Below are 144,179 nucleotides of genomic sequence, written 5' to 3'. Positions count from 1 at the left end.
TCACAACAGATCGATAACTACAGAACTTTTGTCGAAGAACTTTTTGGTGGAGAAGCTCAAAAATCCTAATGTACTATTTGATCATCTGCATCTTGTTTAAACCACATGATAAAAATGAAAGCCATTCTCATTTAGGATAAGCAAACTGAATAAATATATGGAACATATACCTTTATGCGTTTCTTTGAATGGAAAAAGCAGATACATACACATTTCCTTACAACTGTACATTACTTGATACAGTATGTGCTATAATTTCAAAATGTGCATAACTATATAACAAAGACCGATTTTGTTTCCATAGAAATGGCAGTACTCTTAGATGAGTGATATGACATTTTGCAGTCAGGGAGGTAATGATAAATGCTTTTAAAAGGAAAGAGAAAGATATTTTTACAGATAAAGGAAAGATGTTATTTTTAAAGTTAACCTTACATTATCAGATGTTAAATATTTTATTATATTTAATTTTTGTTGTCTTAAATTAAATCAATTTGGCATGTATCCTTCCATATAAATATTAATTTCTTCTTTTCAGTTTATGAATTTGGGCTATTAACCAGCCATAAACCATTGAGTGGAAGATAAACTTTAGTAACATCTGAACTTGCCTAGTTTTTTTGAAAGTGAGCAGTAGTAACCACTGAAAATCCTGACCTGCTGAATTTAAGGGCTAGTCTCCACACTATAAGCTCCCATTCACACCATGATCTTTTTAGCCATCAATGAGGAAGGATTCTTCCCAATGACCACAAGTATGAGGAACAAACCTCCCAGTAACCTTTACACTAATATACCAGAAGCTGTACTTACAGTATATATTAGCGTTGGTTCCCTGAGACTGGAAAGCTATGTTAAGGGTTCCTCCATGTTACTGTAAAAAGGTCAAGAAAGGCTGCTCTATACCCCAAGTGAAAAAAAAGTATGTAGGCTTTTTTTTTAACATATTCAGGCATTTTTGTCCCTTAGAATTCAAATGAAGCACCTGTAAATGCACGATATGCACATGTTCACACCTGAAGGACTCTCTAGAACTGCTCTCTTCTGCTTATTCAGCCTAGGAAACAAACTTCTGAAGCTTAATTCTAGTGCAAAAATGCTTGCAAAACCCTTGTAAAATGGCTGACAAAATGTTTCAAAATCACCCTTTGCTCAGGAGTAAATGCAGTCTAAATCATGCATGCTGGTGTGCATTGTGTAGGGGTGGTGTGATGCATTGTTTACGTTTTCTTTATTTTAACTTTATTATAGTGGTGCTACATAAGGCTTCATTCAACTCTATGTGCTGTGACATGTGATGATAGACGATGCCCTTTGTAAAAATGCAGACATGTTACATTTTTGTGCAGCACACCACAACTTAAAGTGGTTGTAAACCCTTACAAACCACTTTGACCTACAGGTAAGCCTAGATTAAGGCTTACCTGTAGGTCCAAGAAATATCTCCTAAACCTATATGGTTTAGGAGATATTTGCCCGAAAATGTAGACAGCGGCACGCAGGCGCACTGAGCGCAGCATTTCCAAGAATGGAGCTGCCGCGCGTGTCGACTCCCGTGCGCATGTGCGGGAGTGACGTCATCGCGGCTTCGCCGAATGACAGCGGCAGAGCTGCGAGACGCCACCAACAAGATGGATGCGGCGGACAACAGGGGACAGCGGCGACTTCGCTGGCTCCTGTGTCAGGTAAGTGACGCATAATGGAGTACTATGCGATGCATAGTAGTCCATTATGCTTTGCCTTTGCAGGGAATGAAAGAGGAAGTAAACTCATCAGGGTTTACTTCCTCTTTAAATGTGCAATGCATACGGGACACATAGAAAACAATTGTTTTCTTTGTGTTTTTGTGCTTCTCTATGCAGATCAGAGTAGGTTATTGACATAAGTGTGCCCTAAAGCAGATGTTATTGATTTTATAAATGCCAACAAGGTGATGTATTCGTTTTTGGATAGGGCCCAAAACAACTCAAATTTAATTTAAAGATTGCTATAGAAATAATTGAAATGTATATTGGAGGCACATAGGAGACTGCTTTCCACCAGCCAGTGTCTCCACTCTCTGCAGGACATTTTTTCAGACACTACACGTTGCACCAGCATATCGCGTTTTATTTCAGAGGTGTATGTAGAAATCACAGGGCCCCATAGCCAAAATGTATTACCCCCACAAAAAAAACACCATTATACAACATTTTATTTGCAATGGCAAGTGACAAAGGGGTAAAGAGGATGTGGCAGTGATATTGAAGCAAGTACAGTTCTGTGAGGAAGAGGGTGATTCTTTTTCAGTTAAAGAGCTTGGGATAAAGGATAAGTGTTGATTATTTAAAAGTACATGTATCTTTCAAAGTGATCCTCTCACTAACTTAACATGATGACACTAAAAATGAATCAGTGCAGAATCAGGAACATATAGCATTCCATTTGAAATGAGCACTAAGAAAAAGGAAATGTACAGCTATGGCATAGAGTGAGCCATTGCGGGACAGCTAATGTACAGCATGGCATATGGGACAAGGCAGTTCAGAATAATGATTACAGTCATGGCACGAAGCATACAGCATGGCATACAGAATCAGCCAGGGAAGAATAGAAAATATACTGCATAGCATTCAGAATAAGCCAGTGTGAAATAGTGAATGTAGAGAGTGACATACAGCATGTACTAGCAGAATTATTTTAGTAGCCAAAAGTGGAATTTCACTTAAAAGTGAAAGTTCCATTCTTCCTCCTCCTTCCCCTCCACTATTATTAATAAACACTTTTTTTCCCCTGGGAGTAGATACCTTTATCTGATTTTACTCCCACTTTGGCAATTCTTGTCTAGGTGAGAATAGCTGAAGTTCATCACCTCTTCTCTGCCCAAAACCTCCAGGGACATGCCACATGTCTCAGGATGCTGCGGGAACAATCTTAAAGCACAGCACATCTTGTGCATGCACAGTGTGGATCCAGCTGAGAAACTGTGGAAGACACAGCCGTACTTTAATCCGGGCTCTTCTTTTCTTAGCTAGCTAAAGTCACTCCTTTGTATTTGTAATCCAAAGTTCATGGAGGATTAAGCTGAAATGCTTCTGGTGTAACTCCAGTAACTTATTTACATGCACTGAGGCGCCAAAGTAAATAGGCCCCAAGCCTGCTCAATGTCAGTTGCTCTGCTACGCCTCCATGGAACTGCAGATTCCAGTGAGGCCTGTATGTGAGCCTAACTGTGTGCAAAGATTAACAACGGTGGGCCGTAACCCGCTCACCAACTGGATCAGAGTTCCGCGTGATCACTTTGGTCTGGTGACTGTAGCTTTCCGTCAGCTGGGCCAGATGCTCTGCATCGCTCAGCTGAATCAATCCAGTTCTCTGATTCTCAGCTGAGTGTCTTTGGACCTTCTCAATCTGGCTACCGTCTCTCAGGCTCCGTCAGGTCACCTCACAAGAACAAACAGTCTGGCGCTCCGTGATAGCTATCGACCGATGTCTCTCGGGACACCCCTCCACAGATCCGCACAGGCAGGTAACGTGGTCTCAAGAGACCTAAAATGGCTGCTCCGGTCCCTTTTATTCCCTACCCAGCATGCACCGTATAAGAGAGTGTTCATGGGTAGGTCACACGGACTCCTGGGTAACAAGGTCAACCTTCCGAATTCAAACAAACAGTCACTTCCTGTACAAGTCTTTAGGTTGTTCTGAGGTAATAATAAACAAGTGCATTACCCACATTTGGTCACTAGATGGCTCTAGTACGAAACCACAGTAATGTCCATATACCTCACATTAAAACATGTATAATCACATCAATAAACAAGGATGTCAGCGCTACACACTCCCCCTGCTTTAACTCTTTGGTCCACAAAGAGGTTCAAATTGCTGTCTCTATCCTGTATCTTAGCGTCTATGCGATCATACAATACGGACAGAGGAGCTTCCCACCAGTTGTTATATGGTGAGGAGCTATCCTGTGCACTCACAGCTGATACTACCATATCTAGTACAGATGTTGTTAGGTCACCTTGAGGCATGGTGACAGATGCACACCGTAGGGATCAGGAGTTCACCGCAAGGTTGTGGACCCTAAGGCTGACTGCTGCGGACGGGAGACAGATCCCACCGAGGTTAGAGCGTAAGATTCCCTGGGGCGCGGGGTCTAAGAGCCAGCAGGTGTTCACCAGAGCCTCTAGTGGTGAGGATGGACTTGGCTGCAACTGGCTCCAGGTCACGACCCCCAGGGTCCCCCAGCTCGCACCCACAGTAGGCAACAGGAGGATAGGGATAGAGAGGGATAAAGCCAAGGTCGGGGCCACAAGCAGACAGGAATAGTCAGGGACACGCCAATAGGTCAGGATCACAGGCAAACAGGGATAGTCAAGGACACGCCAAAGTCAGTAACGGTACAACAGAAGAGCACACGGCAGGTAACAGGAAGCTAAACACACAAAGGAATACACAATGGTTGATCAGCAGGGTTGGCCTGCAGTGCACAGGTTAATATAGAGTTCTCTGATAGGAGCTAGGGTGGAGTCATGCCAGAGGATGGATTACAAAAGCAGTCAGGCGAGGGTCAGCTGGTCTCTAGAGATGAACACATGGAAACAGGTAAGCATACAAACTTTATTGCATAACCATGACAGATGTGCCAAGGAGTGAGGTGGGGCTGTCCCCTACTAAATCAGTAAAACAAAGAAAAGGCACTAGCAAATATTTTTCCAACTCACTCTCCTAAATGCTGGAGAAACTGTGGTAACTTGGGAGATATGTACCACATATGGTGGGACTGCACATACATTGTTCCATTTTGGAGACAGGTCTCGGATTTAATCAAGGAAGCCACTCATTCCTCCCAGCATCTGACCCCGCAGATGGCTCTCTTCAGGATGGACTCCCAACCCTGGCCTACAACTAGCCTGTCACTTATGCATCATATTCTAATTGCAGCACGTTTGGCAATTGCCCAAGAATGGAAGAGTCCACTCCCTCCGACCACCAGGTCGCTCGTTAACACGCTCAATGAGCATTGTCATATGGAATACCTCTTTTCAAAAATGAACCTGACAAGTCACAAATTCAGGAAGCAATGGTCTCTTTGGCTAGCACATCCCAGCAGCATAAAATTGAACTGATAACTCTTTGACATGATACCAGACCACACAGAAACATCCGCGGATCTTGCCCAGGACAGTCCCTACTATCTTTCAGTCCACTCTCATTTGACCCGATGACACAGAAAGGGTGGATTAACACACCCTGCCTCCAGTATATAGAATATGATTGTATCCTTATATCCACCTGTAACAACACCTCTGTAATTACATGTTATTATGTAACTCTGTAATTGATGTTGCTCATCATTTATATGTTCTTCTGATAAAAATTTCAATAAAAATCAAGTGAAAAAAACAAAAACAAAGAAAAGGCGCATCTAAGTGTAGAATTAAAAGCTGTTTAATTTCCCCAAAAAGGGTTAAAAACACTTACAAGATATGTAGACTGGCAGAGCATATCATTAATATCCATGTAGGTGGTCCGGCATGAAATCATATATATGTATAAAATCATATATATTTTTTTGTTTGGATAGGGATTTTGTTTCGGTTTCTCCTCCTGTCCTATACCTTTATATTGTGATAACGCTCCATTTACATATTCCCGCCCCTAAGGTCCGGTAGTATAAATTAGTCACATACACACACACAGTGATCAGGTTGATAAAGGAACCAATGAGATGTTCCGAAACACGTCCCTCTTTGATGACTGCTTCCTGTTTTGCTTCCTGTTTGTGGTCCACACTGGTTGCTGGTTATTGTCTCCTGCTGCTGACGTCACTTCCGGGATCCTCGTGTTTTGAGACTGTTATTGCGGGCTGGCCTGTCAGTTCTCTTGGAGCTCCCTGCTGTTTTTCCCGTTGGCATCCCCTTGACCTCCCTGCTACTGGACACACACAGCCTAAAGAACTTGTATATGCTAGTGACCACTGCATTCATGCTGGACCACCTACATGGATATTAATGATATGCTCTGCCAGTCTACATATCTTGTAAGTGTTTTAACCCTTTTTGAGGAAATTAAACAGCTTTTAATTCTACACTTAGATGTGCCTTTCCTTTGGTTCTCTTTATAAGTGCAGCCCTAAGTGTGGAAGATACCCTATTATAGACTTTCTGGTTCATAAAGACATCCGTTTTTGCTTGGTCCTGAAGTTCAGAGCGCCCTTACAAACTGTACCCTACTGAATCAGTAGTAGAGGGACCATGCCGTTCAGAGTTTCTTTTGCTGACAAACTGAGAGGCTTCAGAGCATTCGCTCAATGTATCATAGGTCAGTCTGCAAGGCAGGCGAATGTCTCCCTTTGCTCTTGGCACTTTTGGGGTATCCATTTCCTTCTGGCAAGTATCTTCAACCCCTTCCTTAGTGTCTGCAGGTGGGGAGCAGTTTAGAGTACTAAGCTTCTCTGTAGGATAAGTCATTGGTTCAAATTCTGGGACCTCTGCTCTGAGAGTCCCATCATTGTCTACTTCCACCTCTGAAGAGACATCAGCATCTACTTCTGAAGTTTCTGTAGGCCACAACCAACTCATTTCTACTTCCTCATCTTCCTCTGCAGAAGGTGCAAGTTGAGATCTGGTTGTTGGCCTACTCACACCGGTGGATGAGGGTTCATCCTGTGAACTTATCCTAACTGCCTCAATGAGGGGCAAGAGGTGATTCCTGTGTCAAGTCTTCACTGGTCCAGTGTTTCCTTCTGGCTTTATCTCATACACTGGGAGCCCTGGAAGTTTTCTACACACAACATAGGGCTGCAACCTCCAGCAATCAGCCAGCTTATGTTTGCCTGGGATGCCTAGATTCCTTAGTAAGACCCGGTCACCTGGTTGAAGATCTTGGACTCTCACTTTCAGGTCAAAGTTCCTCTTATTCTGGTTTTCTTTGGAGCTCGATGTGGCTTGGGCCTGCTCATAAGCAATTTTCAAATTTCTCCTTAGCCTAACCACATATCCTCTATGGGAGGTTTCTGTTGTGTGATCCAAGGAGGTTCCAAAAGCCAGATCCACTGGTAATTGGGCTTCACGCGAAACATTAGTCGGTAGGGTGAATACCAATGGTGTCACTTTTGGTGCTGTTGTAGGCATTGGACCAGTGCTGTGATGTATCTACTCCATTGGGTTTTTGCTCTGCTGTTAATGCTCCCAACATATTCAGGAGGGTCCTGTTGAACCTTTCTGACTGAGAATCCCCTTGTGGGTGATAAGGAGTAGTCCTAGACTTCTGTATGCCTAGTAAGTCCAGCAGTCTTTTAATCAACCTGCTCTCAAAGTCTCTCCCTTGGTCCGAATGTATCCTTCGAGGTAAGCCATAATGGATGAAAAACTTTTCAACAAGAGTTTTTGCCACTGTGGTTGCTTGCTGGTCTCTGGCACCACCTTCTGTATTGACTCGTCCCTTCACACGGGGCTCTTACCCCTTCTGGGGTAAGCTGAGTCCAGTCTTCTGAGGGATCCCAAGGGTCATGGCGTCTTCTGGACAGAGCATCCGCATCTCGGTTACCAGCCCTTGGTCTGTACTTCAGGCTGAAAGTAAACGCCGAAAGAGCGGCTAGCTACCTGTGACCAGTGGTGTCCAGATTTGCAGTGGTGAGCAAGTAAGTGAGGGAGTTGTTGTCCGTCTTCACTATGAATTCAGCCCCGTGCAAGTAGTCCTTCAGCTTGTCTACCACCACCCACTTCAGAGCCAGAAATTCAAGCTTGTGAGTTGGATAGTTTTTTTCAGCGGGAATCAAACTTCTGCTCACATAGGCAATGGGTTGCAGATGCCCTTCATGCCCCTGGTAGAGTACTCCTCCCAGCCCATCCTGACTGGTATCCACGTGCAATTCGTAAGGTTTGGCAGGGTCAGCATAAGCCAAGACCGGAGCAGTGGTAAGGCTCCATTTCAGCTTCTGCACACTCTGGAGTCCACTGATCCTGGATCTTTCTTTTTCCTAGGTCCTTCTTTCTGCTTTACCGACTGATCTGGGTTTTCACTAGCCTCTTCTTGATTCTTCAGAAGCTCAGTGAGTGGGTGGGCTATCTTTGCAAACCCTTCCACAAACCTTCTATAGTAAGCGAAAAACCCTAAGAATTACCTGAGTTCCGTTACATTGGTAGGCCTGGGCCAAGAAGTGACAGCCTCTAACTTCTTGGGATCAGTTGCTAGTCCCTCTTCAGACACGATGTCTCCCAGGTAATTCACTGAGGGCTGATAGAACTGACATTTCTCCATAGAGAGCTTCAGGCCCTCCTCATGAAGTCTCTTCAGGACCTTTCCAGGCATTCCTCATGTTCTTCCAACGTTCTCCCAAACTATTATGGCATCCATTTAGACCAGTACTTCCATTAGGTTCATGTCATGCACTGTTTTCTCCATTAATCTCTGGAAAGTTGCCGGGACCCCAGACAGTCCTTGTGGCAACCGGTTGAACTCGAAGAACCCCACCGGGGTGATGAAAGCAGTCTTTTTTATATCTTCAGGGCACATGGGGATCTGATAGTACCCGCTTTTCAGGTCTAGCACACTAAACCACTTCGCCCCCGACAGGCTCTGCAGGGCATCTTCTATCCGAGGTGTGGTGTACTGGTCAGGAATGGCCCTCCGGTTCAGGGTCCTATAATCAATGCATAGGTGTAGATACCCGTTCTTCTTCCTCACCACCACAATTGGGTGGATATCCCAGATCTCCCAGTGGGATTCGCCTAACCCTTTCTCTGCTGCTAGGCAGAGAAAGGGTTAGGCCAATTGTTAGGAGGTCAATTGTTAGGAGGTCAATCGATTTTGCCCTAAATCTGGAATTGCTGCACTTCTCTCTTCTGTCACTAGATGGCTGGGTGTCTGGTGACATTGATATGACAAGGGCATTGCAAGCACAGATTAGGAATGAATGGGGTATCCCAGGCAATGGGCAGGGTTTTTCTTGGGTCCCTTGGCCTGCTGGGAGAAGAGTCAAATGATCAGGGTTCTGTGCCACCTGGATGGCTATCAGGGTTGATGTGTGTTTTGTGTTGCCCCGGGCTGCTAGGCCAGAAACCTAAGGCCTATCCTGGGGACTTCTGGCTACCCAGAGTAGGGCAGGGTTGGAACTGCGGGCTTGTAGTCCAACTAGAAGTTGCTGGTCGGGGAACCAGTCATGGTCGGAGGTAGGGGGGAAGCTGCCGCTACAAAGGGACCATCCACCTTGCTACCGGAGACCATTGTGAGTAAGCTGAGGCCAGTACCAGAGCAGACTTCTTGCCAGCCAGGACAGTGAAGAAGTGGGAAAGCATCAGCAAGTGCCAAGTCAGGGACCCAGTGGGACAGTAGAAGTGACGCTCGTGGAGTGCCAAGCTAGGGACCTAAAGTGTCAGTAGGGGTGAAGCTTGAGGAGTATCTGTGAGTGCCAGGCCAGGGACCCAGCAGTGAAGCGGGGTGACGCTTGAGGAAGATACCAAGTGCTACAGTGAAAGAGAGTTTAGGGGATCCAGTGGCTAGTGGATCTGAAGTCTAGTGAGAGAGACTGGGAGCTCATTGACTGAAGACCCACAGTGAGTGAGTGTGGGATAAAGAGAACTGTTCATGTTGCAGATACCATTAGTAACAGCTACAAGATTGTTGCCATAGGAGACAGCAGTCCTACCTATACAGAAGTGGTGTCTGGCTGGAGGCCTTCACCTGTATAACTGTTTACCTATAGAAGTCTCAGTCTGCCAATTAACATTGCATCTACCTAAGGGTGTCTTGGCACTAATCCTCTCTTCCACAGTTCTGTTTAAGAGACAATACATCTCTTAGTGTCCAAAAAGTGTCTGGCTCCCACCTGTTCATCTTGCATTACACCCACCATGCCTTGTAACCCACTCTACACTTGATGTCAGCTGTCCTTAACTCTGGAGGTCAACATTGGGCTTCAGGGGCCCCGGGACTTTGCTACATATGGGTTTTACAGCTGCAGTTGTCGTTTGGTCATTCAGGTTGTTTTACTTAAGTAGAGCATGTTCACTTTGCAAAGTCAATTTTAACTAAAGGTAAAGCTATAAGTGAAAAATAATTTACTGAGCTAAGTTCAAATACACTTAGCTTTGTATTGAAGCTGTATTGAGGTGAATCATCCAGTCAAGGACACACAAAAATTCAGTTTTCATTTTCCTTGCACAAGAGTATTTTTTGTAAAGTGAATTTTAACTAAGCTTTACCACATTCAATTAAATAAAATAAAATTTGCTTTACAAAAAGAAAGTTCACTTTGCTAAGAAAACATTTGCTACCACTTTAGTAAAGTAACCCCATTATATCATATCACCTCACGTATCATCTGTGTAGTCACATTGTCACATATAATTAAGAGAAAGAAAATCGGGTATAGGAAACAATATATGTGAACCCGAATATAAGATGGTGCTAGGTGCTGCTGCCTCTCTGATTCCCCATCCAATCTATTGACATAAACATGTAATGTTCAAGCTACCAAAGTGTTCATCTATGTGCAAGAAAACAGTCTGAAAGACATCTTGATGAGACATCTGAGGCATCTTGACTCTGATGTGAAGTTTATGGTTACCCTAAATTTGCACATCTTTACATCCCTGAATTTAGAATCCAGTACCATCCAGTTCCATTTAGAACCATACCATTGTACCATTTTTTTTTTTTATTAAGCAGTGCAGAAAGTTTGAAAATTAAGTGATAGCCTTTATTAGCTAACTTTAGTTTTTAAAATTCAAGCTTTCAAAATACGTTAGGTTTCTTCATCAAGTAGTTTAACAAAAACACGTTGCAGGCTACATTCAAAAGTTTGCATCTTTAAAGTGATATTAAAGATTCAGATTAAAAAAAAAACATGTTATGCTTACCTGCTTTGTGCAATGGTTTTGCACCCCCTCCTCCTAGCGGGCCCCCCACTGGCGCTCCTGGCTCCTCCCCTCTGTTGAGTGCTCATGCATGCACAATCCCAAGCTTCCTCTGTGTATCTCTAAGAAACACAGAGGATGCCTTGGCCCCACCTCCCCACTTCCTCCTCACTGGCTGTGATTGATAGCAGTGGGAGCCAATGGTTTCCGCTGCTGTATCTCAGCCAATGAGGAGGGAGAGACTTGGGAAAGTTGCTGTTTTCATGCACATAGCTGGATTGAAACTGGGTTCAGGTAAGTATTAGAGGTGGCTGCAGAGGAAGTGGCGCATTGAAGGCTTTTTATTACCTTTATGCAAAGAATGCATGAAAGTAAAACATCTTCAGTCTTTATAACCACTTTAATAACTTAAATTAGCCATGAAAGTGCATTCATTAAACTCTGAACCTTCTGCAATAAACACATAACTAATCAACAACAGGGCATTATGTGTGGTGTATGGAGACAAGACAGGGCTTAACAACAGAAGCTATGGTTAATATCTGTGTAGCACCCTCTAGTGTAAAAAGTTGACAGGAAAATTTAGCTAACTCACTGTAGCTTGGTATGTGAATTGGAACTTCAGTGATTTCTTCAACTTTCCATCTAATAAATAGTCTGTCCTTTTTGTTTTAACTTTGAATTATAAAACATTTTTTTTTCTGCCGATAAATACCTTATACAGCCCACTTCTTGTTTCTTGTCTGGTAAAAATCCTAGGCTTATGACATCATGCACAGCTCGCACTCTCACTCTCATGAGAGTTTGCCAGGAAGGGGAGGGTTGAGTCATAAGAGGGCCTATGAAAGCTGCAGGGCTGCAGAGTTGGAGGTGTGCCTCTGTGTAAATCCACTAAATTAACAGGCAGCAACTTCAGCTGCCCACAGTTAAAAAGGATGCAGCCAGACTCAGTGGAGTGAGATTTCTGAAGCATATTTGGCAAATACAGAATCACAGTATATATAAAATAATATGCAAAGTGGTTGGAGGGAATCTTCAGAATAGCAAAGATGTTTTTATTACAAATTATGTGAGCAGACTGCAGTTCCTCTTTAAGCTAGTCTGAGTAATTGCTGTAAATTCAGATGTAGGTCAGGCTGGAGGGCTCTACAGGTCAGGTTTCTGGCACCTCCCCCTGGTTCTAGAAACTACCAGAATGTTTTGGAAGCTAGTGGGTGGAAGTGAAGGGGCAGTGACCTGATTATTTATGAGAATCTGACCAATCCCCAGGCAAGGCTTGGCAAGGCAAGGCAAGGCTTGGCAAGGTGGATGGATGGGCTCATAAAAATAGAAGAGCTTGGCCAGCATGGTTAATGTTGGGTGTAAGATGAGTAGTGAGGCTGTAGTTGTGAGGCCTGTGAGGGGATCCAGACTGTGGGGCTCTGCCTCCTGGCTGGAGCTGAGGCAAGAGGAAGAGAAACTGCAGAGGGAACTCTACTAAACTACTACTGTCAGAAGGAGACCTGGACAGCAGTCTATGCAAGAAACAGGATTCAAGGTGTGAGTACATTTACGTGACCATCCCCAGGGCCAATAAGGGAGAAGGCTGCCAGATGCAATATTTAACAAGCTTTCATGGGACAGTGTTACAGCTAACCTAAATCCCTTACTCTGGGACTTCTTTCAAGTCAACCAGGGGGCACCTGGTTGACTGCTAGAGCACCTACATATGGTTGAGACTGCTATTTTCCACTAAGGGGACACAGCGCACCTGCATACATTTTGGGACTTTGCTATTTAATTTAAGGGGACATAGAGCTCCTGTAAGAAGATATTTGTTACTGATCCATTAAAGTGGTTGTAAAGGCAGAAGGTTTTTTTTTATCTTAATGCATTCTATGCATAGAAGTACATGTGGACCTAAAAAAAAAAACACAGATGACAATAGTCTCCCATTCTTTGCTTCCATTTTACCTGTTCTTTCATTTAAGTTTGACATGTACACCTTGTTTTTTTGAAGCAATGCATGCATTTTTCTTTATTTCCAATTGCATTTGTTAAACAAAAAAATACAGTATTTCACCTTAACTAAATTTAGCTTATGACCCATTTTTACTACCATAAAACAAAGAATTGTCAAGGCCTGGAAATCACCTTTTTTTAAAAGCATTGTACAGTTTCAAATATTTTCATTGTTTTAACTTTGAGTGTAGTTATATTCCCTGTGTTGCTTCTTTGCCCTACGTTGTAGTGATGAATTTACATACTGTGCCTGAAGTTTGGGGTGTGATGACCAATTCTCCTATGTCCATCTATTGCCTCAGCTACCCTGTTCCTATCCCACAAGGGGACAGGGCAATTTCCTGTTCTGGGTCAAACAGAATCCAATGCATGCCCTGCCATCTATTCTGTGTCACATCACAAATGTTGGAGTGTTGATGTCATAAACAAATCTTCCAGCTGCATGGGGAGTAGTGATGGACGAACTTCCGATGGGACGCTTCGTGAACGCGGACCGTAACGTTCGCGGCGGGCCCCATTGACTTCAATGAGAGGCGAACTTTGCAAACCTACAGGTCAAATTTGCAGCCACAAAATAATTACTAGCTGTGCAAACATAGTCCCACCACATGGCCAATGACATAACACATGTATGAGGTGAATCTGGGATCGACAACTACAAGCTTTCTTTTTATATATGTGAAATTGTTGTGACAATTCAGGACTGTGGAGCGCATGAAGGCAATGGAGGAGAGGGAAGGTCAGGGTAGGCAAAGAAGAGGGTGCAGGAGATGATCACCAGCAGCGTGACATACAGCAATGACACCTGCACCGTGATAGAGTCATCTGACACCAGCACCATGATAGAGAGCACTGACATCAGCAGCGTGACATACAGCAATGACACCTGCACCATGATAGAGTGATCTGACACCAGCACCGTGATAGAGAGCACTGACATCAGCAGCATGACATAAAGCACTGACACCAGCACCGTGATATACAGCACTGACAGCAGCACCGTGATAGATAGCACTGACATCAGCAGCATGACATACAGCAATGACACCTGCACCGTGATAGAGTGATCTGACACCAGCACCGTGATAGAGAGCACTGACATCAGCAGCGTGACATAAAGCACTAACACCAGCACCGTGATATACAGCACTGACAGCAGCACCGTGATAGAGAGCACTGACATCAGCAGCGTGACATACAGCAATGACACCTGCACCGTGATAGAGTGATCTGACACCAGCACCGTGATAGAGAGCACTGACATCAGCAGCGTGACATACAGCAATGACACCTGCACCGTGATAGAGTGATCTGACACCAGCACAGTGATAGAGAGCACTGACATCAGCAGCATGACATAAAGCACTGACACCAGCACCGTGATATACAGCACTGACAGCAGCACCGTGATAGAGAGCACTGATATCAGCAGCGTGACATACAGCAATGACACCTGCACCATGATAGAGTGATCTGACACCAGCACCGTGATAGAGAGCAGTGACATCAGCAGCGTGACATAAAGCACTAACACCAGCACCGTGATATACAGGACTGACAGCAGCACCGTGATAGAGAGCACTGACATCAGCAGCGTGACATACAGCAATGACACCTGCACCGTGATAGAGTGATCTGACACCAGCACCGTGATAGAGAGCACTGACATCAGCAGCGTGACATAAAGCACTAACACCAGCACCGTGATATACAGCACTGACAGCAGCACCGTGATAGATAGCACTGACATCAGCAGCGTGACATACAGCAATGACACCTGCACCGTGATATACAGCACTGACACCAGCACCGTGATATACAGCACTGACACCAGCACCGTAAGCATCCCCAGGAGGAAGTCAGCATAGCACAGGGATGGTGGGAGCCCCTCATAATGAGCATAGCACAGGGATGGTGGGAGCCCCTCATAATATGCACAGCAGAGGTACAGCCCCAGGAGGAAGTCAGCACAGCACAGGGATGGTGGGAGCCCCTCATAATAAGCAGCCCCAGTAGAAATATGACACCACTCAACCTCTTCAAACAGGAGGGTACGGGCATATAGTGCGGTGTGCTTTTTTTGGACAAGGAAGTGAGCCAAATGAAGAAAGAAGGTCTGTGTGCTCGATTAAAAAAATTGTTTATAGACATATACATGGTCTACTGGTCACATGTGTTGAATTCCTCCGAGATCCATGCCTCATTCATTTTTAGAAATGTGAGGTAGTTAACACTGTCGTGAGCTAGGCGAGTACGCTTATCGGTCACGATCCCCCCTGCTGCGCTGAACGTCCTTTCGGACAGGACACTGGACGAGGGGCAAGCCAACAGTTCCATTGCAAATTGGGCAAGCTCTGGCCAGAGGTCAAGCCTGCCCACCCAGTAGTCCAGGGGTTCATCACTCCTCAGAGCGTCCACATCGGCCGTTAACCCGATGTATTCGGACACCTGACGGTCTAGGCGTTCCCTGATGCTTGATCCGGATGACACCTGTCGATGGGTCGGCTGAAAGAATGACCTCATATCCGAAGTCACCAACACATCTTCAAACCGGTCTCTTCTTGCAGGCGCTGTTGGATTGGTACCCGCAACTCCTTCTCTGGGAGTGGGAATTGCTCCTCTGCCAGCGCATGCAAAAGCAGAATGCAGCATTTCTCGAAGCAAGGCCTGGAAGTGCTCCATTCTGACAGCCCTCTGTGACGGCGGTTACATTTCCGCCATTTTGTGTTTGTACCGGGGGTCTAAGTACATTGCCACCCAGTACTGGTCCTTGACCCTTATGCTTTTTATACGGGGGTCCCTATTAAAACACTGGAGCATGAAGGCCCCCATTTGCACTAAACTGGAAGCGGTGTGGTGGCCTGGCTCCTGCTCATCATCCAGGATAATGTTGTCCTCTTCATTCTCCTCTCCCCATCCACGCACAACAGGGATCCCAGAAAGGTTTAAAGCATGCTCTTCTTGCTCCTCCTCATCCGCCCCGGAACCATCCTCCTCTGACTCCTCTTCAGACTCCTGTTGTTCACTTGTCTCAGATAGAGTAGCCCCCCCTGGGAATTCATCAAGCATTGCGACTTCCTCATCTTCCCGCTCCTGCTCCTCCACAGCTTGATCAATGACACGACGCAATGCACGCTCCATAAAGAAGGCATAAGGTACCATGTCACTGATGGCGCCATGGCTGCGACTGACCAGTTTCATACAGGTAGATGTTAACTGCACGTTTCTGCTGGAGCAGCCTATCAAGCATATAGAAGGCTGAGTTCCATCGCGTCGGGCAATCGCAAATAAGACATCTGACCGGCAGATTGTGTCGCCGCTGAATGTCAGCAAGGCGAGCCATGGCCGTGTAAGATCTTCTGAAATGGGCCGAGATTTTCCTTGCCTGCCGCAAGATGTCCTGGACCCCAGGGTATTTGACAACGAATCGCTGCATGACCAAGTTTAAGACGTGTGCCATGCATGGCACATGTGTAATTTTGCCCTGTTTCAATGCTCTAAGCAGATTGGCACTGTTGTCACACACCACTTTACCAACTGTCAAATTGAGCGGTGTTAGCCACTGATCTTCTGCCTGTGAACGCAAAGCTGAAAGGAGTGCCGGGCCAGTGTGGCTCTTGGCTTCCAGGCACAACAGACGCAGCACGGCATGGCAACGTCTCACCTTGCATGTCGAATAGGTTCTAGGGAGCTTGGGCGGCGCAGCGGAAGAGACGCTAGCAGCGGAAAAGGAGGAGTCAGAGGAGGAGAGGGAGGAGGATGGAGTAGGAGGAGGAGGAGAAGAAAAGCCCTGCATGAGGCCTGCATGCAATCCGTGGCGGTAAAACCAAATCTACATGGGTGCCATGGGTTACATGCTTGACGGCCGTCAGAAGGTTCACCCAGTGGGCAGTAAAAGTGATATACCTTCCCTGCCCGTGTTTGCTAGACCACGTGTCTGTGGTCAGATGTATCTTGGCACCGACACTGTGTGCCAGAGATACATTCACTTGCCGCTGAACATGGCCATATAGCTCTGGGATGCCCTTCTGTGAGAAATACTTCCTTCCTGGGACCTTCCATTGTGGTGTTCCAATGGCCACAAATTTTCGAAAGGCCTCCGAGTCCACCAGTTTATATGGCAGTAGTTGGCGGGCTATCAGTTCTGACAAGCCAGCCGTCAACCGTTGGGCAAGAGGGTTATCCGGCACCATCATTTTTTTTAAGCTCGAACATTAGGCCCACGGAAGCCTGCCTTTTTGCAGAAAAACGTGAGCTTGGCGTGATGGAAGGTCGAGTGGAGGACAATTGTGAGGAGAGAGGAGAAGGAGAAGTAGAAGACGAGGCTGGACGGTGAGAGCCTGGAGTGTGGCTTTGTGTGTTCTGTCGCTCCCACTGGGCTCGGTGATGGCTGCTCATGTGCCTTCTTAAGGCGGTCGTCCCTAGGTGAGTGTTGGGCTTACCACGACTAATGCGTTGACTGCAAAGATTGCAGATGACAGCGCTATTGTCAGCAGCGGACACGTTAAAAAAAGCTCACACTGCGGAGCCATGTGCCGGTGTCCTGGGAGTGCCAGATGTGACCGTATATGGTGGATGACTCGCTCCTGATACATTTGCAGTCTGCTTTGTCCCTCCTGTGCAATGTAAGTTATTCCTGCTTCTCCTCCCTATCTGCTGGTCCATATCTCCCTCTGAACTCCCCTCCTCTTCCTCTCTTGTGGGCCCCCACGTGACATCACTAGACACGTCATTATCGACGTCACCTTCCCCACCGCTATAAGTAGAGATCTCGGAGTAGGCAGCAACAGCGGGGACCAACCTCCTCCTTGGGCTGATCTGGGTACTGTCGTCAGACTGCTGAGTGGCGGTTGTTGCTACCTCCTCTTCCTGATCCAATACCAAGAGTGGCTGCGCATCAAGTATAATATTCTTTCTATATTTGGAAGAAAGAATATTATACGTGTACAAGCCTATTACCATACCAGTCCTGAAAAGAACCTTTGTGGACCTAATAGTAAGAGCTACTGATTAAACTGACTGTCCCTCACTGCCTCACACACAGCTTCCTGCCTGTCCCTATTTAAACTGACAAAACAGAGGCTGCTGGAACAATAACTTGAATAGCACTTTTGTGGACCTAATAGTAACAGCTAATGATTAAACTGACTGTCCCTGCAGCACACAGCGTCCTGTCCCTCTCTCTACACTGACAAAAGACAAGCTTCTGCAAAAATCAGTAGCACAGCAGTGCCTCAAACCTATATCCTGAACTACACCTAACACCTATACCAGTCCTGAAAATAACTTTTGTGGACCAAATAGCTAGCGCTTTGGGTCACTGCAGTCTCTCCCTGCTCCACACAGCAACCTCTCCCTATAGTGACAGAAGAAAGAATGTAAAATGGCTGCTGCATCGGGTCTATTTATAAGTTAGGGGGAATGTCCAAGTGTCCATGTGCTGTAATGTCTCAATTGGCTGTCCTGTACCCCATGATGGATGTGTCATCATAGGTCAAAGTTCTTTTACACAGTAAACACGGAAATCCGCCGGGCGAACGGCGGCAATAGTCCGCCGATTGGGAGGACGGCGAACAGCCGAAATTCGACCGCCGGGCGAATCGTTCAGCCATCCCTAATGGTGAGCTCTCTGTGCACTGTGAATGCTCTGCCTGCTTGTGTATGTGTCACACCTAATTATTATGTAGCTCTCACCAGCACTAGACTTTGAGGCCCAGGGATTGTGAGATATGAAATTTCTTCAAAGAAATGTTAGTTCTCAGATTACAGACAGGGGTCATGCATGAAACTGTGCAGTGCCATGCTGAATGTCTTGTGTTTGAATACAAAGAGAAACTTCTGAGCTAGGAATGTGAAGATTTACTCAACATAGGCTCAGCATACAAGGCAAACAATCACACCATGAAACTACATGATTATTGCACTTAAATGAGTTGTAAAGTCTCATGGTTTTTCACCTTAATTCTTTCTTTGCATTAAGGTGAAAAACCTCTTGTGCTGCAGCAGCCCCCCCAGAGCCCCCCTTTTTCTTACCTTAACTCAATCGTTCCAATGATGAGAACGAGCCCAGCAGCTCCAGGCGCTGTTTTGGGTCCTCATTGGACATATTGATAGCAGCAGGCGTCACTGGCTCCCGCTGCTGTAAGATCCAGTGACACAGGAGCCAGGGCACGGCCAAGTCCTGGTGTCTGTATCAATGGACACAGCAGAAGGACTCGAGAATGTGCCCACATAAGTGCCGTCATGAAAAGTGGCTCTCCGTGGGGGCACTCAATGAAGAGGAGAAGTCAGGAGCTGCACTGGGCAACCCCGGAAAAGGAGGATTGGGGCAGCTCTGTGCAAAACCCTTGCACAGAGCAGGTAAGTGTGACATGTTTGTTATTTAAAAAAAAAAAAAAAAACTCCCTCCCTACTTGCTCTCTTTCCTCTCTTCTCTCCTGTTGTTTTTCACTCATCTGCATACATACGACCACCATTGGAGCACCCCTATGATCACTGTACAAATTCCCATCCCATATCCAACCACATGAGTAGCCCTAGTTTCCACATACTGACTTCTACAAGGTACCCCTTCAAAAGGACAAACGATTGTATGTTGAAATCTGTGTGTGCACTTTTCTGTAATTACTTCCCTTTCGTTTCCTATTTGTTTTTTTGTAAATTTCAATATATAGCTATTAAAGAAAACCAATTGCATTTGTTTTACAATTTTCTGGCTTACTTTTGGTTGGTGGTAGTTTCAAGAAAATAGATATGATTACATATCCACAGTATTCTACACAAGCAGCAATTACATTATCTATCTTTCCATTTAACAACTCCTTAATGTCTGATTACATGGCAGCCCACAGCAACAATTAAGTTTAAACAAGTGAAGAGAAGGATTATTTGGCTTTTGTTTATGTGAATAGATAATAAGAAAAATGATCCATAACATAAAGAAAATATAAAGAACATAAAGATCCATGACTGCTGTCCCTCTCTGACAATCCCTTCACTGGCTTCCCCCTTTACACTATCGTGTAAAATTCAAAATACTAACCATAACATACAAGGCCATCCACAACATCACCCCCAGCTACATCACCAACCTCATCTGCAAATATTGCCCAAATTGTCCCCTCCGTTCCTCCCAGGACCTCCTGCTCTCTAGCTCCCTTGTTACCTCCTCCCATGCTTGCCTTCAGGACTTCTCCAGAGCCTCCCCCATCCTCTGGAACTCCCTGCCCCAGTATATTTGATCAGCCCCTAACCTGTCCACCTTTAGGTGATCCCTGAAAACTCACTTATTCAGGGAAGCCTATCCCACACCCATCTAACAACTGTCCCCGAGTCACCCCCATGAAATCATTCTCTGCAGCTATTACCTTTTGGGCCACCACCCCCTCCCTTTAGAATGTAAGCTCTACGAGCAGGGCCCTCCTGTACCTTTTGTATTGAACTGTACTGTAATTGTGTTGTCCCCCCTATACAATGTAAAGCGCTGCATAATAAAGAATAATGTGTTTGTACTGTTTAAAAATCCACTCTAACCAAAACTGATGAAGTTCATGATCAAAGCTTAAAGCGGAGGTCCACCCTAAAATGGACCTCCGCTCATCGGAATCCCCCCCCCCCTCCGGCGCCACAATCGGCACCTTTCAGGGGGGAGGGGGGTGCAGTTACCTGGATAATCCAGGTAACTGCACCCACTTCCAGGCTAGCTCTCTGCGGAACGGGCGTAGGTTACGCCCCCGTTCCGCAAGCGCCCGCCCCCTTCAGCAAGTGCCCCGCTGCCTGCTGGGAAACACACAGCTCCCAGAGGCAGCGGGGACCGTCCGGATTGCGCCGCGCGGCTCGCGCATGCGCAGTAGGGAACCGGGAAATGAAGCCGAAAGGCTCCATTTCCTGATTCCCATACCCAAGATGGCGGCGGGACCCGGCAGCCGAGCGAGCGATCGGCTTCGGGTGCCGACATCGCGGGCGCGCTGGACAGGTAAGTGTCACTATTTAAAAGTCAGCAGCTGCAGTATTTGTAGCTGCTGGCTTTTAAAAAAAAAAAAAAAAACGCGGAGTCCCGGTGGACTCCCGCTTTAATTTCTGTCTACAACCATGGAGGTATCCACCCATCCAACCGATGTCACGTAGATCTCCATAGCAATATATGGAGGACTTACAGGCCTGCACCATGCTTAAAATACTCTCATCTTACCTTCAAGAAAGTTGGAAAAGTGCCAGAAAAAAAGTTATAAAATATAGAAAGAGGGGTACCTACACCCTAACAAATATACATAGAGAAATTTGGATTGAGGCTATAATTATTATAGCCTCAATCCTACTTCTTTACCTTCAAGGAAATTACAAAGGCAATAGAATAGTAAGAAACACTAAGCTTGGCCATTGACAGGTTTAGGGAAATACATTGTTAACTTTAATTCATCAGGTGACTTTCATAAAGCTACAGAGAGAGAAAAATTGGTCTGTTTTTCTCATGTTGAAAGCACTTCTATTGTCACAAACATGTTCTTGTCTTATAGAAGTACAGAAGCAACACACCAGGCTGCTGGATCTGGGCAGGATATGGATATTTGTGGACAGCCTTGGCCTTCCAGAAAAATGTATTTCTCTCTAAGATCATAATTAGGGATGAGCTTCCTGTTCGAGTCGAACATACGTTCGACTCGAACATTGGCTGTTCGCTCGTTCGGCGAAATCCGAACGTTATGGGCCGTTCGCACCAAATTCGTGTGGCGCTCACGGCCCACAATGCACTGCGATGGCGCAGTGCATTGCTGGCTCATGATTGGCCAAGCATGCACTGTGACCCCGCATGCTTGGCCAATCACAGCGCCAGCAGCAAAGAGAGCCATGATTGGCCACAGGCAGGATGCCTGTGGCCAATCATAGCTCAGGCTGTGTAGTACACGCCCCACACTATATAAGGCCGCCAGCGCGGCGGCCTTGTGTAGTGTGTTGGCAACTGTAGCAGTTAATGGGTGTTCTGTGTACCTTCAACACAGTATACACCAATCGTTATCGGCCGATTTTTCGTTCTTGCTCTTCTGTAGTGGTTGTTGTCTGCGTGCCCTGACCGCAGTATACATCGCTATATTCACCTATCTTTTATAATAGAGCTGTCAGTCAGTGTTAGGAGATTGTGCGTGCTGTCTGCGTGCTCTGAACGCAGTATACACCGCTATATCCACCTATATAGCTAAATATCTTGCTCGTTTTAAATAGAGCTTTCAGTCAGTGTTAGGAGATTGTGCGTGCTGTCTGCGTGCTCTGAAAAAGATGGACGGCAAAACAAATTATACAGGGGTGATAACCCTTCCCTATGTTTTCCAAAAAGCTTAAAAATAGTTTTTTTGACTGGAGCTACACTTTAAAAATTTACCAGTTGAAAATTACAAACCGATTCAACTTAACACAACAAACCTACACAGTCCCTGTCTTGTTTGCCCTGCCTGTATACTGCTGTTCTGAGTATATAGGGCCTGGGGGCCACACGTATTTCCTTTTTTAATATGGGTACGGGGTTCCCCTTAATATGCGTACAAGACCCAAAGGGGCTGGTAATGGGCAGGGAGGGCTACCCATGCCATTTTTCTCAATGATTTTCAACCATATTGCTGGAACCAGATATAACCGCAAGCAGCTTTAAATGACGTTATTTCCGTTAAATGTCATTTTGTGCAGGGACTGTTCTAAACACGGGAGACACGTGGCACTTCACAGGCATACTACAGACACCCACCAGGCACCATATTTAACCACTACAATACAGGGCACTTTCACCCCCTTCCTTCCCAGCCCAATTTTCAGCTTTCATCGCTCTAGCGCTTTCAGTGACAATTGCGCGGTCATGCTACACTGTACCCAAATGAAATTGTTATCATTTTGTTCGCACAAATAGAGCTTTATTTTGGTGTTATTTATTCACGACTCCGTTTTTATAATATAAGCGATATAAGCGATATAAGCGCAAAAAAAGCGGAAATTTGGGACAAAAACAATATTTTCTTTTTTCTATTTGAAAAGAAATCCAATAAAATCAAATTTTGTCATAAATTTAAGCCAAAATGTATTCTGCTACATGTTTTTGGTAAAAAAAAATCCGTTAAGTGTATAATAATTGGTTTGTGTGATCACGGACATATGTACGCAAATGATCATGTACATATGTGTGCAGGTGATCACGTACATATGTGTGCAGATAATCATTGGGACATGTGATTTTAGTGGGACATATGTGGGGGACATGTTTTTATTATTAGGGACATGTGTTTTTATTATTTGGGGACATGTATGTTTTGGGGACATGTGTGTTTTGGGGACATGTGTGTTTTGGGGACATATGTGGGGACTGTGTTTGTACTGTGTGGTGTGTTGTGTGTTTACACTACACTGATGATCAGTGAGTAAAAAGCTGTAAAAAGCAGCCCATACTCACTGATCATCAGCCGGCTGCAGCGTTCTGCTCTCCTCTCCTCAGCGGTGACTTCCGTGTGAGGAGAGGAGAGCCGATTGCCTAGCAACCGGCTGTTTGTTTACATCACATGACGGCCGTGATTGGACACGACCGTCATGTGATCAGGAGGGCCAATCACAGAGCCCTCCTGCCAATCTGAGATGTGCCGTGTCCGGGTGACACGAGCACATCGGGATCTCGCCGCTGCGCGGGCGCGTGCGCGCGCGATCCCGCTACTCCTGAAGGACGTTCCTGAACGTCCTATCAGGAGTAGACGGCTCCCACCTGGCCGTATATATGCATTGGCTGGGTGGGAAGTGGTTAAAGGAATATTTCACTTTTTTTTTTCATTTTAATCGTCATTAAAATCAGTGCTCCCGCCAAAACGTCCGTTTTTAAAAGTTTTTTTTGCATTGACCCATGTCCCCTGGGGCAGGAGCCAGGTCCCCAAACCCTTTTTAGGACAGTATCTTGCATATTAGCCGTTAAAATTAACACTTTTAATTTCGAACGTTCGAGTCCTACAGACTTCAATGGGGTTCTAACGTTCGTACGAATTTGGGATCCGTTCGAAAGTTCTGGTGCGAACCGAAACGGGGGGTGTTCGGCTCATCCCTAATCATAATATAGGCAAAGCTCTTAACTGGCCTGCTCCAACTAAATATCACTCCTTCAAACCCCTTCACCTGACATCATAAGGCCTGTGTCTGTGATTTCATTCATGTGACCAGCACTAATTAGAAGAAGAATTCCAGAAGAAACATATTGGTGACCTGACCTGTTCCCAAGGGGGGAAGTTAAATTTAAGGTATTGGTGCTTTAAATTAAATTGAAAATTACCTTCTTTGGAGGGTGCTTCTTCCCTTCACTTCTGTGCAATAAGCCAACTGTAAGAGCAGGGCTGAGGCAGCAATAGACCACTAGCAATACCTGGGTTCTTGAACAATTCACCATGTGTAGATGGCAGCAGTGGTGAGATGACTGAAATTTTTAATGTGTCAACCAAGGTCTGGGATCCAGGTAAATTAGCATGAGGCAGATAATCAAACCAAAGTTGAAACAGGAGAGCAATGAAAACAGACGTACGCAATCAAAACCCATGCATGTAGAGTGCCAAAAAATATGTTAAGAGAAACTTCACGTATAAAAAGTCTACTTTATTTAGGAAGAGTTTATATATCTAGGTGAAGGGGGTTGCCAGAATGTCTGTTTAATTTTGGCACAGTGGTGCCACGATTTTTTCACCTTCAGCTTTCTTACCTTGCTCAGCATATCAGCTTTGTTTATACTGTATGTGATTTAATTTGAAACCAGCACTGATCAAGGGGGCTTTTTCTAACCACAAAAACATTGACATGTGGTTCATAACTAATACTGGAAGTTCCTCTAACATCTTTTAAGGTGTTCTCCCTTAAGTTCTTCCATTGAGTTTATGAGCAGCCCAAATCTCTATGACATGTACTGTGGGTCTAGAATTGTGTATATGGAGTTTGTTTATTTGTTGAATTAGATAGTCTTGTGTCTTTTTTTTTTAACCTAAATAACTATGTAACCATATATGCACAGTGAGCCAGGCCTATGAACACTGGATAATCCTTTAGAAATCTGACAATAGAGTGAGAAATGAATTTGTGATGAGGCTCTCTGCAAGCAGTAGCGTGTGGCTGGTTCAAGAGTAATGCAAAGACCACTATGTTAAATATTTGTTGTAAACTATGTATTTATATGCTTTAAAGTAGACTTCTATTTAAAATTCAGAGGAAATAATACAGCACACATCAACATATTTTGAGTGATAAAGTACCTTTTTATTATGCATAAAAAAAAACCTGCTTGCACATATGACATGGTTACAATGCTGCAGAACAATTAGATCACATGGAGGTTTGTAACTTGACAGAACAAGGACCTTCATAGAAGGATGACCAGTTATTATTTTAAAGAGGAACTTCAAACCCCCACCGTGCTTTTTTTTTCCTATCCCCTCTTACCTTTTTTTGCCAGGTTATCTTCAAAAAAACATACTTTGTCATCTTCCATCCTATGTCATCAGGAACCAGCTGCCTCAATCAGGTTCTTGCAGCCAACCCCAAAGACACACTGACAAGTCTGCCCTACAATCAATGCATGTCCTTGCTCCTGATGTTTCCTAGGATATGTAATGAGTATGGATGAGCTGAACACCCCCCCCCCCCCCCCCGGTTCGGTTCGCACCAGAACCTGCGAACGGACCATGCAAACTTTAGAACCCCGTTAAAGTCTATGGGACTCAAACATTCCAAATCAAAAGTGCTAATTTTAAAGGCTAATATGCAAGTTATTGTCCTAAAAAGGGGTTGGGGACCCGGGTCCTGCCCCAGGGGACATGTATCAATGCAAAAAAAAGTTTTAAAAACGCCTGTTTTTTCGGGAGCACTGATTTTAATGATGCTTAAAGTGAAAAAAAGTGAAATATTCCTTTAAATATCATACCTGGGGGGTGTCTATAGTATGCCTATAAAGTGGCACGTGTTTCCCATGCTTAGAACAGTCCCTGCACAAAATTAAATTTTTAAAGGAATAAAAGTCTTTTAAAACTGCTTGCGGCTTTAATGTAATGTCTGGTCCCAGCAATATGGATGAAAATCAGTGAGACAAACAGTATGGGTACCCCCCCTCAGTCCATTACCAGGCCCTTTGGGTCTTGTATGGATATTAAGGGGGACCCCGCATTCAAATTAAAAAAAGGAAAGGACTGGGGCCCCCAGGCCCTATATACTCTGAACAGCAGTATCCTGGAGGTACAAACAAGACAGGGACTGTAGGTTTGTTGTTAAGTAGACTCTGTTTGTAATTTTGAACTGGTACATTTTTAAAGTGTAGCTCCAGTCAAAAAATATATGTTTAAGCATTTTGGAAAACATAGGGAAGGGTTATCACCCCTGTAACATTTTTTTTGTTGTCTGTGCACCACTTCAGAAGATTTCACCTCACTTTCTGTCTCAATGACAAATGTTTTTTGAAAATGTGGGGGGTTTAGTGAAACAAGGATTGGTGATAAAGCATCAGTGGGTAGGAGACATGGTTTTCCCATATCAACTCTTACAGGAGAGAATTTCCCTTCCTAGGGGTAGATTTCATCTCACTTCCTGCTGTCTCCTTCCATTTGCAAGTAGGAGTCGTTTGTAAGTTGGATGTTTGAAAGTAGGGGCCTGCCCTATATGCTCTGCAGAAATTTGGGTCTAAGGTGTTGGTGTTACCACAACACTTTAAGCCCTCACAGTTTATCTTGGTGGGCGCTGGAACTGATGTGAACTAATATATCAAGATTACATGCCATTGTTGAACAGTGGTAGAAAAATTGGGCCATTGGTGGTGGTGGTGCTGGTGCCACAACACTGTAAGTCCTCACAGTTACTCTTGGTGGGCACAGGAATGGGCTCTGCTGTGAAATACTAGATCAAGAATTGTAATTACCTGTCCCTGTTGAACAGGGACAGAAAAATTGGGCCTTAGGCACTGGTGCCACAACACTGCAACACCTCACAGAAACTCTAGTTGGAGTGCAGGAATGAGCCGTGCTGTAAAGTATTGCATCAAAAATTGTAATTACACTCCCCCCTGTTAAACAGGGGCTGAAAAATTGGGCCTTAGGCACTGGTGCTGTTGCCACAACACTGAAACCCCTTACAGATATTGTAGTTGAGCGCAGCAATGGACCCACCTGCAAAATATTGCATAAAAAATTGTAATTATATGCCCCTGTTAAACAGGGGCTGAAAAATTGGGCCTTAGCCACTAGTGGTGGCACCCCCTGAGACATAATTGGCCAAAGCCACACTGGCTTCAGCCAATCATGGCTCTCAGTTTTTTCTGCACCATGATTGGCCAAAGCTTGCAGGTCATAGTGCATGCTTGGCCAATCAGCAGCCAGCATATGCACTGCGATGCTGCAGTAAATTATAGGCCATGACGTGCCACTCGAATTTGGTGCGAATGGCCCATAACATTCAGAATTAGCCAAACGGGCAAACAGACAATGTTTGAGATGAACATGGGTTTGACTTGAACAAGAAGCTCATCCCTAGTGATGAGGATATCCCAGGAGGCTTCAGGAGCAGGGACACGTCATCATTGCCTAGTTGAATGGAATGTAAGCAGGTGCAAGGGCCAAAATCAAACAAACATTGAGGAGAATTTATCAAAACTGAAGAATCCAGAGCAGCTGTGTATGGAAGCTAATCAACTTCTAGCTTTCTTTTTCAAAGCTTAAATTCCAACACCAGGAAACTTGAAAATTCCCTCTTGCAGTTGGGCTGTATGTGAACTGCAATGGTTAGCAGCTTGTTAAAGTCTAGAGGGCATGGAAAAGCAAATTTACTTAGTATACATTCCTAGAAATGTACCCCCAGTAAACTCCACAATGCTTTAGTTGTCTAAGATTCTGATGTTTTTTAAGACCAAGGCAGACTACACAGTGCTGCATTGCACATGATAATGCTGAGGGACACTTCACTGCTGGACAGTGGCGACTGGTGCTCAATATTTTGTAGAGGAATCGCAAACAAACTGAAAAGTACTGAAAAAAAGACCCCATCAATTGCAGGCACTGTGCCATCAAATGCAGGCACTGTGCCCCATCAAATGCAGCCATTGTGCCCATCAAATGCAGCCACTGTGCCCCATCATTTACAGCCACTTGTGCCCATCAAATGCAGCCACTTGTGCCCATCATATGCAGCCACTTGTGCCCATCATATGCAGCCACTTGTGCTCATCATATGCAGCCACTTGTGCTCATCATATGCAGCCACTTGTGCCCCATCAAATGCAGCCACTGTGACCCCTGCCCGCCCGCTGTCTGACTGGCACTTACCCTATCTTGGGGGCAGGTCAGGCAGTGGGCGACAGCGTTGAGCTGTGTGACAAGCAGCGGGTCCTACATGCTTCCCTGCAAAAACTGACAGCTCAGGAGGAGCCTCTGTACTAACTATGTGTACAAATCTCACCTGCTGTGCTATTTTGTACTGATGATCAGGAGCCGATCAACAGACCTTTTTCGGTCATGCCCCTCGACAAAAGCTGGACGAATGGCCCGGCTTCTGTTGGACCGGCTGCAGAACACATGGGCCAAATTGAACATTCGACATTCAGCCCATGTGTACTAGGCTTAAAATGCTTACCACAATGGAAAATCAAACCTCCAATCTGTTTAAACTATAATAGCCTGAGCCCACAATAGAAAAATATCAACAACAGAAAACCCTTTGTGAAAACGCTACTTACTGTTGTAGGGCTACCACAGACATATAATAATAATATATAAAAAAAATGTATGAACAAAAAAAAGGATAGAAGAGAATAACCAGTTGTTTTATACAAACCATTTAGTAATCCATAATAAAGATACAAGACTTAACGACTAAGGTATACCTACTTAATATAAAATCCAACAACACCCTTATCTCCGAAATCCTGCATTTTGCAGTTTAAACAGAAACCTTCCCAAATCAAAAAGTTAGATTAACAAGAGCCTCCTACATAAAAAGAAGGATGTACTTCACATACATTTAAAGGCTGTTTCATGAAATAAAGCTGAGCCTCCCACCGACAGTGAAGGGCTGGTTTTTCATAGCAGCCCTCTGTAGTCACACACTTTTTCAAAGATGTAATAGTACAGCACACACAGGTTCCTTTGTATCATAATAGGTGTGTTCAGAGGGGTGTTTGCCAAATGAAAAAATACAGTCATTCCAAAGCACATTATGAAGGAAAATTCAAACTTCCATTGGTGTTAATGAATATCCACAGCCATGAGCTAACTTTATAGTCCCAGATTCACAACACTATAGAATCAGAAAGCACTCCACCCACCATTCTGTCATGAAATATTTGAAAGAGAGAAAAAAAATACTCAAGGTGGATTTATCCCATAATAGATAACCCATACATTGGTGACCAGCAAGAATCAAATCATATATCCACAAACTGTAATGGAGGCCTTTCTAAATCCTAAGATGCTGCATAGCATGTGATTGATGAATTCTGAGCAAGGCCTCTAAAAATTATCACACATCACAGGCTCTGGTTCTCGGGTAGCTTAATTTACTGGTATTAACAAGCAAGCACACAGTCTCAATGTACTGTATATAGAAACTAAGGATGGGCGAACGGTTCGGCTCGAGCATGAGTTTGGGCCGAACATTGGCCGTTCGGAAAAACTCCAAACAACTGAATCATAGGGTCGTTCGACTGTTTGTTCGGTCCGCCGAAAGATCACAATGCACTGTGCCATTGCACAGTGCATTGAAAGCCCTGATTGGCTGAAGCAATGAAAGCTTTGCTCAATCAGGGCACAGAGCACTGTCAGAGTCATGATTGGATGCTGTCATGATGACTGTATCCAATCATGGCTCATTGCTCTTAATCCCGCCCCACACTATACAGTGATAGCAGCGTGGAGAGAGATAGAACAGGGCTCTGTTCAGTGCTATTAGACAGTTAGTGTGCTATAGTGTTCTATTCTGATTCTATTGCCAGTATAGAATATTAGTTTAGTGTGCATCTAGGGATAGTTCAGTATGAGTGTAGTGCGACCATTCTTCTTTACGCGAGTGTGAATGTAGGGATAGTTCAGTAATTGTGAGTGTAGCGACCACCATTCATTTTTACATTAGTGTGAATGTAGGGATAGGTCAGTCAGTGTGAGTGTAGTGATCGTTTAACACAGTATATTTTATTGCATTACTGCAAGTTTAAGGCCATATAGTTAAAGTTGTATGCCCAAAAAATTAAAAGTCAGCAGTTACAAATACTGCAGCTGCTGACTTTTAATAATTGGACACTTACCTGTCCCAGGGTCCAGCAATGCGGGGGAATGAAGCTCCACTCATCCCCCCCTCCACTCTGTGGCACTGGCATTCCTACTGTGGGCACCCGGCTGTGGCCGTGATACGATCTGTCACGTGTCCCAGATGACTGACTGCACCAAGGGGAAGTGACATCAGGTGAGTTAATTTTTTGGGGAATTTTACTATTTTTTTTTTTTTTTGAGCCGAAACACCACTTTAACACCATATAGTTCTGTGCGTTACTGCAAGTTTATCGCTGTATATTTCATTGCGTTACTGCGAGTTTAATGCTTTATATTTCATTGCATTACTGCAAGTTTAACGGCATATATTTTATTGTATTATTGCAAGTTTAACGCTGTATATTTAATTGCATTACTGCAAGTTTAACCTCATATAGTTTTGTGCGTTACTGCAAGTTTAACCCTGCATATTTCATTGCGTTACTCTAGGCGTAACGCCATATAGTTCTTTGCTTTACTGCCAGTTTAACGCTGTACAGTGCCTTGGGAAAGTATTCAGCCCCCTTGAACTTTTCAACCTTTTGCCACATTTCAGGCTTCAAACATAAAGATATAAAATTTTAATTTTTTGTGAAGAATCACCAACAAGTGGGACACAATTGTGAAGTGGAACAAAATCTATTGGATAATTTAAACTTTTTTTAGCAAATAAAAAACTGAAAAGTGGTGCGTGCAAAATTATTCGGCCCTTTTACTTTCAGTGCAGCAAACTCACTCCAGAAGTTCAGCGAGGATCTCTGAATGATCCAATGTTGTCCTAAATGACTGATGGTGATAAATAGAATCCACCTGTGTGTAATCAAGTCTCTGTATAAATGCACCTGCTCGGTGATAGTCTCAGGGTTCTGTTGAAAGCGCAGAGAGCATCATGAAGACCAAGGAACACACCAGGCAGGTCCGTAATACTGTTGTGGAGAAGTTTAAAGCTGGATTTGGATACAAAAAGATTTCCCAAGCTTTAAACATCCCAAGGAGCGATCATTTTGAAATGGAAGGAGTATCAGACCACTATAAATCTACCAAGACCTGGCCGTCCCTCTAAACTTTCAGCTCAGACAAGGAGAAGACTGATCAGAGATGCAGCCAAGAGGCCCATGATCACTCTGGATGAACTGCAGAGAACTACAGCTGAGGTGGGAGAGTCTGTCCATAGGACAACAATCAGCCGTACACTGCACAAATCTAGCCTTTATGGAAGACTGGCAAGAAGAAAGCCATTTCTCAAAGATATCCATAAAAAGTCTCGTCTAAAGTTTGCCACAAGCCACCTGGGAGACACACCAAACACGTGGAAGAAGGTGCTCTGGTCAGATGAAACCAAAATCGAACTTTTTGCCCACAATGCAAAACGATATGTTTGGCATAAAAGCAACACAGCTCATCACCCTCAACACACCATCCCCACTGTCAAACATGGTGGTGGCAGCATCATGGTTTGGGCCTGCTTTTCTTCAGCAGGGACAGGGAAGATGGGTAAAATTGAGGGGAAGATGGATGCAGCCAAATACAGGACCATTCTGGATGAAAACATGTTGGAGTCTGCAAAAGACCTGAAACTGGGACGGAGATTTATCTTCCAACAAGACAATGATCCCAAACATACAGCAAAATCTACAAAGGAATGGTTAAAAAATAAACGTATCCAGGTGTTAGAATGGCCAAGTCAAAGTCCAGACCTGAATCCAATCGAGAATCTGTGGAAAGAGCTGAAAACTGCTGTTTACAAACGCTCTCCATCCAACTGAGCTCGAGCTGTTTTGCAAGGAAGAATGGGCAAGAATTTCAGTCTCTCAATGTGCAAAACTGATAGAGACATACCCCAAGCGACTTGCAACTGTAATCGCAGCAAAAGGTGGCTCTACAAAGTATTAACGCAAGGGGGCCGAATATTTTGCACGCCCCCCTTTTCATTTTTTTATTAGTTAAAAAAGTTTCAAAAATCCAATAGATTTCGTTCCACTTCACAATTGTGTTCCACTTGTTGGTGATTCTTCACAAAAAATAAAAATGTTATATCTTTATGTTTGAAGCCTGAAATGTGGCAAAAGGTTGAAAAGTTCAAGGGGGCCGAATACTTTCGCAAGGCACTGCATTTGCAGAAGTACAGTCCATATTAAACAATCTCCCCTTTATAAATAAAAACCTTCCCTCAGGGTCTGCCAGCTGCTCCCTTACCTCAAACACCATGCTTCTATTGAATCCAATGGCTACTCCCCGCGAGCGACTCGATGTTGAGCCTCTATAAAACCATATGGGGAACAAATGGGAGGACAATCTATGCCCTGAAGTATGTGTAATATATTTTTCCTGAAGGCAAACCACATTTGCCCCACGGTGGTGCAGTTCTTTATTTACCTTATACCTTTTACTAGGGGTGTTTAGTACTCTTATATTATAGGTCACTAAATTTATTGTAGCCATAATTCATCAAAAGGAGCAGCCTTTTTGCCACATGAGATTCTGAGGAAGGAAAACAAGAGGGAGAGAGAAAAAAAAAACTAACAGCCCCACCCCGCAACAACCCCCTCCCTCTCCCTCTCAGGGATGTTAACCCTGTGGAGGGCTGAACAAATATCCATATTTTGTTAGATGTACGGATCTGGCAGCACCTATCTAGGTGTCGCCTCGTGTCCATACCTCCAAAGAGGTAACCGCTCCTGATGCTTCCAACCCGCCTGCTGAATCTCCGAACCCACCAATCCCCTCCCCCACCCTTGCCTATTCTTTTCCCCCTTTTTTTTCTTTTTCCCTTCTCCTTCCCCTCTCTCCTCTATTTTAACCTTTGACTACTCCCGGATCCATCTTTTTTTTAAATGTCTCTCAGAGTCAATAGGTTCTCATCCCTATTCCTCTTCTGTAGAGAGAAGTTGGTTGGTTGGGGGGGGGGGGGGGGGGGGATCAATCTGAATAGGTACACTACCCATTTCATGCCCCCCCCTTCCCTCCTCCCCTTCACCACTCATTCCGAGACCATCTCATGTTACTCGGAGCTGTTGATATTCCAGTGTTTTCTTCCCAGCTTGGTAGGGGTGGGGGTGAGACATCAAGCTTGCTACTGAAGTCCCTCAAATCTTCAGGGAATCTCAAGACTGCAGTTCGACCATTCTTTTTTCCCTGAAGGCAGGCTGGGAAACCACAATGATATGGTACATTAGATGTCCGCATTTGCTCTGTCAATGGCTCAAGAAGTCTTCTCCTTGTCAGAGTTTCTGTTGATAAATCCGTAAATATCTGCAAATCTACTCCTTCATAAGAGATTCCCACCGACTTCTGTGTTTTTTCCTTGATTATCAATTTCTCCTCCACGTAGTGGAAGCTTACTATCACATCTCTTGGGGTGTCAGCAGCCTGGATTTGGTACCTTGTGACCTTGTGCACTCTCGATCTTTTGTGTTTCTGAGATTTCTTTTCCCAACATAGGGTTAAATCCACGCATCATTCCCAATAATTCATCATCCTTATACTTTTCCAGTAAGCCTCTTACACGTAGATTTTTGCATCAACTTCGGTTTTCTTGATCCTCCATTTTATATGAGAGGGATCTATTAGCTCTCTGTAGAGATTTCATCTGCTCATTCATTTCCTCCAGCCTTTGATCAAACATGTCTGACCTTTCCTCCATCTCTTCCACTCGACCAAGGACCTGCCCAATATCTGACCAAACTTCGGCAATATCCATTTTCAGTGATACTTCAACCTCGACCAGCATCTCCCCTAGAATATCTTTAATTTGAGGTATACTCGCCTGGGTTTCCCCTGGCCTTACTTCCTTTTAAGCTTATAGGTCTATGCCTCCCTTCTTTTTTTTCTCCCCACTTTGCGTTTTAGTGCCTCCTTGAGGGTTACCCCCAGTACTTCTTGGCTGGGTTGATGTCAGATCATTAGACCTTCCTGCTTTAGTTTCCTCCTCTAACATTTTTTACCTGCCATTCCCCTGTCTGAGGCTACCGAACCGATCTTCGGATATGCTTGTTTCAGCTGAAATATAGCACTGAATACCTCCTGGGCTTGGAACAGGTTGAGTTGCTTTGCCCACTCCAGCTTTATTTGCTTTGTCTCTAATTTTTACTAAACGAGTAAACAATTAAATATACTTGAAGGCTGTATTTTCAAGGACACTCAGTGAGAAGGTAGAGGTTTTTGAAAAAGTGCAGCAATATGTGCTGCATGCAGATCTTCCCCTTGTATGAAAATGCACAAAGAGTCTTTCTATGCAGTCAGATTTTGCTACAATACTATACAGTCCTGTTCTTTCTCCCCTTGCTACTCAGCAGACAGCTCACTATGCACAGCCATGGCCAAGTCCTTTCAAAGTTCCAGTAACTACCTAGGAGCAGAGACCCTTGGTTCAAGCAGAGTAGTACCTAAATGGAGAGGATGGATGAATGGAAGGCTCAGGAGTGTGTGCAGGGCATTTAAGTGGTATTAGGGGATATACACACAGCAATATATAGTCCTTTAACCACTTTAGCCCAGAAAGATTTGGCTGTTCAATGACCAGACCATTTTTTGCGATACGGCACTGTGTCGCTTTAACTGACAATTGCGCAGTCATACAATGTTGTACCCAAACAAAAATGATGTCCTTTTTTTCCTACAAATAGACCTTTCTTTTGGTGCTATTTGATCATCTCTGCGTTTTTTATTTTTTGCGCTATAAACAAAACAAAAGCGTAAATTTAGAAAAAAATACAATATTTTGTACTAATAAATATTATCATTTTTTTTTAAAAAAAGGCAAATTTTTTCCTCAGTTTAGGCCGATGTTTATTCTACATATTTTTGGTAATAGAAATCTCAATAAGCGCATATCGATTGGTTTGCGCAAAAGTTATTGCATTTACAAAATAGGGGAAAGATTTATTTATTATTATTCTTTTACTAGTAATGACGGTGATCACTGATTTTTATCGGGACTGTAACACTACTGTCTACTGTGTAAATGTCACTGGCATGGAAGGAGTAAACACTAGGGGGCGATCAAGGGGTTAATTGTTTGTCCAAGGGAGTGATTCTAACCGTGGGGGATGGGACTGCCTGAGTGAGACCGAATGTTGTTCATATTTAGTATGAACAACAGATCGCTCTCCTCACCCCTGACAGCATGGAGATCTGTCTGTTTACATTGACAGATCTCCGTTCTGTATCTGTGTGGAGCAATCGTGGGTGCCCGGCGGTCATCCCGACCACTGGGCATGCGCATCAGCTCTGGCATCGTGCTGTCGGTGCATGCGCAAGCCCCCTAGTGGTCAAAAGGTGAACCTATGTATGGTAATGTCATTTCGCCCAGGGGAGCCAACCTGTCGCAGTACAACTGGGGCGGCTGGTCGGGAAGGGGTTAAAAACTACATCAACCGACCTCCAGGGTATTCTCTCACCTCCTGCATTTACCCAGCCAAGTTTTCTCCCCCTTCTCTCAGTTCCATAGACAGAGCTGTAGTGGCGGTCTGTAGGCAGAGCTATAGCTGAAGGTTGGAGCTGGAGACTGTGAGATCCCACGGAGCATCCGTTCCTTGCTTCAGCGGTCTTTTGACTCAGTATGCGAGCAGCTACTCAGATCTATTAGCCGTGGATTCCAACCAGAGCAATACCCGCCGAAGGGACAGCTGGATCGGTCAGGGGATGGCAGCGGGTTCCAAGAGCCAGGGGTCTGCAGCCTCTCAGTACGCTAGGGGCTAAAGTCTTGTATGGCTGTGCAGCCTTCTCCTTTCCTCTTGGAAATCATGGCTCATGGCTCATTCCCGGCAGCTGCAGGGGGTCGAGTGGAGGGTTGGTCCTCCTGAATGAGCATTGTTACATGTCCAGTCTCCTCCTCGTCATTGACACTGGTTCAATCTTGATGACATAAGTATTTATCTTCCATGTTAGGATGAAAAGAATGCAAACATCTGAAATGATGGAGAGGTTCAGCTGTAGGATCAGCAGAAAAAAAATCAAACAAGACGCCTGACCAGTTTCACAGGATACAACCAGTTTCCTCATAAGCTCTCATAAACATCCACAGTGAGAGGTTCATTAAATGGCATGGGGGCAAAAATGGCACCCAGGGAGGATGCCACCAGAAATACAACCCTTTTCCTGGACTGCTCCCTGCATCTGATGTTTAGCCTCTCCCCTTCCCCACACAGAACCACCCACACAACCAAACCAAATGGGTCTTTTTCTTACTCCGGTTTTCTTAATTCAATTCTTCTATGGAATGGCATATTTCACTTTCTTTTTTTCACACAAAGGGGACCTTTTTTGAATGGCTGCAAGAATTCAACAATGATTTCAATTTCTTTATTAGTCATAGTTAATTGCTTCTCATACTGTTCTATCAACAACTATGAATCATAGTTTTAGTGCAATTTTGTAAATGTTGTTCCCGTTTTGTTGGTTGTTCTTTTCAATCCTTTTTTTGATCATACATTTTTCCAATAAAGGCCCTACAACATTAGAATTTTTACAAAAGATTCTGTAAGTTTATGCTTTTAGGGCCCGCTCACAATGCTGGCACTGTCACGCTGGAAAAAACTATGAGACATCCACTGTCTCTTCTGCAATAAAATGCCCCTACCTACCTGCTCACTGTCTTTTCTGGCACTGTAATCTGAACTGCGCATTTGCAGCCCAGTTTACAGCGTCATGCTGACCTCTGAGTGCCAGGATGAATGGCTCCTGTGCATGTGCATGAGTGATGTCATTCTGCGCCACCCAATGAACAGGCACAAAAGACAAGCACTCAGGAAAAGATGTCGGCACTGGTGAGGCACCATTGCACAGGTGAGTAATAATACCCAATCCCCTGACAAAGTAATCTATGATATAATAGTTATAGGAACTTGGGTGTCTGCCTGGTTGAATCTTAATCTTGCTATTTTTTACATTTATTTTGGCTTGCTGGAAGTACTAATCGATGGTAAGCGATCATTGATAATGGAACCTGATGGTCAGCAGTGATAATATCTGCACAAAGAATTATTTGATCATTTTATCTTTAATGGTCAATAGTTTCCATTAAAGAGGAAGTAAACCCCGGACTTTTTCAATATTTTTTTAAATATTATGAACCAACAATGTATTTGTAAACCTAAAGCCCCATACACACTATCAGATTGTCTGCAGATTTTTGTCTTCAGATTTACCAAAACCATGTAATACAAGGGCCTGCCTGATTGCATACAAATTGGAATTCCTAAGGTTTGACCTCATATTATATGGTTTTGGTAAATCTGAAGGAAAAAAAATCAGCAGAAAATTTGATAGTGTGTATGAGGCTTTACACTTTGAAAGGTGAGTGAAACGAGGTTTTGAAATACTTTTTTTAGCTTTTGTAAAAATTCTCTTCTTCAGGGTATTGGCCGCGCCATCTTTACTAGCGATTGCTGGCCCTTGTGTGGACATAATTTCCGCCCCCTTCCTTTCCTTTCCTGTCTAAATCTTGCCCATGCACGATTTAATCTAAACCAAGCCTCTGTCTCAATGTATGGAAGTCTCTGTGCTGCTATGGTTCACTCCCCTTGTGTGACATCTTTTACAGTCACAAGGGTAGAACCAGGAAGGAAAGGAGGAGAGCACAGCATCGTGAGGCTTCTGTGCCATTCTCAATGACAGTCATTGACCCAGCACGCAGAGGATAGTGAAACAGCACACATAGCATGCCGTTAAAAAAGCTATGGACTTAGGGTTGCCACCTTTTCTTTGAGCCAAAACCGAACACTTCAGTGGGGCTTGGTAATCGTGTACAGTGGGTGAAGCCAATTGCATATAGTGCAGGTGTGTGTAATGTGCAATATAGTGTATATAGTGCAAGTGTGTGTAATTTACAGTATATTGTATATAGTGCAGGCATGTGTAATTTACAATATATTGTATATAGTGCAGGTGTATGTAATGTACATTACACATGCCTGCACTATATACACTATATTGTACATTACACACTAAATATACAATATATTGTACATTACACACACCTGCACTATATATACTAATTTGTACATTACACAGAACACATACACTATATTGTACATTACACGTGCCTGCACTATATACACTATATTGTACAAGTAGTGTGTAATGTACAATATAGTGTATGTAGTGCAGGTGTGTGTAATGTACAATATAGGGTATATGTAGTGTGTAATGTACATTATAGTTTATATAGTGCAGACATGTGTAATGTACAATATAGTGTACATGTAGTGTGTAATGTTTGGTGTGGAGCCTGCCAGTGTAATTTTGGGGCGTGGGAGGAGGTCTCTCGGTGTAGTATGGTGGGGACAAGGGACTCCTCCCCAGTAAGGCATTGGCTGAGGATAGTTAAGCTGTGCATGATACATGAGACTAAGTATGTATGTGCATTGTATGGGGGGGGGGGGGGGGGGTGAGGACTGGATGTATGAATATTGTATGGGAGGGGGGGGAGTGAGAACTGCATGTATGAATATGATATGGGGTGGTTGAGGACTGTATGTATGCATATTGTATGGGGTGGTTGAGGACTGTATGTCTGTATATTGTATGGGGGGGGGGGGGGTGAGGACTGTATGTATGCCTATGGTATGGGGAGGTGAGGACTGTATGTATGCATATTGTATGGGGGGGTGAGGACTGTATGTATTAGGGATTCACCGATACTGGTATTGGTAATTGCGCCGATACTAGCCATTTTCGTGAGTATCAGTACTCGCGAAAATGCACCGATACCGGAAATCGATACCGGAAGTGACGTCCAGGGGCAACGGCACAATTGCCCCCCCCCCCAAGAAAATATTACTGACTGAGGCTCAGTGCGCCCCATGAATTCAGAGCAGCAGTCGGGATGACATACAGCCTCTATAAGCATTAGGAATTACTGCCCAGATGCATTGAGACTGGACACTCCGCCCCCAGTACCTCCCCCAGCAGTTTTGCAGCCTCTCTCCTCCAGGCTGCTGCTTGAGTAGGTGGAAGCCTCCTGGCTTCTGGTGCTTGGGTGGGAGGGATGGTGGATGTGCCTGCCCCCCCCCCCCCCAAGATCGTGCAAGCCTGGAAGCGGGAGGTGTGAGCAGCTGAGCAGAGGGAATGTGAACTTCCTGGAGGTAAGCTCAACTAGCAGCACATCGTGGATTCATTTCAGGCACCTCTATGCTACGTCTGCTGAGTTAATGCAGCTTAGCATAGAGGAGCTGTTAGCTGACACATGGGATTGCATCTCCTATTTCATGTGGCACAGTGAAAAATTGGGCTCATTAAAGCATTGTGACTACCCCCTGATGTGTTCCCTCCTGACTCCCCCCGATGTGTTCCCTCCTGACTTCCCCCGTGTGTGCCCTCCTGACTCCCCCCCAGTGGGTGCCCTCCTGACTCCCCCCCAGTGGGTGCCCTCCTGACTCCCCCCCAGTGGGTGCCCTCCTGACCGCCCCTGGCGTGTGCCTCCTGGCCCCCCCAGTGTGTTCCTCCTGACCCTCCCCTGGTGTGCGCCCTCCAGACTAGGGATGAGCTTCGTGTACGAGTCGAACCCATGTTCGACTCGAACATTGTCTGTTTGCCCGTTGAATTCTGAACACTATGGGCCGTTCGCGCCAAATTAGAGTGGCGCGTCACAGCACATAATTCACTGCGGCATCGCAGTGCATTGCTGGCTGATGATTGGCCAAGCATGCACTATGACCCGCATGCTCTGGCCAATCACAGCACAGAAAACAAACGGAGAGCCGTAATTGGCCAAAGCCAGGGTGGCTTTGGTCAATTATGGCTCAGGGGGTTTAGTACACGCCCCACACTATGTAAGGCCGCCTTGCGCAGTGGCCTTGTGTAGTGTGTTGCAGCGGCGGAGTGAGATAGACGGAGAGACAGTGTGATTGAATTTCATTTGAAGCTGTTGCAATTACAGTCAGTGTATTGTGCAACCTGCACAGTGTACACCTAAAGCTACCCTAATTGCTGGTGTTCTGCTGATCCTATACCACAGGCAGGCAGCTGCAGCAATTACAGTCGGTGTATTGTGCCACCTGCACAGTGTACACCTAAAGCTACCCCCAATTGCTGGTATTCTGCAGAACCTAAACCACAGGCAGCTGTAGCAATTACAGTCAGTGTATTGTGCCACCTGCACAGTGTTCACCTAAAGCTACCCCAATTGCTGGTGTTTTGCTGATCCTATACTACAGGCAGCTGTAGCAATTACAGTTGGTGTATTGTGCCACCTTCACAGTGTACACCTAAAGCTCCCACAATTGCTGGTGTTCTGCTGACCCTATACCACAGGCAGACAGCTGTTTCAGCAATTAGTCAGTGTATTGTGCCATCTGCACAGTGTACACCTAAAACTACCCCAATTGCTGGTGTTCTGCTGATCCTATCTGCAGGCAGCTGCAGCAATTTCAGTTGGTGTATTGTGTCATCTGCACAGTGTGCACTTAAAGCTACCCCAATTGCTGGTGTTCTTCTGATCCTATACCACAGTCAGGCAGCTGCAGTAATTACAGTTGGTGTATTGTGTCATCTGCACAGTGTGCGCCTAAAGCTACCCCAATTGCTGGTGTTCTTATACTAATAATACTACAGGCAGGCAGTTGATTCTGCTAGCTGAAATATATCAGTATATACGTCCCAACTTTGTGCAACTACATCTCCCTGCAGGCCATTAGTATGTCTTGAAGGCCAGCAAGGAGAAGCACAGTCATGAACCAATAAAAGAGGGCAAGCAGTCTCTGATGCTAGAGGCCACAGTGCTGGTCATGGATACACTGCATCCTCATCAGCACGTGGCCATGGGACAAGCTTGTCCTTATTTTCGGCAGCTGGATGAGTTGAGCCTCAACATGCCGAAGGCTTGGTAGTAGAGTGGATGACCAAGCTGTCCTCATCCTCCTCATCCTTTCTCACCCAAGCTCAGGGTACTGGCAAAGCAGCTGCCAACGCTGCCTCTTCCCTCGGCTCAATGGCATCAGTCACTCTTTTCCTAGCCCCACCATGTCCTCCTGAGGAGTCCCCCGAACTGTTTGAGCACAGTGTTGGGTACATGGTCCATGAGGATGCCCAGCGTTTTGAAGGCTCTGATTATGATACCCAGCTAGAGGAAGGCAGTAACGTGAGCCCAGAGAGAGGGGATGCCCAAGAAGGACAGCAATCTGGCAGTCATGTTCCCTCAGCTGCAGCATACTGCCAGGTTTGTTCCAGTGATGAGGAGGGAGGGGGTGATGAGGTCACTGACTCCATGTGGGTGCCTGATAGGAAAGAGGAGGAGGAGGAGGCACATCTCCAATGAGGCAGGATGTCCTCCGGGGGCCAGCTTAAGGGCAGCACAATGACTGCATCACACCGCAGAGCCCCACATGTGCTGCCTCTGCATGTTATTTCAAAAGTTCTTTGGTGTGGGACTTTTTTGAGACGAGTGCATCAGATAGCACCGCTGCTATTTGCAACATGTCTCAAGCATATCAGCCGCTTGGGCACCACATGCTTGACCAGACATATGTCGACCTGCCATGCAGTTCGTTGGCAAGCGTACCTAAAAGACCCACACCAAAGAACAAAGCGGACCTCTCCTTGCTCCTCATCAGCTGGGATCTCCAACCCCACTATACCTTCAGTCCTCTCTGAAACCTGCACTGAGAGGAATGAAGGTGTAGCATTAGGTGTGTCACAGCCAAGTACTTGCGGGCAATCTGCTATCGGTACACCGAAGTCCGATTGTACCAGGCAAATTTCCCTGCCCCAGCTGCTGTACCGTCGAAAGAAGTTCACTCCCAGCCATCCACATGCCCAGCGGTTGAATGCTAGCTTGGCTAAATTGCTAGCACTTCATCTGCTGCCTTTTCAGTTGGTAGATTTTGCCCCCTTCTGTGAGTTTGGGAACCTGCCACTGAGGAACCGCACATTGCACAAACGCCATTTTTTCTCACGGAAGGCGATTCTGGCTCTCTACCGGCATATGGAAGGCAATGTCTTGGCCTCGCTGGACAAGGCGATCAGCAGTAAGGTGCATATTACCGCTGACTCATGGTCCAGCAGGCATGGATAGGGGTGTTCCCTATTTTTCACGGCACATTGGGTGACTCTTCTGGCAGCTGAGAAGGATGCAGGACAACCTGTGCAGTAGTGTTGGAGGTTGTTCCGCCACCACGCCTCCAAAATGCTACTACTGGTGATTCTGACACACCTCTCTCCTCCACCCCTCCTCTTCTTCTTCCTCCACGGCCTCTTCCTGTGCTTGGTCCTCGGAACCAGCGGTGCTCCGTAGGTGTTCAAGAGGCTGAGAGGTGGTTGACGCCATGCCAGCTTAAGCCAGGAATGGTGGTTTGCGACAATGGCACCAACCTCCTCTCTGCCCTCCAACAGGGACAACTGACCCATGTGCCCTGTCTGGCTCACGTTCTTAACTTGGTGGTGCAGCGGTTCTTGGGCAGGTACCCGGGCTTACAGGATGTCTTGAGGCAGGCCAAGAAAGTCTGTGTGCATTTCCACCAGTCATATAATGCCAGTGCTTGGCTGGCTGACCTCCAAAAGGAATTGAACCTGCCCAAGAACCGCCTAATCTATGACATGCCCACCAGGTGGAACTCAATGTTAGCCATGCTGCAGTGGCTGCACACACAGCAGAGGACCATCAATGAGTAAGGATGAGCCGAACACCCCCCGGTTCAGTTCGCACCCGAACCTGTGAACAGACTTAACTTTAGAACCCTATTAAAGTCTATGGGAATCGAACGTTCAAATTCAATTACCAGGCCCTTCAGGTCTGGTATGGATATTAAGGGGAACCCCCGTCAAATTAAAAAAAAAACGGCGTGGAGTTCCCCCGAAAAATCCATACCAGACCCTTTATCCGAGCACGCAACCTGGCAGGCCGCAGGAAAAGAGGGGGGACGAGAGAGCACCCCCCCTCCTGAACCGTACCAGGCCACATGCCCTCAACATTGGGAGGATGCTTTGGGGGTCTGTGACTCCTCAAAGCACCTTGTCCCCATGTTGATGAGGACAAGGGCCTCATCGCTACAACCCTGGCCGGTGGTTGTGGGAGTCTGCGGGCGGGGAGCTTATCAGAATCTGGAAGCCCCCTTTAACAAGGGGACCCCCAGATCCCGGCCCCCCTGTTTGAAATGGTAAGGGGGTACAAAAGTACCCCTACCATTTCACAAAGAAAGTGTAAAAGAATGTTAAAAAAGACACACACCGTTGAAAAAGTCCTTTATTAAAAATAAAAAAAATTAAAGAAGATTCCAGCGGTGGTAATCCACTCTTGCTATCCAGCGACGGATGATCATCTCTCCGGGGTCCAGCGATGGCTGATCTGATCCAGCGACGGGTGATCTCTCCCTCCAGTGCAGCGCAGCACATCCATCCATCCTCTGTCTCCACTGGCGGAGACACTGCGGGGATCCCGGCAGCCTGGCATTTCTTATATGAGGAGAGCGGGGCCACCCGTCACCTGACCCCCGCCCCCCCTCTGACGCAAGTGGGAAAGCCTGGCTTCCCCAATGACGTGTGAGTGACCCTGCCCCCCTCTGATGTAACGCAGGCCACCCGTCACCTGACCCCGCCCTCCTCATATAAGAAATGTCAGGCTGCTGGGATCCCCGCAGGGTCTCCACCAGTGGAGACAGAGGATGGACGGATGCGCTGCGCTGGAGGGAGAGATCACCTGTCACTGGATCAGATCAGCCATCGCTGATCCCGGAGAAATTGTCATCCGTCGCTGGATAGCAAGAGTGGATTACCACCGCTGGAATCTTTTTTAAATTTTTTTTATTTTTAATAAAGAACTTTTTCAACTGTGTGTGTGTCTTTTTTAACATTCTTTTACATTTTCTTTGTGAAATGGTAAGGATTTGTACCTCCTTACCATTTCAAACAGGGGGGGGCAGGGATCTGGGGGTCCCCTTGTTAAAGGGGGCTTCCAGATTCTGATAAGCCCCCCGCCCGCAGACCTCCACAACCACCGGCCAGGGTTGTGGGGATGAGGCCCTTGTCCTCCTCAATATGGGGACAAGGTGCTTTGAGGGGGTCACAGACCCTCAAAGCATCCTCCCAATGTTGAGTACACGTGGCCTGGTACGGTTCAGGAGGGGGGGGCACGCTCTTGTCCCCCCTCTTTTCCTGCGGCCTGCCATGTTGCGTGCTCGGATAAAGGGTCTGGTATGGATTTTTCGGAGGAACTCCACGCCATTTAAAAAAAAAAAAAAAAATTGGCGTGGCGTTCCCCTTAATATCCGTACCAGACCTGATGGGCCTGGTAATTGAATTTGTGGGAACCCCACGTTTTTTTTTTTTTTTTATCAATGACTTTCAATGACTGTTCTCTGTATTACACTTTTATTGTTTCACTTTAAGCATTATTAAAATCACTGCTCCCGAAAAAACTTCAGTTTTTAAAACTTTTTTTTGCATTGATACATGTCCCCTGGGGCAAGACCCAGGTTCCCAAACACTTTTCAGGACAATAACTTGCATATTAGCCTTTAAAATTAGCACTTTAGATTTCTCCCATAGACTTGTATAGGGTGTTCCACGGCTTTTCAAATTTGTCGCGAACACCCCAAATTGTTCACTGTTCGCCGAACAGGCAATGTTTGAGTCGAACATGAGTTTGAACTCGAAGCTCATCCCTATCAATGAGTACCTGTGCGACTACAGCACCAGGACAGGGTCAGGGGAGCTTGTTTTTTTTTTCCCCACACCAGTGGGCCATGATCACAAATGCACTGTCCTATCACCATTTGAGGAGGCCACGAGGATGGTGAGCAGTGACAGTACATGCATCAGTGAAACTGTCCCTCTTGTCCACCTGTTGGAGCACACGCTGCCTGGAATAATGGACAGGGAACTTGAGGCAGAACAGAGGCAGGAAGAGGAGGACTTCCTTGCCTCTCAGGGCCCCCTTTATCCAGAAAGTGTTCCTGCTAGCCCGCCGATCACATAGGAAGAGGAGGAGGAGGATTGTGTCAGCATGGAGGTGCAGCCTGGCACTCAGCAGCAGTCTTTTAGTGATCATTTACAGTCCCAAGAAACCCGTGGACTTGTACGTGGCTGGGAGGAGGTGGCTGCGGATCATGTCGCCCTTAGTGACCCAGAGGACTCCGGACCGAATGCCTCAGCTAACCTACGCTGCATGGCCTCCCTGATCCTGCAAAGCCTGCAGAAGGATCTTCGCATTCATCGGATCAAGGAGAGGGATCATTACTGGCTGGCAACCCTCCTTGATCCACGTTACAAGTGTAAGGTTACAGGCCCTATTTTGCCGTCGCAGAGGGTGAAACATCTTCGGGAGGCCTTACAGAAAGGTCTGTGCAACGCGTTTCCAGAGACTGGGAGGTTACAAATTCCTGGTCCTGGACAATGTGTTGCTGAGGATTCGGTCAGTCACAGAAGGGGCGGTGGAGAAGACGGCCATCTGACCGACGCCAGCAACCAACGCCAGCGTCTAATTTACATGGTACAGGAATACCTAGGGACAAGATCAGACATGGACACCTTTCCCACCGAAAATCCTCTGGGTTACTGGGTCATGAGGATGGATCACTGGCCAGAGCTTGTACAATATGCAACTGAGCTACTGGCCTGTCCTGCATCCAGCGCTCTTTTGGAACGCATATTCAGTGCTGCTGGAGGCTTTGTAACTGATCACCACTGACTCGGTTGACTGACTTCTTTTTCAGAAAAATGAATCAGTCTTGGATCACCACCAGCTACCAAGCACCTGAAGCTGATGTAACCGAATAATTTTTTTTTAAATGTCAAATCCCTTCAAGACTGCCCACGCTGATGCTGAGTGACTATCCTGTTATGCTAAGTGACTATCCTCTTCCTCTTCAATGATCATGCTGATAGCTTGGAAGACCATTTTTGGTTCTGGGCGCCGCCACCAGTGCCTAAGGCCCAATTTTTCAGCCCCTGTTTAACAGGGGCATGTAATTAAAATTTTTGATGCAATACTTTGCAGCGGGGCTCATTCCTGCGCTCCAACTAGAGTATCTGTGAGGGGCTGCAGTGTCATGGCACCAGTGCCTAAGGCCCAATTTTTCTGCCCCTGTTCAACAGGTGCATGTAATTACAATTCTTGATATAATATTTCACAGCAGGGCCCGTTCCAGCACCCAAGAGTAACTGTGAGGACCTACAGTGTTATGGCACCAGCAGCACAACCACCACCAAAGGCCCAATTTTTCTACCACTGTACACTGGCAATGGCATGTAATTACAATTCTTGATATAATAGTTCACAGCAGGGCGTTCCAGCGCCCCCCAAGAGTCACTTTGAGGGCTTACATTGTTGTGGCAACACCAACACCTTAGGCCCAAATTTCTGCAGAGCATATAAGGCAGGCCCCTACTTTCAAACATCCAACTTACAAACGTCTCCTACTTGCAAAAGGAAGGAGACAGCAGGAAGTGAGATGAAATCTACCCCTAAGAAAGGAAATTCTCTCCTGTAAGAGTTAATATGGGAAAAACGTGTCTCCTCTCCACTGATGCTTTATCCCAATCCTTGTTTTACTAAAATACCCAGGTTTTCAAAAAACATTTGTTATTTGGGACAGAAAGTGAGGTAAAATCTTCTGAAGAGGTGCACAGACAGCAAAAAAAAATGTTACAGGGCTGATAGCCCTTCCTTATGTTTTCCAAAAAGCTTAAAAATAGATTTTTTGACTGGAGCTACACTTTAAAAATGTACCAGTTCAAAATGACAAACAGATTCTACATAACAAACCTACAGTCCCTGTCTTGTTTGCACCGCCTGTTTACTGCTGTTCTGAGTATATAGGGCCTGGGAGCTCCACGCCTTTCCTTTTTTCTTAATTTGGGTACGGGGTTCCCCTTAATATCCGAACAAGACCCAAAGGGGCTGGTAATTGGCAAGGGGGGCTACCCATGCCATTTTTCTCAATGATTTTCATCCATATTGCCGGGACCAGACATTACATTAAAAGCAGTTTTAAATGACTTTTTTTCCGTTAGAAATGTCATTTTGGACTGTTCCAAACATGGGAAACGTGCCACTTCACAGGCATACTATAGACACCCCCCAGGCACCATATTTAAAGGAATATTTCACTTTTTTTTTTCACTTTAAGCGTCATTAAAATCAATGCTCCCAAAAAAACTGCGTTTTTTTTAAACTTTTTTTATGCATTGATACATGTCCCCTGGGGCAGAACCTGGGATCAGGAAACCCTTTTTAGGACAATAACTTGCATATTAGCCTTTAAAATAAGCACTTTTGATTTCGAACGTTCGAGTCCCATAGACTTTAATGGGGTTCTAAAGTTCTACATTTTCGGTCCGTTTCCAGGTTCTGGTGCAAACTGAACCGGGGGGTGTTTGGCTCATCCCTACTCCTGACCCTCCCCTGGTGTGTGCCGTCCTTACCTCCCTGGTGTGTACCCTCCTGACCTCACACCGTATCCTCCTGACCTCCCTGGTGTGTGCCCTCCTTACCTCATACTGTATCCTCCTGACCCCTTACTGTATCCTCCTAACCTTCCTGGTGTGTGCCCTCCTGAACCCCCTGGTTGTCTCCTGTACCATATCTGCAGTCTCTGGCTGTATCCTGTACCATGCCTACAGTCTCTGGCTGTCTCCTGTACCATGCCTACAGTCTCTGGCCATCTCCTGTACCATGCCTGCAGTGTCTGGCTGTCCTCTGTACCATGCCTGCAGTGTCTGGCTGTCCTCTGTACCATGCCTGCAGTGTCTGGCTGTCCTCTGTACCATGCCTGCAGTGTCTGGCTGTCCTCTGTACCATGCCTGCAGTGTCTGGCTGTCCTCTGTACCATGCCTGCAGTGTCTGGCTGTCCTCTGTACCATGCCTGCAGTGTCTGGCTGTCCTCTGTACCATGCCTGCAGTGTCTGGCTGTCCTCTGTACCATGCCTGCAGTGTCTGGCTGTCCTCTGTACCATGCCTGCAGTGTCTGGCTGTCCAGAAATCACTGCGGACATGGCAACACAGGCACAGTGAGCCACGGGTCGGGTTAGGTGAGGTATTGTCCGGGTTACAGGTGGGCAGAGACCAGGGCACACGTCTCAAAAAACAGCTTTGCGCTTCTGTGTGGTAATATGCGTGCTGCAATAAAATGCAAGCTTCAGAATGGCAAAGATGTTTTTATTACAAATTATGTGAGCAGATTGCAGTTCCTCTTTTGAAAAAGAAACAATTGTTTTCTATGTGCCCTAGTAGTGACTGGTGCCCTTCCAGTGTGGAAAAACACCACAGTATGTGTGAATGGGCCGTACTCTGCTCTAGAACCAAATGAGCAGGTAACCCATGCAGTGTGGGCGCATCCCCACCACAAGGAAGAATTTTCATTCTCAAGTCGAGCTTTAACCACTTGACCATCGGAAAGTCTTACCCCCTTCATGACCAGGGCATATTTTACTATTCAGCACTAGGGATGAGCCGAACACCCCCCTGTTCGGTTCGCACCAGAACCTGCGAACAGACCTAAACTTCGTGTGAACTTTAGAACCCTATTAAAGTCTATGAGACTCGAACGTTCACAATCGAAAGTGCTCATTTTAAAGGGTAATATGCAAGTTACTGTCCTAAAAAGTGTTTGGGGACCTGGATCCTGCCCCAGGGGACATGGATCAATGCAAAAAAAAGTTTTAAAAACGGCTGTTTTTTCAGGAGCAGTGATTTTAATAATGATTAAAGTGAAACAATAAAAGTGTAATATTCCTTTAAATTTCGTAGCTGGGGGGTATCTATAGTATTCCTGTGAAGGGGCGCATGTTTCTGGTGCTTAGAACTGTCCCTGCACAAAGTGTCATTTGTGCAGGAAAAAAAGTATTTTAAAATCACTTGCGGCTAAATTGTCGGCTCCCCGTAATACAGAGAACATTCATTCATTCATTGAAAAAAAAAAAAAAAAGCGTGGGGGTTCCCCTAAATTCAATTACCAGGCCCTTTAGGTCTGACATGGATATTAAGGGGAACCCCGTGTCAAATTAAAAAAAAAATTGGACGTGGGGGTCCCCCTAAATATCCATACCAGACCCTTCAGGTCTGATATGGATATTAAGGGGAACCCCGCATCAAATTTAAAAAAAAATTGACGTGGGGGTCCCCCTAAAAATCCATACCAGACTCTTTATCCGAGCATGCAACCTGGCAGGCTGCAGGAAAAGAGGGGGGACGAGAGAGCGCCCCCCCTCCCTCCTGAACCGTACCAGGCCACATACCCTCAACATTGGGAGGATGCTTTGGGGGTCTGTGACCCCTCAAAGCACCTTGTCCCCATGTTGATGAGGACAAGGGCCTCATCCTCACAACCCTGGCCGGTGGTTGTGAGGGTCTTCGGGCGTGGGGCTTATCAGAATCTGGAAGCCCCCTTTAACAAGGGGACCCCCAGATCCCGCCCCCCCTGTTTGAAATGGTAAGGGGGTACGTACCCCTACCATTTCACAAAGAAAGTGTAAAAATGGTTAAATAAGACAAACACACTTTTGAAAAATTCCTTTATTAAAAATTTAAAAAAATTTAAAAAAAAAGATTCCAGCGGTGCTAATCCACTCTTGCTATCCAGCGACGAATCTCCGGGGTCCAGCGATGGATAATCATATCCAGCGACGGGGGATCTCTCAGTCCAGCGCTGTCCATACATCCGTCTTCTGTCTCCACTCCCGAGACACTGCAGGGATCCCAGCGCTGACGTTTCTTATATTAGGAGGGCGGGGCCACCCGTCACCTGACCCCGCCCCTCTGACGCTGGAGAGGGAAGCCAGGGGTTCCCCAGTGACGTGTGGGTGACCCCGCCCCCTCTGATGTAACGCAGGTTTCAGTTACTTTAGAGGGGGCGGGGTCACCCATACGTCACTGGGGAACCCCTGGCTCCCTTCACCAGCGTCAGATGGGGCGGGGTCAGGGGACGGGTGGCCCCACCCTCCTAATATAAGAAACGTCAGCGCTGGGATCCCTGCAGTGTCTCCGGAGTGAAGACAGAAGACGGATGTATGGACAGCGCTGGACTGAGAGATCCCCCGTCGCTGGATATGATCATCCATCGCTGGACCCCGGAGATTCGCCGCCGGATAGCAAGAGTGGATTAGCACCGCTGGAATCTATTTTTTTTATTTTTAATAAAGGAATTTTTCAAAAGTGTGTTTGTCTTTTTTAACATTCTTTTACATTTAACCATTTTTACACTTTCTTTGTGAAATGGTAGGGGTACTTTTGTACCCCCTTACCATTTCAAACAGGGGGGGGCGGGATCTGGGGGTCCCCTTGTTAAAGGGGGCTTCCAGATTCTGATAAGCTCCCCGCCCGCAGACCCTCACAACCACCGGCCAGGGTTGTGAGGATGAGGCCCTTGTCCTCATCAACATGGGGACAAGGTGCTTTGAGGGGTCACAGACCCCCAAAGCATCCTCCCAATGTTGAGGGTATGTGGCCTGGTACGGCTCAGGAGGGAGGGGGGGGCGCTCTCTCGCCCCCCCTCTTTTCCTGCGGCCTGCCAGGTTGCGTGCTCGGATAAAGGGTCTGGTATGGATTTTTAGGGGGACCCCCACGTCAATTTTTTTTAAATTTGATGCGGGGTTCCCCTTAATATCCATATCAGACCTGAAGGGTCTGGTATGGATATTTAGGGGGACCCCCACGTCAATTTTTTTTTATTTGACACGGGGTTCCCCTTAATATCCATGTCAGACCTGAAGGGCCTGGTAATTGAATTTAGGGGAACCCCCACGCTTTTTTAAAAAAAATTTTTATCAATGAATGAATGAATTGTCGGCTAATACAGAGAACACTCATTGAGTGTTCTCTGTATTACGGGGAGCCGACAATTTAGCCGCAAGTGATTTTAAAATACTTTTTTTCCTGCACAAATGACACTTTGTGCAGGGACAGTTCTAAGCACCAGAAACATGCGCCCCTTCACAGGCATACTATAGATACCCCCCAGCTACGAAATTTAAAGGAATATTACACTTTTATTGTTTCACTTTAATCATTATTAAAATCACTGCTCCTGAAAAAACGGCCGTTTTTAAAACTTTTTTTGCATTGATCCATGTCCCCTGGGGCAGGACCCAGGTTCCCAAACACTTTTTAGGACAGTAACTTGCATATTACCCTTTAAAATGAGCACTTTAGATTTCTCCCATAGACTTGTATAGGGTGTTCCGGCTTTTTGAATTTGCTGCGAACAGCCCAAATTGTTCACTGTTCGCTGAACAGGCGTACAGGCAATGTTCGAGTAGAACATGAGTTTGACTCGAACTCGAAGCTCATCCCTATTCAGCACTATGCTACTTTAATTGGCAATCGCTTGGTCATCAAGCACTGTACCCAAATTAGATTTTTTTCACACAAATTAAGTTTTCTTTTGGTGGTATATAATCACTGCTGGGTGTTTTATTTTTTGCTATATAAACAAAAAATATAGAAAATTTTGAGAAAAAAAAAAAACATGCTTTTGTTTCTGTTATAAAATTTTGCAAGCAAATAATCTTTCTTCATAAATAACCCAAATAAGTGTATATTATTTAGTCTGTGTGAAAATTTTAGGCTGGGTTCACACTATTGCACATTGGATTTCTCCACATCCAATTCGCATGTCAGGAGCCTGTGACCAGCTCTCAATGGAGCCTGTTCAGACAGCTCCAGGGCGGCTGCAGAGCGAATTGCACAGGAGTTCTGTACGTCTTCTGGTCCATTTCAGCCAAAAATTCAGTCCAGAATCAAACCTGAAACAGTGAACAGGGACGCACCGGACCCCCTGCTGTGAGCTGCTCCACACGGAGATGTGTGAATATTTTAAAACTGATCAATCTTGATGTACTGACGGCATCTCAAATCTCATTTTTTGAGGCTCTAAAATGCAAGGATAGTACAAATATCGCCCAAATGACCCCTTTTTGGAAAGTAGACAGTCCAAGGTATTTAGTAAGAGGCATTTTGAAGTTGTAATTTTTTTTTTTAATTTGGAGGAAAAATTAAGAAATTAAATAATATATTTTTTTCAGGTTTGTTTTTTTGCATACTGTCACAAGTGCAGTACAGCATCGTCATATCACTGGTGAGACGGTGATCAGGGATACTGGCTGGTCACAGTACATAAAGAAAAAAAATAACTGTAGCACTACCCCCTAGAGCGCTGGACTTGGGTGCCCCTGTTCCTGCACAGCTAGGCAACATGCATTTTCAACTCTCATTCAGAGACAATGCATCAGTCCATGGGCTTGTTTTTTTATTCTTTTATTTGGGGAAAACAACTTGGATAGGGTATAAGAGAACAAAGTATAGGACAACTTCCTTCTCTATGCAAACCACAAAAATGGTTTGAAAAAAATAGTTGAGTGCATTTCCTCTTGAACAGCAACAGTCTTTCTGGACTTGGCAAAAATCCCCTTTCTAAGAGCTCTGTGTGTTTCTGGGTGGAATTTAAGCAAAGTCCTAGCTTGTAGGAGCTCCAAGTCCACTCTCTTGAAAATATCAGCCCACCTGGCTGCTTGGTGAAATATCCCAGGACAAGGGATTGTGTTTAGCTTGTTGGCACTGTCCCAGAAAGCTTGCTAGACTGCATCAGGCTGATCTCTCCCTTCTAGGTCCTGGGGGTGTAGAGGTACTCACACTGTCCCTGAAAATTCTGCTGCTTCAGAAGAGACTACTGTTCAGGCCTCCTGTTGTCCAGGTCCTTCAAGCCAAGGGTCTCCTAGAAGAGACTATAGGGTGCTGGTGATCCCCCTGTCCTTCTTCTTTCAGTTCCCAGCCTGGAGGCCGAGCCCCCGTCAGCCCCAAGCAACCCCTCCCAGGCTACATGACACAGCTTTCTCATCCCATCTTCCATCGGACTCCCCTGCTGTCCAGGCTCCACAATATTTATGGGCTGATCCAGCCACCCTGCCAGGCCTCCTGCCTGGGGATTTGCCAGATTCCCATAAATATGCAGATCAGTACCCCCTGGCCTCCGTTCACTAGCTTCTAGAAATGTCTCCAAGCTTCTAGAACCAGGGGGAGGTACCTGAGGCCTGACCTGTAGAGCCTTCCAGCCTGACCTATAGTAACCCTCAACCAATTATCTGACTTACACAACTACCATGAGTAAGAAATACATTTTCTTACCATAGACTGCGCATTAGAGGGTGCTACATAATAAAACTTTTTATAAATTTTTTTAACTTTTTAAAGATTTTTTTTTCTTTTTCTAAATTTTTTTTTATTTTATATTCTCATATTTTCACCATAGTGACACTATACTACTCTGGGGGAAGGTGGTGATCGGGATTTTTGTTTTTTTATACTGTGAGTGCTTTTTACACCATGTGATTACTGGTAACCAATCACAGATCACACACAGTAGTAAACAATGATGTCATGAATAGATTCCAATCACGACTTTTATTTACTTGGCCACTCACAGCAGCCCAATACCGAACACTATAACACACTGCGTGTCCCAGTGTGCACAATAACATATGGGTACGTAGTGGTGCCTTGGGGAGCTGCCCGCCAGTAGTAAGGCTACTTTCACACTGTGGCAGGGGGGGCTTTAGCGGTACTAATTTTAGAGGGGCTTTACCGCTGTTATATAGGCACTTTTCGGCCACTAGTGGGGAGCTTTTAACCCCCTGCTAGTGGCCAAATAAAAGGTTAAAAGCTTTGGCAGCGGTGCCCATTGATTGTAATAGCAGGAGCGATGGAGGAGCGTTGTATTCACAGCTCCCGCACTGCCCGAAAGTTGCTGCTTGCAGGACTTTTTTTCCTGTCCTGTAAGTGCAACGTCCCAGTGTGAAAGCACTCAGGTTTTCACACTGGGGTGAATTGAGAGGCGCTTTACAGGTGCTATTTTTAGCTCAAAAACGCCCAGTGTCAAAGGGGTCTAAATGTACTGCTGGCGGTCAGGAAGTGGTTATTCAAACAAGCTGAAAGTAGAAGCTGATGGTTTGTTATACACAGCTGCTCCAGTTTTGATAAATTCCCCTCATTTCCTTTTTCAAAAGGTGGTGGGGGGGTTACAGTACTAGGAAAGCGTTCAGTTTGAGAGCAAAAATCCGCCTTTATGAAAGCTGTAGCTTAAAAGCAGTAGTAACATTTACCACTTTTTGTTTTTTTAATGCCCCCCTGCAATGTTATAGTATAATGTACTAGTGTGCAGTGCATTCTAGCACATTATGTCAGATTTCGCTTTTAAATGAAGCCCCCCAGCAAAGCTGTCAGTGGTTTTCTTTCTGGGTTCACACTCTCTGGTGATTTGAATGGTCGAATCATGATGACGTCAATCATGTGCATGGTGACGTCATTGGCTAAAGCCAATGTGAATATCTTCTAAGCGGTGCACATTCAAGAGATATTGAACGAACTGTTTCGTACATATAGATAAAACTTCGTACAAGCTTACTTGATGGCACAAGTTCTTTAACCGCTTGCCGACCATATACTGTATATATACGGCTTACCTAGTATGTGATCCTGCACTTACGGGTCTGGGGCGCGCATGCACCGTTCCCGCTGTGATTAGACACAGTGGGAGCTGATCTGCAGGTTCCGTGGACTTGATGTCTGCTGGCACCTGCAAATCAGAGCCTGAGCGGTGATCTGCCTGTGTAAACATTCTGCCAGTAGCCTAAGGCATTGGTCCTGTGTTTTTGCAAAGCAGGGACATGGATCTTTGCCTTCCCATAGTTCAAGCACCGCACCCCACAGTGAGAAAACACAGGCAATGCACACAGTTACCTTTTGATCACCCCTGTTAAACCCTTCCCAGCCAGTGTCATTAGTACAGTGACAGTGCATATTTTTAGTGCTGAACACTGTATTAGTGTCACTGGTCCCCAAAAAGTGTCTGATTTGTCTGCCACCTTAGCAGTCCCGCTATAAGATGTTACTAGTAAAAAATAAATTAAAATTTACTCACAGTTACCATGACGGCGCCGAGGAGAGGAGCTAGCCTCCGGTTGGCCACATCACTGAACCCTGGGGCAGGTAAGTGTTGGTTTATTAAAAGTCAGCAGGAGAATGGGAGTGGAGAAGGACATGGAGGGGGCTGGGGGAGGAGCACACAGAGCAGCTGGGGATGATCAGTGCAGCAGGAGGGACAGCTGTGATCACCGATCTCCCTGTATAGCTTTTAAGCTGACAGCCACGGGAGGAAGAGAAGGAGAAGTGTCTGTCAGCTAAAGATCGATACAAAGGAAAATCATTAATCACAGCTGTTCCCCGCCACACCGATGATTCCCGGGAGATCAGGAGGTGCTTGCGGGTGTGCAGAAGCCGCCGCAGAAATGCAGGAGTCTCCTGCACCTCGCGGGAGACTTGAGATGTCTGCATATATTAATTTAGTACATTACACAAAACATTCTGCAGAATGACACCATAACACCTGATCCAGCAAATATATGTAGAAGAATGCACATTGGCCTAAACTGATGAAGAAATGTGTTATATATATATATATATATATATATATATATATATATTGTAATATTTGGGGGTTATTTTAGCTTAAAGGTAGAGCTTACCAGTGAGCTGGATCCACACCAGATGTCGTTTAAGGGCTCGTAGGCCCACTTTTATTAAAGAAAGAAAAGTCAGATAACAAAATAGTTGCCCACACAGGGGTTTCAGCTTTCCACAGCAGTAATGTATGTAGAACCAAAAATACCAAGCCACCTGGCTCTCTTTAGCAGCACTGCTGCTCAGACTTCTGCTGCAGCCCTCTTGGCTCTTTAACAGAGTTCCCGTACACCCAGTACCTCAGCACTCTTTAACAGCTTCTCTTTCAGTCCACAAGCTTGGACCCTCTGTCTGCTCTGACAGACCGACCTGTGCAGACATGCACACTTCTTCTCCCTTACACGCCTGGACTCCTCGGGAGGGTGGAGCCCAGAACCATGGTGTTGGCTTTGTTTTAAGCCCAAGACCCACCTGTGCAATCATCCAGCCAGACTGCTGGCTGGTCCCAAAACCCGGTCCCAGGATTGGAGATTCCGAACTACCACATATCCCCCCCCTTTGTTTCGACCCAGAGGGCGGAACACCCAAGTTACTTTTGGCACCTCTGTGCCAGATACCATTTACAGAAGTACCCTCCTGTCCAACCTCGCTTCTCCTAACGGGGAACTCCACCCAATGCCTCCTTTGGTGTCTCCCTCTAAGCCTTACTGTCACTCTGCTATGAGCTTTGATGCGACCTTCCCAACTTTTCTTCCGAGTGAATTTCCATAAGCACTTCCTCTCCTGAAATCTTAATGGGTACCCGTTGGTCTTCCTACCAACCCTTCTGCCTCCACGCTTCAGGTTCCCAGGTTTCCCCAAAACTCTCTCAGCAGTACTGTTCTGAGACTGTAGGGGGCCTATTTCTATAGTGTTTAGAACGGAAACCCACCTCTTATTTCTGGTACCTGACTCAGCAGTCACTAATTGATTACTAGGTTTACCTGTACCTTTGGGCACCACATTATCATGTACCATTAACACATTATTTGGTTCATCATTGACAGACATATTCAAACCAACATTAGACCTCTCAATGTTGCACATGTCACCAATGCCTTTTTTTCCAACATTTGCTAGGGCAGAGTCTGCAGAGGGCACACATACCAGAGGGCCGCCATCACCCACAGGAACCTCACAGGACGCCACCTCCCCTGGGTTCACCCACTCTGCAGGCAGCTGTCCTACCACTTGACCCGTTCTGATGCCATCTGTAATTTTATCCACCGGAACAGGCAAGCTCTCGTCTGATTCACATACAATTTTTAGCACGCTCCTTGTCCATTCCCCTGTCCCGGGGACCTTATTATTAGGTTTGTCACCTAAACCAACCACTGGACTGGGGACCCCAGTCTCTTTAACCACCTTTGTTTGAGCCCTGGTCAGGACCTCTGCTGCTTTCAGGTCCACACATGGCCCTTCCACCACATGTGGTTTTTCTACTGGTGCAGTATACACGCCCTTCACCAACTGACCACACTGGACCATAGCAGCAGAAATGCTTCCCATCTGGCTGTTAGGAGGTGTAACCACAGACATTTTAGGCTTATTTTCAACTTCTCCAAAGTCTGTCTCAAATATTTCTTCTGGAGCTAATCTAGCAGCATACGTAGCGGCAACTTTTAACAAAAGTAACAAATTTAGGAATAAACCATTCCTGTCCTGTTTTGCTTTGCTCTGTACAGCCTGCCATACAGTGCTCCACCTAGTGGTACTGCGCAGTACCAGCCCATCAGACTGTGGAGGAGACACACTAGTATAGATTGGCTGTACATCCCAAAGTTCAAGCATCTCTTTTAATACTTTGGTAAATAACCAGGCCCTTGACTCCAGACCTAAGTCCTTCCTGGGGATTTTCATGACACTGGGGATGCAGAGAGACTCACTTGCTGAGACTTGAAAAGTTGCAATGGTTAACGGAACCTCCTCCCGGCTGGAGGTAAACACAGCCTGGTGCTCCACCAGAGAGCTGCCAATTGCTGGACTCATACCCAACTTCTCAGGCTCAGCATCAGTGAACTGCTCCAGAACATTACCAGTGACGTCACGTTGACACTCCATGTCAACCTCAGTTTTGTGGGTCACAGACAATGTCTCTGCTGTGCCCTTATTTGGTTCATCCTGCTCACCAGGGTTAACCCCTGCAGCAGCCACCGCGCCCTCAGGTACAGGCTGTTCTGTAGCCCCTCCTGCTGGCCCAGCAGAAACCGTGTCCACCATATTTTTGTGCATAAAAGCCTTATCTATCAGGGAGATAAGATTTTTGCTCCAACTATCCCAATCTGTTGTATGTGCGCTCCCTTTTGCGGTACTCCTCAGCACCGATCCATCTGCCCAAGGAGACACATAAGAACAGACTGGCTTAGTTGCAGACTCATTACACCAGTCATTGTAAATCATGTCAGACTGTGGTAGCACAGGTTGCAATACACCATATTCACCACCTTGCTCAGCTTGCATTTCATAAGCCTCACACACCTTTGCATTTTTCACAGGTTGTGTTAATCCACCATTTACCTGCACATTTTTAGTACTAGCAGCTTGCACTAACACATTACCATTACATGGTACAGTTCCATTCTGTCCCACCACAGTGACATTGCAGTTGTCCAGGGCAACCTCTGACTCCAACACATGAAGTTCCCTGGAGATTCCTGTGGACAACTGTGCTGTCTTACCACCAGTTGCTACAGGCAACGGCCCATTTTTGATAACCCCAGGTTCTTTCAGACCAAAAGTTTTCCCAACAGCATTAAACTTTTCATTAACAGTAACACTTATAGCATTTTTCGCATTTGTAGGCTGTCCTAGCCCATGGTCAACTTGAGCCTGATAGTCACTAGACACAACACAGGTTCTATTTGGATTTTAACCCTTGCATTCCCACTATATAGGGAAAAGTCATTCTCAAGTGCACATTCAGTGGCCCCACTAACTGGGGTCACTCTCACATCGTCATGGACAGTCTCGTAACCAGTCCTTTTATACATGAAATCAGCAGTTCCAGCCATCATTTCATTAAAGACAGTCTTACCCACCGCAGTAGTTGGTGTCACCATCTTCATTTGAGTACGTCGTCTTATGCACCAGTCCTCTGCTGCACTTTTACTGGCCAATTCCTCCTGGTGGCCATGGGATGAAACTACAGCAGGCATCGCCCACCGTGTAACACCCCCTGCAGGCACAACAGGAAACTTCTTGTTGCTAGGGGTGACTGCAAACATATTTTCACCGGAATCTGAGCCTACAGACAAAACTTCTTCAGCAACATTATCTCCAGCCGTATTCCACAACCTAGGGCAAGAAAACATGCCATGCCCCAGCTGGCCATATTCCAGGCATGGTACTGGACGATTTTTCCCCAAAGTGATTCTCTCTTGGTGATTCCCAGCTGGCCGGAATGCACAGGCCGCTTTGTGGGGACGCTGAACCAAACCTCTACTGCAGCTCCTTTCAGGCATAAATTTCACTCCGGTTGCCATGGGAGACCGCACTCTCCCAGCAGAACTTTGCTGGCTCTCTCCAACATGAAAAATTGGCTCCTCCTTAAGCTGCTTTCCACGATCCTTATTAGACATAGCCCATGGTACAGCGACAGCCCGACTGGCTTCCTCTGCGTTGCTACGGGCAACCACTCTCATCCTCAGCCTTTGATCAGCCTCTCTCCTTGCATATAGCATGGGCTTCTCTCTGCTGGATCCCGTCTCATGCTGTGACACATTCACATTTTTCACATTAGCTGTTTTAACTGCATCAGCTTTGCCAGGGGCAACAACAGCCCTCTTCCAGTTATGGACATCCAGCGGCTTTCCCCTTGCACTGAGGGTTGGCTTCCTTTCCTCTGTAGCTTGGTCCAGGGCTGCTAAATGCCGCTTGCACCAATCCACTGCAGATTCAAATGCTGGTGGACTCTCCATAACAGCAGTCACCTGTGCACTCATTGCACCAGGGTTGCTAGGGACAACCCCAGCCCTTTTTCTCCTTGATAAACTCTGATCAGGTATGTATGGGGCTCGTTCAGGCGGTAACATCCCCTCCAACCACAGAGCTCTGTCTCTCATTTTCAGCAAATTGCTTTTCTCTTAATGCAAGCTTTCCTCACCTGCACATTGCACACACTGATTGTGCTGTCTCATGCACACAAACACAGTTCATAGCAAGAGAAAAAAAAAAAAAAAAAAAAAAAATTTGACTTTTCATTCACAGGTACACCACCTGCAACACGCAATGCCTTTTGCCTGGCTGCACTTCCACACACAGCCAATAGTTCCTGATGCGACTTACTGTAGAGCAAGGACCCGGATTCCACCGTCTTCTGCCCGCATTCGAACACCACTTGTAATATTTGGGGGTTATTTTAGCTTAAAGGTAGAGCTTACCAGTGAGCTGGATCCACACCAGATGTCGTTTAAGGGCTCGTAGGCCCACTTTTATTAAAGAAAGAAAAGTCAGATAACAAAATAGTTGCCCACACAGGGGTTTCAGCTTTCCACAGCAGTAATGTATGTAGAACCAAAAATACCAAGCCACCTGGCTCTCTTTAGCAGCACTGCTGCTCAGACTTCTGCTGCAGCCCTCTTGGCTCTTTAACAGAGTTCCCGTACACCCAGTACCTCAGCACTCTTTAACAGCTTCTCTTTCAGCCCACAAGCTTGGACCCTCTGTCTACTCTGACAGACCGACCTGTGCAGACATGCACACTTCTCCCTTACACGCCTGGACTCCTCGGGAGGGTGGAGCCCAGAACCATGGTGTTGGCTTTGTTTTAAGCCCAAGACCCACCTGTGCAATCATCCAGCCAGACTGCTGGCTGGTCCCAAAACCCGGTCCCAGGATTGGAGATTCCGAACTACCACAATATATATATATATATATAATTATTATTTTTTTGGATATGTAATATAGCGGAAAGTGTAAAATGTTTTTTTTCTTCTTTTTTTTTTATTGTCTTTTTTTTTGTTTATAGTGCAAAAAATAAAAACTGCAGAGGTGATCAAATACCACCAAAAGAAAGCTCTATTTGTGTGGAAATAATCAATTTTGTTTGGGTACAATGTTGCACAACCGTGCAATTCTCAGTTAAAACGACGCAGTGCCGTATCACAAAAAATGGCCTGGTCATTAATCAATCACTTCCCGCCGGGAGGGTATACGTTGATGTCCTCCCATTCCAGTGTTTATACTGGGATGATGCCTACACCTACAGGCATCAACCCAGTATCGTCCTCTTCAGCTGGTGGTTCTGTGCACCATAAGAACAATCATAGCAGCTGTTTCCCCCACCGCCACCACCACCCTCCGGTGCTTCTACCAGCTCGCTCGTGTGATATGCAAGCCGGAAGAAGAAATCCACCGGCGCTGGAAGTTGACCATAGAGATTTCCAGGGAACAGATGGTCCCCAGTCATCTCTATGACTCTCTGCCATACACTCGGCGGAGAGTGAGATCGTCCTGTTTTATTTTATTTTATCTCAGGATTTCCAGTCTGGAGGAGAGATGTGGGGTCTTATTGACCCCACATATCTCCATAAAGAGGACCTGTCACGCACCATTCCTATTACAAGGGATTAGGGATGAGCTCCGGCATGTTCGCACTCCACGCGCAGAGCCCGCCAGGAAGTCAGAACGGCGCTGCGCTAATCGTGAGACATTTTGTGTGGCTGCAGATCGGGAAATGTCTCACTGCCTGTGATTAGCGCAGCGCCGTGCCGACTTCCTGGCGTGCTCTGCACGTGGAGTGTGCGAACACGCCGGAGCTCATCCCTACAAGGGATCTTTACAATCCTTGTAATAGGAATAAAATATGAAGAAAAGTGATCAAAAAAAATGAAAGGGAAAGTGTAAAAATCATAAAATGAAAATAAAATAAGCAATAAAAAAAACAAAAAAACATTAAAGTGCCCCCATCCCCGCGAGCTCCCACGCAGAAGTGAACGCATACCTACATCGCACCCACATATGTAAACGTCATTCAAACCACACGTGAGTTATTGACGTGAAAATTAGAACGAGAGAAATAATTCTATACCAGGACCTCCCCTGTAACTCTAAACCTGTAAAAATGTGAAAGCGTCTCCTATCTCCTATGGAGATTTTTGAGTACCAAAGTTTGGCGATATTCCATGAGTGTGCGCAATTTTCAAGCATGACATGTTAGGTATCTATTTACTCAGCGTAACATCATCTTTCACATTATGTAAAAAAAATTGGGCTAACTTAGATGCTTTGTTTTGTTTTTTTAACATGAAACTGTTTTTTTCCAAGAAAAAAAAAACATTTGAAAAATTGCTGTGCAAAAACCATGTGACATAAAAAGTTGCAATGACAGCTATTTTATTCCCTAGGGTCTCTGCTAAAAAAAAAAACACACACACACATTATATATATATATATATATATATATATATATATATATATATATATATATATATATATATATATATATATTATGTGAATGTAAAATGTATATGTAAAGCGCTGCGTAAATTGACGGCGCTATATAAGTACCTTACAGTAATAATTTATGTTTGGGAGTTCTGAGAAATGTTCTACCCCCAAAAAATTATGATTTTTACATGTAGGAACGAAGTGCCGGAATTGGCGCGTTATGAAAATGGTTAAGGGGGTAAATCCTTCCGGGGCTGAAGTGGTTAAAGTAACGCAGTGCCGTATCTAAAAAAAAATGGCCTGGTCAGGAAGTTGGGTAAAACCTTCCTGAGGTGAAGTAGATATAAGAGTTTACTGCCGCATAGAAAAGGTTTCATTAAAATGACATTACCCTGCTAAAACCTGCTATATGAGAGTTTAATGATAAGGGTTTCATTTACTTTAAAATTTAAACGCCAACTAGAACTCTCTGCTCTCTCTATACTGTACAAATATGGTCAGCTTCTGGTAGACACCGCCCATCTACTTGCCCTTAACCAACATGGCGCCTCGGAAACGGCGAGTAGGCGACGTCATGGCAGCTACCAAAAACATGTCGGACGCAGAGCTCCGGGAAGAGTTGCAGGAACTAGGTGTTTCTCCGGGACCTATCACTGACAGTACCCGAGGGGTATACCAAAAAAAGCTACTAAAGTTAAAAGCAGACGCTTCGAAAAGCCAGAAAAAGGAGAGCGGGAGGGCGAGGAGAAGCGAGGGGAGCACGAGGACTAGGCGCAGCGAACCCTTAGAAGACACTGGAGAGGATTGGGAGGATGAGGAGGACCGGGCCCCCGTGCTGGAGAGGAAGAGCTATGGAGGGAGGTCGGGAAGAGCAGAGGATAGGGTTTACTCTTTTAATAAAAGTGTCCCTGCTCACGTGGAAGACGCGGGACTATGGAGGAGTGACAGGTCCTCCCTGGCAGGGGGCCTTTTAGCTAGAAGCTCTACTGACTATGGTGACTACCCGGGGTATGAACATAGATCTTCTCTGGGAGGGGACAGGCTTCCAAGAACCACTTTTGATTCTAGTGGAAGCTTGGAACAGAAGAGCAGGTCCTCCCTGGGAGGGGACAGATATACAAGGAGCACACCTGATTATGGTGGCTACCTGGGGCAGGAGGTCAGGTCCTCCCTGGAAGGTGAAAGATTCATAAGCAACACCTCCAGTTATAGTGATTACTTAGGGCAAGAGGTCAGACCCTCCTTAGGTGGTGATAGATTTCCAAAAACCACCTCTAATTATGGTTCCATGGAACATGAGGTCATGTCCCCCATGAGAGGTGATAGATTTCCAAAAACCACCAATAGATATATTTCATTGGGGCACGAGGGCAGGTCCTTCATGGATGGTGATAGGTCTTCAATACCCACTTCTGGTTATGGTTCCTTAGAACAGGAGGCCAGGTCCTCGCTAGGAGGTGAGAGATTTAAAAGAACCACTCCTGATTATGGGGGCTACCTGGGACAGGAGGTGAGATTTAGATCTGCAGGTGAAAGGTCAGGCTTGCCTATCAGTAGGGATGAGGGTAGACCTTGGTCCAGATACAATGAGGGGGATGCAAAGGGCCAGCTTTCCTATAAGGACTATCCAAATCTGAGTCAAGGAAAATCTGCTCAAAGTAAACCGAATTGGAGTCGAACGTTAGAGTATTATCTATCAAAACTGGTGCGGGCACTGTCAGTTGGCCTGGTAATTGTCTTCTTTGGTATTCTCATTATGAAGAGTGGAATACTTGACAGTACACAACAGGATGACAGTAAGTTGGTTTTGTTAGCCTTTTTCTTTTTTTTTTTTTCTTTTTGGAGCTCACTAAAACTGAACTAAATGTTAGTCTCTCTCTTTATATTTATATATAGAAAACATATAATATTATCCCTCCCAGAGTTGTACAAGTTAAAGCGGGAGTCCACCAAAAAAATAAAATATTAAAAGCCAGCAGCTACAAATACTGCAGCTGCTGACTTTTAATAAATGGACACCTACCTTTCCTGGAGTCCAGCGATGTCTGCAGTCGCTCGGCTCACGGCCACTGTGCTGGCGCCATTCTCAGTGAGGGAATCGGGAAGTGAAGCGTCGGGGCTTCACTTCCCGGTTCCCTATTGTGCTTCCACGAGACACACAGTGCAATGACAGTGCAATGCGCTGTCTCTGGGGACCTGTGTGCCCCAGCAGACAGTGCGGCGGGACAGGAAGAGGTATAGACTCCCGTGGGAGTCTGTGCCTGGAAGTGGGTGCAAGTACCTGTCTTAGGTATCTGCACCCCCCTCCCCCCTGAAAGATGTCATATGTAACACCGGAGGGGGGGAGGATTCTGAAAAGTGGAGGTTGAGTTTTTGTGTGAACCTTAGCCTTAAGTTCCAGATGTGTTGTGTGTTTTTTATTTTTTGCAGAGTGGACCAATGCAAATCTGCATATTCTATACCCGAAAGCAAACGGAGAACCACTATAGTGATCACATGGATACTGTGCTGAGCACTGCCCTTCTGCAAAGTGAACCTAGGGGACAACTTGCGTGACACAACTATCATTCTTTGACCACCTTGTATTTGTTTTTATTATTGTTATTGAATAGAAGACATTCTGGACAAGGTGGCGATTGTGACATCACTGCCCCACCTCTTCACCTTGTCCAATTAAAGAGGAAATAAACTTCCTTTAATGGCTTTTACCTAATAGGTAAGCCTATAGTAAGGTTTACCTATAGGTAGTGTAAATATCTCCTGAACGTGTGCCGTTTAGGAGATATTTACATTACATGCAGCCAATGACTTCACCGGTGTATGTGCTGTGAAGGAACAGCCACCCATGCTATTTCTTGGAACGGCAGCGCACGTGCGGGAGTGACTTCATCACGGTTCTGAGCAGTCACAGGGCCGGAGCACGCAAACCCGGAAGCAAGACGGATGAAGATGGGACCTGCTGTAGCGCTGACATCTTGGCGCTGGAACTGCTTTGTTTTAAGTTAGGTTTCACATAATGTGCTAGTATGCAATGTATACTAGCACATTATAACTTTACCTTGCAGGGAAGCAAAAACAAAACGTCCAACGGTATACAACCACTTTAACTAGTTCAATACTAATCACTTCCACCCCCTTCATGCCCAGGCCAATTTTTGGCGCTGTCAAACTTTGACAATTGCACAGTCATGCAAAATTGTACCTACTGTATTTTTGCTCCATAAGACGCACCTAGTTTTTTTTTTTTTTTTTTTTTTTTTTTGGTGGTATTTAATCACCATTAGTTTATTTTATTTTTTATTTGCTAAACATTTGAAAAAACATTTTATAAGAAAAAAACATTACCTTAGTTTGTTTATCCTTTTTTGTACGTAAGTAGTTTTTTTTTTTTTTTTTCTCTTCTTGATTGGGCATCAATAGGCTGCTCTGACGTTCAGTGTTCTGATTATCAGTGTAAACAATATACCGAGGGCATTGCCCATTATTGGCTCGCCTTTCTTCAGGCAAAAACAGCACGTGAGGAAAGGACTTCCGATAACGGGCAAGTCTTTTTACATGTGATTGGACACAAGGACTGCTGTGATTCGGCGCTTAACCCCCGGTTCTGGGAGGACATCTCTGGACTCTCCCAGGACTAGATGATGGCGCTGTAGCCATTTTCCGGCTATAGCGCAGTCAGTAAGTGGTTAAAGAATGCCTTGTAATAATTAAAACAAATGCAAGTTGTGGCTGTGCCAAGGGGGTATCCCCTGTATTCACAATGCAGAAGGGCAGCAAGAGACAGAAGAATGTGACAATAGCTCTAGTAGCACCAACTGCTACAGTGATTCTCCACTTCCATAGTGGTCCCTCAGGTATACAATATGCATACTTGCATTGGACCACTCTGCAATAAAATGATACCTAGAGTTCAGCTTTAAAATGGAAGTTCAGCCAAAAACTAACTCTAAATCTACTGGCAGCCACATTCTAATCTAAGACCAATCTATGTAACCCTGTAAAGCAAAGATCGCTATTCTTGCCTTTTCTGAAGTCTTTGAATGTGGCTGGCAGTAGATTTTAGAGTTCATTTTTGGCTGAACGTCTACTGTAAGTATTTCAGAATATCCATTGAGATACACTTCTAATCCTGCATTCATTAAAGCCTAACTCCAGCCAAAAAATGATTTTCTGTTCAGTGGATGCTCCCATAATGTTGAATATGTGGGAACATTTTGGATTTTGGCCAGACACTGTAGCCAATCAAAAAAATTACCAGATTACTGGGTTATGAGGAATTTCCTACAGTTCTGTATCCATCACTAACTGGGTGACCGTATTGATGTCTGATATTTGGCCACCCAGCAGCAGGAGAAGGGATCTCAGTGTGGAGAGTTCTAGGCCATTCTCTGTCCTCCTTCCTTAGGCCCTATGTGGCTTAGTGTCATGCAGGATCAGAACTCTTGAGCAAGGTGAGGAAGATTGGCTCCAGTTGTTGGCACTGTTAGTTATTGTCACTCATCTTATATGTTGCCCCAAGTAACATTTACTGCCCACATGTCACATTTGCCCCTGTATTCTATGTATTATCGGGGTTGCTGGTATTTTTTTAGGTCAGCACTGTTTAGAGGACAATATTGCTATAATTAAACTAGTTTCCACCCGCCCATGGTACATTTACTGCGGGAGGGCTTGATCACGTACATGTACCAGCCTGTTCCAAGTTAGGGGCCCCTGCTAATTTGCACTGTCACTGTCTACAGCGGGATTTTGTCAGCAGGTCCCAGCCAATGATTTATGGCTGAGATCTGGTGATAGGCTGTAGCCAATCACAGCACAGGATCCTGTGTTTACAAACCTACAGGGCTCTGTACACAGATCAGGGATTAGAAACGGCTAGATCGGTTAGTAAGAGCATCACACATTATGCTTGTTAGGCACAATGTTAACCCTTCTTCCCAAGAAGTGTCATTAATACAGTGTACAGTATATCTGTTTATTATTGTCACTGTTGGTGTCAGTTAGTGTACCTCCATGCAAGGGCTTGTTGGCACCAGATTTCTGCCACCGTATCAGAGTCCCACTATAAGACGCTGATTACCGGTGTAGTGCCATATCTGCGTAAACTCCAGTTTATATACCATTGTTTTTAGATGTTGGAAGCTTTTTGTTTTGTGTCCTTTTTTTTTTTATTTTTTTTTTTTTTTTGTGTCCCCTTTTTTTTATTTCTATTTATTTTTGAGTTTATATAATAAAAAGCCTAGTGATGATCAAATGCCACCAAAATAAAGCTCTATGTGTGGAAGAAAAAAAAAATAGATGTGTGTAATTTCCATACAGTGTTGCATGACACTGCCAATTAAAGTAGCACAGTGCTGACTAGCAATGTCCTGGTCATGAATGGGTTAAAACCTTCCAGCCCCCCATGTGGTTATTTCCCTGTAGATCCAGGAAAATAAAGACACTATTTTGGCTCCACCTAAATTCACAACAGCACACAAAACCAGACACTTCTATTAGCTGCTATTAGCCAACACAAGGTCACAGCTTTACTGCAATAACAAACTTCTCTCCTCATCATCATAGCAAACAACATTATATTTAGAGTAAATCCCACTGATTAAGCCATGACAATAAACGAGAAGCGGGAATAGTGTAGAGATGATGCATCTTCAGCACGCATGCTCACGCTTTGACTAAAGCTCAAGGGAACCCTGGAGATGGAATGAAGTTTGTGTTACACAAATAAAACCGCTCTGTTACATAACGGTAAACTTGTAATGAAGTCGAACATTCTAAAATTATTTTATTACAGAATATCGAGTGCCATAAGGTGCCAGGACAAACTTTACTGTTACTACTTATACCCAGAGTGCTGCTAATGAACCTATGCAAGATGAAAAGCATTAAAACATCAAGTGTTTTGTACTTCTTTGGCGGCACTAGCGAAATAGCTGAAATATTTTTTGAGCTGGAGCAGTCGTTTCTGAATGAGATCTTGTGCCTGAATGGGAGGGTCTTGGATCAACTCTGGGGCAGAGGTTTATGGAATTGCCTGGGGCTCAGGCTTCAGAGCAATGCTGGTGCTTTAGGCCTCGTTTATACATGTGAATGGGACCGCTTGAAGTTACATGTGGTAAATCCACTGGGAGTTCTATATGAATAGCTGTGGGAGGGACGCCCCATTGAAAGCTATGGGAGGCTGACAGGTCTTGTATCTATTCACTGCCACTCCTGGAATGATTACATACAGAAAAAAATATGGCCTAGGACACATACGGTCTGAATTAATGCAAGGTGAAAATGAGGCCTGAAAAAAAAAGTAAATATAGCCTTTTCTAAGAATTGGTACACTGCAATACATATTTTTTGTTTTTGGGTTTATATATACTTTAACCGCTTGCCCTCCAAAATATCCCCCCCCCCCCTTCATGACCAGGCCATTTTTTTTTTTTCTTGTTTTTGCAATGCTGTACCCAAATAAAATTTGGCTTTTTTCCCCACACATAGAGCTTTCTTCTAGTGGTAATTAATCATAATACAAATACTGCAGCTGCTGACCTTTAATATATGGACATCTACCTGTCCAGGGAGGCCGAGATGTCAGCACCCCAGCTGATCTTTTGGCTGTCGGGTGCAGCTGCCCCCATTCCAGGTAGGGGAACCCGGTGTTCTGCCGTATAGTGTCCGGCCATGAAATAGTGTCCGCTCCGTACTGCGCATGCGCAGTACGGAGCAGACGAAGCTTCGGAAAATCTCCGAAGCTGAACGGCTTCGCTCGCCACGCTTTGGGCTCGGCCTCGCTGCCCTCGGCTCTTTTTTTTAATTCCTACTCTATGTCCACTTGGTTAGTGGGGATAGAACCTGGACTCACGGCGCAGGCGCCGTTCATCCTCGGCTATTTTCGGAATCTATGTTGCTGTGTACTGCGCATGCGCAGTACGCAGCGGACACTATCCGATGGAGGACGTTATTTGACAAGACACCGGCAGTGAACCCTTTCAGCTTCACAGCCAGTTCCCTATTGTGCAAAGCGCACTGCACTTTCGAATTGGCCCAGCGGCAGAAGGGGGGGTCCTGAACTTCTGAGAGACGGTGCCGTCTCCGGAAGTGAGGAACAGAAGGGAGAAGGATAAGCGGAAGTTCCACTTTAAATCTGTTACAGGGTGGTTGGCCGGGACGTGGGTAAACCTAGAGCTCTGCCAACCCATGCTTTGAATGCACAGCAGCAAAACTTTGAATGTAGTAAAGTTATCTTTATATAGTGTTGGCAGTTGGCTGTTCATGTTACCATCCTTTTTGAATAATAATAAAAAAAGAAAAGTTACCAGCAATTGTATAATACAAGGGCCCATCCGGAAATTAGCACTCTGGATTGCTACTTATTTGGTCATAGATAATACAGTCTGAATGAAAAGTATGTGACCAGCATTAGCTTTTTGTAAATTTGCTTGGCATTTATGAAGCAAATTGTAACAGAACAGAGAAAAAACCTAAATGTAGTGCCCTCTAGATATCACAAGATTCATAATCAAACAAAGCCTCCCACTTGGATTGTTACAAGAAGAGTTACTGCAGTAATAAAAATAAATATTAACTGTGTCAGCTGCTTTATTCTAATCCACGCACACATTATCAGGGAATGTATTTCATAATAATGACTGGAAGTAGAAAAAATCCATTGATAATGCAAAAATAACAGAAATCTTGTTTGAATTTTTTTAAATTGGTCCCCACCTCCCCACACACAATTATTAAAAGTCAGCAACTACAAATACTGTAGCTGTTGACTTTTTTAAATAAAAGGACACTTGCCTGCCTAGGGTTCTAGTGCCGTGCCCACCTGGCAGTGGCCCCCTCCCCCCACACTGCAAGGGTAAAATGCTGAGGAGGTTTCGGAAGATGCTGTATTAGGGTTTGTTGCCATGGGTGGGGTTTTAGAGCAGACAATTGAGCCATGGTTTTGCCACCCATCTAAACAGACATGCAGCTACTCGGCACTGCACACCTGCCACAATGCTTTGCTTCACAGCCATGGCAACAACTGTACAGACGAAGTGAGGGTTAAAACTGGCTGCAAGGTGGAAACCCATTGCCCCCTCAACACCCATCAATTGCCTTCTGAAGGGAGATCCAATACGAAAGTATTTTCAGCGGGGCGATGATGGCCACACCTGGAAACAAACCCTTAACTTTTTCTGTACTCCAGCAGCCAACTGTCAGCAGCTTTTGGCAACGGTTAACCTCACTACCCCATTTGTTTTTGTATTGCACAAGTCAAAAAAAATAGTTTTTGCCAGGAGTTTAGCTTTCAACCTGACCCGAGAAAAATATAGGGCTATCAATGCTTACTTTTTCCTCTCGTTTGTCCTTGCTCCAGACTAGCAATCATCCATGCACAGAATCCAGAGACAATTGGGGAACGGCCTCTGGATTCAGTGCAAGGATGATTACTGGGCTGGAGAAAGGACACAAGAGAAGTCAGAACTTATGATCTGCAGACTTGTTCTGGGCTTGGAGAATAAAGTATATTGAGTGATTATAAAGTCTTTATTAAAAAAAAAAAAAAAAAAGTTGTACTTGCCTCCTCTGTGCAGTTGGTTTTGTACAGAGAAGCCTTTTGGTCCCTCTTTGCTGCTCCCTGCCCCTCCCTCCTATTGAGTGCCCCCCATTGCTAGCAGCTTTCTATGGGGGCACTGGAGCCAAGTCAAAGCTTCATGCATCCATTCAGACTCCAAGCCCCGACCTGGCCCTGCCCCCTCTCTCCCCTGATTAGCTGACTTTGACAGCCGTGGGAGCCAATGGTGCTGCTGCTGTCTCGGGTCCCAGATGGCTAAGACACTTGTGGACATCGCTGGAGAAAGATTGGGCTCTGGTAAATAATTGAGGGGTACTAGTGAGGCTGCTACACACAAGGTTTTTTTATCTTAATGCCTAGAATGCATTAGGAAAAAAAAAATTCTGCCTTTACAAATCCTTTAACATAACAAAAAGGCAGCTAGCATTTTTAAAGGGAAAACCCAGTTGTGGTAGCCACTATATTTCTGTCTAGTTAGGCTTTTAATAAGTTTTTTGTCCAAAGTATAACTAAAGGCAAAACCTTTTATTTTATTTTTTTAACTTTGGAAAGGGTGGAGAAGGATTAGAACGCTTGTTGGTTTTTATTGCTGTCTGTGTGCCCCCCACCCCAGGCAAATTTACCCTCTCTATTTGCCCTGTTTACCATTTTCATTTAAAAAGAAAAAATCCTAAATTTTGGGTTGTCCCCAGAAATGTGATAGAAGTGAAATCTTCCAATAGGAGCACTAATTCTAGCGACTTTGGGGTGCCCAAGAAATCCCCCTAATTTTGCAGGGATTTCCTTTCAATGCCTGTTTGGCTATGGGACAGGAAATGAAGGGCAATTTCCACAATGGGGATACAAATGGCAAAAAAAAAAAAAAAATGAGAGGGGTTATATCCTTCCCTTGCTCTATCCAAGATTTAAGTTTTTTTTTTCTGTAGTTCTACTTTAAGACTTGTAGGTTTCCAGAATTTAGTGCAGTACTAGAATCTGTTTCCATTTCTCTATAAATACATCTCTGATCTACCGAATAAAGAAGCGGCGCAGGTAGCCTGAAAGGAACAAGTGATGACACCTGTTGCTGGCTAAAATTGGATGAAATGCCATTTGCCGTCTCTGAGAAGTGCCATGCTGTAATATTATCTCCTTGCGAATAAATAAAATGTCATCCAGAGTATAATAGAGTGCCCAGTGTTTGAATACTTATTGGCTGGTTTTATCTCTGGACTTTTCTGTGATATAGTACAAAGGCTACATTATTATTAAGGAGAATGAGCAGAAAATGGTTTTGCCTGTAGTTGTTGCAGGCCTTGGTATAGTAGCTCATCGATCACATCAAGTCATTTTGTATATGGTAATCATTGCTCAATGTGCATTATTGGAAGTGAAAATTTTTATTTTAAAGGGGGTTTTTTCTACATTTCAACCAAGCATTTCATGAGAGATATATGGTGGCAGCCATTGTCAATTTTCTGAAACTGATAGTTGCCTAGCTTCCGCTGATATTCAGACTTAATGGACGATTCACAATGAACGCACAGCTGCTGGTATTTGTTGGGAGAACGCATTGCTAAAGCGTTGATCCTGGTGTTTTTTTTTTGGTAGAACTTTTATTAAAATGTCTTAAGTGAAATTTGATTAACTTGTACTCACACAGGCACAGCGGTGTTGGGATGCAGTGGTTTGCAGCCTGCTGCTATGAAAAAAAGTGCTGCATGCAATTTTTTTTTTTTCAGCAGACACCACCAAAGTGCATTGGTGTGAACTGACATCATAGGAAACCAGGTAAGTTGCCTTGTCTTGTTGTGACAGTGCTAGACAAGGCTGGCCAGCATAAATGATATGAATGGGCATTCAATACAGTCACTGGGTCTACTCTATTCAAATTTTTTTGCAAGCAGTGCAGCCTCACTCAAATATTACAATGGGAGCAGTAAAAGGGTTAAAATGGTTGTCAAGACTGAAGGTTTTTGCCTTCATGCATTCTAGCCAGTAAGCCAGTGTCTTATGGACGCATAGAGCAGGGCTCAGGAGCTAGCATTCCCCAGTGCCCCCATAGCAAATGGCTTGCTATTGGGGACACTGTTCAAGGGGGAGGAGCCAGCAGTGGCGACAAGGGACATTTTAAAAAGAAGGTAGTGCTAAATGGGGAGTACTCGGAATGGTCAGGGGTGGGTAGTGGGGTCCCCCAGGGTTCTGTGCTGGGACCAATCCTGTTTAATTTAATAAACGACCTGGAGGATGGGGTAAACAGTTCAATCTCTGTATTTGCGGACGATACTAAGCTAAGCAGAGCAGTAACTTCTCCGCAGGATGTGGAAACCTTGCAAAAAGATCTGAACAAATTAACGGGGTGGGCAACTACATGGCAAATGATGTTTAATGTAGAAAAATTAAAAAAAATTATTTGGGTGGCAAAAATATGAATGCAATCTATACACTGGGGGAATCTAGGATGGAAAAGGACCCGGGGGTCCTAGTAGATAGGCTCAGCAATGGCATGCAAGCTGCTGCTAACGAAGCAAACAGAATATTGGCATTCATTAAAGAGGGGATTAATTCCAGAGATAAAACGATAATTCTCCCGCTCTACAAGACTCTGGTCCGGCCTCACCTAGAGTATGCTTTCCAGTTCTGGTCACCAGTCCTCAGGAAGGATGTACTGGAAATGGAGTGAGTACAAAGGGCAACAAAGCTAATAAAGGATCTGCAGGATATTGGTTAAGAGGAAAGGTTACAAGCACTGAACTTTTTCTCTCTGGAGAAGAGGCTCTTGAGAGAGGATATGATCTCAATTTACAAATACCGTACTGGTGACCCCACAATAGGGATAAAACTTTTCGGATCGTTAGTACAGAGCTTTCAAGAGCCTATCATGACAGTTCATCCGATTTATTATTCTAACGGACGTGCACAAATTTTTTTTTTCGTTTGCCAGATCGTACGATTTTCATTCAATCAGTACAGCTGTCATTCGAAAATGCATTACATCACATGACGTTACTTCCGAAATGTATTTATTTTTATTTTTTTCTGGCGTATGAGCATTTTCGTGACTTTAGTAAACTCATCAGATTCGATCTGAGATTAGCATGGAAAAAAAAACGATCATTCTTCCGATAATCTCATTGTCTGTACGGGGCTTAAGGCCTTCTGTACACTGCTGCTGGTAGACGGACGTTTAGGAGCAGTTGGGCATTTTTTCAACTGCTCCAGAACTCTCCTCTGTTATCTTATCAGTACATGTACACGGGGTCCTTTAGAGGCTTATTTGGAACCCAAATAAATGCATTCAGAAGCTGTGTTTAAAGGCGTTTCGTTTACAGGCATTTTTCATTTTTGAAAAAAATGCATATATTTTTCAGACGCTTCTAAATGCAAACGCAGCAAAAACATGCTGATAAACGCGCCATCTAAATGCGGCAAAAATGATGTTTTAAAGTGGGTTACTATCTGTCAAGTTAAATCGTTCTGGAGAGATTAAAAATGTCCAATGTACGTTAAGCCTAAAGCCCCATACACACTATCAGATTTTCTGCTGATTTTTGTCTTCAGATTTACCATAACCATATAATGTGAGGTGAAACCTTTAGGAGTTTCAATTTGTTATGCAATCAGGCAGGCCCTTGCACTACATGGTTTTGGTAAATCTGAAGACAAAAATCATCAGAAAACCTGATAGTGTGTATGGGGCTTTAGAGCGGCAAGGATGTGGAATTCCCTTCCACAGGCGGTGGTCTCAGTGGGGAGCATCGATAGTTTCAAAAAACCTATTAGATAAGCACCTGAACGACCGCAACATACAGGGATATACAATGTAATACTGACATATAATCACACACTATGGAAGGTGTAGGTGGCTGCTTCCCAAACCTGCTGCCCATTTAACAGGCTTACTGGCATGGTTTTACCCATATGGTACTTTGATTAGTGCAGGTTTCTTTTTTTTTCCCCAACGGCAGAAAAGACTACAATTTTACTGTGGCATGGCCTGCTTTTGACATTCTTGGAAGTGATTATATGGGATCTATTTCCTTTCTATTAAAGGTCAGGTTGTTTTACAATTGTGCTAGACTCGTTCATATTATGTGACAGTTTGACTAAGTTTATGGTTGCATTTGGATAAGTAAAAACTGGTTGCTAAGACTTATTGGACGTTTTGCAACAAAATCAATATCAGAAAATGAACTTCTTACTATTCATCTGACTAGAAATCATTTTGCTTACTGTTTACTCTACAGCTAGAAATGAGCAAAGAAAAATAGGATCATTCATTCCACTGAATACTGTACTGGGACCAGTTTCTTCAGACTTCTGAAGAAAACGTAAGCTAAGGCTGTATGATATAAGTAAGATTCCTGCTCCTGATGTTAAGGAGATCCAGTAAGCGCTGTTACTGACCAACATGTTCAAATAACCGAGTACAGTAAAAATAACCCGTAGGGAAACAAACCGAATTTGGCTACTGTTTCTTAGCATGTCAGAGCTAATCAAACTTGCCAATAAATGACTCCAAGTTTCTTGTTTTTTTCTCTTCCTTTTTTTTATTTTTCTTCCAATCCCCTACGTCTTGCCTAACAGGTTTTGTATACTATTGCTCAGCTCAATTCTTAATCTTTTTTTATATTGATGTTTAATGGAAAAATTGCGTTCTTGCAAGGATGGTATTAGTGCAGTTAGAGTATTCTATGGGTTAGACCAGAACGGTCCTATAGATTTATCTGTGCCCCAAAGATGGTTATTGTGTGATTCCAAAAGAAACTGATTATTCCATGTTAAAGTGATTGTAAAGTGTCTTAATTTATTATTTTTTTTTTATTTAACTTGCATATAAGGCCTCCTGCACACGGAAGTTTTTACAGCCGCTTTTTTGAGCGTTTTTTGCAGCTTAAAAAGGCCTGTCCATGTTAGTCTATGGCTTCATGCCCACCTAGGCGTTTTTGAGCTGCAAATGGCAAACCCAGGACCAGTGCGTTCCCTGGCGCGGAGCTAGAGCTGTAAAAACGCGAATCGCGGGAAACCGCGCACAAACGCGCAACATATTTTCTTTGTTTTCTGAGTGCTATAGCCAAGAGATGTGTTTCTTTAAAAAGGCTACCTAACGCTAAACGCGCAAAAACGCCAATGCAAAACGCGGTAAAAATCGAGTTTTTAACGCTGATTTTTCCAGGCGTCGGAGCTAGCTTTGCAGCCAGTTTTTTAAAACGTCCGTGTGCATGAGCACTAATTTGAACTTGCAGAATTTTTGCTCAGAAAGTTGATCTGGAGTCATGCAATGCAGATTTGCTGCAATTGTGCAACAAGCAAGCTTGGCAAGTGGTTAAGATCAAGTGTAGTATCTGTTCTTATTAGTTACCAGGAGGTGGCGCTTGCTCCCATCCCTGTTCTATGGCGAAGTGGACCAGGGCTGGCGGTGGCTATGCAAAACCTGGTGTAAAGGTAACCTGGAACGGTTCGTAGCCGAAAGGGAAGCCTTCTGATGGGAATGGAGAACCACTGGGTCTGGGCTGAAGGGTCGGGTCCCTGGCCTTCTGGCCTGGAATGGGGTAGTCCTAGCTCCGTACTATTTTCTCGGGTGAGAATTCCGGCTCCTCCTTCGGGGGGAGTGGTTAGTATCTCCTGAGTGTAATTAGGAGGGAGAGACGGGGGTGAGGGTTGAGCCTGATGGTAAAGGGTTTTGAAAAGGGTTTATACAGCACTCCCAAACCACCCAAAAGATGCTGCTTGCAGGACTTTTTGTAATGTCCCGCAAGCGCACCGCCCCAGTGTGAAAGCACTCAGATTTATACACTGGGGGGGCATGGGAGGCACCATTTTCAGTCCTAAAACACCTGAAAAACGCCTTCAGTATGAAAGGGGTCTAAGTAGAGGCTGAAGTTCTACAGTGGGGGGTTCTCGTGCGTTTGTTTTTCAACTGATTTGGGCACCAAAGAGTTGAAAATCAGGAGGCAGAGGCTACAGGGTGCCAGATCACTCTGGAATGTCTAGTGCTCCTATTTTTTTCTTTCTATCCAGGCCTGAATAATGAACACTCTGGCAAAGCAGAGTAGGGCCTAGGATTGTCAGTTGTAAAGGATTCTTTTCTCTTATTAAATTGTTTTATGTTGGGTTGATAGTCTTGATTATAGGTGGATTTTGGGTTATGATCCTCGTTTATAACCCAACTTGGTGCATGGTTTGAATCGCGGTTTACGGTGGGTATAGAAATCACCCCCCCCCCCCCTTAAATAATCCTATCTTGTTGCTTTGCAGCTTGATATAAAGGATACAATTTTTGTTTTATCCAGCTGCATTAACTCTTGAAGCGGAGTTCTTCTGAGTTTTTTTTTTTTTTTTTTTCAGCAGCTACAAATACTGCAGCTGCTGACTTTTAAACTATCAACACTTACCTGCCCAGGGCACCCGCAATGTCCTCACCTGAAGCGATCTGTCCCTCGGCTCTTGGGTGGAGGCGCCGCCATCTTCGGTAAGGGAATCGGGAAGTGATGGTTTGTGGCTTCACAGGCTGATTCCCTACTGCACATGCATGAGTTGCACTGCGCATCCTCACTGGTCCTTGCTGTCTTCTGGGACCTGTGTGTCTCCCAGAAGACAGCGGGGGGGTGGGGGGGCAGAGGAGGTGCCGGACATGGCGTAGATCACCGTGGAGCCTGCAGTGATCTGTGCCCGGCAGATACTTGGATTATACAGGTATCTGCTGCCCCCCCAATGCGACACCAGGGGGGGGGGGGGGAAGGAATCCAATCATTGGAACGTCCATTTTTGGGTGGAACTCTGTTTTTAACATATCATCCAAGTGAAAGAGAGAGAGAGATCATATATCTCACAAGCATGCCAAAACATAAAAAAAAAATTCAAAAACAGAATCGCCAAGTTGGAAAAAGGACCCCTTCTTATGTTCTGTTGGACCACATTTTGCTTTCCTTTGCAACCTTCAGTCTTCTTGGATATGTCCCTACTAACTTTGCAATATTGCCCACTCTTCTATGCAGAACTGCTCAGGTTCAGTTAAATTTGATGGTGAGTGTTTGGACTGCAGTCTTCAAGTCATTCCACAGATTTTCAATGGGGTTTAAGTCTGGGCTCTGACTAGGCCATGCATGGACATTCATATTTTCTCCTTCAACCAGTGTGTAGTCATTTTTGGTGTGTGGGTCATTGTCGTGTTGGAGGGTAGCAGATTTTCCTCAAGAATTTGGTATCTTGCCCCATACGTTTTTTTTCTTCTATCCTGACAAATGCTCCAGTCCCTGCTGCATTGAAATACCCCCATAACAGGATATTACCACCTCCATGCTTTACTGTAGGAATAGTGTTATTTGGATGGTGAGCTGTATTGAATTTCCTCCAGACATATCGTTTGTTGTTTGGGCCAAATAATACTATTTATTTTTTTATTTTTTTCTTCTGACCACCTTAAAACATACCTTGAAGATTGTGAGGCCACATAGAAAAAGGTGTTGTGGTCAGATGTGACTAAAAATTTAATTATTTGGCTTTGGGATTTGGGGGTGCTCTTCTCCTTCTTCTCCTTCTTCTCCTTCTCCTTCTCCTTCTCCTTCTTCTCCTTCTTCTCCTTCTCCTTCTCCTTCTCCAACTGTTTTAGGGTTGATGTTTTGCAGGTCACCTGCAATGCAGTTCGGTACTGTATGTAACAGTTGATTATGTTGAAGCAATCTGTATCTTCAACTGTGCTATTTCCCTATTGACTCAATTTGAAGGGTGTCTGGTGTGATTCCTTGGCAGGGGTTTAGCTTCATGTGGTCATGAATCTTCTTCATTGGAAAACATCAGCTTAGTCTGTGACTGTGTGTTTTTTATTTATTTTTTAGTTTTTTCAGTGTTTCCAGTATTCCGTGGCAGGTCATATTTTGGTAAAGGCCCTGATTAGAACTCGTCTTGTTCTTTTTCTCTGTTCCTCCCTGGAATCCTCCTAGGGTGCACATTGCTGCAGCAGCTTTTTGTGTCCCCACTTGAATGTCCAGCCATTCTGATCTGGAAAAGTGCAAAAAGCATGCTAATGTTGGAGTGCCTGCTATCACTTGCCCCCATGGATTTCCGTTGGCCTATTGCTATGGTGGGCTACCTCACCAGTAAGTAAGGAATGTGTGGAAGGAAAAAAGGGGGTGAGCACCCTTTGACACTGCCAGGAAATGCTAAAGCTTTGTCTGTCTGGGAGTCGGGCTCCATGCATGGTAGCATTTTTCATAAGCTCAAAAATGCTATAATCAGCATTTTTCATCCAGCGCTTTTTTGAGCTTATGAAAAATACAAGTTTGCATGGAGCCTTAAGTGGTGGTATCTCCTGTTCACTGCTTTCAAGACAAGATTTGGTTTTTCTATCTCATCAGTTTTCGTATTTAAAGCGGTAGTAAACTGCAGGTGATTACAAAAAAAATAAAAAATCCCTGCATTGCATACTAGCACATGATAGACCTACCTTAGAACGAAGCCTTCCAGTGCCGCAATGTCACGGCTGACGTCTCCCACCCCCCCCCCCCCCCCCAGTCTTCCATCCAGATTTGTGTGGCCACATGAGTAGCCGGGGGCGCGATGACATCGCGCATGTGCACGGGAGCCGACGTTTACGACATGGCCTCTGAAGGTCTGGCACTGTAAGCCGAACCTTCAGAGTGCATGTGCCTAGTGATGTAATTGGCTGCATGCACACTGAATGTCTCCTAAACCTGTGCAAGTTTAGGAGATGTTCATGGTACCTACAGGTAAGCCGCGTTATAGGCATACCCGTAGGTGCAAGTGGTAGTGCAGAGTTTACTACCACTTGGCAATTAATAATTTGAAGTCTGACAAGATCATATATGGTTGCTAAGTGCTTTCAAAGACTGTAGAATTCCAGTTCAAAATAAAAACCTAAAAAATACAGCGCTGTTCCTATGTGAACTTAATGTGAAGTAATAAAACAATAATTACAAAAAATTGTGAATTATAAACGCAGCAGCAGCTTTAACCGTGAGATACCCACAATTCAAATAATTATTCCCAAATAAGCTGCGCTATACTGATCCGATAAATGCTATGTGAAGCAAATAAGTGAATAAATAAAGCATGAAATCAAAAATATTAACAAAGTGCAGACAGGGAAATGCATATACTAATGTTCAAATATTAGTCCATCATCCCATCAACAAAAAATGTTTTGCTTGTAATCTCCAATGTGTTTTAAACACACCACACCGATATAGGAAAAGTGTCATCAGAGTTTGCAGGAAAAAAGAGGACTTCCACCACCAACACTACTGCCGCTTACCAGCTACACTGATCCCATCTCAGAGACCAGATATCGCCAAATCTAAAACGCTTCCTCTGAGTGTCAGAGAACTCACCATGCGAAGATCCGTCCCCGTGTAGCAGCAGCTCACTTTCGACCCAAGGATCATGCGCGGTGTCCCCGTCGGAGGCGTGCGAGTTCCGGTACGGATGCACGCCAATACGAACACGTGGACGCACTCGCGCCAACCGAACGTGTGTACGTAATTACGCACGCACGGCCACGTCCACCAATCCGGGCACATCTCACCCTATATAAACAGGATCCTGACGTGATACCAGTGCTGGATCGTCTTCAGCTACTCCTGAGACACCCTGACCATTGTTCCTGTGCTCTTGTTCCTGTGACCTTGTTCCTGATACCCATTCCTTTGGATACTCCTTGTTTTGATCTCCTGGACTACCTCTGACCTCGGCTTGGACTTTCGACTTTGGCTTGCTTCCTGATTTTGTACCTCATTTGCTAGCACGTTACCAGACCCTTGCTCGTCCTTGACTACGCACCTGCCTCTTGTTCCTGTACCGCATTGCCTGCCAGTTGCCGACCTTGCTTGTTCCAGACGCGCAGTGTTTCCTGTATACCTGCTGAACCTCCGCTGTCTACCTCCGTGATCAACCAACACCTCTTCCTCCGTGAGGTCCCAGCGTCTCCAGGTCTTCGACTTCCACCTGCAGGCACCTGCACCCTTTCGCTGTCTTCACGCTCCCTGTTACCACCTCCAGGGGTGTGGAGACCGGAACCGTGCAAGAGGCCACCCTCAACAGTCTGACTCCGCTGTAAGGTACGTGACAGTACGATCCAGCCAAGAATGGAGTCCGACAGGGGGGCCTCACCCTTGGAAGCCTTGTGCCAACAAATTTCCACCCTCACCCAAGCAGTCCAGGGCCTGCAAGATGGTTATCACCAACTCGAGCAGAGGGTGGAGTCATTTACACCAAACACCGCTGCTCTCCAAGGGGCCACAGCATCCCGATCCTCCGTTCCGACAACATCCGCATCTGCACATACAGTAGTGATGCCTCCCCCAGAACCTCGAGTTCCTACCCCAGAGAGGTTTAACGGAGATCGCAGCAAATTTCGCGCCTTCAAGAACGCCTGCCAGTTATATTTTTTGCTGCAGCCTCGTACTTTTTTCCCTGGAAAACACAAAGGTGGGATTCATTGTTTCCTTACTTCAGGGCGAACCCCAAACCTGGGCCCACCGCTTATTGGAACAGGCCAGCCCTCTGCTTGATACCATGGACTCTTTTTTAAATGAGATGGCTAAGTTATATGATGACCCTCAGCGTGCCACAACTGCAGAGGCCAGTCTCCATGCCCTTCAGCAGGGTCGCAGACCTGTAGAGGACTACGTAACGGACTTCAGGAGGTGGAGTTCTGATACTCAATGGAACGACGCCGCCCTCAGTTATCAGTTCCGCATTGGACTATCCGAGGCTCTAAAAGACGAGTTGGCCCGTATCGGAGTTCCCAGTTCTTTGGAGGACCTAATACAAGTGTCAATTCAAATTGATCGTCGTCTCAGGGAAAGGAGATCTGAGAGAATCAGCCAAATTCGTCCCACATGGATGTTGCCTAAAATCCCGAATCATCCTCCCATTCCTTCATCTCATACACCTGTTACCACTTCTGAAACTCCAGAACCAATGCAAATAGGCTTGCTTCGTTCGCCGTTATCTGGGGAAGAAAAACAGCGCCGTCGTCAGAACAATCTCTGTCTCTATTGTGGAGAAGCTGGTCATTATGCAAATACGTGTCCAAACAAGACTCGTAAGTTCCATCCTTCATTTCTTGAACCCAATGCTTTGCCTTTAACAAAATCCATTCACATCGCTGTTCCCATTTCCTTACAGCTTCCAGAAGGAACACTCCAGGTTCAAGCTATAGTTGACTCTGGCGCCTGCAGCTGCTTCATTGATCACGCTCTGGTCCTTCAACATAATATACCTCTGATATCCAAGCAACGTCAACTCTCCATACGGTTGGCGGATGGGTCAAACATTAAATCTGGCCCCATCACCCATGAGACTCAACCACTATCCGCCAACATACTACCCAACCATCAGGAACTACTCCGCCTGGATGTTATTTCTTCACCTCTATTTCCGATCATTCTGGGGATGCCCTGGCTACAAGCCCATAATCCTCAAATAAACTGGGTGACTGGTGAAGTGGTTTTTCAATCCGCCTACTGCCTTCAGAACTGCCTCAAGATCTCCCATCACTTGGTCCCAGTTCTTGCCTGCTCAGAGCCCGCATCCGAGGCTCAAAGACTGGTCCCGGCTACTTATCACAGTTTTCTAGATGTTTTTGACAAACAAAAAGCTGACACTCTTCCTCCACATCGGGTTTACGATTGCCCAATTGAATTATTACCAGGAGCTGAAATTCCCTTCGCAAGGATATTTCCCTTATCGGAACCTGAACTTCTGGTCCTCAAAGAATATATTGATGAGAACCTCAAGAAGGGGTTCATCCGGCATTCCTCCTCTCCAGCTGGTGCTGGAATATTCTTTGTGGAGAAAAAAGATCATTCCCTCCGCCCATGCGTGGACTACAGGGACTTGAACAAAGTAACGATTAAAAATCGATATCCCCTTCCATTGATCCCGGAATTATTCCAGAGACTTCGGTCGGCAAGAATATTTACAAAACTAGATTTGCGAGGGGCCTATAATTTGATCAGAATCCGTGAAGGGGATGAGTGGAAAACTGCTTTCCGGACACGCTTTGGCCACTTCGAGTATTTGGTCATGCCATTCGGACTCTGCAACGCACCAGCTACGTTCCAGCATTTTGTTAACGATATTTTCAGAGACTTTTTGGATTTGTTTGTGATCGTTTATTTGGACGATATTTTGATATTTTCAGACTCCTTAGAAACACATCGTAACCACGTAAAACAGGTTCTTCTCAGACTGAGGCAAAACGGACTCTATGCCAAAGCCGAGAAATGTGAGTTTGAGCGCCAGACCATTCACTTTCTCGGCTTGGTGATATCGATTGAGGGTGTGGAAATGGATCCTCAGAAGGTTTCAGCCATCTTATCCTGGCCACCTCCAACCGATAAGAAAGGGGTACAACGTTTTATTGGGTTTTCTAATTTCTATAGAAAATGTATCAAGAACTTCTCCAGCATTATTGCACCTATCACACAACTCACAAGAAAACAAAGTCGGTTTCAATGGACTGCTGCAGCTCAAGCTGCGTTTGATAAATTAAAAGGACTGTTCACATCTGCCCCAATATTAAAACATCCTGACCCTGCTCTGCCTTATACCCTGGAAGTGGATGCATCAGAAAATGCTGTAGGAGCCATTTTGTCCCAACGCCAAGGGCCTCAGTCCTTAATGCATCCTGTAGCTTTCTTTTCCAAAAAACTAGGTGCATCGGAAAAGAACTATGATGTGAGGGATCGGGAACTTTTGGCAATAAAATCAGCTTTAGAGGAATGGCGGTACCTCCTGGAAGGGGCAACACACCCAATATTGATCTTCACAGATCATAAAAATTTGGAGTACCTCAGAACGGCCAAACGTCTCAGGCCTCGGCAGGCAAGATGGGCTCTTTTTCTTTTCTCGTTTTAATTTTCACATAACTTACAGACCAGGATCCAAGAACAGTAAACCTGATGCGTTATCCCGTATGTTCACAGAAACTGAAGTCTCATCTCCTCCAGACACTATCCTGCAAGCTGGAAATTTCTTATTAACTCAACCTAGTTTCTTATCACAGGTTCGTCAGTCCTCCCAAGGAACATTAATCCCTCCAGATACAAACCTCCAAGAGAAGGATGGTCTCTTCTGGCTGAAAGACAAACTTTCCATCCCTCAGGATCTTCGCACTTCTGTTCTACAGGTTTGCCATGACTATCCTCTGGCTGGTCACTTTGGGGGTCACAAGACTACGAATCTAGTTCAAAGACACTTCTGGTGGCCAAATCTTGCAAAAGACTGTAGGGACTATGTCAACTCTTGCCCAACTTGCCTCAGGAATAAAAATAGCAAGAATAAAGCATGGGGACTGTTGAGACCACTACCCATTCCCGAAAGACCATGGGATAAGATCGCAATGGATTTCATTGTTGAACTTCCTCCATCTGAAGGGTTTTCTTCCATTTTTGTGGTAGTGGATCGTTTTTCTAAAATGTCACACTTCATTCCCATGAGAGGGACTCCATCTGCGACTGAAACAGCCAAAATATTCATTAAAGAAATTGTTAGGCTCCACGGAATTCCCAGTGATATTGTCTCTGACCGTGGAGTTCAGTTCACGTCAAAATTCTGGAAATCCTTGTGTGAGGCACTAGGCATCAAATTGAATTTTTCTTCAGCCTATCATCCCCAAACCAACGGACAAACGGAACGTACTAATCAGACGTTGGAGCAGTATTTACGTTGTTTCACTTCCTTTTCCCAAGAGGATTGGGCTTCATTATTACCCTTGGCAGAATTTGCATTCAATAATTCTACTCACTCTGCCACAAACCAGTCACCATTCTTTTCTAACTATGGTTTTCATCCTTCTTTTCTGCCAACATTTGTAGTGGATTCTCCTGTACCAGCTGTCCAGGACAGGCTAAATTTCTTTGTTGCCAACAATCAGGTACTTAAGGAAACCATTGCCAAAGCACAAGAAGACAATAAAAGATTCTTCGATAGAAAGAAAAGGGGAGAATTGGATTTAAAGGTTGGTGATTGTGCATGGCTTTCAACCGCGAACCTAAAACTGGCATGTCCCTCTAGAAAATTGGGACCCAGATATTTGGGACCTTTTCCAATTAAAAAGAAAATCAATCCAGTGGCATATGAACTTGAACTTCCTGACTCATTTAGGATCCATCCTGTGTTCCATGCTTCTTTACTTAAACCTGATGTACCCAATTCCTTTCCAGGTCGTGAAATAGGCCCTCCAGAAGCTGTGTTGGTAGATGGGCAGGAGGAGTTCGAAATCGAAGCCATTTTGGATTACAGGAAACGCCAAGGACAAAACCAATATTTAATTAAATGGAAAGGCTTTGGTCCTGAGGAGAATTCCTGGGAACCCGAAACAAACCTCCATGCCCAGAGGCTCATACGGGCCTTTCATCATTCTCAAAGTGTGGTTCGAAGAGGCATCCGGAGGCTGCCCTTAAGGGGGGGGCACTGTCAGAGAACTCACCATGCGAAGATCCGTCCCCGTGTAGCAGCAGCTCACTTTCGACCCAAGGATCATGCACGGTGTCCCCGTCGGAGGCGTGCGAGTTCCGGTACGAACGGACGCACGCCAATACGAACACGTGGACGCACTCGCGCCAACCGAACGTGTGTACGTAATTACGCACGCACGGCCACGTCCACCAATCCGGGCACATCTCACCCTATATAAACAGGATCCTGACGTGATACCAGTGCTGGATCGTCTTCAGCTACTCCTGAGACACCCTGACCATTGTTCCTGTGCTCTTGTTCCTGTGACCTTGTTCCGGATACCCATTCCTTTGGATACTCCTTGTTTTGATCTCCTGGACTACCTCTGACCTCGGCTTGGACTTTCGACTTTGGCTTGCTTCCTGATTTTGTACCTCATTTGCTAGCACGTTACCAGACCCTTGCTCGTCCTTGACTACGCACCTGCCTCTTGTTCCTGTACCGCATTGCCTGCCAGTTGCCGACCTTGCTTGTTCCAGACGCGCAGTGTTTCCTGTATACCTGCTGAACCTCCGCTGTCTACCTCCGTGATCAACCAACACCTCTTCCTCCGTGAGGTCCCAGCATCTCCAGGTCTTCGACTTCCACCTGCAGGCACCTGCACCCTTTCGCTGTCTTCACGCTCCCTGTTACCACCTCCAGGGGTGTGGAGACCGGAACCGTGCAAGAGGCCACCCTCAACAGTCTAACTCCGCTGTAAGGTACGTGACACTGAGTCAGGACTGCATGGAGGGTGTATCCTCTTTGAGCGCTTGGTTCAAGTGGTTAGAAGAATCCTACGGCCACACCGCTTATTCCAATGGTTAGAAAAATCCTACGGCCACACCGCTCATTGCCCAGCACATATAAAAACGAAAGGAATCGCCATAGTGTGATATAGTCATGAAATTTAATATAATAAAAAAGATTGCACTTACATCAAGTAGAAAAAACGTTGCTTTGTAAAACAAACAGATTCGCCGGCCGGCTTAGTAACGCTGCCCGTCGCTTCCGGGTCCAGCGTAGATCGCGGTGACGTCAGTACGTCGCTCCTCCCTACGCCGTTTCGTTATAGGTAACGTCTTCCAGGGGCACAGGCGGCGTACTGACTCACCGCATTAAATAGCACTGTGTACAGTTAACTCCGCCCCGCTCTGAGCTTCCATTGACCATGTCAGTTAAGGGCAAAATTCCCTAAAATGTGGGCGGAAATTAGATCACTTCCGCCACATGTGATCAGCTATATTGTAAACAACATCGGCCATATTAAATCTAAAAGTAACCATATTAGATCTGGGCAAAAATTACTTTATATCAAACCGAACGCCAGGATATGCATTGACCTTGCGGTCAGCACATTCAAATCAATAGGCATATCGGAGCAGGAGAAAATAATTAATTTGAGACAAAAAAGATAATATATAAATTATCTAAAAAATAAAAATAAAAATTAAAATTATTTTAAGAGACAAAAATATATAAAAAAAAAATTTTATAAAGAAGAGGAAAAAAAGGGTTTAATTCCCTTACATTATTATTTCTACCTATAGGATTACCAGCCACTATTCTACACGTTTCTGAGGGGAACCTATAAAAAATATAGAAAATATATAAGGACCCCATTTAATTCAAATGGATCATATATGGTATGTCAGAAACCTTTCTTTTAAGATTGTTTATTGGTGGGCTATTTATGTAAATTGCCACCCCACAAATAATAATAACAAACGTTAATCTGCCATCATAATAGTGGGGCTCTCTAAAGACACCTCAAGAGAAAATTCATTTTGTTAGAAAAAATAGTAAAAATAAATGGAGAGCAAAATTCACGTTACTTGGTCACAGAGGGTTCACAGCTTATCTCATCACCTGCCATCTAACTATTATCAATAAAAGCGTTAACATCCACTTCCACATTAAGGCCATAAGGAGGGTACGTTGCTATACTATGTATCCAAGTCATTTCTAACTTGGATAATTCTCTTACCAGAGAGCTTCCCCTCCAATGAGCACTGTATTTATCTATTCCCAAGAACAACGTGTTAGCTGGGTTGCGATTATGATGAATAGCATAATGTTTTGACACTGAGTGAAATCTGAACCCGTTTCTTATATTGGTTAGATGTTCACCCAAACGCACCTGCATGGTGCGTTTGGTCCTACCTATATATTGGAACCCACAGGGACATTGTAAGAGATACACCACCCCCGTGGAACTACATGTAATGAACGGTTCGATTATGTGTTCCCTAGATGTACTTGTAGAAATGAAAGATTCTGTTTTCCTCTGTTTATTTTTGTTTAGTGCGCAAATTTGGCATTTGCGACACTGATGATATCCTGACATGTTCTGGAAAAAAGATATCTTTTTAGTGGGCGGATCTACAGCATTCGGAGCAATTCTATCTCGGAGCGAAGGTGCTCCCCTAAACGCCACCTGAGGTTTAGCCGGTAAAAAAGTTTTGATGATCCTATCATTCCCCAACAGATGCCAATGTTTGCAAAGCAATTTTTTAATAAGGTAATGTTGAGTTGAAAATGTGGTAATGAAAGGTATAACTGGTCTCTCCCTCTTTTTCTTATTGTTGTTTGGGCCTACAGTTAGCAAGATAGAACGATCGATCTCTCCTATTTGGTACATTATCTGATTCAACTACTCAACCTCATAGCCCTTCTCTATTAATCTGTTTTTAATTATATCTGCCTGTAGCTTCTAATCAACGAGGTCAGTACAGTTTCGCCTCATTCTCAAAAATTGACTCTTGGGGACCGAGTCCAACCATACCTCATGATGGCAACTCCCTTTGGGTATAAACGCATTCCTATCAGTCTTCTTGAAAAAAGACATATAAACAGAAGAAAAAACAGCGCCAATCTAAGTGCAGTATTGTTGAATCAAAGACATTTAATTTGTGAAGTTATGCACTCACACTCTACCAGAAGGTTTCAGGCACATCATGTATCTAGAGGGCATCGCAGGGCTCTCGAGGAGAAGCGGTAACTCGTTCGGCTGTATCTCTCGTCCGGTGGCGCCGGTGGTTCCCAGCGTCGCACGGCTTGGTGTAACAGCGTCGGGGAGGTCCGTTCGTCCGTTCGTTGTTATGTTGAGGGGCGCACTGCGATGACGTTTCGTTGTGGTTTACGTTGCACGTGTTCGGAGCATGCGTGCTCCTTCATCAGGCATCTGGGTTACTATGTTTGGAGTGGTTTAAATAGGGAAAGGGGGCAGTTCTAATTAGTCGTTTAGGTTCCACCTTATGGGGCGGAGCTGTTCCGACCAAAGCATGGTGTTGATTGCTCATGTGTTGCAGGCTGGTTGTATGTGATTATTGTGTGTGTGTCCATCAATGTATGTGGATACAAGTTGGATAGTGTGGACAAGATGTGGGAAAAAGTGATAAGAGTTGGAACTTTTTTATTTAATTGTTTTAAAAATTGTTTTAAAAAATTATGAAAATACTTGTTAAAGGTATAAAATAGAAGTGGATTTTGCAAGAATTAAAAGAAGGTTGTTAAAAATTGAAAAAATACATAGAAAATACATATAAAGAATATATATATATATATATATATATATATATATATATATATATATATATATATATATATATATATATATATATATAAAGAAATTTTTTTATATATAAAAAATATATATAAAGAATCAATAAAAATAGAGGTTTGGTGTCTCCTTAGTGAGGTTTAGTATCTGATTTTTTAGTTTTTCTGAAAGAGACGTGCTTTTGAGGTCACGCTGTTTCAAAATGATGTTTATCCATTTTTGGGAACAAAATTCAGAGATATGTTCCCATTCGGTTTGGAGATCGGGTGAGAGGAAGGCACATCTAGTTTTTATTCTGAGGCCCCTCGGGGTAATTTTGGAGGAAAGGTAGTTTTCAAGAAAAAACTTGTCCCATTTTTGGTGATTAAGTGTTATGATTGAATCCTCAATTTTTCTAAATAGTGTGCATAATTTCATATATACATTCTCTCCTATTTTGAAATGTACCTTGAAAAAGTCTTTTGGGAATTACGAAAATAATTCATCTAAAAAAACGTATTTGGAATGCTCTACTGATTGAAGCATGTCCATTGTAGAAAAAAAAAAAAAAAAAAAAGATTGCAAAACTCTGTGATAAGCAGACTTGACATCCCTAAATCCGCCACACCAATTTATCAACTTCAGCGTTTTTTTTCCCCCAAACCTTTTTCCCCACCCCCATAAAAAACCCCCTCTTTTTTCCTTCCTCACTCCCCCCATCCAGGACATATATAATCCAGCAGCGCAACGCACAAAAAAACAATTTTTTCTTATTCTTGAAAAAAGAGACTGTCTTAAGTGTATCACCACTCTTCCAAATAGTTAAATCCAAAAAGTTAATTCTCTCTTGATTAGCCTCATATGTGAACTTAATACCTCTCTCATTATTGTTTAAGTTCGTAAAAAATTCTTCCAATTCCAAAACTGTCCCAGAATTCCAGTTCACTTTGTGTTCAGAGGGCCAAAAAAAGGTATCAAATAAACAGTTATCTGCACCACATATATCAAACTTCAATGAAGATAATGGGGTTGATTTGCTAAAGACAAAGATTGTGCACCTTGCAAGTGTAGAGCTCCAGAGTTTAGTAAATGAGGTGAAGCTTCACTTTTCAAAGAATAGAAAAAAAACACAGCATTTTAGCTTGCACATGATTGGATGATGAAAATCAGCAGAGCTTCCCCTCATTTACCAAAATCTGGAGCTACTGCACTTGCAAAGTGCATTGTCTATTTTATTTGCCATTAGTAAATCAACCCCACTGTATGAAATTTCAAACTTGTCCAGCCATTTAGGTAACGGGATGACCTTGACCAGGCCCTGGTCTACAAGCATCAACAGATTAAACCCTACAGCTCTAAACCAAAATAAGTGTTTTTGAAGTAATTTTTTTTAGCCTTTAGAACCCCTAGGTCAGGGATCAGCGGCCCACCACAGCTAATTTTCCAGCCCGTCGGTGTCTGTGATTAATTCACGGGCACCCAGCCTGTGGACATGTTCATCGCTGTCCTCTTCATAGTACATCGGTGAGTAGCTGGTATCACAGGGCTGGATGGGGGCAGGAACCGCTGAAGTTAACTTTTTACATTAAACTGTAGGTGATTGGCTACCGGGCAATCCTAGCAACCAATCACCAGCCTGTTAATGTAAAAGTTAACTTCAGTTCCCAGCCCCATCTCGCCTTGTGATACCAGCCGCTCTGCTCTACACCTACACCTGTCTAAGTTAGGAGAGTTCTACCTGCACAGTGTGTGATTGTGGGGTGGGGGGCAGAGGACACTTTTTGGGCAGAGGACACTACAGTAGGGAGCAATGCAGGGGCCAGAGGACACTATGGCGGGGCGCAGGGGCCAGAGGACACTATGGCGGGGCGCAGGAAACTTTCTATAAGGGGAGGACCCTATGGAGTTGTGTGAAGGGGGACAGAGGACACTGCAATGGGGAAGGAACCTATTGGGGACCCCTTGTCACTTGGAGACAGGGACCCCATTTTCCCTAGGGACTGGAACCCCATCTCCAGACCATGCTGGGTGGCAGGGTTGGCGTCAGCCACCCTTGGGTGTCAGGATGGTGGAGGGGCAGTAAAATATGAATCCCCAGCCACATCATGCTCCCTCAGGGTGAACTGGCTTTGTATTCGTGAAGCACCTTTAAAGTGAGGTAAACCTGTACTGTTATTACAATGGTTATTACCGTAACTTATTAGCAGGTTAATGCGGCACTTCGTGCATTCACATACATTGAATCTTGCCCTTAAGTGGAAAAAGGTTGCAGACCCCTGCCCTAGGTATTCGTCTTTCTTGGCTGTCCTGCAGGATAAATGGGGAAGGTACTAGTGAGCTATCATATTTTTCTTTTCCAGGAATCCACCAAGACAGCACTTTAAACTTTTTTGTTTATTTTTCTTCTTGTGTATACTAAAGGCTAGCACATGCAGTTGCAAACTTTTTTTTGTTTCCTTTTTAAATGATAAAGTCCTGTCTTGCATGTCTTGAGGGATTACTGGCAAAGGAATAAGCAGGAAACTAACGCCTATTATATGCATAATTTTAGGCTTTGGTCGGAAAATTTCAATACCTAGGCAATTTTGCACTACGGAAGGTTGCCTTTTTAAAGGGGGACAAAGAGTATTTCAGTGATTACATCATTTCTTGTAATGGAGAGGTTGTTAACGATAAATGGGTCTGGCATAAGGTGCCAAAGAGTTTGCTATGACTTGCTACACACACACATTTAATGGCTGACTATTTTTTTTTATTTTTTTTTTTTTATTTTTTTTACAGGTACTTGTATAGCGCCATCAATTTATGCAGCGTTTTACATACATTATACATAAGCTCACCTGACACTTTATTAGGTACACCTATTCAATTGCTTGGTTACACAAATTTCTAATCGGCCAATTATATTGCAGCAACTCGATGGCATCTAGACGTGGTAAAGATGACTTGCTGAAGTTCAAACCAAGCACCAGAATAGGGGGGAAAAAGGAGATTTAAGGGACTTTGAACGTGACATGGTTGTTGGTGCCTGGCAGGCTGGTCTGAGTATTTCAAAAATTGCTATAATCTACTAGGATTTTCACGCACAATCATCTCTAGGGTTTTACAGAGAGTAGTCCGAAAAAGAGAAAATGTCCAGTTAGCGGAGGTTGTGTGGACCCAGATGCCTTGATGTCAGGAGAATGGGGAGATGATGGATATCATTCTTGACAGCTTGCTTTTGTGATTGGCTACAGCTATCAAATGTACAGCTGCAGCTGTAAATGGCCCTGTGATCGATCACAGCGATTGTAATGAATGAAAGCCATCCATGACAGTTCTCTTGCTTATCATGTGATCCCTATTATTGGTCACACTGATCACATGGTACCTGGGCCAATCACAGACTCATGGTACTGAACATTGTGGACACAGGAGCTTTGCAGGATTGTGCCACTGCGCACGATTGGAAGGTTGTCCAGCAACTTTAGAGCACTCGCCTGGCCATTTACTGTACTGCATGTACATTGGTCAGTCGGGAAGTGGATGAAGGTGGGACCTTCACCTATTCTGGCAAAACGTTTTGGCTGGAGTTGTGCTTTAGCAATAATTTTGGGGAAAAAAATGTTTTCCCTTTTCTGAATTCCATTGTTTTGTTTTTTTAGTCAAACTCATTCCCCCTGACTGTGAAGGCAAAGCCGATAAGGTAAGATTTTATTTTTTAGTTTATTTTTTTATATAATTTGCGATAAACTGTAATTTTTCTTTATCTGTACATCCTGGAAAATTGCTACCTGTCTACCAATAAACTGTATAACAATGTTGCATTCTGCATTATCTAAATCCTAATCTTAAATAACCGGTCTGCATTCGATGTTTTTATGTGTTGTGTGTCTGTTATGTAAATAAAATTAATGTATAGCCATCTATAGCTGAAGAGCAAACCTTTTTCTGAAAAGAGCAATCATAATCTTGGCTCAGTTTGCTATAAAAGTTTAGTGTACAAAGTTTGTCATCAGGCCACTCAGATTTTCGTGAATGGACCATTGTCCACGGGCATGTGGTATTGTATGATATGCTGCACATGCAACTTAAATGGCCTGCCATCTCCTTTCCATTTTTTGTTTTTTTTGTTTGTTTTTTATTTCAGTATTGCCAAACCATGCAGAAGCAGATCATTCTTCAGATCCTTTCAGAGCTGTTTAATTTTCTGTCATTAGAGGCTGGTGAGTGGTTAATGCTCCTTTGTTACAAATGGGCAGTATATATAGTCTGCCAGTCATTTTCATTTACTTATGTCAGTTGTAGCTAACGGGCTACATTCATTGATGATACTCTGCTTTGTTGCTCATTATATTTAATGCTGGTTAGTTAGTAACATCTCTTTGCACAAAAGTAAACTTGCATATTTTATAGGATATTCACATGTACCCTGCTTCTGAGTATTCGTATAAGCTCTGAGTGTCCAAAGGCCAAATACATATACAAAACTATAAAGATAAAGGCAAAGCACCCTGGCTAGTGCAGAGTAAAGCAGGTTAATATGAATAATAAAAAGTTAAAATTGCACTTATAAAGAAGTGACATAAGGAAATATCACCAGAATAAAATCCCCACACGAACATTGCTGGACAATCTCTCACTAGATAGCTGACAATGGAAAAGGAAGTTGGGTGAGATGGCAATGCTAATGTGGTCACTAGGAGAATCAAAATGGAGCAGGATACAAAGACAATGCAAGTTTGTATGGAAGAGAGGACTGGTGTTGTACTTGGTGACAGCTGTACTTCTGCTAAGCACAAAAGTGGAGGCACAGCTGTCACCTAGTGTACAATAGTTTAATCTGCATTATCTAGTACACTGGTTTTATTTTTACATATGCTTAGGTTGTTAACTCCAGTGCAATATAAACAGAGGAGGTAAATTTCTTTCTTGTTTGCATGAAGTATGCTTTAAGCGACCTTGTTATAAGTAAATCTATTTACAAAAAGGCATACTTGTAATACATAAATATTCATCTTTTCACTGCAGCCTGTGCTGCCAGACTTCTACTCCATTGAGTAGAAATCTTCCTCTGAGGTCTGAATGGAGTCCTGCTGATTCCCAAATCATTTTTGCATTTAAGGCCACAAGTTTATACTTCATTTATTTTTATTTCCCCCCCCCCCCTTCCCCTAGGTCAGGTTCCTTATGCACCTTTCACTTCTCAGAATCCACCTTTGACATTGCCCACCCTCCTCACCTTACCAATACTTTGAGAGAATCCATATCCTTACCCAGTGTTACAATGTCAGCAGCCTGATTGCAGAGGCAAAATCATTACTATACTGACACGATCTGAACCTTTGTTTCTTTAAGAGCTATGATCGATGAAGAGTCTTCTGATTGTTACTATCCACGCGTGTTGGATGTTTGGTTGCCTAGTGCTGTTGGAGGGCATAGGCATCTGACAAACCCAGAAGTGTGACAGATTCAGAAGGCTCTTTGTCGGCTGTAGTTCCTGAAGTGAACAACTGCGGCACCACCAGCCAGCAATGTAGGTGTTCTACCTCCTTCTTTTTTTTTTTTTTTTTGACTTAATAGCAAGAGCTTTAAGCCTTCAGATGGGATTGGTCAAGCAGTCACGGTGGTGACAAGTTAACTGAAATATAAAGTAACCTTAATAAATTAACTTTTTATGATAGCTTTAATGTATGCATCTTAAACATAAACACAAAACCCTTTTGTTTTGCACTAAAAACTTGATTTAACATATTGTAAAGAAGTGCCACCATTTTAAAGCAGAAGTAAATGACCACATCAAAAGGAACATTTTGGACTCCCTTATTGCCACAGTGTGCTATAAGCCATAATATGCCATATTTGCACATTTATGGCATATTACCTAACAAGCAATCCTTCTAGCGATGCAGGCTCGAGGCCATCTTCTCCTAGTCTTCTTCCTGGTTTGGAATCTTTGGCTGCTCTGGGATGCCCGGGGGTTACTTTTGTCCTGTCACAGAACTGTGCAAAGTGTTTTCATTGTGCACAAAAAAAGAAAAACTGACAGGTAGAGGTTTGTGTTTATTTAATTTATTTTTTTTAACCTACGTTTTCTTTTTTCATCATCATATTAGGTAGCTTTGAGTGTGGAAATCCTTCCAATCTGAAAAGCAAGTGTATACCCATTAGAAGAGCAAAGGAACATGTAATGGTAAGTATCAGTGAGGACTGTCATATTGTCATGAGTCACTGGATTTTAAAGGCTTACCCTTATGTTGTTGCATATCCTTTTTATAGAATGTTTTTGACTATGCACCGGAGAAATTTGATTCTGCTATAGATTGGCTGCTGAACAGGGATGAACATTTAGGCATATGGTGAGTCAAACTGCATACTGCTGCTAATCTGTATACTTCTGGTCATCTTTTTTTTCCTGATATCTGATATCTTAGTCTTAGAAAAAATATTGCTATTGTAATAATGTATTGCTTATTTCTTCCTAATTTGTGGCCACATGTGCATCTTGTAGGGCAAAAGGTGAAGATGGTGAGATTGCCACCACAGGCTCCCTCGTCTCCTGTGTTGAATCTTCACGACCCCATTTTGGAATTACTTGCCGACTGATAAATGCGCTTTACACGGCTATTTCTAACCTTTTCCTGGCCCTTTTTGGTATGAAATGCTTTGTTTTCAGTTATTTTACTTGTTCCTGTTTTAGTCTGGTCACTTTCAAAAAGGTATTAAAGGATAAGTTCACCTTTCATAATATGTTACACGTTATTCCCATATTCAGGGGGGAACATGTTATGAACAGACTAGCCCCTGTACCTACCTGACTCCCCGGTCTGACAACCATTTTTTATATATATATATATATATATATATATATATATATATATATATATATATATATATATATATATATATATAATTGTGAACTTCTCCTTTTTAAACCCAACACCAAAAAATGTATTGTATTGCAACTTACCAATCAACCTTCTATTTTCACCAGGTGATTGGCCAGTAATACACTACCTGTATTAATACATAAGACACAATTCTGGAGGAATGAGAACATGAGGCACAATAGACAGTGGCATTGTCAGTTTGCATGGGGAGGGTAGTCTTAAATGTATTAGTAGATTTAGATACACTAAGAAAATGAAGGCGCTCCAGCTCACACTTTATAATCAGTTCTTGCAAACATTTTGGGATAAAGGTTTTGCATGAATAAATTAAAAGCTGATCATTTTAATCACCCCTGCCAGTGTTTAAGTGGTTTGTCTCATCCATATAAACATACATTCTGCTGGAGATCTTATGCTTTTGAAAAACAGACTTGCTGGCTGGACTACTAGATACAAATAGAAAAAGAGCCTGATAAACGTTTGCTTTTGCGTGTATTCTTAAGTATTTGTGCTCCATACTGGGTTTATAGGACTCTTCTGGCTGGCCTTATAATTTAAAGCCCAGCTCTGGGCAAAAAAAGCTTTTCCTTGCTGTAGGGCTGTACCTGCACTGCAGGGGTCAACAGCTTTTTTTTGTCTAGGGGATAGAGAGATATACTTGCGCAATCCTCGCAGCACAAAACTGGTTTCTGTGACTCCTCCCCCCCTGTAGTCTTGTGCAGTGGGACTATTCTGATGCCCATGGACCCGCTGTTGACGTGAGGACATCAGGAATAATCCACATTTGGATTGTGGGGGAGTTCCATTTGCCACTGGAGCAGAGGATTGGGTGATTTATAAACTTTCTGGTCACCTCTGGACAAAAGGAGCAGATAAGTCATGCAGCGCAGGCACAGCCCCACTGCATGGGAACACTTTTTTTTTTTTTGCCTGGAGTTGGGCTTTATAAGTTGTAATATTAGTGTAGAGTATAACAAGGACAACTCCTCTAGGCACTCCTTTGTAATAAATCATCAGCATGGCAGAACAACTTTGTAATTTTAAAAGATACTACTTCTGCAAATAAAGACGCTGCAAGGGAAAGCTTTTTTTTTTTTGCCAAGAGTTGGGATTTAAGTTAGAGCCAGCCAGAGTATAGAGTACTATAAACCCAGTATGGAGCATAAATACTTAAGAACTACACTCAAAAGCAAACGTGCATTATATTGCAGCTTAGAATTCTTAAGCCTCATATGCACAGTATAATTGTTGGACAAATGAGCGGGTTGTGTACCAGTAGCTTGTCTTGCATACTAACTGTACACAATTGTCATGCCACAAACTCGAACGTAGTGACGTACTACGAGGAATGTCAGCTCTTGAGCACTACCCTTTGGGCCCCTTCTGCTAATTTCGTGAGCATTGATTCTGAGCATGCATGTTTGTACTTTCGACTTTTATGTGACTGATTTGTTTACTGACCATACGAAAGTCAGACGTCAAACTGTTGTCCGCCAAAAATTTGCTAGCCTGTCATCCATTTGTTGGCCGAAAGTTGGACAATTGTCAAAAGGAGTGTACTAACAGTACGATTTTAGGACAACAGTCAGTCAACAGACAATCCTGTGCCAACAATCATACCGTGTGTATGAGGCTTTTAGATGTGATGGCTGTATTAATTTCCTTTTCAGACTCTTTCTAGTGTCTCTACTCTGCTGTCCCTAGATATCTCTGCCTTTTGTGGCAGCTTTTTAAAATTTTTAGAACTAGTCTGAACAAAGAAAAGCACGGTGAAGTGTATTTTTCCACGGTTTTGCTTTGTATAAATGGTACTCTGTCATTTAGGGACTCTTTTATAGCAGAGCGGATAGCGATAATTTGCAATACTGCATATCACGCATACTGCTTGTGGTAATCAACTAAGTTCTCACTGCCTAATGCAGTGAAAGGGCTCTCCTCCAATCAGAGTTCTATCATTTGACTTTGGCAGGTCTGGCAGTTTTTTTTTTTTTTTTCTTTTTTTTTTCTGCCTCAATTCATTTAATAGCTTAATTCTGCTGGCTTCAGAGTCCCCTTATTTAAATTTAAAAAACAAACAAAACATAAAATGTATTCCACTGATAAAACGTTGAAAAATTATTTTTGTACTTTTGTATACCTCCCTTTCTTTAAATTTTTTATTTATTTGATGTCAACAGTCATACTTCCCTGGTGTGTAAAGCATTGGCCAACTATCAAACGGACTTAATCATCAGGTCAGGTGCAAGCCACTATGCCACTGATAAGCAGTAAGATGCATGGTCACAACAAGGAGACTATAGCTACCCTGTATACAATACACCTACCTGTGTGTTCCTTCATTATGAGTGAGCAATGTAAAGCAGTGGGTGCACTTTCTTGCCCTACCACAGGAACTGGCAGGTTTGCCAGGAAGATTTGGCAGAACAAAAGCCCTATAGCATAAACTCTTATATTGGGCTATGCAGATTTTAGTTCCCACCTCCTGTAAGCCCAGAACGCTGTCTGTGTCCCTCACCCTGGACTTATAGGAGTATGTTAGAGGGTGACATCTCATGGTCAGCCTTCTCTTTTGCAGTATTTTTTTCCAGGGCTGCAAGAGCACTTTGCTACTGATAATGCTTGGTTGAGATTCTACTGCTATTGATTTTACATTTACCAGTGTTTTTTCTTCCATCAGTTGTCTTTGTTCTCTGGTTATTTTTGATCTACTTGCGCTATCACTGGAGGAAGATAGAAGAGGAGCAAAAACAGATGTTTGCTATGGTCGAGAAAATCATTGGTATATATCAAATATCTTGTACTGTTAATGCAATGCGACTGCATAAGTCAGTGAATGCCTAATATCTCTTTCTCTTCTCTCTCATTTTCAAAGATGTTGTCAAACATCACTACCAAGACTATCAGAACAGAATCGAACACACCCCATTCATTGGTATCTTGCATGTCAGAGATACACTTATAATGCCTCAGGACAGGTAAGCAAAACCAGCCCATGCTGATCTTGTCTTAAAGTGCACAGATAAGGGAAATGGTGCACTTGTGTGCCATCATATGACCAAGAGATTAAGCCAAAAAAAAAAGATAGCGTTCACTAGGGGCATCCTGCATTTTTCAGCTCATCAGAGCTTGCAGAGAGTCTTCTTTCAAGAAGAAAGACCCTTGTGTGGTTGAATTACAGAGCAACAACAGAATCCGCAATAGTCACCCAGCAGCACTGCTAAAGCAAGCCATGCATTATGCGATTTTTCTTTTCTGCAACCCGTTGAGCGATTGTGTTCACCTGGTGATGGAGGGGGGGGGGGGGGGGGGGCGGTTGTGGGAAGCTGTCCTTGCAGCTGGCAATAATCTCATTTTAAAAATCCAACATGCTCGTCTGGTAGTACCCAAGTCTTGCCCATACATGCTTTGAATCTCGTTTGGTCCCTGCTGAACAGGCCAAGATTTGAACCATCCATGGCCGGCTTAAACAAGCCTGCATTGTATTAGTAGACTGAAAAATCTACTTCAAGCTTATCTTTTATAAAACATTAAAGCTGAACTCTGGGCACTTTCATTGGACTATATTCGTCCATAGACAAACAATATAAATAAAATTTGCAGCAAATGCTTTTGCAAACCCAGATATTAACTTGTGAAAGTAGCAGTGACCTCATAGTTGTGCTGGAACAACACCTGCGCAGAAAGCGGAGCTGTGGGAGGGACCCAGCAGGCCCCACCCACTACAGGCTATCTGCAGAAAACTATAGGGGGCGAAAACGAGACCCGCCATCCGGCACAAGGATAGAAATCTGGAAAAATTACAAAAAGCACACCAAGATTTAAAGTGGGACTTTAGTCATAAAATTAAGTCCTGCTAGATCACTTAAAGAGGAAGTAAACCTTGATGAGTTTACTTCCTCTTTCATTCCCTGTAAAGGCAAAGCATAATGGACTACAATGCATCGCATAGTAGTCCATTATGTGTCACTTACCTGACACAGGAGCCAGCGAAGTCGCCGCTGTCCCCTGTAGTCCGCCGCATCCATCTTGTTGGTGGCGTCTCGCAGCTCCGCAGCTGTCATTCGGCGAAGCCGCGATGACGTCACTCCTGCGCAAGCGCACGGGAGTCGACACGCGCGGCAGCTCCATTCTTGGAAATGCTGCGCTCAGTGCGCCTGCGCGCCGCTGTCTACGGCGCATGCGCCGTAGACAGCGGTGCCCGTTTTCGGGGCAAATATCTCCTAAACCATATAGGTTTAGGAGATATTTCTTGGACCTACAGGTAAGCCTTAATCTAGGCTTACCTGTAGGTCAAAGTGGTTTGTAAGGGTTTACAACCACTTTAAGTCTGGTCCCTTTTGCAGGTATAGCTATGTAAAACATTAAAAATAAGGGCCTCTGCTGTTTAAAATCCAGTAATACCATCTCGCCCTGCTCTGCACATGCTGAGTTGCTCTCTGTTTTTAGGCATTTCTGAGTTTGTAGAGGCTGATCTGCTCACAGACTTAAAGTGGAATTAAACCCACCTATCCTTTACAGCCAAGGAAGCTGCTTCTGTTTGATCTGCAACTGCCATGGTGCTGCACATATGATCAGTTATGACACCAACCATTTGATGGTTTCAGTTTGGTTGAGGACACAAGCAAATGTGACCATTGGCAATCCCGGCATTCCAGGAATGCAACTTTTTGAAACCTTTAAGTCGATGGGTTTAGTTCTGCTTTATTTTACTACTGTTCCGGGGCTCTGGGTGTCAGCAGAATGGCAGCCTCCAGTTAAAAGAAACCAGAACAATGCTGGAGGCAATTTACAGCACACACTAATTTTGGTAGCATAATTATTAATGTGCAACGAGCATTATTTTTTATCAAGGTGTTATGGGTAAAATTCAACTTTAACTGCTTCAGGCCTGCCCTATTGCACTTTTACTGCTACAGGGAGGCACCTGTACGCCAGATCACATATACACTATATTGTCAAAAGTATTGTAACGCCTACCTTTACATGGAATTTAATGGCATCTCAGTCTTAGTTCATAGGGTTTAATATTGAGTTGGCCCACCTTTTGCAGCTATAACAGCTTCAACTCTTCAGGGAAGGCTGTCCATGAGGTTTAGGAGTGTGTCTATGGGAATGTTTGACCATTCTTCCAGAAGTGCATTTGTGAGGTCAGGCAATGATGTTGGACAAGTAGGCCTGGCTTGCAGTCTCTGCTCTAGTTCATCCCAAAGGTTTTCTATCAGGTTGAGGTCAGGACTCTGCAGGCCAGTCAAGTTCCTCCACCCTAACTCGCTCGTTCCACCTCTTCTGGAGTCCCCCTCCTGGCGTTACTGGCGGCTCCTGCCTTCAGGGTTCTCCTATAGCAAGCTGTAAAGTATAGTACTGAGTGCCCCTATATCAAGGTAAAAAATAATCTGCCTTTTTAGAATCGCTCGCTCCCTTTTTCCCAGGACTATGTGTCCAATGAGACATTACTCCTCACACATTCACAAGTTCTCAGGCACTTAGTGACGTGTATGAATGGTGTACTGAGCTGTATTTGTGCTGCACTGTGTATACTGACATGTATGGCTAGTGTACTGAGCTGTATGTGTGTTGCACTGTATTTTCTGGCACATAAGTAAATAATGCATTCTGTATGCAGGCCAACTAATCGGCTGACCAATCAATTATAAAAATAGTTGACAGCTATTTTGATTGAATATAATTGTTTATGCCGATTAGTTGTTTTCAGCCCTAGTTCGGCAAGCCATAATTATCTGGGAGCCGACAAGTGGATTGTGACCAGGGCTCTGCCTCCCCCCAGCTTCTGTCACTCTTATGTTAACTGCAGAGCAGGAGATGGCGTAGTGCCACTGCTTCTAGAGGGCAAGGGGACACTGGGGGGGGGGGGGGGGGTTGTGGGGTTTGAAAGGAGGGCAGATATCACTGCTATGGGGGACAGGAGACTATAGTTTGGAGGGGAGTTGATGTGACGGGCGTAGAAGACACAGGATTGGGAGGTACAAAACACTACTGAGGGGGGTGGAGAACATTACAGTGGAAGGGTACAGCTGACCCTGCTATGGTGTGTGGTGCAGAGGACACTTCTGTGGGGGGGTGATGTGAAGGGGGGGCAGGGAACTTTGTTCCACCCCCGCATGTTGTCCAGTTAGATCTCAGCCTCTTAGAGTTGCCTACCTCTGTCTTATTGAGCTTGTTTGATTCTTAATTTTTCCACCCCACATTTGATTATGTGTAGTCTTCGGGCACTTCATTCCAGGTAAGTGTTTTTATAGTAGTGATATTAGGACAGTTATTGTTGATTGCACTTTTTCATAGCTGCACAACAGCTTAATTGCGGTGTCTTGGAATAATATTGTCTTGTTCCCTCCCCAAGAACCATATTGCTTCTGCATAAAAGTTCACTTCAGCCAGTTGGCTCCTACTTGTTCGTCCACACCAGGTTATAGCATATCTTATAAGGAAAATAGGAGGGGTAGCATAGACATGGTGGTATATAATGACAAACTTAAAAAAAAAAAATAATAAATATATATTTATTATTATTATTATTATTATTATTATTATTATTATTTTTATTTTTATTATTATTATATATATATATATATATATATATTTTTTTTTTGTATGCTATAAATGATCTATATCCCCTTTTTTTCCATTATCTTTCTAGGAAACGTTTAAAAAGAGTCTGGGATCGGTCTGTGCAATTTATTGAAGACAATGAATCTCGACTTCGTACAGAATCCCAACGGGTGGCTGGAGCAGATTTGCTTGTGTGGCGCTGGACCCAAACACGACATGACATTTCCAGTGAAAGATTTTCACCCACTTTGTTGTCTACATTGGGCAGATAGATGCTAGTTTGGGACATGAAAAGTAATGTTCAGCAATTGTAAGCAAGTTATTTCTGTTATGGCACACTAGTTGGCTTCTGGGATTTATGCATCCCTGCACTGAAGATGGGTTTCTGGGAATGTTGGACATCTTTTCCACCTTTTTTAACTGACTTTTTTTATATACATGGCAATACATAAAAATACCTGTGGTGCAGAATGACTCGCGCTTTGCTTTCTGTTATTCGGAGTACAATGTGTTGTACTTTTATGTTTTTCCTTTTGTACATTGTATTTAAATGCTTTCATGTATAAAACTTGTAATAATCTGCAGTCACCTACATCTGTTTATGGATGCCCGACAATCAGTTCTGTGCTCCATACATCTATTGAACCTAGCATTGCACTATCCAAATTTCTTGGTAACCTAAAAGGTGATGGACTCCATGAAAGCTTATTATCCCTAACACTTTTGCAAGGCTCTGTGCTATTCTTTGACTGTAATTGCTTCATGAGTAGGAAGAGGGTTGGGGGGAGTGAAGGGGTGGTGCATGAGATGTTGTAATTTGTTCTTGCAGGGGCTCATGGGAGATCTAGACACTTGCTGTCTCCTCGCTTGGCTGCTCTCGTTCTGGACAGCAGTTATTCCTGCACAGCAGAGATGTTGTTTATAAGCTGCAGCAGAGAGGCATAAAATTCAATTATTACAGAATAACACAATACCTTCACTGGATTTAACCAGTGCCTTGCCACCGTTCTGTGATGAAAATCTGTTTTTTACACCAGCAATTATGTAGAACAAAGACCTGTATTGATATGTTAGTCATTGCTGTATTTTATTGTGCTGAATAAACGCATCATTCTGAGTGCCAGTCTGAAGCACCTGTATGTTGATTAGCTATAATTTCAAGGGTTATTTTGTGCTTTCTTTTTTTCCTGATTTGTTCATTACGATAGAGAACAATGAATTTTGTGTAGGCAGGAGGTCTGTTTCCACATTTTCACCACCTCTGTGTGTCAAATCGGCAATTAGATCCCACCAACAGAAAGATTGATAAAATCAGAGAAAATTCAAAGAAGTGTGACAAAAGTGAGGGTCTTAAAGGTTGATGTCCCTCTGGGGCATTAAGTAAAATATAATAGTAGCTACCAAAAAACAGATTTGATACGTGGGTATAACTTGCTTGTCATGTGCTTTCTTATTTCCAGCCAGGTAGAAGGCAGTTTAATAATTATCAGAAGTTTTACTTTCTAAACATCTCAAAAAGCAAACCTGCTGTGAGAAAAATGATGCAGCCTACCATTGTTGATTTTATTAAAAAAAAATTTTTATATATATATTCGTTGTCCTGTAAATGCTTGGCTTAAGTATGTTCTGAACTAGAAACCAGTATAGTTTTAAGGAACTCTGATTTTGTCTGAATTTATATTGCCACATGCTTTTTTGTGGTCTGTGACTCAGAAGCGTGGAAGCCATGCCACTAGCATTTTCCAAAGGAGGTCAGTAATGGCAGTCCACATATATCTGCCAGAATTAGTGTACTTTCTGTGAGTATGGTGGCAGACTCTGCATAGAACCTCGATAATCATGCTTTTGCCAGTGGAGGAATGGTAAGAGAAGAAGACACTGCCAGCTTATCCAATTGGCTACTTCATCACTGTGTTATCTTATGCCATAGATTTAAAACTTTTGATGATCACGCTTTTTTTATTTTATTTTTTTGTTTCATCTTGCCTGATCCCTATCGGTTTTAAACACCAGTAAACACATTCGATTGCCAGGGTTATACATAAAATCGTAATTTAGGAGCCTGTCATGTTAAAAATAATAAAAGGTAAGAAGTAACTAGATAGCTGCTGCAGCTTTCAGCTTCCTCTGTTCCTTGCTCCACCTGAACGCCAGAATGGTATGATTGGGCAAAGCGCCAACACTTTTGGTGAGTGTGAATTTGCCACGAGACATTTACTCATACACAATATTATTAGCCATCCCCTGCGATTAGCTGCTTAACTGGTAAATAAGATTGCAAAGAATGGCATGTGAAAGTGTTTGCTGAACATGCTAAAGCTATTTTGCCTGCTATTCAGGTAATGCAGAATATTCCCTGGGTGCTGCCCTTTTATACCTGTAAGCAGCTTTCAATTGTCTCAAGCCGTCTTCTTTAATTGAACAAAAAGAGAAAAAAAGAGAACTGCGCTAACCTCAAATGCCCAAAGTGAATGGGGTATGTGTATGTGCCAAACCCACGATATGAGTCTTAGTGTCTTATTGTCTCTAAGACCACCTCAAAAATATAATGCATACTATTATATGTACAAATAAATGAAATTAAATACAAAAATGGGACACAAATACGTGTCAATAATGTGAATTACCCAAACGCAATACAGATTGTGTAAATCTCTGTGCATATACCCCTAAAATGAAAAAATTATTTTGTTTGCAATTTTTTACATGAAATAAATTGTCAAAAAATATATATTCTGAGACACTCTATATAATGTCCATATAGTTGTAAACCAAAATATTATAAAATGTCCATATGGTAAATAACACCGGTGAAGAAAAACTTCATGTAAGAGCTGGATTAGAAGTGCACAAATTAGAAATCTTCTCCAGAAATATAATGTGCTTTTCCCATCACCGAATGAATGAATTGGCTCCTTACCAGATCCAAGCGACCCCCCGTTACAGAGGGTCACCACAGGCAAAAACAATCAAAGGATGTCCGGGTAACGGTTCCCCCTCAGGCGATCCCGAATCCCTCACGCAATAGGGCTGTGGCTGTTGCTCCAAATGTCACTCCTGTGAAACACTGGAAAAGAATAGAAACACAGATCTTGCCGATCATACACATATGAACACCAACCAGTCTCTCAGATGATCATCGCATTCCACCTGCTGCCACCAGCACTGTAAGGGTCAATTCAGCTTAGATGTCTGGACGATCAGTGGAACTTCTCAAGGCCCCTCAATGTCAGCAGGTCCTCTGTCTGCAGGATCCACCATCACCATTCCAGTAACAATGTTCTCCTCCCCATCAGTGGAAAGACCTCGAGGTCTTTCCACTGATGGGGAGGAGAACATTGTTACTGGAATGGTGATGGTGGATCCTGCAGACAGAGGACCTGCTGACATTGCGTGAGGGATTCGGGATCGCTTGAGGGGGAACCGTTACCCGGACATCCTTTGATTGTTTTTGCCTGTTTTTTTTTTTTTTTTTTTTTTTTTTTTTTTTTTGTTTTTTTTTTAATTAAAACTTTGGTAATAACCTCACAAGGTGGTGGATATACATTTGCCCATCATGTACAGAATAAGAGCCTCTGTCTTTCCTGCCCTGTATTTACTCCTGCAGCCATGGAAAGGCTGTTGGTGGTGCAGAGCTGTGTCAGGGACGCTGATTGGGATCCTGGAAATGCCCCTGACCAGGCTAAGGCGCATACCGAAAGGAGCTGATGTCTGTGACGGGGGAGTCGACAGCCTGCTACAGGTTGTATTCACACGCACACACAGAGACAAGTGAAGAGCTGGAACACGTACCATCTACATATGTGTGCATACATGTATATTTAATATGGCTCTGTTAAAGATACAGTATGGCAAACTGTGAGCTCTTTATTTTGTACATGAGCATATGTATATCCACCATCTTGTAAATTATTACCTAGAGGGCGCTTTCCCCTTCTCTCTGTGGTTCTATTGTATAGTTTACTTATTCTCTGGACAGCTGCCACTACTACTAAAGACTACCCATACTAGATCCATCATAACTTTATTGCTTGCACATGGACTTTGATATTTTCCCTTATTTGCGCCAAAGCTTTTAACATTTGTCAAAGATACAGGGGAGGATTCTCATTTCAGCTATCACAATGATCATACGACCAAGAGCCAGCCATTCAAGCCCCAAATCGTTATTCTAAGACCAGGAGCTAATGGTAAGTACACATACATGCCTCCCCATAACAAAATCTAGTGCTGCCACATCGTTACAGTCTGGTTGAAAATAAAGACACAAGTCCCATCCAATTCAACCATTAAAAGATGGAAAAAAGAAAATTCTACAATCCTATCCCTACAGTTGATCCAGAGGAAGGCAAACAAACCTGGCAAAGCATGATTCAAATTGTACATAATATGTGTACAGCCAGTGTCTAGGGGTTAAGAGAACAAGGTCTGTGAACTTGGTAAGAAATGCATTAAAGTATACAATCAGAATCCATGAAACCTAGAATAAACATTGTTATATTGAACACGCAAAAGTTCGTGAGTACAAATACTACCAGTGATGTTGCCTGGGAGGAGGGGCTTGTGGGGACAAAGATTTTGTCCTCTGAAGAAGATGCTTGCTGCTTCTTCCTGGGAGTTCAGAATCATTGGAGGTACAGAGGTATACCACTATACTAAACAATTGTATGTACTTGCTGTATAAAAGTGTGGTCACTAGTTAGGGCCCAAGAGACAGCACAGCAGTATTAACAGCCAAACATGATGAAGTCTTCTGCTGGAGGGATGACTACCTTTAGCCAAATTTAAACATAACTGGAATAAATACTGACACAATTTGCAATTTTGGTGAATACAATAAATTAGCAGACTTGGATGAATGGCTAGGCTGTGCCAGCTATTAGTATTCTTTGTTGCTAATTATATAATACACAAGCAATTAAACATGGGTCTGTTTTGCATACGCATATACAAACACACCTCTAGAGATGTGTGTGTGTGGTGCATAGTTGTGTGTATATAATTTGCATACATTATCCCCCATTGCAGAGATGAGTCTGCTAGCAATGCATCTAGAATAGGTTATCATTGCCATTATGATAAACATGTTCTTTTACCAGGGTTGAGCATTTAAAAACTGAAAATGAACATGAAGTGCTACATAAAAATCTGAGTGTCTGTGCAGCAAACTTAGTGTAGGTTAAAAGCCTATGTCTCTGCTCGGTCCATTTCCCTCCATATGATGCATCCTCCAGGCAAATATCTTTTGAAGGCAGAGTCAGTGAACCTCAGCAAATGTGCTTTTCTGAGTATTTATGAGGTTTGGAGAGGGGACAGAATTTTAGATTACACATGGCAGCTATTGTTACTATAGATAATCTTCAACATTGTACTCATTATGTTGATGTGTTTAATCAAAATGCAGAATAGAGGGTGTGCTAATTTTTCTTTCATACCCTCGAGTTGATGATCCTTATTCAATGAATCACTTTTATGTGTGCAAATGTTATGAATGCAGTTAAAGGCATTACATAAAGAAAGCTTTGTCTTGAAGACTAGCAGGCTGCCCATCTTTTTATTTGTTTCACTCATCTTCATTTTTCTATTTTGCTTGGGTTCCTACATATATTCCCCTGTTCATATGCTTTATCTTAACATTTTTTGGCCCATTAGAAACAACTAAACAAGGTACATGGTGTACGTTTGTATTTATTATGTTAACAAACAGAACTTTTATTCACTTGCAAGCATTACAAGTGTGTTGTGCCAATGTATATATGCAACTGAAAATTCTTTTTTTTTTTATTATTAAAAGTACAAAATAGCTTGCCCATAGTAGTTGCTGCAGCAGATGGAAAACATTTGTGGAACTAGTCAAGTTGTCTTGATGTGACATGTGCAGCTACCTTTGCAACTGATATTTAGTTGCTTCAAAGTTCAGAGGACCAAAGCTGTACAGATGTTACTCATTGAGGGATAGGCAGGGAGATGCTGCTGCTACTTATTTGACTCACTGAACAGACTGAAGCAGCCAATTAATGGTTAACACCTTTCTTCCATTTTTGTAGTGACAAGAAACATTCACGAGCTTTCTCAGATTTTTTTTTTTGTTGGAAGTGTAACAAGCCATCTTTCTTCATATGGATGCTTTATGCCCAAGTGATTCTCTATTTATACATTTCTGCTTGCACACACCCATCCAGATGTAAGAAATAGGATAACAGAGTAAAAAAAAAATATATATATATATATATATATATATATATATATATATATATATATATATATATATATATATATATATATATATATACACGATATTATCAAACGTTCTGGGACACCTGCCTACACGCACATGAACTTTAAGGGCACCCCAGTCTTAGTCCGTAGGGTTCAATTTTGAGTTGGCCCACCCTTTGCAGCTATAACAGCTTAAACTCTTCTGGGAAGGCTGTCCACAAGATTTAGGAGCGTGTCTATGGAAATTTTGACCATTCTTTCAGAAGCACATTTGTGAGGTCAGGCACTGCTGTTGGAAGAGAAAGCCTGGCTCGCAGTCTCCACTCTAATTCATCCCAAAGGTGTTCTATTGGGTTGAGGTCAAGTTCCTCCACCCCAAACTTGCTCATCCATGTCTTTATGTCCCTTGCTTTGTGCACTGATCTGGTGGAGGGGGATTATGGAGTGGGGTTGTCTTTCAGGGGTTGGGATTGGCCCCTTAGTTCCAGTGAAGGGAACAACAAGGCGTCAACATACCAATACATTTTGGACAATTTCATGCTCCCAACTTTGTGGGAACAGTTTGGGGATGGCCCCTTGCTGTACCAACATGACTGCACACCAGGGCACAAAGCAAGGTCCATAAAGAAACGGATAAGGGAGCTTGAGCTGAAATTTTGTAGGGGCAGGGATCTCCCGGTGTAGGATGGGGGGGATAGGGGAGCCTCTTTCTCACCGTCCTTTCTCTCTTACCTCTCTCTCTCTCTCTCTCTCTCAGCCCCTCTCTCACCCCTCCCTCTCTCCCACCCCCCTCTCTCATCCCTCCCTCTCTTCTCCCTCCCTCTCTCTCATCCCTCCCTCTCTCCCATCCTCTCTCTTTCTCACCCCCCCCTCTCTCATCCCCCCACCTCTCTTTCTCACCCCCATCTCTCACCTCCCTTTCTCTCTCTTATCCCCCCTGCCTCTCCCCTCCCTATCTCTCCCCCTCTCCCCTCACTTCTTTCCCCATCCCTCTTTCCCTTTCTGTATCTCTTTCCTACTTTTCCATCTTTCTCTCTCCCTCATATTCCTATCACTGCTGTCCCCTCCTTTGCCTCCCCCCTTCCACTCTTCTTTCTCTATCCCTTTACACCCTCTTAGTTTCTGATAGGAGTTTCTATCATATTTCAGGTTCTCAGTAAAAAAAAAAGTGCTGTCAGAAGATTTTCCATGGTTTGTCAGTAGAAAAAGTTGTGGGGAGTTGGCAACCCTGTCAGGAAGGAGCTGAGTGGGAGCTGAATGGCCTCACAAGGCAATTAACCTCTCAGTCATCAGGCATCTTTACTTTACTATGTAACCAACTGGCGCTGCCTACAGCCTCCGAATACCACATCCAATTTTTGCAGCGGCGCACTTTGACCCAAAATTTGATCTTACACAAAGTCCCACTGCTTTCATAAAACACCCCTGATTGCATCCATGCGGCAGCCATCTTTAAACCTGGAAGTGCCCAGCGGCTTCTGTGGAAAGAAGCCAGGAACTTCCATGCAGACTGCATTTAAATATGCCCTCTATGCAGCTGCGCTACAATATGTGGGTGGTAACATAGGGGCCACATGATCTATTGTTATAGTATACAGTATATTGTTGTTGTTCCAGTATGTAAATATAGCATGGACTATCTTGTTGATATTATATTGGTATTAAATGTGATTGACATACTCAATAATGTGATTGCTTTTTAGACATACCCCTGAAGAAGGAGTTTCTCTGAAACCCATTGGGCTTTGTCCTGATGTCTTTATTAAAACTCAAGCTGCGATAGGCATACTACAAGAATTTTTTTTATATACCATTGACACCATAGGGGTACCATGATACCATTGGGCTTTGAAACACTTTTTTAGCTTCAGCCCTGGACCATTTGGCTGTCCAAAGACCAGAACACTTTTTGTGCTTCGGCACTGCGTCACTTTAACTTTCAATTGCGTGGTTGTGTGACGTGGCTCCCAAACAAAATGGACATCGTTTTTTTCCCACAAAAAGAGCTTTGTTTTGGTGGTATTTGATCACCTCTGTGTTTTTTATTTTTTGCGCGATAAACAAAAAAAATTATACATTTTGAAAAAAAATGCATTCTTTTTTACTTTTTGCTATAATAAATATCCCCAAGAAATATATAAAAAAACATTTTGTTTTCTTAGTTTAGGCCAATACATATTCTTCTACATATTTTTGGTAAAACAAATCGAAATAAGCGTATATTGATTGGTTTACGCAATATTATAGCGTCTACAAAATAGGGGATAGTTTTATGCCATTTTTATTAATAATAATTTTTTTTTTTTTACTAGTAATAGCGGCGATCAGTGATTTTTATCGTGGCTGTGACATTAGGGCGGACACTTCTGACAATTTTGACCCAGGGACCATTAGCATTAATACAGGAATAAGCGTGATTAAAAATGCATGGATTACTGTAAAAATGTCACTGGCAGTGAAGGAGTTAATGTATGTCCTAGTTTGTGTTCTAACTGTAGGGGGGTTAGGACTGTGCAGGGCAACTAACAGATTGCTGTACATACTCTATGTATGAACAGACGATCTGTCAGTTCTCTGCTCAGAGAACCCGGAAACTGTGTGTTTACACACACAGTTTGGGTTCTCCGTGTGCCCCGAGCGATTGCGGGACTCTCATCAGCTCGGGGAGCAAGCGAGGGGACACACGCCCCCTAGTGGCCACAGGGCGAAGCAACGTTACATAACGTTGTTTCGCCCAGCCATGCCATTCTGCTGCAGTACAACTACGGCGGCTGGTCGGCCTGTGGTTAAGTAATAACACTGATATAGTATTTCTGTTTGTACACTATGTTATGTAACTGTATACTCTGTTGATGTTATGTAGTAAATTTGGCATACCAGACTTTTATTGAGATATATACACAATTGTCTTATCTGTCTCAAAAATCCCATTGGCATCATGTTTGATATTTTCCATAAGCAAAGAAACTAACATTAGATTATCTGCCAAGTAGCAGTAATAAATAGTTTTACACATTATGAAATAATTGCATTAGGGGAGATTTCCCTTAACTTCCCAAAAAAGTGAGAGGAAATCCCTCCAAAAGGAGGGAATTTCAGGATGTCACCAGACTAGTGTTACATAGTTAGTAAGGTTGAATAAAGACACCAGTCCATCCTGGGTGAGTGTGGGTGCATCTAAAATTGTCCTTATTCCCTCTACATTGTGTCTCATCTATTATATTATTATTTATTTAAGGTACCCATATAGCGTCGACAATTTATGCAGAGCTCCACACATATATCACACCCTGCCCTCAAGGAGCCCACAATCCAATGTCCCCAACTCATTCATATATACTAGGCCCAATTTTGGATAGAAGCCAATTAACCTACTAGCATATCTTTGGAGTGTGGGAGGAAACTAGAGTACCCAGAGGAAACCCACGCAGGCACAGGGAGAACACGCAAACTCCAGGCAGGTAGCGTTGTGGTTGGGATTCAAACCAGCGACCCTTTTTATTGCTAGGTGAGAGTGCTACCCACTACACCACTGGATAGTGTGGGTGTGGGTGGGGGGCGTTTACCTTCACTTTTGATGATAATGGTAAATAGGACAAATAGAGAGGATGAGACTGTCTAATGAGGCCACAGACAGCAATTAATTAATTGACAGCTGCTCTAATCCACTCTATCCAAAAAAAAAAAAGTTTTGCCTTTAGTTACACATTAATTAGAGTTTTTAAAGTGTTAATAAACCCACAACAATAAAACCAGTCTGTATTTTCAATAAAGTATGCTTGTTATACTTATTGTGGAACCTAAGGGGTTAATCCTCTGCATTGTGTAAAAAAGGCTGTTTGATCTTGTATGCACAAATCCTCCCCTTCTTCCACCGACTCCTGAGCAGGTGCCGCTAATGCCGCGTACACACGGGCGGACTGTATGGTGTACTTAGTCCGTCGTACAATCCAACGGACAGTCCGTCATACTTTCGACTGAACGGACTTGACCACACACGGATACCCAAACAGTCCGTCGAAAGCTTGCGCGATGACGTGTACAGCACGTACGACGGGACTAGAAATAGGAAGTCCAATACACAGCAAAGCACCCTTCCGCCGTGTAAATCCTTTCTGGGCATGCGCCATTCTTAGTCCGTCGAACTAGCCTACTGACGAGCGGATTGTCCGCTGAAACCAAAGTACGACGGACAGAATTTCGAAAAATCCGAAATACTTAGTACGCCAGACTGCACGCTGAAAAAGTCCGCTGAAGCCCACACACGAGCGGACTGTCCGCTGAAATGTGTTTCGACGGACTAAGTATGCCATACAGTCCGCCCGTGTGTACGCGGCATAAGACAGAGCCTTTGGAGTCAGGCTGCAAATGCTCAGTTTGATGTTTATTGCTAGAGAGTTTTGTGGGGTTTTTTTTTTCTTAGGCGAGTGCATGTGATCAGCACAGGGCCAATCAGCACTGTCCAGACAGGGGGTCAGAGGTCCTGGATCCTGATAGGACAGCTCAGTGCAGTATGACAACTCCTCCTACAAGCTTTACAAAGAACTGATATGTCTCAAGGCTGCTACTGTATATATTGCTGATGGGGAAAGGTATTTTTCAGTTTATATTTACTATTTACACAAATAACTGCATTTCCATGTACAGTGGAAGACCAGATATACAGTAGTGAATGCAAGGTCATGGGTTTAGCAACACTTTAAGTTAACTTTTAAAGCAACATATAATAATAGATCATTTTAAAGAGGACAAAACATTGGTGCCTAAAATACAATTGAAACAGCTGTAAAGTCAAATAAGAGGTCCAGCCAAAAAATTACTGCAAGAAGACACTCCCTTTAAAAATATGATCCTATGTGTGATATGTGGGTCAGATGAGCCCACCTGGAAGGAGGCCAGGATATGAGTAAGCCACTAGACAGTACTGTCCTGCAGCTCATATCCCAGAACCATTCCTACCCCTGTTCCAGCAACATGCTTTGTATTTGCTAGGAAAAAATGGTGAGAGACTTAATGGTGTTAACATGACAAAATATATAAGTCGTGATTCAAGATGCTTAATGTGATTCTATGGCCTTATGTTGGTGGCTTTTCATTTTGCATATCATTGTATGAAAGTGTCCCATCCTTTTTTCTTTTAGTTGGTTCATTCTGCATTCTTTTTTGACAATTTTATAAGGATGACCTCAGGCGTGTTCGCAAACAACACGTGCAGAGCCCGCCAGGAAGTCGGCATTGCGGAGCACTAATCACAAGCAGTGAGACATTGTCCCGATGTGCAGAGATCAGGAAATATCTCACTGCCTGTGATTAGCGCTGTGCAGTGCCGACTTCCTGGCAGGATCTGCACATGCTGTTTGCGAGCATGCCTGAGCTCATCCTTACAATTTGAGCAACATTGAGTAAAGATTTCTAGGTAGTTGAACATAAGCTGTTTGAATTGAAATAACCAGGAGGACTTTTTTGATGCTCTGAGCAGTGAGCAGGAGAGCAGTAGAGTGTGAAGATTTACTGGTTATATTGGCTTCTTTCCCACTAAGCTCACATGACCCACATATCAGTGTAGATTCATGACTTTTTGGTTAATGATTTTACATGTGTCCTTGTGAAGTAATTTGGATGCTTTAACCCTTTCAAGAACAGGTGTAATATATGCCTAGGTGCCCAGGCCAAATTAAACAGCGTCAGTTGGTCAATGTGACAATCACTCAACATCTGCTACCTATTTTATTTTACCTAGCTTTTATTTGGTATGCTCTGTGTTTTTTGTGGTCTGACAAAGGCACAAACATGTAAAAAAAAATATATATATTTTTCTACTCTTTCTTTTTTAGTTAATGTATTCATTTTAATATTGCTTTTTTTTTCCAATGGAGCCCTCAGCCTGCAAGTAATTATTTGTCATAGCTGACATGTTCGGGAAAAGCTATGATTGGTTCCCAATTGTCAGTGGGGAACCGAGCTGTCAGTGATAGCCAGGATTATGACAGCTGGACAAAGTTTCAGCTGCTGCCTCTCAAAGAGGTGAATGTTTGTTAAATTATCCCCAGCACAGGCAGATTGCGGGTATGAAGAGAGTAAGGCTACTTTCACACTGCTCCTAAAGCGCCCCTGCCCATTGAAATCAATGGAGCAGCGCTTTGCGAGCAGTTTTATTTGGCTGCTAGCAGGGGTTAAAGGCGCCCCGCTAGAGGCCGAATAGCACTGCTAAAACAACGGTAAAGTGCCAGAGCACAGAGTGGCATGAGTGTCTGTAAAGTCTTCTGCTAGCAGGTGCTGATGTGTGTTAGGGTGGGCAGAGATGACTGGCTGGATGCACGTTGACAGAAGGACCAGAGCTAGAGGCTGGCATGGGTCAGCTGATGCAGGTGAGGGTGCAAGAGCCAAGGCAAGGTCAGACAGTCCAGGTTAGATAGTGTCAGTGTATTGAAGGTTGAACACCGTCTATTTCATTGCGTTATGGCCAGTTTAACGCCATATTGTTTTATGTGCGTTACTGCCAGTTTAACGGCATTTACTTCTGTGCACGTTACTGCCAGTTTAACGCAATATAGTTCTGTGTGCGTTACTGTAAGTTTTATGTCATATAGTTTTGTGTGCGTTACTGCCAGTTTAATACCATATAGTTTTGTGTGCGTTACTGCCAGTTTAATGCCATATAACTTTGTGTGTTACTGCCAGTTTAACGACATTTAATTTTGTGTGTGTTACTGCCAGTTAAACGCTACGTATTTCTGTGCGTCACTGTACGTTTGGCGTATTATATTGCAGTATATTATAATGTATCCGTGGAGTGTGTCTGTGAAGTGTGAGTACTCAAACACCTTTTTACATTGATTAAAAAGCATCCATGTACAGATTTCAACTTCTTCTTTACATTTGCTTATAAGCACCGCCCCCTCCCTCCCTCCCAATAAGGTCTGGGAGGACAACAAGGAGAGGCAGATGTTCCCATGGCACACAGAATGGGGGCCAGCAACAAATATGTCCACAGGCAATGGTGGATGTGGTGTTCAGTCCTCAGGCAGCCCATCATTTCCTCTGTTTAGTGCTATCCAGCCCCAGCATGCAGAGGAGGTGGTGGACTGGCTTACTAAACCTTCCTCATCCTCCTCATCCTCTGTCATTCAAGCAGAGACCAGTGTGCAGTCCCCTGCAGTTGCCAGAGTGGATAAATCTGCCTCCTTGTCCACATCTATTCCTGCCATTGCCCCAACATCAGCCATTGAGGAGTCAGCTGAGTTATTTGACCACAGCATCAGCCACTTGATGATGCCCAGCCATTACTGGATTTATATGTTGGTTATGAGGTTGAGGATAACAGGAACATGAGCCTAGAGAGCGGGAGGAACACCGGTATACAAATTGGCATTCATGTTCCCCAAGCCGCAGCGTATTGCCAAGTTGTCTCCAGTGTTAATGATGAAGATGGAAGAGATGGAGATGATGAGGTCACTAATGCGACTTGGGTGCCAGATAGAGCAGAGGAGGAAACTGAAGGTGAGGCGGCACAACCCCAAGAAGGCTGACATCAAGAAAGAGTAAAGAGCAGCCACCCTATTCCATCACATTCTGCAGCTGTTATCTCCCAGCCCATGCCCCAATGCTCAGCTGTTTGGGCCTTTTTCAGCACATCTGCAGCAGATCGCACTGTTGGTATCTGCATACTGTGTCTCAGGCACATCAAACGTGGCAAAAACACCAACCATATGCATATTATTACAGTTTTTTTTTGCCTTCATCTATAGGTTATGGTGGGAAGGCGCCCCTGACACCCAAAGAGTAATTTTTCTGTACCTGTTTGACATCATCATTTGACATCATCATTGCAATTTTTTACAGCAAGGCTAACTCCTGCTTTCATCAAGAGTACCTCTAGAGGGTTACGGTGGGAATGTGCCACCGACACCCAAAGACCAATTTTTTATGAAATCTCTAATCTTGTTCCCAGTGCACTACATTATGGCCTCATCATACACATTGGCTCCCCAGCTGTTGCTGAGCAAAATAAAGTCAGCTTGCAGGGAAAATTTCATTTTTTTCTGGCTGGTCCAGACGGAAATGGTGCTGGACGATGGTTATCGGGCGCTGCAATTGTATGCAACCCAAGCGTGTCTGTGGATGAAGAGCAGTGATCCCATAGAAGGCTATGACTACGGAGGTCCAGGTGTTATGTACCTGCTGGATGAGCCTGACGGGCAGTGGGAAGGCTGTCTCGTACAACCCTGGCTCAAGGGCCACCAGTGTTGCAACAGTGGCCGCAAGAGCCTGGCAGTGTATGGGTGCCTGGTTTGTCTTTGGTCACACCGGAATGACTTGCTAGGGGATGATCATGACACAGACCCAAAATGGTTATACATAGACATTCAAGCACAAATACTTTGCTTCTAAACAGCAATCCTTCCTGGAGTGTCAGCGTGACCCCTGGAAGGCTAGGAACATCTGTCGAAGCCTGCTTCATTCGGTTGAGAAGGTTGCCCTGTAAAAGTAAGAAGTTATTTTCAGACAAGATGGTATCTGCGACTGGTGGTTCCTTGGGGTCATCAAACATACAAGATAGTGCATCTGGTTTGACATTCTTCGAACCCGGCCAGTAGGTAATGTGGAAAACAAAGCTGGAAAAGAACAGGGCCCAATGTGCTTGACATGGCTTAAGGCATTTAGCAGTCCACAGGTACTCAAGATTTTTGTGGTCAGTATAGATCAATATGGGATGCGCTGCTCCCTCCAGGAGGTACCTCCATTCTTCTAAAGCCGCCTTTATGGCCAGCAATTCTCGGTCCCCAACGGCATAGTTTCTCTCTGCTGGAGACAGCCTGCGGGAGAAAAAGGCTACTGTATGCATCAGATCCTTAGGGCCTTGGCGTTGAGAGATGACTGCTCCAATAGCGACTTCAGATGCGTCTACTTCTAGTGTATATGGCAGAGATGGGTCTGGGTGACCAAGAACAGGTGCTGAAGTAAACAGTCCCTTCAAGGTATCAAATGCGGCTTGTGCCTCGGGTGTCCAATGGAAGCGGAGGTTCTGTTTAGTCAGCTGTGTGACAGGGGTTATGATAGCAGAGAAGCCCCTAATGAACCTCCTGTAAAAGTTGGCAAATCCTAAGAAGCACTGCACCCCCTTCTTGTCGGTAGGTGCAGGCCAGTCTAAGATAGCAGAGACTTTTTCAGAGTCCATCTTATTGCCTTCAGGTGAGATTATCAGTCCCAGGAATTGGATGCTGCTTCGTTCAAACTCGCATTTTTCACCTTTAGCATAGAGTCCGTGTTGACGGAGCCGGCTCAGCACCCTTCTGACATGATCTCAGTGAGAGTCTAGGGAAATGGAAAAAAATCTAAATGTCATCTAGGTAAACAATCAAAAATATATCCAGGAAGTCTCGGAAAATGTCATTGACAAAGTGTTGGAAGGTAGCATAGTCCAAAGGGCATCACTAGGTATTCATAGTGGCCGAATCAGGTGCGAAAAGCTGTCTTCCACTCATCCCCTTGACGGATGCGGATGAAATTGTAGGCCCTCCGTAGATCTAGTTTGGTGAAAATGGTTGCCGACCTTAACTTCTGAAATAGTTTGGGTACTAGAGGGAGAGGATACTGTTTTTTAACTGTAATTTTGTTGCGCTCCCGATAGTCCATACAAGGTCGTAGGGAGTGGTCCTTTTTCTCAACTAAAAATATTCCTGCTCCTGCTGAGGAGGTAGAGGGTCGGATGAACCCCTTTTTCAAGTTTTCTTGGAGATATTCTTTTAGTGCCTCCTGTTCTCGTTCAGCGAGGGGGGAGATTCTACCAAAAGGGATTTCAGACCCTGGAAGCAGTTTAATTGGGCAGTCGTATGGCCGATGCGGGGGAAGAGTGTCAGCCCCTCGCTTACTAAAGACATCCAGGAACTCATGGTATGGTTCAAGTACGACTTGCCGCACCTCAGACTCAGAGTCCACACAAACTAGTGTTGTAGAAGAAGCTGAGGCTCTTGGAAGGCAGTGTTCCTGGCAATAGGCTGAGTGGAAGTCAATTCTCCCTGTGACCCAGTTAACTCGTGGATTATGCGCCTGCAGCCAGGGTAGGCCCAGAATAACAAGGAATAGTGGGGAAGAGATGACATTGAGGCTTAGGATTTCCTTATGTTGGGAGGAGGCCAACATGGGTAAGGGAAATGTCTCTTGGGTCACAGGTCCGGACTTGATACATGACCTGTCAGCTAGAAAAACAGAAAGTCCTTGTGCTTTAGGTCTTAAAGTGGTTGTAAACCCTTACAACACACTTTGACCTACAGGTAAGCCTAGATTAAGGCTTACCTGTAGGTCCAAGAAATATCTCCTAAACCTATACGCTTTAGGAGATATTTGCCCGAAGACAGGCACCGCTGTCTGCGGCGCATAGGCGCACTGAGCGCAGCATTTCCAACTACGGAGCTGCCGCGCGTGTCGGCTCCCGTGCGCATGCGCGGGAGTGACCTCATCGCGGCTTCGCCGAATGACAGCGGCAGAGCTGCGAGACCCCACCGAGAAGATGGATGCGTCGGACTACAGGGGACAGCAGTGACTTCGCTGGCTCCTGTGTCAGGTAAGTGACACATAATGGACTACTATGCGATGCATAGTAGTCCATTATGCTTTGCCTTTGCAGGGAATGAAAGAGGAAGTAAACTCATCAGAGTTTACTTCCTCTTTAAGGGGATACGTTGTTGTGTTGCAAAGGTTAGATTGATGAAGCAACTACAGGCCCCGGAATCAATGATCGCGGTAACTGGCACTTAGGTTGGTGGCATTGGTAGATGAAGAAAAGTTATTAATGGAAGAAAACATCCGCCACTTAACGTGTCTTGGTTGGACAGGAACGTACATAGTGGCCCGTTTCCCCACAGTATAGGCAGAGGTTGTTCTGTCGTCGGTGCAGGCGTTCCTCCGGAGACAGAGAGGGGCGTATTAGGCCAACTTGCATAGGCTCCGGTGCTTTGGCGGCAATAGTAACAGGAGCAGGCTGAACTGGAGTGAAGCTAACAGGTGCAGAGTGAGTAGGAGCTGGGATCCGGGGCATCATCCAGACCAGGCGTGGCTGCTGGGCTGATCTTTCGGATCGTCGCTCACGGAGCCGACGGTCAATTTGAATGGTCAGTGTGATAAGGGCCTCCAGGGTATTTGGGACTCTGACACGGGCCAATTCGTCTTTCAGACCTTCTGATAACCCCAAGCGGAACTGGTGTCGCAGGGCTGCGTCATTCCACTGTGTGTCTGCACTCCAGCGTCTAAAGTCTGTAACATAATCTTCGGCCGTTCTGCGGCCTTGCTGGAGTGCATGAAGGGCAGCCTCTGCTGTGGTGGTTCGTTGTGGGTCGTCATATCATTCGGCCATCCCGCCGAAGAAGGCAGACATGGACTGTAACAAGACATCGTTCTTCTCCAACATCCGATGAGCCCAGGACTGGGGCTCACCCTGAAGCAGTGATATGATGAATCCTACTTTGGTGGCTTCAAGGGAGAAGGTTCAAGGTTGCAAGGCGAAGTATAATTCACATGCATTACGGAAGGATCTAAATTTTCCCCGGTCACTTGAAAATCTCTCTGGTGCTGGAACTCTGGGTTCAGGGGACAACATCACCACTGAGGTTGCTGCAGTGGCAGTCCCTGAAGCAGAAGGTGCAGCAGCGCTTGCTGGTGTAGCTATAGTCTGTACACATTGTTCCAGTTGTGTATAACCCTCCTGTAGAGATTTGACTGCTTGGGTAAGGGCTGCAAGATGCTGACAGATGTCATCCATGGCTGACTTCCCACTTGCAGGCTCAGACATGGCTGTCTGGTACTGTTACGTACCTTATGGATGAGCCTGACATGCAGTGGGAAGGCTGTCTCGTACAACCCCGGCTCAAGGGCCACCAGTGTTGCAACAGTGGCCGCAAGAGCCTGGCGGTGTATGGGTGCCTGGTTTGTCTTTGGTCTTGTCAGTTCAGCTGGTGCAGCAGGAAACAGGAAGCAGGTTGGTAAGCTGGGAAGACACTGAATACGTAGTCAGACAAGCCGGGTTTGGTAACAGATGATCAGATGTAGATATAGACGACAGGCAGAGAATAGTCAGGATACAGGCAAAGTTCGGCAACAGGATATCAAGCAGTGTAGAGTAGAGCATGGTTACTAGTGATGGCCGAACGGTGCGCCCGGCGGTCGTTTCGTGGCGAATTTCGGCTGTTCGCGGTCCGCCCGTTCGGCGGACTATTGGCGCCGTTCGCCCGGTGGACTTCCGTGTTTACTGTGTAAAATAACTTTGACCTATGATGACACATCCATCATGGGGTACAGGACAGCCAATTGAGACATTACAGCACATGGACACTTGGACATTCCCCCTAACTTATAAATACACCCGATCCGGCGGCCATTTTACATTCTTTCTTCTGTCACTATAGGGAGAGGTTGCTGTGTGGAGCAGGGAGAGATTACAGTGACCCAAATCGCTAGCTATTTGGTACATAAAAGTTCTTTTCAGGACTGGTATAGGTGTTAGGTGTAGTTCAGGATAGGCAGTGCTGTGCTAGTGATTGTTGCAGCAGCCTGAGTGTCTTTTGTCAGTTTAGAGAAAGGGACAAGACGGTGTGTGCTGCAGGGACAGCCAGTTTAGTCATTAGCTGTTACTATCAGGTCCACAAAAGTGCTATTTCAATTATTGTTCCAGCAGCCTCTGTTTTGTCAGTTTATATAGGGACAGGCAGGAAGCAGTGTGTGAGGCAGTGAGGGTCAGTTTAATCAGTAGCTGTTACTATTAGTTCCACAAAGGTTCTTTTCAGGACTGGTATCAGTGGTATGGTAATAGGCTTGTACACATATAATATTCTTTCTTCCAAATATAGAAAGAATATTATACTTGACTGCTGCCCTTCTGCTGCAGTCTGCTAATCATTCACAACCCACTTGTTCCACAAAGCTCCTTATAAGGACTGGTAACTTGGTCTGTCTAGGGTGCTACAGTACATAGGGTTGAGTGAGGTACAGTCTGCCATTCTATAAGGACTGGTATAGGCCCACAATACATAGGGTTGAGGTGCACTACTGCTGACCGCTGCCCTATACTGCAGCAGTCCTTCATCGGTATAGGGACTGACGTACAGTCTGCTAATCACTCACACACAACCTACTTGGTCCACAAAGGTCCTTATAAGGACTGGTAAGGTATAGGGTACTACAGTACATAGGGTTGAGTAAGGTACAGTCTGCCATTCTATAAGGACTGGTATCGGTCCACAATACATAGGGTTGAGGTGCACTACTGCTGACCGCTGCCCTATACTGCAGCAGTCCTTCATCGGTATAGGGACTGAGAGTTTTGTCACAGGGTCATTTAAAAAATGACAGGCAGAGGAAGAGGCAGGTCCTTCCGCAGGGGTGGTAGGGGTAGGGCAGGAGCAACAGGCTTGAGCCAAAATGGGAAGTTGCAGAAGGTGCGTTCAATTACTTTAAAGGACGCACCAGACTTGGTTGAGTGGCTCACTCAGCCTTACTCTTCTGCACCCTCCTCATCCTCTCGATCTGCACCCTCTTCTTTACTCTCTGCTATGTGCACCACCAAAGACACTACCACCAACAACACCACCACCACCACCACATACCTTCCGCTTGAGTCACAGGAATTATTTTCCGATCCATATCAAGACATTTCTGATGTGCAGCCACTCTTGGTATTGGATCAGGAAGAGGAGGCAGCAACAACCGCTACTCAGCAGTCTGATGACAGTACCCAGATCAGCCCAAGGAGGAGGTTGGTCCCCGGTGTTGCTGCCTACTCCGAGATCTCTACTTATAGCGGTGGGGAAGGTGACGTTGATGATGACGTGTCTAGTGATGTCACATGGGTGCCCACAAGAGAGGAAGAAGAGGGGAGTTCAGAGGGAGATATGGACCAGCAGATAGGGAGGAGAAGCAGGAATAACTTACATTGCACAGGAGGGACAAAGCAGACTGCAAATGTATCAGGAGAGAGTCATCGACCATGTACGGTCACATCTGGCGCTCCCAGGACACCGGCACATGGCTCCGCAGTGTGGGCTTTTTTTAACGTGTCCGCTGCTGACAATAGCGTTGCCATCTGCAATCTTTGCAGTCAACGCATTAGTCGCGGTAAGCCCAACACTCACCTAGGGACGACCGCCTTAAGAAGGCACATGAGCAGCCATCACCGAGCCGAGTGGGAGCAACGGAACACACAAAGCCACACTGCAGGCTCTCACAGTCCAGCCTCGTCTTCTACTTCTCCTCTCTCCTCACAATTGTCCTCCACTCCACCTTCCATCACGCCAAGCTCACGTTTTTCTGCAAAAAGGCAGGCTTCCGTGGGCCTAATGTTCGAGCGTAAAAAAATGATGACGCCGGATAACCCTCTTGCCCAGCGGTTGACGGCTGGCTTGTCAGAACTCATAGCCTGCCAATTACTGCCATATAAACTGGTGGACTTGGAGGCCTTTCGCAAATTTGTGGCCATTGGAACACCACAATGGAAGGTCCCAGGAAGGAAGTATTTCTCAGAGAAGGGCATCCCAGAGCTATATGGCCATGTTCAGCGGCAAGTGAATGTATCTCTGGCTCACAGTGTCGGTGCCAAGATACATCTGACCACAGACACGTGGTCTAGCAAACACGGGCAGGGAAGGTATATCACTTTTACTGCCCACTGCGTGAACCTTCTGACGGCCGTCAAGCATGTAACCCGTGGCATGCTTTACCGCCACAGATTGCATGCAGGCCTGACTCTTCTTCTCCTCCTCCTCCTACTCCTCCATCCTCCTCCCTCTCCTCCTCAGCTGACTCCTCCTTTTCCGCTGCTAGCGACTCTTCCGCTGCGCCGCCCAAGCTCCCCAGAACCTATTTGACATGCCAGGTGAGACGTTGTCATGCCGTGCTGCATCTGTTGTGCCTGGAAGCCAAGAGCCACACTGGCCCGGCACTCCTTTCAGCTTTGCGTTCACAGGCAGATCAGTGGCTAACACCGCTCAATTTGACAGTTGGTAAAGTGGTGTGTGACAACGGTGCCAATCTGCTTAGCGCATTGAAACAGGGCAAAATCACGCACGTGCCATGCATGGCACACGTCTTAAACTTGGTCGTGCAGCGATTCGTTGTCAAATACCCTGGGGTCCAGGACATCTTGCGGCAGGCAAGGAAAATCTCGGCCCATTTCAGAAGATCTTACACGGCCATGGCTCGCCTTGCTGACATTCAGCGGCGACACAATCTGCCGGTCAGACGTCTTATTTGCGATTGCCCGACGCGATGGAACTCAACCTTCTATATGCTTGATAGGCTGCTCCAGCAGAAACGTACAGTTAACGTCTACCTGTATGAACTCTGCGGCAGAACCGGTTCTGGGGAGCTGGGTTTTTTTTCACCGCGCCAGTGGCTGCTCATGAGCGACGCATGCAGACTTCTGCGCCCATTTGAGGAGATCACCAAACTGGTCAGTCGCAGCCATGGCGCCATCAGTGACATGGTACCTTATGCCTTCTTTATGGAGCGTGCATTGCGTCGTGTCATTGATGAAGCTGTGGAGGAGCAGGAGCGGGAAGATGAGGAAGTCGCAATGCTGGATGAATTCCCAGGGGGGGCTACTTTATCTGAGACAAGTCAACAACAGGAGTCTGAAGAGGAGTCAGAGGAGGATGGTGCCGGAGCAGATGAGGAGGAGCAAGAAGAGCATGCTTTAAACCTTTCTGGGATCCCTGTTGTGCGTGGATGGGGAGAGGAAAATGAAGAGGACGACATTATCCTGGATAAGCCACCACACCGCTTCCACTTTAGTGCAAATGGGGGCCTTCATGCTCCAGTGTTTTAATAGGAACCCCCGTATAAAAAGCATAAGGGTCAAGGACCAGTACTGGGTGGCAACGTACTTAGACCCCCGGTACAAACACAAAATGGCGGAAATGTTACCGCCGTCACAGAGGCCTGTCAGAATGCAGCACTTCCAGGCCTTGCTTCGAGAAATGCTGCATTCTGCTTTTGCGTGCGCTGGCAGAGGAGCAATTCCCACTCCCAGAGAAGGAGTTGCGGGTACCAATCCAACAGCGCCTGCAAGAAGAGGCCGGTTTGAAGATGTGTTGGTGACTTCGGATATGAGGTCATTCTTTCAGCCGACCCATAGACAGGTGTCATCCGGATCCAGCATCAGGGAACGCCTAGACCGTCAGGTGTCCGACTACATCGGGTTAACGGCCGATGTGGACACTCTGAGGAGTGATGAACCCCTGGACTACTGGGTGGGCAGGCTTGACCTCTGGCCAGAGCTTGCCCAATTTGCAATCGAACTGTTGGCTTGCCCCTCATCCAGTGTCCTGTCCGAAAGGACGTTCAGCGCAGCAGGGGGGATCGTGACCGATAAGCATACTCGCCTAGCTCACGACAGTGTTAACTACCTCACATTTCTAAAAATGAATGAGGCATGGATATGTCTATAAACTTTTTTTTTTATCGAGCACAGAGACCTTCTTTCTTCATTTGGCTCACTTCCTTGTCCAAAAAAAGCACACCGTACTATATGCCCGTACCCTCCTCTTTGAAGAGGTTGAGCGGTGTCATATTTCTACTGGGGCTGCTTATTATGAGGGGCTCCCACCATCCCTGTGCTGTGCTGACATCCTCCTGGGGCTGTACCTCTGCTGTGCATATTATGAGGGGCTCCCACCATCCCTGTGCTGTGCTGACTTCCTCCTGGGGCTGCTTATTATGAGGGGCTCCCACCATCCCTGTGCTATGCTGACATCCTCCTGGGCTACTTATTATGAGGGGGTCCCACCATCCCTGTGCTATGCTGACATCCTCCTGGGGCTGCTTATTATGAGGGGCTCCCACCATCCCTGTGCTATGCTCATTATGAGGGGCTCCCACCATCCCTGTGCTGTGCTGACTTACTCCTGGGTCTGCTTATTATGAGGGGCTCCCACCATCCCTGTGCTATGCTGACATCCTCCTGGGGCTGCTTATTATGAGGGGCTCCCACCATCCCTGTGCTATGCTGACATCCTCCTGGGGCTGCTTATTATGAGGGGCTCCCACCATCCCTGTGCTATGCTCATTATGAGGGGCTCCCACCATCCCTGTGCTATGCTGACTTCCTCCTGGGGCTGCTTACGGTGCAGGTATCAGTGCTCTCTGTCACGGTGCTGATATCAGTGCTCTCTGTCACGGTGCTGCTGTCAGTGCTGTATATCACGGTGCTGGTGTGAGTGCTTTATGTCACGCTGCTGATGTCAGTGCTCTCTATCACGGTGCTGCTGTCAGTGCTGTATATCACGGTGCTGGTGTCATTGCTGTATGTCACGCTGCTGATGTCAGTGCTCTCTATCACGGTGCTGCTGTCAGATGACTCTATCACGGTGCAGGTGTCATTGCTGTATGTCACGCTGCTGGTGATCATCTCCTGCACCCTCTTCTTTGCCTACCCTGGTCCCTGACCTTCCCTCTCCTCCATTGCCTTCATGCGCTCCACAGTCCTGAATTGTCACAACAATTTCCCATATAAAAAAAGAATGCTTGTAGTTGTCGATCCCAGATTCACCTCATACATGTGTTATGTCATTGGCCATGTGGTGGGACTATGTTTGCGCAGCTATTAATTATTTTGTGGCTGCAAATTTGACCTGTAGGTTTGCGAAGTTCGCCTCCCATTGAAGTCAATGGGGCCTGCCGCGAACGTTCCGGTTCACGAACTATCGGCCGCGTTCGTGGTCCTCGTTCGCGAAACGTCAAAAGTTCATCCATCACTAGTGGTTACAAGGCAGGCCAGGGTCAGGATAGCAGAGATCAATCGTAGTCAAACAAGCTGGGTCAAACACAGGAAACAGATCGGATCACAGGAACAGGAAGTCACGGGAACAGGTATGAGCTGCAGACCAGACAGCAAAGACACAGTGCTGCTGAGGTGTTTAAATAAGGCAGCCTGTTACCAATCACTGAAATTAGTCTGCACCATTTTAACCCCTAGGTGGCAGATCCATGACACCAGGATTGATATTTGAGATGCTTCAGGAGGATCCACATTCCTATGCAGCAGAGTGGACATGGGAGGACATTCAGGATTTTGGGGAGTTGGAACTTCCTAGTGAGCTCAGAATGAAAAGTGACTTGGACTTTATGGTTACACAAGAATGGGAACTGGAACAAGCATATAAAAGACTGACAAAGCTCCACAGTATGCCCTTGCACCCATGGATGTTATAGATTATAAATCAACTGCCGAAACACTGGCACTGGGCCCAAGTGCCACCAGCCCATGTCCTGGGCTTTCAGCAATTCCAGAGACTGGGGATTTAATAGACTTTTCTTCTGGGGAGGAACAACCCAGAGAGCCTACAGTGCAAGAGCTGGCATCAGGGCAGAACATCACTGAGCTATGCCTCACACTAACAACAGCTTCAGCCTTACTGAGAGAAGAGGCAGACGGCCTTTCTCCTACACCACCAACAGGGACATTGGATTTTATGCCAGCAGCATCTGTGGAGTAACAACAAACTTATACATCAGAAGCACTTGCATCTGGGCAGAGTGTTACAGACCTCTGGCCCACACCACAAACAGTTCTGGGCCCAGAGTGAGAAGGTGGTGGTTCTTCTTTCCCGGCGGTAGTCAGAGATGCAATGAGGGGAGGAAGCCATGCCCCCCCCCCCCCCCAGTGACAGATCAAGAATGAGGGAGAGGAGGAGGTTGTCCTCTCTCCCCAGTGGCAGATCCACAGGCCAGGAGAGGAGGCAGTCATCCTTCCTCCCAATGGCAGTGTAGGGACTCAGGAGCGAAGGAAGTCATTCTCGCTTCCCAGTGGGAGTCCAGGAGATAAAGCAACTGGCATCTCCCCAGTGGCAGTTCAAGGACCAGGGGGGAGAGGAAGCCGTCTTCACTCCCCAGTGGCAGTCTGAGATGAAGGGTAGGGAGGAAGCCATTCCCCCTCCCCAGTGGCAGGCCAAGAACCAGGAAGAGGAGGTGCTTGTCCTCCCCCAAGCAGCAAATCCACAGTTTGGGAGTGGAGGAAGCAAGCCTCTGTCTCCAACAGTTAGCCAGAGCAGATAGGGTCCTCAGCAGAAGCGCTGGCATCAGGCCAGAGTGTTACCAATCTTTGCCCAGCACCGACAACAACTCCGGAGTTCCAGGGACAAGCTAGTAAAGCTCCTACTCCCAGCTGAAGTGCTGGCAACATGTCAGATCGCCGCTGGCATCTGCCTAGCACCATGGACACACTGTAGGCGCTGGCCTCTGCCTAGCACCTACAGTGTCTCCATGGCTTCAGGGAGTGATGTCGTCGACCCCTCTCCCCAGCAGCAGACTGGGCCCCAGAACCATAAAGACCACCAAGCTAAGGTGCTGGCAACAGGGCAGACACCGCTGGCCTCTTCCTAGCACATACAGTGTCTCCGCGGCTTCAAGGAGCCGGGCAGTCAGCCCCTCTCACTAGCAGCAGACAGAGCCCCATAAAGACCACCTAGCTGAAGATCTGGCAGCCGGACAGAGATTCCATGACCTCTGTCCCACAATTACCAATGACAAATATACCCTGCGGCCCAGAATGGAGATCATGTGGGCCGTCTATGTGGTTTCCCTCTCCCCGACTAATGCATATCCAGACCAGGTGGAGGTCTGGGACCTGGTTAGTCTACTTTGTATGGAGGAGAAATGTGACAGACCCAATGAGCATAGGGGCTTTTGGAGGGGACGGCTGGGTGGCCTCTTGCTTACTGACTATGGGCCCTGGCTTTTAAGGGAACAATGCTCTTTGGGAGGTGTGTGTCGGGGGACCCTTGAAATGTTCTTGATTTGGGGTTGTCTCCCCAAATCACACAGACTCTGGGAATCTAGGCCCGGAATATATATTTAGGCAATCTATGCCAAACAAGCAATGACTGCTTTAGACTGTGAGACTCAGAGCAGATGTTAATATGGTCAGCTCAAAGCAACCTATTACTGGTGTCTCCTGCTATAGTCTGTTTATTAAGGTGTTAAGTGTCTTTCTGTTAAGTATGTCTCTCCCGTTGTGTGCCTCCTAAGTGTGCATTCCCACTGTTAATTGAGTCACCTATTGTTTCTGTCTGTTTATCTCTTTGAGATGTGATTAATATTGTGACCACTTTACTTTGTTATGCAACCATTGTAGGATGTTATGTGTTTATGCTTATAATAATGTGCAATGTACTTTGTATTGAGGGTTGTAGGGCTGCAGACTGTCTGGGTGGCCAGTTGTTACTTAGTTCATGTTAATTAGATCACTGTCAGCTATTAGTTGCTAGATGTGGATTAGCATTATGCATATGTTGGCTGTTCCTTAGCTATATTATTATACTCCTGTTTACTGTTTGTAAATAGTATATTGGCCTCAAAATTCACCGAGATACCATCGTCCCAAATAGTGTATATAAAGAAGAAAAGAACTGGGCATAGAGCTCAGAACAGCTAAAGGGAACTCAAGAAATGAGTTTCCTAATAGTTCAGTGGGAATAGGGACTATTGCGGTATCATAAGTTAAATCAGAAAGATCATTAAAATTCAATTACATTTTATTATGAATTAATCCACATTAAAAAGTGATAGACAAATATTTGCATAACAGAACCAAATTGTATTCAATCCGATAATAGGACGGAATAGGTTCAAAAACATAATTTTAACATTTCCAAGCAAAGGGATTTTTTACGGAGGTACAGAGATGACGCATAGATCCGACCGGTTTCGCGGCACTAAAAACGCCGCTTCCTCAGGGAACGTCACTTTGTAAATCTAGTATGTACAAAGAAATATAATTTTTAATAATACAATACAAAAAATTAAAAGAAAAAACAACAGTACAGTAAATAACCAAAATTAATAATCATCATAATCCAAACATAATAGTTCATTAGAAAAACAGTATTAGATCATGACTCACCCCTGGAGCTCCCAACCCACAACAACCAAGCGGCCTACTTCGAGACACCCTCAAATCAGGGTGCCCCCCCCTGGGGGCGGACACGGAGGGCAAGGTAAAGAGACTCTAGACAGCACATAAAAGGACTGAAAAAGAAAAATGGGTATAATAGTCCATTTAAAAAGTGTACACTAAATGAAAAATATGTTGAAGACCATGGGCTAAAGAGAGAAGAAAGGGTTAATTGATTGATGGATAGATGGACAGATAAAGTCTATGCCACCACAGAAGACACACAGTGGTCCATGGTCTGTAGAGCTATGTGCACCTCAAAGGATTATAATTGTCAGGCAAACGTACCCCCACTCTGTCTGGTTACTAAACAATAAATTGTATAGTATAGGTCCCAGCAGATCTTCTGTAAAGTATACCAACAACTTCAATGGTGGGTTTACTCTAGTTAAAGGTTTAAAGAAAGTATAAAGGATCAGTCAGCAAGGGGCCAATTCTGCAGTTACAAAGTAAAAAAAGCGACATTCAGGGTATGGTGGGAGTGTTACCTTGCAATCAATAGTCCTGCGTGTGAGTCATCTCAATACCGGCGTCGCTCTGAGGATCAGAATCACAGGCGCGCCTTTTATACCCCCAACCCGGAAGTAGTCAGAGCGCAAATGTGCGCTCCTTATCCATGTCCCTCCGTCACAGCGCATGCGCGGAATCGCTCGTGCGCAGAGAAAAAGGGTCCCCCATAGAAGGTGGAACAGGGGGAGTGCCTGGAGGCGTGACTGGGCGGGGATTTACACACCAAGCAATCCCCGTCCACCGTCAGTCTAGTCCAAGCATGGATCATTCCAGGTCAGGCAACCGGCGCATTACAATTAATATATGCGCTCACCCTCACTGCTGCATGTAATATCTGCACCAGAATGAGAGGGGCATAGATGGTAAAAAGCCACAGAAGGTTGCCACATGTCCGCCCTTGGGGGGGAGAACGAACTCCTCAGGTCTATCTGGCTGCGGGGGGGAAGCCAATAGGGGGGAAAAAGAAGATCATGATCTAAGACTGTGTACAATAAAAGTTTATTTATAAGTTGGAAAGTGTCACATTGCTGTAGGCTCCAGGCACAAGGCAGGGAGATACCAACTAATAGCCCTCACTCAATAGCCAAAGCCGCCAGCAAGTGACAGTCGCCAAAAGTAAACCAATTCAAGATAAAGACCAACCCTCAGAATAGTACCTGAAACATATAAATTCCACATTAAAGGGAAAACAGATTTTTAAAAAAAAATAATACAGTATACTAGAAAAATGTATATAACCATACAGGTATTAGCACCAGGTGAGTAAGACGTTCTAATACAGGAAAAGAAGGGGGGAAAAGGGGGAAGAAATGAGAAAAGGGGGGGTGAAGAAAAAAAGGGGGGGGGGAAAGGGAGGGGGAGAGAATCCTTGCCTCAAAAATCCCTTCAACCAATTGACCCTCTAAGAAGTGCAAATATGTGCACATGCATCAAAACAGTCTCAAATTGCTGCAGGTATTTTAAGAATACATAAACATGCATGCGCATATATAGCACCTTCAAAGGAAGCACCTATAAGAGTGAGCTTCATTTAAGCCAGGAGGGGTGAGAGCATTTAGCCGCTCTATCCATAATGCTTCTCGTCTCAAAATGGCCTGATCCCAATTCCCCCCTCTGGGGTCCTGTGGGATTACTTTGAGGACAAGAAATTTTACCAAGTCAAATTGGAATTTGTGATGTATGCCAACATGGCGGCCTACCGTGGTCATTTTCCCATTAGTCGAATAGTAGAGGTGGTCACCCAGACGCTGGCGTAGTTCCCTGATGGTCTTCCCTACATAAAAGGCTTGGTAGGCGCAGACCACAGTCAGCATGGTGTGGAGGCAGAAATAACTCTCCATTCGGCAAAATTAAGGTCCCTCCTTCTTGAATCCATGGACATTTAGAGCAATGACCACATTTGTAAGTGCCTTTTGGTCCCTCCAGGGATCCAGAATGCACTCGATAGTGACTACTTGTTAGTTTGTCACGAAGAGAAACAGCTTTTTTAAAAACTAATTCAGGGGTGGGTTTGACATAGTTTCCCAGCACGTGATGTTCAGTCAACAAATGCCAATGTTGGGATAGAATGTAACAGAGTTGTTGATGATGAGAGGAATATTTAGTTATTATTTTGGGGGTAGGAGGCTGTTGTGCACGTGGAGGGCCATAAAGTAGTGACTGACGACTGCGAGAAGAGGCTTTGTTAAAAGCCTTTCTAAGGTTTGTGTGGCTATAACCTCTAGCTAACAGGCGGTCCCGCAGTAAATTGGCTTGCCTGTGAAAATCCCCGTCCTCTGAGCAGTTTCGCCTTAGCCTCAAATATTGAGCAAAGGGAATGCTGCGAACCAGAGGACGGGGATGTGCACTGGAGGCATGTAGGATCGTGTTTCCGGCGGTTGGTTTCCGGTATAGATCAGTAGTAAGGATACCGGATGGATGTTTGAAGATATTTAAATCTAGAAATGAAATATTACTATTGTCCACCGTGTAAGTAAACTGTAAATTAAATTGATTTAAATTCAGGATACTGATGAAATTATCAAGATCTGGTTTCGTGCCGGTCCATACAATGAATAAATCATCGATGTAACGGTACCAGCACAAGACTGAATTTAAAAAATATTGTAGAGTGTCCTCACCAAATACATATCTTTCCCATGCACCTAGGTAAAGATTTGCATAGGAAGGAGCACAGGAAGTGCCCATGGCCACACCTTGCTTTTGTAGGTATAACTGATCCATAAATAGGAAATAATTCCTCGTAAGGATAAATTTAAGCAATTTCAAAATAAAACAATTGAGCGGCCAAAAAGCACAGTCCTGTTCCTTAAGGAAGGTTTCAACCATCCGGACACCCTGCTCGTGGGGGATGCTCGAGTATAAAGCCTCGACATCAACTGCAACGAGCAGGGCGTCCGGAGGGATCTGAATACCTTCAATATGTCTTAGTAGATCAGTTGTGTCTTTAATGAAGGACGGTAGTCCTACAACATGAGGCATAAGGAAAGAATCTACAAAACGACTGGCATTTTTCAACAGGGAACCTAGGCCTGACACAATGGGTCGGCCTGGGGGAGTTTGTATGTTCTTATGAGTTTTTGGTAAGGTATAAAAGGTAGGAATACGTGGGGTTGCAGTGTTGATATATTTTAAAGTTGCTTCATCAATAAGACCCTCACGGAATGCGCCAATGACCAATTGGCGAAATTCCAAAATGAAAGACTCGATCAGGGAAGGTTCAATAGGAGAGTACCAAGATGTATTATGTAGGACCAAGTAACACATTGTTTGATACTGTAGATGTGTCATGAGGACTAGGTTTCCGCCCTTATCAGATTGTTTGATAATTAAGTCTGGATGTTTTTGAAGTGTCCTGATTGCTGATTTTTGTCGGGGAGTTAAATTGGATGGTTGCTCCGCCCATTTACACTTCTTAAGAGATTTGATTGACTCATGCAAAAATGCCCAAATAGTAGGGCAAGTCATCAAATCAGGAAAGGCACGAGACTTGGCTGTAAGTTTTTGTTTCTTCTGTTCATACACAAGTGAGCCCGATGGTGCAGGTCCCTGGCCAAGAGCCAAAGAATCCTGTCCAGGGGTATTCACAGTGTCCTCATCAGTGGCAATCGCTCCCTCGTCATAAAGTAGCATCAAGTCTCGCAAAGCCCTGAACTCTTGCATGGTAAATTGTTTGGTGCGTTCAGCTAATTCTTTTTCTAAGTTTAATTTTTTACGTTCAGGATCATAAATAAATTTATAAGTGAGATTGCATTGTTAGGGTAATGGGATCAGGATCTTCTGTGCTATAAATTCTTTGTGAGTTTTCAATAAAGACAGTTCCAGTTTGCATCTAAGCTAGTGTCACCTAGTCTTGGGTGCTCAGGTACAGTACCTGGTTCCTGGGTCAAGACTGGAGGAAGCTATACTGTATCTTGATACAAGCTCCCAAGCTGGGTGCTGCATTATTCTGTCACACAGTATGAATAATGCCATCACACATAGTTATGGGTTTGTATAACATTTTCATATACAGTATTTAAGACTGGATAAGCTTTACTTCTTAACAGTAGAGATGGGCCGAACGACCCCCTGTTCGGTTCGCACCAGAACTTTAGAACATTACAAAAGTTCAGAACCGAATAACTCAGCCCATTGAAGTCTATGGGACCTGAACTGGAAAAATCAATAGTGCCCATTTTGAAGGCTTATATACAAGTAATTGGGCATACAATGGTTATGGGGGTCCGGGTACTGCCCTAGGGGACATGTATTAATGGAAAACAAGTTTGTAAAAAACATAATTTTTAAATGAGCAGTGATTTATTGATGCTTAAAGTGAAAGCATAAAAATTCAAAATTCCTTTCAATAAAGTGCCTGGGGGTCCCCTTAGTCTACCGGTAAAGTTGCACTTCGGTACTGTGTATAGAAGCTGCTGCAGCAATAATTGGATTTATAAAGCCAAAAAAAAAAAAATTTCCCTGAAAGCTTTCTTTATTTTGTAAGCAATGGCTTGGGGAGATAATCGGTATGATGAGGCCACAATGTAGTGCACTGGAAACAAGATTAGCGATTGTTTAGATAAATTCTGGTGTCTCTTGCACAGACTTTGGATAGAAGTAACAGGTGTGGAAAAATTGGTCCTTGGGTGTTGGTGGTGCCTTCATGCCGTAACCCTATAGAAATACCTGATAAAAGAAAGAATTTGCCTTGCTGTCAAAAATGTTAATTATATGCACCTGTCAATTAGGTGCAGAAAAATTGGTCTTTGCGTGTCAGTGGCGCCTTTGCACGGCAACCCTATAGAGGTACTCTTGATGAAAGTAAGAATTGTCCTTGCTGTCAAAAACTGAAATGATATGCACCTGTCAAACAGGTGTTGAATAATGGGTCTTTGGGTGTTAATTGTGCCCATGGAACCTACACCCAAAAAATTCTTCCAGATGAAATCAATACACACAACGTTAGGCAGCCTAGAAGTCCTGCAGAGATTCCACATGCCAAAAACACTTAATCAGCAACATCGGCATAAGGGGCTTCATAGCTGCTGGTAATCCAGGACTGGTTTATTTTGATAAATGTCAGATGGTCCATGGAGTCTGTAGACAGACACATTCTTTTATCAGTAACAAAACCTCCAGCAGCACTGAATGCCCATTTAAAAAGCACACTGGATCCAGGGCAGCCCCGCAGCTCAATTGCGTACTGGGCAAGTTCTGGCCAGTGGTCTATTCTCATGACCCAGTAAGCCAGTGGATTGTCGACTTGAAAGCTCTCCATCTCTGCCTTCGTACCTAGATAATCATTCACCATGTGATGCAGATGCTGCCGATGGGATATGGATGCTGACAGCCCTGGGCGGTGTGGACTAAAAAAAAAATTGTGAAATGCATCACTTAGGCGGCTAGCTGCTCCACCACTCCTCTCTTGACCGACAGAACCCTCAAAACTACATTTCCCAGGACACTGTAACCTACCAGAGTCTGGAAAAGCATTAGATAAACTCCTCTTTAAGGTGTCTTCAAGAGATTTCATCTTCTGCATGCACTTTGGGGACCAGATCAGTTCTAAGACTTACTCGTTTTAATGGTTGTCAAGGTGGGTTGTAAACCAATAGTGATCCTTCTTCATTATGCCATGTATTCTTGGGTCCTTTTTGCAGGCTTTGAAGCATGAGGGAGCCCATGCACTGCAAATTTGCGGAAGCATGAGGGGCACACTCCTCGGGGGTCACTTAGGATTATAGTATCTAGAACTGCTTCCTCCCAGCCATGTTCTACTCACTAGGGTTCTGGGGATTGAAAACCATATCTTACTGTTTGATGTACGGTATGTCTTCCTCTGCTTCAATGCCTCCAAAACTGCCAGACTCCTCCTCCTCTTTGCTCTCCTCTTGTGTGTTCTGTGGCCTAGGAACAATGTTTGTTTGCATAAAGTGAGCCCTGAGAGGAAAGGAAGTCCTCCTCCTTCCTCCAGTCGCTCTGCCTCAAGTGCCCTATCCATAATAACATAAAATGAAAAATATGTGCAAATCTATCATATAAAATATCCAGAGATATCAAATTATATTCAAATAAATAAATCAATCTATATAATAATGTGTTCAATTAAAGTTCAAATGCTGAACCTTTTCTGCGTTCAATTATTGTGACTTCTTAATTCATATATCATCCACCACTGTGCAAATCGTGTCTTCAGCAGATTATGTGCACACCTTCACCAGCCGTTATACCTGCTCACCTCATACATGAGTCAGACTCAAAACAATTCCTTTCTTTCTTTCAGCTATGGTCCTCATCTCTTCCACATCTGACCAGCTACTCTGTATCCACTTTCCAATCAATAACTTTCCAAGGGGATCGCAAGAAAGATCTCTCATATATACTGCCCCACTACTTTTCTCCTTCCTCCATACCAGCGTTATTACTCGGTATACCTGAGAAGATATGGCTCTGCATTCATTTAACAATAGACAGAGGATACATAGTGCTTTACGTTTGCAACATTTATTAAAATGCCCCAATGAAAAAGCACTTACAAGATATTCAGTTAAAACCAGCTCTGTAAAGTCCAGCTCACCACTGTGGCTGTGACCTCATGGGCTCGGCTCCTCCTCTCTACACACGTATCACCCTCTGATTGGGCTTTCTCAATAGTTCTATTTATTTATTTATTTGAATATAATTTGATATCACTGGATATTTTACATGATAGATTAATAGTGCTGCACTTATAATTTTCATTTTATTTTATATGTTGTATGGTGAGGTGAATTCACTGGAAGTCTACAGCAACTGTGGAGTACTAATTAGTACACTTTATAGTTTATTTATAGCACATAACACTTTAAGTAGGTGGTGCTTTTATACACTCCCTGTCCATAATGGCACACAAAGTCTGCTCCAGCAGGAACATAACAGGGATTGTGTCACTGATGCATGCTTGTCATGGCTCACCATCTTTGTGGCTTCCTGAAATGGTCTGTCGTTGTGCTATAATCACACAGGTACTCGTTGATGGCCCTCTGCTGCATGTGCAGCCACTGGAGCATTCCCAAAGTCCAGTTCCACCAGGTGGGCATGTCACAAATCAGGCAGTTTACAGGCAGGTGGAATTCCCGCTGATTTTCAGCCAGCCGAGCACTGGCTGTGTATGACTGCCTGAAATGGCTACAAACTCTTCTGGCCTGCTTTAGCAGATCTTCCAAACCTGGGTACCTGTTTAAAGAGGAGAAACAGAATTGCGTCTCTTTTGTGTGGCTTTAAGGTGGGAGGTTAAAGGCCTTGTCAAGCACTGAATGTATATATGAAAGGCTCCTGCGCTCTATGGCCAAAAGATGGTAAGAAGGCAAAGATCTATTCTAATGGGAGCAGCAAACGCTCTATGAGTTGACTCTCAATAATAAACAGAAAAAAAGGGGGGGGGGGGGGTGTTGCGCTTCCCAAATACCAACAAAACTAATACAATAAATAAAAATTAGTAATAAATGATAAATTAATGAGTGTCAAAAAAAGTGCAATAGTGCTTAAAAACTACAACAACACCTTGTCAAGCATTGAATGTATATATGAAAGGCTCCTGCGCTCTATGGCCAAAAGATGGTAAGAAGGCAAAGATCTATTCTTCTATTCTAATGGGAGCAGCAAACGCTCTATGAGTTGACTCTCAATAATAAACAGAAAAAAAAAGGGGGGGGGGGTGTTGTGTTGCGCTTCCCAAATACCAACAAAACTAATACAATAAATAAAAATTAGTAATAAATGATAAATTAATGAGTGTCAAAAAAAGTGCAATAGTGTATAAAAACTACAACAACACTTAAAACTCATAAAAAAGTGCATCTGTGCATTACATAAACGACTGATATAAAGTGCTCCTGTGCATCATTCAAGTGTCTAAAAGTACACAATAATGTGCATTAAGACCAAAAAGTACATATAATAAAAAATTGCGGTATATATAACAATATATAAAAATAAAAGTATGTGATATAAACACAGAAAAAGAAAACTGTTCTATAACCACAGAAAAAAAGTGATCTAGACACAGGAAAAAACGGTGCAAGAAAACAAAAATGTAATAGTTAAATTCCAAAAGGGAAAAAAAATAAAGACTCAATAGCAGCAAATTAACAGATTTCAATAGAGTGTCCCATACACAGTCCAATCGTGCAACATTGGATGCAATCTCAAAAACACAAATAAAGTGCAATGTGCCAAGTCAACTCCCTTCCAATGGTGCTCCGTGCCAGTGCTGGTTATATTAAATAATTACCTCACGGCTGCGAGGTATGCAGCAAAACAGCTAATATGCAGGGGGTACTTGGACGAGTCAGGGGGTTGCAGAGTGGACTTCTGACGGTGCCGCTTTCCTTGTAGTTGTTATCAACGAACGTGCTCAAAACAACAGATAAAAGACATCCTCCATAGTGTAGTATTTAAAAACGAAAGTTTTTATTTAAATGACTTAAGCTTACTCACAAGAGGGGACGGATAAACAGGCACACAGCTAACAGGTCAGTGAGCGACTTGCTCGGGTGTAGACGTCACTTCCGGTTTCCTACGCGTTACGTCACGTATGGACTTCAACTGGGATGTTTCTAAGGGGACCGGAAGCACTATTTGAGAGTACTGGGCGGACATGGTCCACCCACTATTTACATAACTGAGACATATGCTGACAAGGCAAGCCAATTAGATTGCACAGGTGTGTCCCGCTTTAGGTATGTCTCCTACTATGCACGAGGTTATACAGGGGAGACAAAACGAGCGGGCATACGAGAATAAAAGAAAAGAAACAGGGAGGAACAAAAAAACGAAGCAATAAAAAGCGGAATTAAATACGAAAGGCTTATATCGAGCCCACGATTTTGATATACTTAAAAACAACTACCACGTAGTGTGCTTTCATATAAGTTACTATAGCATGGAAAAAAACGACAAGTCCTGTATATTCCAATACAGGGCTCTGTCGGCGGCCATTTTCTTGAAGTTTTCAGATATATCTGAAAGGCGGCCATTGTTATGGTGGTAAAGCTTTATTAAACTTATCTCGAAAACGACCATTATTTTGGTGGCGAAAACAATGGGACAAAAACTGATGATTCCCACTGTATAAGGAAAAAATATCTCTTAAAAATTAATTAAATAGTAAGTCTGGCAAATAAAACGTAACCACTTCAATACAGGGCACTTAAACACCTTCCTGCCCAGACCAATTTTGAGCTTTCAGCAGTGTCGCACTTTGAATGACAATTGCGCGGTCATGCTACACTGTACCCAAATGAAATTTTTAACATTTTTTTCCCACAAATAGAGCTTTCTTTTGGTGGTATTTGATCACCTCTACGGTTTTTATTTTTTGCGCTACAAATAAAAAAATACCGAAAATTTTGAAAAAAAAAATGTTTTTTTTTGTTTCAGTTTCAAAACTTTGTAAATAAGTACGTTTTCTCCTTCACTGATGGGCACTGATGGGGCTACACTGATGGGCACTGATAAGGCGGCACTGATGGGCACCAATGTGGCACCAATGAAGTGGCACTGATGAGGTGGCATTGATGGACACTGATATGTGGCACTGATAGGCGGCACTGATAGGCGGCACTGATGGGCGACACTGATGGGAGACACGGATGGGCGACACGGACGGACACTGATAGGTGGCACAAATTGGCACTGATAGCTGGCACGGATTGGCATGGATGGGCGGCACAGATGGGCATGGATAGGCGGCACAGATGGGCATGGATAGGCGGCACAGATGGGCATGGGTGGGCATGGATAGGCGGCACAGGTGGGCACTGATAGGCGGCACAGGTGGGCACTGATAGGCGGCACAGGTGGGCACTCATAGGCGGCATTGGTGTTATACTATAGTAATGGATGCCAATCAGTGCCAAACAATAATGCAAGCCAATCAGTGATGCCCATTGTGGGCACTGATTGGCATCCATTATGGGCACTGATTGGCATCCATTGTGCTGACTGGCATCCCTGGTGGTCTAGGGAGGATTACCTTTTCCCTGGTGGTCTGGTGGCGTCCCTGGTGGTCCAGTGTGGGCATCCTCGGGGGGGCTGTGCTGATAATCGATCAGCACAGACCCCCCCCTGTCAGAGGAGCAGCCGATCGGCATCTCCTCTACTCGCGTCTGACAGATGCGAGTGAGGGAAAGCCGATCACCGGCTCTTCCCATTTACACTGTGATCAGCCGTGATTGGACACGGCTGATCACGTGGTAAAGAGTCTCCGTCGGAGACTCTTTACCGAGATCGTAGTTGCCGGGTGTCAGACTGACACCCCGCAACAACGATCGCCGCGGTGCGAGCCCCCGGGGGTGCGCAGCGGCTCATAATCCTGATCACGTCATATGACGTCCGGTCAGGATTATGCAACCACTTTGCAGCCGTCAATTGCCTATAGGGCGGGCGGCAAGTGGTTAATGTGGGAAAGGGGCAGAGAAATAAAAAATAAAAAAACCGTCTGTGTATATATGCGCATAAAAGTATGCATAAAAAATATATATAAAAATATATATATAAGAATATATAAAAATACTTAATCCATACGAAATCTTGGGATAGCAAATAGTATAATATTCGACTGCCTGTAAGTAAACATTGGCGATAAGCCAAAAAAGATTTTTTTAAAATCAATTTGGAAAAAAAAGAGGATCGCAGAAATGACGTATACATTACAGCATATCACAAAAAACATAAAAATACATTAAATCAATATACACAAAGAAAGGTTCATAATATTAAAAAATTATTAAAAAATGTATTAAAAAATTAATTAATAATTAAAATATATGACCCAGTTATATTGGCAAGGCGGGAGATGAAGGTATATGGATAAAAGGCGCTAGAAATTACTAATAAAACAGTTCAAATCGAACTCTACATTTAATCCTCTAGGGGCAAAAGTGTCGAGGGTAAATATCCACTTAGACTCTATTTGACTTAAAGTCCTCACTTTATGTCCACCCCTCCAATGCTTAACGTAGGGGACAATGCCCCAAAATTTTAAGTCTCTAGGGTCTTTTTTATGATAAATAGCAAAGTGCTTAGAAACGCTATGTTTATCATACCCCTTTTGAATGTTCTGTATGTGTTCCTTGAGCCTAATCCTCAAAGGTCTCTTTGTGCGGCCAACATATTGTAGGCCGCAGCTACATTCCAGAACATATACGGCACCTTCTGTGTTACAACATATGAAGTCTTTAATTATATGTGAATTGCCAGTGCTTGTGGACGTAAACTTGAAAATTTTATTAGGTTTGCTTGCTCTTGTGCATGCAAAACACCTCTTGCATGGATAGAACCCCTTTCCCGTAAAAAACGTATAGTTGTTCACGGGGGGGACTGGTATATTTTTTACTAACATATCCCTTAAGGTTGGGGCACGTCTGTATATAAAATGTGGTCTAGATGGTAAAACCTCATGTAAATCCTTGTCGTTCAATAGAATATGCCAATGTTTTTTTATTATTTTTTCTATACTTTTATATTGGCTATTATAGTCAAGAATTATCGCTCCTTCTTTGGATTTCTTGTTTTTGTCTTTATCCAGTTCTATACTCTTTTCTTTCTCTTTAAGGAGGTTTCGACGATCTATCTTCTTAACTTCTGTTATTTTCTCTAAGATTGCATTCTTGTCATAGCCTTTCTCAACGAATCTCTGTCCCATGGAGCTGGCCTGTTCTAAAAATACATCTTCTTTACTACAATTTCTCCGTAGTCTCATAAACTGGTCTTTAGGGATGTTGAAGAGCCAGTTATGATGGTGGCAACTTGTTACTGGGAGATAACTATTTTTATCAACGCTTTTAAAATGCATTTTTGTCTGTAGTCTCCCATCTTCTTGTATAATTGACAAATCGAGAAAAGTTATTTCTTTTTCATCTGTGTTCCATGTCAATATTATATTCATATTGTTGAGATTCAGCTTCTGTTGGAATTCACTCAGGCTAGTGCTACTTCCTTTCCACAGCAATATTATATCGTCGATATATCGTCTGTACATTTCCAATTCACTCGGTGTATCAGAAAAGACTGTATTTTCCTCCCATTTTGCCATAAACAATCCGGCGACGCTAGGTGCGAATTTTGCACCCATTGCGACGCCCGTTGCTTGATGGTAGAACTTCCGGTTGAACCAAAAATAGTTGTTCTTTAGGCAAAAAACAAGACATTTGACTATAAACTTTCTTTGAAAACAAACGAGTTGGGAATGTTTTCTTAGGCCCCATTTCACAGCCTCACAGGCCTCATGATAGGGAATAATGGTGTAGAGCGCGGTCACATCTGCGGTAGCCAGAATAAACGGACCATCATTCGAAAATTCTTCCAAGGCCTGTAAAACATGTTTTGTATCTTGGAGATATGCTTTCGTCCTTTTAACTACTGGCTGTAAAAAGTTGTCTATATAAGATCCTATTCTTGAAGTAAGTGAGTCTATGCCGTTCACTATGGGCCTAGGAGGAGGGTTAGTTTTGTCCTTATGAATTTTCGGCAAATAATAGATTATTGGTGTCCTAACTGATTCTGGGATAAGGAACTGTGCCTCCTTTTTGTTCAGAATAGATTTCTTTAAACCCAAATGCACTATTAGTTCAAGCTCCTTTCTTCCTCTAAAAACAGGATTTTTAGGTAACGGTGTATAGGTTTTAGAATCATTTAGTAATTTTGCCATGTTTTCATTATATTGGATTTTAGACAATATTACAATTCCTCCTCCTTTATCGGCCGGGCGGATCACTATGTCCTTCCGTTCACCTAACCGTTTCATCCCACATTTCATGTAATTAGGCTCTTTCTGTTTCTTAATCTCTAGAACTTTTAGGTCTTCGACAACAATTTTTTTAAAAACATCAACAAATTTATTATTATTAATTTGAGGATTAAAAACCGACTTATTTTTTAAAGTGCTATGTGTAACATCATTGGACAGAGGGGCCTGAGTTTTTATGGGATTGTTGATCAAATATTTCTTTATATTTAGACCTCTAATGTATTTCTGAATATTGACGTAGGTCCGGAACTTGTCCAAATTCTTTTTAGGGGCAAATTTGAGACCCCTGTCCAATACTGCAATTTCTTCAGTTGTTAGGGGGGTACCACTTAGATTAAACACCCCTTCACCTTTTATTCTCTTTTTCGCTTGTTCTCTCATTCCCGATCTTCTGCCTCTCTTCTTTTTGGACTTGCCTCTCTTTCCCCTTGTGCATCTCTCGCCCTTGGAGGATGATGATCCGGACCTCTCCCTAAAAAAGCCTTATTTTCGTATGGATCGGGATAGTAGGTCTGGAAATAGTGGTCATCTCTTTCATCATCCCTATAATCTCTGAGCGGTGCATAGTGGTTATAGGTGGGGACTGAGTATTGGTCATATGGTCATTGGTAAGAAAGTCATCTCTTTCTCTACGGTTATAATCGTAGTAAGGTGCAGGGTTTCTTATATGCGGAGGATGATAAGGGCCCCGAGGTTGTTCGTAGGAGGGGTGCATCACCATGATTAGACCTCTTATTGTTTTTTTTCCAATGGGGCTTCTTCCAACCCTTTTTTGGGGTGTAGGAGTTCTGCAAAAGTCTCCTTTCTAAATGTTGGGGTGTCGATTGTTTTGGAAAATTCTGCCCATCATTAGATTTACTTGTCTTTGGAGGATCATTCGTCTTATTCCTAGTTTGTCCATTAGTTGGAGGTAACTTATATGACACAGAGGCAGTATTGACTGGGGGTGCAACTGCCTCCAGTCTGCAAGGTCTTTCAGGCGTAGAGTATGTAGAGATTGGGTCTAAGCGTCCCAATTGACTCTGCCATCTGAAAACTTGATCATTCTTAAAGTCTCCCATGTCTCTGGTGTATTTTTTGCTCTTTCGGGTTTGGACTTCCTTATCCTTTTTTATCAGATCTTTATTTAGCTGTGTAGTCAGAGTGAGAAATTCTGCAGAATCTTTATGTACCTCTAGATCACTCCTAATTTGCTCTATGTTTTGTTCTACTATTTTTATTTTTCTCTGTTTTCTTTTTAGTAAAAACTGCAATAGTTCTCGTTAAAAAACCTAAACCACTCATCTACTGAGTCCTGATCCATCAACCCATCATTTGGTGGGATATCCCACCTAAGACGTCTGGGAACCAAACCGTCTTTTAGGTACTGTTCGAAAGTGGTGGTGTCCCACCATAAACTCACTCTCTTTTCCATATTATACCTAAGCTTTTTTGCAAGATGCTCTACATTATTATTTTTATTTTTAGTTTCTATATTGGTAGCATTGAACACTTCTTCCGAATTAATTGTTCTCTCCTCTAAGAAGGAGAAGACCTTCATATTTGCAGCCGGAGTGAAAAGTTTTATTTAAACACTGAATGTATATATGAAAGGCTCCTGCACTCTATGGCCAAAAGATGGTAAGAAGGCAAAGATCTATTCTAATGGGAGCAGCAAACGCTCTATGAGTTGACTCTCAATAATAAACAGAAAAAAAGGGGGGGTGTTGTGTTGCGCTTCCCAAATACCAACAAAACTAATACAATAAATAAAATTAGTAATAAATGATAAATTAATGAGTGTCAAAAAAAGTGCAATAGTGCTTAAAAACTACAACAACACTTAAAACTCATAAAAAAGTTCTGCAAAGTTCTCCTTTCTAAATGTTGGGGTGTCGATTGTTTTGGAAAATTCTGCCCATCATTAGATTTACTTGTCTTTGGAGGATCATTCGTCTTATTCCTAGTTTGTCCATTAGTTGGAGGTAACTTATATGACACAGAGGCAGTATTGACTGGGGGTGCAACTGCCTCCAGTCTGCAAGGTCTTTCAGGCGTAGAGTATGTAGAGATTGGGTCTAAGCGTCCCAATTGACTCTGCCATCTGAAAACTTGATCATTCTTAAAGTCTCCCATGTCTCTGGTGTATTTTTTGCTCTTTCGGGTTTGGACTTCCTTATCCTTTTTTATCAGATCTTTATTTAGCTGTGTAGTCAGAGTGAGAAATTCTGCAGAATCTTTATGTACCTCTAGATCACTCCTAATTTGCTCTATGTTTTGTTCTACTATTTTTATTTTTCTCTGTTTTCTTTTTAGTAAAAACTGCAATAGTTCTCGTTAAAAAACCTA

The 144,179-nt window shown here is 44.2% G+C and overlaps 2 protein-coding genes across 3 annotated transcripts in view; both read left to right on the top strand.

Moving 5' to 3' along the window:
- Positions 1–167, top strand: part of MLN (motilin) — an 8,194-nt gene extending 8,027 nt beyond the window's left edge. For both annotated transcript variants that reach the window (XM_077484576.1, XM_077484575.1), the window contains exon 4: positions 1–167. This exon is cut by the window's left edge. In XM_077484576.1, coding sequence (XP_077340702.1) covers positions 1–69 — 69 coding nt within the window. In that variant the 3' untranslated portion in view covers positions 70–167.
- A 62,297-nt stretch (positions 168–62,464) lies between these two features.
- Positions 62,465–103,036, top strand: LEMD2 (LEM domain nuclear envelope protein 2). Its single transcript, XM_077481411.1, has 9 exons — positions 62,465–63,733; positions 92,122–92,162; positions 92,607–92,682; positions 94,573–94,649; positions 94,736–94,815; positions 94,968–95,110; positions 98,024–98,125; positions 98,219–98,321; positions 102,002–103,036. Exons 1-9 carry the CDS (start codon positions 62,479–62,481, stop codon positions 102,183–102,185), a joined length of 2,061 nt encoding a protein of 686 aa, XP_077337537.1. The 5' UTR covers positions 62,465–62,478; the 3' UTR covers positions 102,186–103,036.
- The last annotated feature ends 41,143 nt before the right edge of the window (positions 103,037–144,179 follow it).

Source organism: Lithobates pipiens, unplaced genomic scaffold (assembly GCF_037356315.1).
Source record: "Lithobates pipiens isolate NorthernLeopardFrog02 unplaced genomic scaffold, aLitPip1_a1.2 Scaffold_16, whole genome shotgun sequence".
NCBI lineage: Eukaryota > Metazoa > Chordata > Amphibia > Anura > Ranidae > Lithobates > Lithobates pipiens.
The sequence above is the reverse complement of the archived record's forward strand: the minus strand, read 5'-3'. Positions and strand labels throughout refer to the sequence as shown.

Bases quoted from the DNA above. Each gene is read 5' to 3' on its own strand.
- LEMD2 (XM_077481411.1), top strand. From the start codon at position 62,479: ATGGCGCCTCGGAAACGGCGAGTAGGCGACGTCATGGCAGCTACCAAA. The intron at 94,816-94,967 runs GTGAGTCAAACT...TGCATCTTGTAG, and splicing joins GATGAACATTTAGGCATATG to GGCAAAAGGTGAAGATGGTG. The intron at 98,126-98,218 runs GTATATATCAAA...TCATTTTCAAAG, and splicing joins TATGGTCGAGAAAATCATTG to ATGTTGTCAAACATCACTAC.